Source organism: Vombatus ursinus, unplaced genomic scaffold (genome assembly GCF_900497805.2).
Source record: "Vombatus ursinus unplaced genomic scaffold, bare-nosed wombat genome assembly UNPS02011649.1, whole genome shotgun sequence".
NCBI lineage: Eukaryota > Metazoa > Chordata > Mammalia > Diprotodontia > Vombatidae > Vombatus > Vombatus ursinus.
This window is the reverse complement of record NW_020951427.1, coordinates 91-143,383: the sequence shown is the minus strand read 5'-3', so window position 1 is coordinate 143,383 and position 143,293 is coordinate 91. Positions and strand designations below refer to the sequence as shown.

Here is a 143,293-nt window from a genome sequence, read left to right as displayed (position 1 = left end):
AACAAAAAAAAACAGAAATAAAGGGGAGGGCCAACAATTTTATATGTGTTGTTTGAAGGACCAATGGGACATCCAGATATAGACAGCAAATCAGTTGAAAATGTGGGGCAGGATCTCTTGGGGAGAAGTAGATGTAAGTTGTCCTCATATCAACAAATATTTCAACAAATTATTAGATAGGAATATAAAGACAAAAATAAAATAGTCACTGCCTTCATGGAGCTTACAAGTAAAGGAATAGCCTTTTCATCAGAGTGGTCCACATTTATCATCTACATAAATGTGCAATATTCTACACTCCTTGAAGGCCAGAAGTCTTCTAGTCACTAGCTAATAGAGTGCCCAGGTTAAGAACCTTTGTCTTCTAGGCAACAGGAAGCCCTGGGTTTGTTTGTATAGGGGAGCTGCATGATCAGGTAGGTGTTGAAAGAAAATTACTTTAGCAGTTGTATTCATCTGGCAACATAATGGATATATGGAGTGAGGGAGAGACCAGGAAAATGCCTACATTAAGAACCTGAGATATAAGGATGGTGGTAAAGTAAATATACAATTTTTCCAAATAGGAAGATATATTGAATGGAAATTATGAAGCACATGGGCCATCCAGGAAAATCTCTAGCTGAGTATATAAATGAGTCTATCCAATGGTTTCCATTCACAGATAATAGAATCCTTAACAATAGTACTAAAAAAATTGAAGCATAAAATTTCTTCATATATGTGATCATTGAAGACATGGTATCAAGAAAGAGAGTGTAAAGAGGAAAGAGAAGAGGCATCAGTACAGAACCTTGAGGGAGAGTAAAGGGATAGGAAGAAAGTGAGGTAGCAGAGGAGCTTAAGGAGTGGTAAAAGAAGAAAGAAAAGAACCAGGAAAGTGTCGTGGAAGCCAAGGGAAGAGAGAGTATGAAGTGGGAAGGGCTGCTCAGTGGTGTCAAATATTGCAGAAAAGGTCAACAGGAAGGAGAGGAAAATAAGCTCATTGGATTTAGTGATAGAGAAGTTATTAGTGACCTTGGAAAGAGCACTTTCTATAGGATAGAGGGGGCAAAATTCAGATTGCAAGAAGTTAAGGAATAAATGGGCGGTAAGGAAGTTGAGACCAACTGTGAACTTTTGCTTTTTTTGTGACAGAGAAATATGGGGGAGAGAGAATTAGGATGCTACATTCAGGATGGGTTGGAGGGTCAAGGTTTTTGTTTTTGTTTTGTTTTTTTAAGATATGGAAGCTAGGAACTTATTTGTAGGCCAAGGAGAAAGAGCTTAATGGTGCTTGTGATGAGGAATCATTGATAAAGCAAGATAATAGAGGAAACAGGAGGAAATGGAATCAGGGGTATGGTGGAGGGGTTAGCTTTGGAAAATAGTATGACCTGCTTTTCCTTTGAGATTGAGTAAAAAGAATGGAAGAGGAGGACACTGAGAACTTTAAAGGAATACTAGAAAGGGAGCTGATAGAAATCATCTGCTGGGGATGGGGAGGGAATGATATTATAGGCTTAAGGAGGGAAGAAAACATTAACAGCTGAATAAAAGGATTGCCACATTGAAGTTACATAGGGTAAGTTTGTTGGTCAGCTTACTTTTGTGATTTTTCTCCTGCATTGTTCAATTGCTAGGGAATTGGAGTGGAGTAGGCAGGTAGTTGAATTGGCTAGAATTGAGTTAGCAAGTTAGGAATGCCAGAAGGTCAAGGGAGCAAGAGATTGAAGTATGGGTAAGAGGACATTATTGAAATGGCTGACTATAGAATCAGTACTGAGTATGAAAAATTTCCATTGATCTCTTAATTATCAGATCTCATGGTCTTAGCCCTCATCCTCTTCATCCTTCTCAACCTATCTGCTGCATTTGACATTTAACCATCTTCTCCTTTCTGGATTTTCCTAACATTACTCTCTCCTTTTTCTCCTTTTACCTGTCTCGCTGCTTCTTCACAGTCTTCTTTGCTGGTTCGTCCTCCATATCACACTCCATAACTATGGGTGTTCCCTAAGATTCTGTCCTAGGCCCTCTATATTTTTTGAGTAGCTGTGTCAGCTTGCATGAATTTAATTATCATCTCTAAACAGATAACTCACAGATATATGTAATGTATATATTAAATATATAATTATATGTATTTAATATATTAAAAAAAACCCAAAAACCTTGACCCTGCAACCCATCTCCAATGTAACATCCTAACTCTCTCTCCCCCCCACATTTCACTGTCACAAAAACTCACAGATATATATATAGATATAGATATAGATAGGCTTCAGTCCTGTATCACAGATTGTCTGTTGGACTCTCTGGATGTCCCAGAGATATCTCAAATTTAACATGTCCAAAACTGTACTCTTTATTTTTGCCCCTCCCTCTCCAACCTTCCCTTCTTTCAAACTTTGCCATTCTTGTCGAATGCACCACCATCCTTCTGTCGTCTCAGGTTCTTAATGTACGCATTTTCTTGGTCTCTCCCTCGCCCCATGTATCCATGATACTGCCAGATAAATATTGCTGCTAAAGTAATTTTTCCTTCAACACCTACCTGATCATGTAACTCCGCTATACAGCCAACCCCAGGGCTTCCTGTTGCCTAGAGGACAGAGGTTCTTAACCTGGGATACGTGAACTTTTAAAAAATACCTTAATGTCTTTACTAATTGATTTTTTTATATCAGCATAGTTTCTTCTAGTATCTTTCCCTCTTCCCCTCCCAAAGAACCATCCTATATAACAAATAGTATGTTTCTAAAGACCAAGTGGGGGAAAGGAGCAACCATAAATTAATTAATGTTTCAGGCACTCTGCTAAGCACTTTACAAATATTATCTAATTTGATCCTCACAACAATCTTGGGAGGTAAGTGTTATTATCCCCACTTTACAAATGAGGAAACCAAAGTTCACAGGTTAAGTGACTTATCCAAGGTCTCACAGCTAGCCAGTATCTGAGTCTGAATTTGAACTCATGTCTTCCGTTCCAGGCCTTTGACTCTATCCATTGCATCACCTAGCTGCCTAGGGGGGGAAAAAATGGGAAAAAACTGATCAGTACATGAGAAAAATTTGAAAATATATACATTGTACAGCATTTGTGACCTTTTACTTCTGCAGAAGGGCGGGAAGGTACTATCTTCTCAAATCTATTCTTTTGTGTTCTTTGCACACAACACTACATCTCCTGTCTCCCTGCCTTGGTACTTGTCTACCCACATACCTGGAATGTATTCTCTCCTTATTGCTTCATGGTGTCTCTCTCTTCCTTCAAGACATAGCTCAGTATTCCCCAATTGATAAATGGACAAATGATATGAATAGCCAGTTTTCAGATAAAGAAATCCAAGCTATCAAAAGCCATATTAAAAAAATGCTCCAAATCACTAATAGAGAAATGGAATTTAAAACAATTCTGAGGTGCCACCTCATATCCATCAGATTGGCAAAGCTGACAGAAAATTAAAATGATAAATGCTAGAGGGGCTATGGAAAAACAGGTAAATAAATGCATTATTGATAGAGCAATTTGGAAGTATGCCTCAAAAGCTATTAAACTATGTATGTCCTTTGACTTACTGATATCACTTCAAGATCTATACCCCATAAAGATGAAATAAAGAGGAAAAAGACTCATATGTACAAAAATACTGACAGCAGCTCTTTTAATTGGAAACTGAGGGGATACCCATCAATTTGAGAGTGGCTGAACAAGTTATGATATATGAATGTAGAATATTACTATGCTGTAAGAAATATGGAGAGGGTGATTTCAGAGAAACCTGTGAAGACTTGTATGAATTATTGATACATAGTGATAAGAACCTGGAAAACAATGCATATAGTAACAACAATATGGTAAAGACAAATAACTTTGAAAGATTTAGGAACTCTAATCAACCCAATGATCAATTACAATTTCAAAGGACTCATGATTAAGCATGCTACACACCTCCAGATAGAGAGATGATGGACTCGAGAGTGTAGAATGAGATGTGTTTACACACACACACACACACATACACAAACACAAACACAACCAATGTGGCATTTCTTTTAGTTTTTTATACATGTTTAGGTTTTTTTTCCCTTGATTTCTCAGTTGGAAGGGGGTAGTAGGTAGGAGGAAGAGTATAAGGACCTGAAAATTAAATAAAAAAAAATATGGCTCAGATACTACCTTCTGCATCAGGCGTACCTTGTAATTTAAATGCTTTGTATATATTTGTGTTCATTTTCCATTTAGGCTATATGTATTAATATATGTACTTGTTTTATTCTCCCCTTAGATTGTAAGCTCCTTGCAAGAATTGTTCATTCTTGTACTTGTACCCCCAGTGCCTGGAACATAGTAGATACTTAATACTGTTGATTAATTGAAGAGAAGTGACGCCAGAATAGGATTTATAAAGTAGAAAATAGGGAAAAATTGAGGTACTGACAACTCATGGTAAAGAGGAAGGAAAAGGAGGGAGGGAGGCTTTATTAAGCGGCTACTCTATGCCAGATACTATGCTAAGCACTTTTACAAATGTCTCATTTGATCCTTACAACAACTCTGTGTTATTAATAATCTTTATTTTACAGTTGAGGAAAACTGAGGCAGACAAAGTTTACATAGCTAGTTGCATACCTAGTAAGTGTCTGAGGCTTTATTTGAGCTCAGGTCTTTTTAACCCCAGGCCAAATGCTCTATCCAATACACTACCTGGCTGCCTACAAGAACAAGTATGAGAGAAATAAGGGAGCAGGAGAAACAAAAGTACAGCTGGTTATGGTCAGAGAGGGGAATTTCAAAGTTAAAGATCTTGGAGACTTAGCAGTTTGGTGTAATGGTGAGATCTCAAGTTGGTCATTGCAGTGTGTGTATGGCTGCAATAAAATGAATGGAAGATGAGAGTCATAGGATTTAAAGGGTTCAATGAATTGTGAGGATATGGTGTTAAAAGGCCATTGAATATCTTGTGAAAAGTCATTAAAAATGAAGAGCTATTTAAAAAAAAGTCATTGGTGAAAATATTGGAAGCCTTCCAAGTTGATGGCAAGAGAATAGTTGGAGGTAAGGACTATGAAGCAGATGCCAAAGTAGTGGAGAAAGGTGGAAGAGTATCCAGGAGGTTAGTTGATGACAATAATAAGGACCTGAAAGAATGCTGTGTTTGGCGTTAGAGGACCCAATTTTCATTCTTGACTTACTTGATCTTGGGCAGGCCACTTCTCCCTGACTCTCAAATTCCTCACCTATAAAATGGGCTAGGATCATAATATCTGAGAGATCTACCTTATTACCCATCATAAAGATCAAATGAGATGATATATGTAAAATACTTTGTAAACTTTAAAGTTTACAGAATAAGTGTGTTCCTTTTTCTGAATAGGCCTTTAAGTATTTGAAGATGACTGTCATGTTTTCCATTGATCTTCTCTGAGCCTCAGTTTTCACATCTGAAAAATAAAAGTGATAATATATTTTATGGAATTTTATAGAACTTTATAGAATTGTTTATGTTGTTTATGAAGTGCTTTGTAAATTTTAAAAGTATGTTATTTTTATTGTTAGCTTCATCCAAACTAAACATTCCTAGTTCCTTTATTCTTTATTTGAATTAAATAGTTTAGAGTCTGTCAGTGGAGACCTGGTCTGTGGAAGCTTCATTATATTTACCTCTGGCCCTTGTACCTATTAGGGTCTTCCTTAGAGGTCAGTGAGCCTAAGGGGAACCTGGAGGGGTGGGGCTGGCACATCTTGCCATGACATTTCAGTTTGACAAGCACAGATGGGGTAATGATGACTTGAGCCTCCTGAGTATCTCCAGAAGATACCAATTGGTTTTATTTCCCATCTTACTTAGTTATCCTAAATTAATCCCAAAGATGATGATGTTATCCCTAAGTATATTCAAATGCAAATGCTATATTCAGATGAGGACTTAAGGAAATATCATTCTTTATCTGAACTTGGTCATCAAGAGATTTCACAGAGTTTTGGTTTTTACTGGTATTGCCCCTAATGCTCATTGCCATATTCTTTTTCTCCTGGCAAACAGATTCCAGAATGGGAATCAGAATGTACCACTTCACTGCAGTCCCTCCCACTGCCAAGTGAGGCCCACCTGCAGACAGCAGCCATTTCCCTGTGGACAGTTGTGGCAGCAGTTCAGGCTGTAGAGAGAAAGGTGGAGGTGCACAGCCGGCGGCTTCTGCATCTGGAAGGGAGAACAGGGGCAGCCGAGAACAAGCTGAACAACTGTGAAAAAACAGTGGCAGATCTTGGGAACCAGCTGGAGGGAAAATGGGCTGTGTTGGGGACCCTGCTCCAAGAGTATGGGCTGCTGCAGCGGAGGCTAGAAAACATGGAGAACCTGCTGAGAAATAGGAATTTCTGGATCCTCCGGCTTCCCCCAGGTATTAAAGGAGATATCCCAAAGGTAATAACATCACATCTGTAACCACAAGTATAATTAAACCTTGTACTAATAAGGGGTGTTCGTTAATTTTGGTCTGTCAGTTAATTGAACTTTTAAAACTGTTTCAGTGTTTTGTTGTAAAAAAATACTAAACTGAGGGAATTATGAAGTCATTAAAATGTGTTTATCTCACAGATGTTCTCCTGGGGCCTGTGCTAGTGTCCATTTGAGTTTTAGAGTCTCAAATTGGGGAAACCCTTCATAATATTAAGCCTGATTTTGCAGCTGATCTATGGCTTGTCCCTTTCCCCCCCAACTCTGAGTCATTTTGCTATCTATCAGCAGGCTGGGAAAACACAATGGAGAGAAATTACAAGTCAGCCTCTTTGAACTTGACAGTGTTGTTGAATGATTGGATAGGCCACCCCATAGGTCATGGGTTCAGAGTGCAGACTAAGACATATTTTTTTAAATAGGTCTGACTGAAATTTGTTTTGCTTGACTGTATATTATCATTACAAGGGTTTTGTTTTTCTTTCTTTTTAAATTTTCATTAATTGAAACTAAAGAATTAAATAAATAATTTTAAAATGAAAGTTTAACAGGAAAAAGATAAAACCAAACTAAGGAACAGTTGTTTTGAGCCTCTGAAAGTAAATTGTTAGAACACTTCTTCCCCTGGGGAAATTTTTTTTTTTAATTAAATGATTGGGAGAGGGGCAGTTAGCTTAAAAAGACAAAATGAGGTGTTTGTATTAACTGTGAATCTTCATATTTCCCATCAGCATCTTCTTACAAAATAAAAGATGGTAAAGTGGTCCAGTGATAAGAGGTCTGGATTTGGAATCAGTGGCTTTTGAATCTCAGCTCTGCCGCTTGCTACGTGTATAACCTGGAAAAAGTCACTTAACCTCTCTGGGCTTAAGTCTCCTGATCTATAAAATGAGGGAGCTGGACTAGATGATTTCTGAAGTCCCTTCCAACTCTAAATTTGATCTTGTGACCCTAAGAATTCCGCTGTAATGAGTAACGTGCTAGAAATCATGATGCCACTGCACAGAAGGCCACTACTGACAAATCCATCTATGAATAGATCAGTTAATTAACAAGGAAAAAGAAATCTCTGACATTAAGATGTTAGGCCTATATTCTATTTCTTTTTTTTTTTTCAACTTTTTATTTTTTTTTATTTTTGGTGAGGCAGTTGGGATTGAGTGACTTGCCCAGGGTCACACAGTTAGTGAGTGTCAAGTGTCTGGTCTGAGGCCTGATTTGAACTCAGGTCCTCCTGACTGCAAGGCTGGAGCTCTATCCACTGTGCCACCTTGCTGCCCCTTATAATCCATTTCTAAACCATGCGCATTTCCAGGCTCAACAGCACAGTGTACCAGTTCTTTCTCCTAGCAAATTAGGTAGCTATGAAGCCCTTAGTATAAAGATTTCAGTTTTTTTTTTTTTTGGCTGGGCAATGTGGTTAAGTGACTTGCTCAGGGTCACACAGCTAGTAAGTGTTATGTGTCTGAGGGCAGATTTGAACTCGGGTCCTCCTGAATCTAGGGCCGGTGCTCTATCCACTGCGCCACCTAGCTGCCCCTAAAGATTTCAGTTTTAATGGGTGGTGGTAGAGAAGTTCATCTGGAACTAACTTTCTGAGAACCTGAGAGGATGAAATACCTAGTAAATTATATCCAAAGGAGGGTGGGGAGGTGGGGCAGGGTGCATTCAACAGAAATACAGCTAGGGTACCTTTATAGAGAACTTTCTGGGAGTTGTCTAGGAAAGATCAGTCAACTATAATTCTGCCTTGCTTCTGTACCATCAGAGGTGAGTAGGAGGAAAGGACTGGGAGATTTCTTAAGTTCCCATTGCTCCAATCATCTACCAATATCTGATACCTTGTCCCCAGAATACATTAGGGTGATGCAGAAAGAAAAGCACTTAACTCACCAAACATTTATAAAACACTTACTAAGTGGCTACAAAGATAAGAATGACCTTATCAAAATGATTACATTCTTCTGGGGTAATCTGACATGGAATGCAGATAAGTAAATGGAAGGGGATTTGAGAAGAGAGAGCACTGACAGTTGGGGGAATCAGTAAGGACTTTGAGCAGGAGGTGACCTGAGCCAAGCTGGGAAGGAAGGTGAGGATTCCAAGAGGTTGTTCCAGGAATGGAGACGCATCCAATGCAAAGGTGCAGAGAGAGGTGAAATGCTGTCTTTGGGAAATAGCTCGTAGGTGAATTTGGCTGGAATACAGAATGTATAAAGGGGAATAATATGAAATAGATCTAGAAAGATTAAGTTGCACCTAGACAGTGACATTTGGGGAAGGAGGGAAATCAGCCTTTCTTCAGTCAGTTTAACCAGAATAAGGGTTCTAGGACACCTCTCTATATGGTTCTCTGGTTTCCTCTTAATTTTAAGAGCAAAAGTCCCCAGTTAATGACTACCCTTAGATGACCTTTCATATTACCTTTTTTCTGGCTCTGATTTGGAGACCCTACCTGAAGTTTCTTGGGAATAATTCTAATTAGTATTTCCTCTCAAAAAAGTCTAAGAATACTATGAGTTGGTTTTTGCTAATTTGGACATGTATGCAGTCTTTAGTCTTTGTTTGGGTTGACTTTCAGCTAAATCTGTTTTAGATATTAGTTTAAAACTTTTTTACATTTTTTTTAACATGTGAAATTAACTAGGTAGTTAGTAGGTAGTAATTAACTAGTTAGTTTAATGGATACAGTGCTGAATTTGGAATTAGGAAGACCCAAGTTTAAATTCAGCCTCAGTCACTAGCTGTGTAACCCTTGACAAACTTTTGTTTGCCTCAGTTTCTACAACTGTAAAATGATGATAATAATTTGTAAAGCCCTCAGGACAGTGCTTGGTGAATAGTAGACACTTAATAAATACGTATTTCCTTCCTTCCTTTCCTCTTTCTCTGGTTCCCAGTTTCTTCCTTTGTAAAATGAGGGGATTGGCCTCTAAGGTCCTTCCCAGTTCTAAATCTATAAACCTATGAAATCATAGCCTCTTTGACTCTGAGTCCTCCTGGTATGGCTGAGGCAGTAGATCCCAAACTTTTCCTCCTGCTATATCCTGTTAAGTTCCTGAAGTTACCAAAGCATAATATGTCTAGGAGCTTTGGGATAGGGTTTGTAAGCTGCCCATTGTTTAAAGGAGGACAGGCCAATCTGAAAGATTTTAGGATTGATATTAAGATGTACAGGGCTGAAATATGCTACATTAACTAGAGAAAATTTCTTAATATTAAAAAGGTAAATAAACAAGTTAGGAAAAAAATTGACAGCAGTAGAAAACCTTAAATTATAATCATGTCTAAGAAGAAATTATTTGTTTTCATGTTCTTAATAGTGACTGTTAAGAGAAGTAGGAACAGGGGTCCAGAATGGAAGTAATCACTCAAGTATTGTGATTGAGAAGCACTTAATCCTGGGCAATCTTTTTTTTTTTTTAAAGAGCAAATAGTATGCTTTCATCTACATTCAAACTCCATAGTTCTCTGGATGTGGATAGCATTTTCCATCATGAGACTTTTGGTGATGTCTTAGATCCTTGCATTTCTCAGAAGGGCTAAGTCTCTCAAAATTAGTCATCGCACAACATGGCAGTTACCGTGTACAATGTTCTCCTGATTCTGCTCACTTCACTCAGCATCAGTCCATACAAGTCTTCCCAGGTTTTTCTGCAGTTCACTTCCTCATCATTTCTTATAGCACGGTAGTATGCCATTACATTCATACCACAACTTGTTCAGCCATTCCCCAATTGATGGACATCCCTTCACTTTCCAATTCTTTGCCTCCACAGAAGGAGCTGCTATAAGTATTTTTGTACATGTGGGTCCTTGTCGCATTTTTATGATCTCTTTGAGATACAGCCCTAAAAGTGCAATTGCTGGGTCAAAGGGTATGCACATTTTTATAGCCCTTTGGACTATAAAATTCCAAATTGCTCTCCAAAGTGGTTGGATCATTTCACAACTCCACCACCAATGTATTAGTGTTCCAATTTTCCCACATCTTCTCCAACATTTATCATTTTCCTGTATCATGTTGGCCAATCTGATAGGTATAATGTGGTACCTCAGAGTTGTTTTGATTTGTATTTCTCTAATCAATAATGATTTAGAGCATTTTTTCATATGACTGTAGATGGCTTTAATTTCTTCATCTGAAAACTGCCTGTTTTGTATCCTTTGACCATTTATCAATTGGGGGATGACTTGTATTCTTACAAATTTGACTTAATTCTCTATATATTTTAGAAATGAGGCCCATGGGCAATCTTTTTGTTGGATACCAGTAACCCAGTCTGGATTCAGGGACCATTATGCCCAGTAATGAAATGTGTTAGATGCAAAAGGAAAACTGTGGTGTGAATTTAGAGGTAAAAAGGGAAGATTTGAAAAGAATATGTTTGACTCTGATAATGTAATGGAGGAGAGAATGGAAAAGAAGATTTATAAGCCTGTGCAGAACCCAGCCATGAACCAGGATTTGAACCTAGGTTTTCTGACCTCAAATCCATTTCTTTTTCCATTATGCCTTGGGGAGAAAGGAGGGAACTCTAGAAATGAAACCATAGTATCTGTAAAGTAGTAGGTAATGGGAATATTTGCTGTGTATGCACAGGACAGTGGGGAGACTAGTCTTATAAAAAGCATTTTGTTATTCATTTCATTTTTACAGACATTTATTTTAAGTACCTACTATGTGTGAACACTGTGACTACGTTGTAGAAATACAAAGACAAATGAAATAGTAGCTGCCCTCAAGGGATTTATATTCTATTGGAGGACACTACTTATATTTCATTATTTCAGCACATTCTGATCTTATCAATTTGGGTACTCTCTCCAGCAGTGCAAGTTGCCACCCAAACACACCTTAAGAACTGTATACCTCTGCAATTGGCATTCTTCCATTTATCTTCCCTAAAGAATCCCCCAGTGCACTAGGGAGAGGCAGTTTAACATGGTACAGGTACAGTGCAACTCTCTGGGTCTCCACCTGGAATTGTAACACCTGGTATATATTCCTATAAACCAGCCCATTTCCTTTTCCAGTCATATATTTCCTTCATGATAACTTTTACAACCCTTCTTGCATGCAGGTGATCTTTGATAATATGCCACGGTATATTTAAAACCATTTTATTGCCCTTTGGATCATCCACAGTTTTGATTCTTTAGAGATTATGGCTTGACTGTGTTTGTTATAAGGGTTTTGTTTTTCTTTTAAATGAGAATGGGAGGGAGAGAAAAATAAGTGCTTGTTTTTGAAAAATAAAGTAAAATTTTAAGAAATATATAGGTCATGGGAATTGGAGAATTTTATGGACTTAAAGAACAGAGTGTTCAAAGGGACATAAAAACATTTATATTGGAATTCTCAAATATGAAAGCAAGGCACAGCTGGAGAGATAGACTCTGAGCTAAGTCCTGAACTCCTTAAGAAAGGAGAGTTACCTGGACAACAGCAGTACGTATCTGGACCTGGTGATGTAGATGGATGAAATAAGCCTCCAAGGAAGAGAGGTTGCTGAGGGATAACAGCAGAGAAAGAATTGGGAGTGTGGGGCAAGGAGTGTACGAGGGAGCATAAGAGAGGGAGCAGCCAGAACTAGTAAAGGTTGTTGGTGATGATGATAATGATAAGAGCTAGCTAGCATTTGTATAATGCTGATGTTTGCAAAGTCCTTTGCTTATGTCATTTAGTTCTCACAACTCTGTGAGGTAAGTACTACTATTATCATTCCCATTTTATAGATGAGGCAACTGAAGCTGAGAAAGGTTAAATGATTTGCCTAGAATCACACAACTAGAAGAGACCTTAGGAATCATCTGCTCTAGCTCCCTTTTTTACAGATGAGGGTCGGAGGTAAAGTGAGTTGCACAAGGTCACACAGGTCGTGAGTGGGTTTTAGATTCAGATTTGATTCCACATCCAGCACTCTTTCCCTTTTCCACTGTCTCTGATACAGTCTTTCTTAAAATGTGGTACTCAGAACCAAATACTATTTCAGATGTGATCTGCCCAAGATAGCAACAGCCTCTATCCTTCTATGCATTATACTTCATTAATGTAGTTTAAGATTCTATTAACTTTTTGATTGATATACACATCACATTGTTGACTCATATTGAGATTGCAACTGATTAAAATCCTTAGGTGTTTTTCACATGAATTCTTGTCCAGCCACTTGTCCAGCACTTTTTTTTTTTTAACACAAAGTATAACTTTACATTTATCCTTATTAAACTCCATCTTATAAGTTTCCACCTACCATTTTGTCTAGTTGAAATATTTTTAAGACTTTATGGTGTTAACCAACGTTGGTTATTCCTCTCAACTTGATGTAATAAATATTATATCTGTCTTCAAATTGCTTATAAAATTTTTTTTGCAGTACAGCCCCAAGGATAGATCCCTGGGACACATCTTTAGAGACTTCAATCCATGGTGACCATGTTTTATTATTTACTACACTTTGGGCATCGTTATTCCATTCATCCAGTTGTGAATCTGCCTAATTGTACTGTCATTTGGTCTAAATCTTTTTGTTTTTTCCATCTGGCTTTTGTGAGAGACTTTTATTAAATGTCTTACTGAAATCCAGATATATTGCTTCTATATATTTCCATGACCTACCTTGCCAGTCTAGGAACTATGTCAGTGTCAAATTAAAGAAAGAATGGTTAATCTGGCTTAACCTTTTCTTGATGAATGTACTGGTTTTTCGTGAATACTCTTTCCCTTTTCTAAATACTCAAAAACCTCATCCTTAATAATATGTTCAAGAATTTTTTCAGGAGCTGAAATCAAAGTCACTGGCCTTTAAAGAGTCTACCTAATTCTCTTTTTTTTTTTTAAAAAAAAAAGGTCATATTCATTAATCTCCAGTTTTTTAGTACCTCTTATGTTTTCCATTTTTTCCAGCAATTACCTACAGCAACTTAGCAGTCAAATCCTCTGCTTCTTTCAGTACTGTTGACTCTTGGTATTCATTTCCCTAGCAACAAAGTAGAAATTCTGAATATTAAAGAAGATATTAATAAAACTGAGAGCATAAAAGCCATTAAACTGATAGCTAGAACTAAGACTAGGAGCTTTTTTTTTTAACTAATAAAATAAGCAGTCTAATTTTTAAAAAGAGAGGAAAACCAAATTGTTTATATCAAAAATTAAAAAGGAGAATTCATAACAGTTGAAGAGAAAATAAAGAAAATTGACATCTATTTTGCTCAGTTAGATGCTAATAAAAGTAATAACTTAGAGGAAATGGATGAATACTTAACAGAAATGTAAAATATCCAGATTAATAAAAGAAGAAATAGACTACTACATAACCCAATATCACAAAAAGATGTTAAACAAGCCATAGACCCCTAAAGAAAAAAAACTCCAAGAGCAGATGAATATACAGTATATTCTATCAAACATTCAAAGAATAATTATTCCAATATTACATGTACTGTTTTCAATAATAGTAACAGAAGGCACCCTTCCAGTCTCTTACTCTAAAACAAATATAATCTTGATAACTAAACCAGGGAAAAACAAAGCAGAGAGAGAAAACTGTAAAATAATATCCTTACTGGATACTAACCCAAAAAATTTTAAATTAATTATTAGCAAATAGGCTACAACATATTAGAAAAATTATACAAAATTACTAGGTTGGATTTATACTAGGGATGCAGAGTTGGTTTAGCATAAGGAAGACTGTAAATACAATAAAATTAATTATATAAAATTTTTTAAAACCATGTTATCAATAGATACTGAAAAGGCTTTTGATAAAATCCAACACCCATTTCTGTTAAAAAAAAAAAAAAGAAAGAAAGAAAAAGAAAGGATAGAAATAAATGAACCTTTCCTTAGCATAGTAAAAAATAGCCATCTGAAAACACTTTGCAGAAATAAATACCTGAATAATTGGAGAAATATTAATTGTTCATGGGTACATTGAACTAGATAATAAAAATGACAATATTCTACCTAAATTATTTTACAATGAAATTTATATAGAAGAATAAAAGGTCAAGAATTTCAAAGGTAATAATTTTAAAAAGGAAATAAAAGGAATGGGAAGGAATGAGGTCTATTAGTATTAGATGTTGATAAGCTATATAACAAAGGAGTAATCATTAAAACTATTTGGTACCAGTTTAAAAACAGTGAGGTCAATCAGTGGAACAAATTAGGTACACAACATACAGAAGCAAACAAACACAGTAGCCTAGTATTTGTTAAACCCAAAGACCTCAGTTACTAGGAGAGGGACTCACTATTTGAGAACACTGCTAAGAAAACTGAAAAGCGTTTTGGAAGAAATTAGGTATTGACCAATAACTCATTCCATATACAAAGATAAACTTCAAATGGATACATGTCCTAGATATTAAAGGTCACATCATAAATTAGAGGAGTAAGGAAGAAATTACTTTTCAGATCTGTGGATACAGGAAGAATTCATGACTAAATCATTAGAGAGAATCATGGAGAATAAAATGGACAATAAAATTATTTTATTATATACAGTATTATGTACAATTATATACAATTGAAAAGTTTTTGCACCCACAAATCTAATGCAGTTAAAGCTAGAAACGTAACTAGGGAAAACTTAGCAGCAAATTTCTTTGATAAAGGTCTCGATATATAAGAAACTGATTAAAATTTATAAGCCTGAAAGCCATTCGCTGGTAGATTGAAAAAAAAAATGAAGAATATGAGCAGGCAGTTTTCAAAAGAAGAAATGTAAGCTATCAACACCCATGTGAAAAAATACCCCAAATAACTAATAGAGAAATGCAAATCAAAACAACTCTTAGGTTCTACCTCACAGCCATTAGATTGGCAAAGGTGACGTGTAGAGAGGCTCTGAAAAAACAGGCATACATCTACTCTCTTAATTGGCCCAGCCATTTGCTCCTGGAAAGCAATTTGGAATTATGCTCAGAAAGTTACCAAGCTGTTTAATAACTGTTACCAAACCTTTGACCCAACAATATCACCAAATGATCCAAAGAGATCATCGAAAGAAGAAAAGGTCTTATGTGTACAAGGATATTTCTAGTAGTTCTTTATATAGTAAACAAAAACTGAAACTAAAAGTAGTACCCACCTATTGATGGCTACCAAATTTTGGTAAGGTAATGTAATGTTATTGTGCCATAAGAAATAACAAGATAGTTTCAGAGTAAACTGGGAAGACCTCTGAACTGATACAGAGTAAAGTTAGTAGAACCAAGGATAGTAATTTACACATGATAATCACATTATAGAGAAATATAATTTTGAAAGACTTTAGAACTCAGATCAATGCAATTATAAGCCACAGATCCCAAGAATTCATCCTGCCAAATGAGTTTTACTTCCTTGTAAACCAGGAGATTTTTCTTCTATCTATCCTGTCCTCTCTGTGATCTTCTTATGGTCCCCAGCATAACTAACTAAGCCCTTTTTGTTGTCCTTACCATTCCTTCCCAGACTTAGCTTTGTTTGGACGTTTAGCATTTGAGACATTATTCCTACAGGACTGTTCCACTCTTGTATTCCTCTTCTGTTATCTAGCTTCAATTCCATTTTCTTTCCATGCCATTTGAAAGTCTAGGTTGATTGAGGAATTCCTTGTGTATCTATATTAATCACTTTGGATAACTGTTTTTCCTCCTTTCCTCTCCCCATCCTCACACCATCCCACCCCCAACCAGTTCTTCCTTGGAATCATTCACATGTGTATTACAAAAGTGATTTCCTTGTTAACAGGATCCCATTTCCTTTGGACTTTCTTCCCCTGCAGATTTTAAGATATGAGAACATACTCTGCTTTATTTTCCCTAAATTTTTTGAAATCCATGCTTCCTAGATCCAGGGTGTACATTAGACAATATCCAGCTTTCCCTTCCCTATCACAGACTTAAAGATGAAGTTGTTTGCTTCATCTTAAAGTACTTGTTACATTCACTTTGCTGCCAATTAGTTCCTCTAGAATGGAAATTCTCTTTGTTACTTCATATATCTCTTATATGAAATTACTATTGAAGCAAGTCAGGAATTTATCATCTGCTCTCATTTTGGCAGAGAGAGATCCAGCAGGTGTCCAGATAGTTGAAGCATCCAGTCATTGCTGTTTCCTGAGTCAGTTACCCATTTCTTTCTCCTTACTGGCTAAATCTGTAGTATGTTTGTATCCTATTACTTTTTTTTTTCTGCTTTCACTGATCCATATGCAAATACTCTTTGACATGCTTCTCTCCAGTTTATGAATTTGGTCTCTCCCCTTAGGGTTCTAGGGGTAATCCTGAGTATTTGCAACTTCTGCTACTATACAGAGCCTCCATCTAATGTACTCCCCCCAATTTTGACTATCCAGTTTATATCAATGAGATTTTTCAAAGGGATTATTTACTAAGATGGTATAACAAGGACACAAGTTACAAAAATTCACCCTCACCCTAACGAGGATCCCACTCCTTTCTTTGCACACCGTTGGTTTCTTGGGAGAATGGGCTCAAACTTAGAGCACAAAGTTAATTTCCTACTTCATGTAGGGAACACGTATGACTGAAGGGTATCTCCTGGCCCTAGGAGTATCCTTTCATGGAGTACCCACTAAGTTCATTTTTGAGAGTTGCTAAAATGTATGAGTCACTCTCTTACTAGTCTGAGCTAGCTCCTTATAAGACTTAATGTTTCTGTTGCCAGGTCATTTCACTGCTGGGTTTGGGTCAAGCAGGTCAATCTCTATGGTTAGCCCATCGCTAAACTCAGCTACTACAGCTGCAGGCTTCAATGATCTTTGCTACCAGTTCTGATTACGGAAGGAACCTCTGATAAAACTCTTCTGAACTTTTGGAGTTCATAAGGGGATAGACCTAGTCTATTCCGTCTCTAGATACTCATTTACCTATGATTAGTAAAGAATAAACTAACTCTGTCTCTCTCTCTCTCTCTCTCTCTCTCTCTGTCTCTCTCTCTCTCTCTCTCTCTCACTCACACACACACACACGCACGCACACACATTTTGTATGTGAACTCTGTTCCAGCTCTGTCATCAGTTTTTCTATCTCAGAAGAAAATTTGAAAACTCACCGTGATACAGCACCATCCCATCAATTACTCTTGTCTGGAAGGCTTACCAAGCCTTCCTGTGTTGAACTGATAGCAAGCAAAGACTATTGTAAATACACTAAGAACTGGGCCCCCATTGGCCCAGTCTCCTCTTAAACTAAAAAAGACAGAGAAAGATGGAAGGAAAATGACTAAATGTGGCAGAATTTAAGGTACACTTGCAGAGGGAATAAAAACAAAAGCACTTTTTTGCTTATTTGTTTCTGCCTCCTGCGAATAGGTTTTGGGTAATATATATCAGCTTATGTTTGTTTTTGTTGATTGTTATTTTGTTTATAATAAAAATTAATGTATGTTCTTGCATTAAGATTTTTAGTATACTTTATTATCCCATACTTTGTGAATTTTTATATAAATATCCAAAGCCCTAAGTTTTATTACTAATCCTTCTTGTAGATGTTATCTCCTATAAATTGCAGATAATTTTCACTGATATTTTTCCTGTATCATATGTGCTACTTTGCTTCTGGTATAATGGATGTATGTGGAAAATTTTCTCTTTTCTCCCAATTTTCTACTTAAAGCCTTCCTGAACAGATTTTTACTGTCTAGCATTAGATGCATTCCCTCTTTGGCCAAGAGCCAGTCATCTCTACATCTTAAGCTGTGGTCCAGAAATCTGAATCCTGTGCTTGGACAGCATCATCTTTGCCAGTTGTTCACTTCCCAAATCTTCTTTCCATTTCTGAAATGTCTTTTAATCACTGTGCGCTAAGTTCTTCATTTCCTTGCTAAGAATTTTATAATCCCTATCAATGCTTTCTAAGTCCCTTTTGTGGATCTCATTTATTGCCAGTTGATTAACCAGATGTAGATATTTTTGGTGATTAGCTTTGATAGGTGTTAGTAAGCAGTCCCTCTGTGATGTCAAAGATACGGGAAGATGAGACAACACATGACTTCCTCATTGCCTATCAGTAGAAAACCATCCAAACTCATCTCTTCCTCCAGTACAAGTTTTCCATCTCCTGATAGAATCTATATCCTCGTCATCATTCTTTAAACTTCTTTGGAGGGTCAGGTACTTCTTCTAAGGGTCCAGTTCTACTCTACTCAGGTTAATACTGCTATATAATCTGGTTCCCACTTATTTTTGTAGCTGTAGTTCATATTATTTCCCTTCACCCATTCTGTTCTAATTAAACTGGCCTGCCATACTGTTCCCCACAAATGGTAATCAGTCTGCCTCTATTTGTCATTGGCCAAATGCTTCCTCCACATCTGGAATGTCCTCCCTTCTCAGTTCTCTCTCTCAGATTCCTGAGGCTCTTCCAAAGCCCAGCTGAAGGGCCAGTCCTTCCAGGAAGTCTTTCAGATCCCCCCAGTGGTGGTTCTTCTCTCCCTCTTGAAATTGCTGTGGATATACTTGGCATTTACTTGTGTGGATGTGGTATTCCCTCAGTTGAAATGAGCTTCTTGAGTGCAGGATCTGTTCAGTTGCTGTCTTTAGATCTCCAACACCTGGCATAGCACCTTACACTGGTAAATGTTTATTGGATTGAATTGTCACTCCATACTTAATTCTTCCAAACTCCTAGTAGGTTTTCTGCTGCTTCCTCCTCTTGTTCATCTTTGTCTTCTTTTTTTTTATGGTAATTTTTATTTTTTTTTTTGTTTTCAACATTTACTTCCACAAGATTTTGAGTTCCAAATTTTCACCCCATCTCACCCCTACCCCCACCCCAAGATGGCATGCATTCTAAACACCCCTTCCCCTAGTCTGCCTTCCCTTCTGTCTGTCCCCCCCTTCTCTTATCCCCTTCTCCTTCAATTTTCCTGTAGGGCAGGATGGATTTCTGTACCCCATTTCCTGTATTTCTTATTTCCCAGTTGCATGTGAAAACATTTTTTTTAAACATGTGTTTTTAAAACTTTGGGTTCCAAATTTTCTCCCTTCCTTCCTCCCCACCCACCCTCATTGATAAGGCAAGCAACTAAATATAGGTTATATACGTGCAGTTACGCAAAACACTTCCATAGTAGACATGCTGTGAAAAACTAACTCTATTTCCCTTAATCCTATCCCACCCACCCATTCTATTCTATTCTTTCTTTTGACCCTGTCCCACCTCAGAAGTATTTGCTTCTGATTACTCCTTTTCCCAGTCTGCCCTCCTCTGTGTCATTCCCCTACTCTCTCGTCCCCTTCTACCCCTATTTTCCTGTAGGGTAAGACAGATTTCCACACCCAATTGACTGTGTATGTTATTTCCTCCTTAAGTCAAATCCTATGAGAATAAAATTCACTCATTCCCTCTCACCTTCCCCCGTTTCCCCTCCACTGTAAGAGCCTTTTCTTTTCTGTTTTTTTGTGGGATAATTTACCCTGTTCTACCTCTCCCTTTCTTCTTCTCTAAGTATATTCCTCTCTCACCCCTTAATTTTATTCTCCAGATATGACCCCTTCATTTTCAACTCACCCTGTGCCCTCTATCTATCTATCTATATCTATATATACATTCATATAATTTTTTCCCCTCCAACTACCTTAATACTGACAAAGATCTCATGAGTTACAAATATCATCTTTCCATGCAGGAATGTAAACAGTTCAACCTTAATAAGTCTCTTATGATTTTCTCTTTCCTGTTTACCTCATCATGTTCTACTCAAGTCTTGTATTTGAAAATCAAATTTTCTATTCAACTCTGGTCTTTTCATCAACAATGTTTGAAAGTCCTCTATTTGACTGAATGACCATTTTTTTCCCTGCAGGATTATACTCAGTTTTGCTGGGTAGGTGATTCTTGGTTGTAATCCTATCTCCTTTGCTCTCTGGAATATTATATTCCATGCCCTGCGGACCCTTAATGTAGAAGCAGCTAAATCTTGTGTTATTCTGATTGTGTTTCCACAATACTTGAATTGTTTCTTTCTGGCTGCTTGCAATATTTTCTCCTTCACCTGGGAAGTCTGGAATTTAGCTACAATATTCCTAGGAGTTTTCCTTTGGGGATCTCTTTCAGGAGGAGATCAGTGGATTCTTTCAATTTCTATTTTGCCCTCTGGTTCTAAAATATCAGGACAGTATTCCTTGATAATTTCTTGAAAGGTGATGTCTAGGCTCTTTTTTTGCTCATGGCTTTCAGATAGTCCAGTAATTTTTAAATTCTCTCTCCTGGATCTGTTTTCCAGGTCAGTTTTTCCAATGAGATATTTCATATTGTTTTCTAATTTTTCATTCTTTTAGATTTGTTTTACAGTGTCTTGATTTCTCATAAAGTCACTAGCTTCCAATTGCTCTATTCTAATTTTTAAGGAAGTGTTTTCTTCAGTAATCTTTTGGACTTCCTTTTCCATTTGTCCAATTTTGCTTTTTAGGGCATTCTTCTCTTCATTGGCTTTTTGGACCTCTTTTGCCATTTGGGTTAGGCTATTTTTTAAGGTGTTATTTTCTTTATTATTTTTTTGGGTCTCTTTTAGCAAGCTGTTAACTTGTTTTTTATGATTTTCTTGCATCACTCTCAGTTTTTCCTCTACTTCTCTTACTTGCTTCTCAGAATCCCTTTTGAGCTCTTCCAAGGCCTGGGACTGATTCATATTTTTCTTGGAAGTTTTGGATGTAGGAGCTTTGACTTTGTTTTCTTCTTCTGGTTGTATGTTTTGATCTTCTTTGTCACCAAAGTAAGATAATATAGTCTGACTCTTTTTGCGCTGCTTACTCATGATCCCGGCCAATTACTTGAGTTTTAAACTCTTTGTTAAGGTAAAAGTCTGCTTCCAATGTGAAGAGTATACTGTCCCAAGCTTTAGGGGTTTGTACAGCTGTTTTCAGAGGTACTTCTAGGGACCTGAAAAGTGTCAGTTCTTCCATGGTGGTGTGATAAGGGGCGAGGTGTTTTCTCTCAACCGCCACCACAAGCTCTACCACACCAGCATTCCTCCTTGCCCCAGGACTGCCCCTCAGAACTGTGACCCAGATCCAAGCACTGGTAAAGCGAGAGATTCCTGCCTCAGCACTGGCAAAAGAGATCCCTGCAATCCCCCTTTGATCAGCCACTCTATTCCCCCTCAGTCTGTGGGCCTGAAGCTCAGGAAAAAGCTGCGTCCCTGGGCTGTACTCGAGACTTGTGGCTGAGACCTAGCTCCTCTCTCACCGCAGTCACAGACTTTTCCCACTGACCTTCTAAGTTGTCTTTGGCGTTCAGGGGTTGAGAAGTCTGGAAACCGTCACAGCTGCCCGTGATTCAGTCCTCTAAGGCCTGCTCCAGGTTCGCTGCAGCCTGCACGCCCATACCAAACTGTGCTCCTCTCCCCGCCCGGCGCAATATACCTTTCTGATCAACCATCCAGGCTGTCTTTGGCTGGAAATTTGTTTCACTCTGTCTTTTTGTGGGTTCTGCTGCTTTAGAATTTGTTTAGAGCCATTTTTTTTTAGGTATTTGGAGGGCTTTGGGAGAGAGCTCAAGACAGTCACAACTTTCCCTTTGCCATCTTGGCTCTGCCCCCTCATCTTTGTTTTCTTCTTGAAGTACTTCTGCATTCTTTAAGGCAGCAAGTCATTCTTCCTAATAAGCCAGAGAGTAAAAGAAGTCTCCATGCAATTCTTTTGCCCTCCCCTCTAGTTTAAAAACACACACGGTTATTACTTGCCATTAACAAAAACACAGATAGAAAAGTAGCATGATTTCTCATAATTGAGGTGCATGAGAAAAAGGAAGTATAAACATGGGGGGAAATTATGGTAAGAATGGGCATTAGATGAAGGAAAAAGAAGGGAAGGAATAAGCACTTATGGTAGCATCTCCTTTGTGTAAGGCACTGTATTTTATTTGATAAACTTAAATTTTATCTGAAATGGACAAAGGAGGGTTGAATATACACACACAAAATATGTAATTTCAGAGGATCTTGGGTGGTATGAACTGGCACAAAGTGAACTTAGTAGAACCAGGAGACTAATTTATGCAAGGGCAATAATATTATAAAGAAAAACAACTTCGAAAGACTTGATTGTGTTCAAAACTGATCAACTGTGATGGGACAAGTGATGAAACATTACCTCATCTATCCCTACCCAAAATTCCATCTATCCAGCTCTCAAGATTAGGTCACTCATAAAGTCTTTCCCTACCACTCATGTCCACTTTGATACCTGCTTGTTTGATATTTACCTGTATTGTTTATTTTGACAATTAAGTCATAGATATGGTTATATTTTGTGCAGTTATGTCTTATCTCACCAATTCAATTGTGAGCTTCTGAAATATAGGAGTGCTATCTTACCTTTCTTTTATATCACCCCTCAGCAGCTAGTACAGCGTTATCACCATAGTAGTCTCTTAACAAAAATGTAAAGTAAATTAAATGGTAAAGGGGAAGAGCTGAGCCCCACATGCTTTTGATTGCAGGTGCCAGTGACGTTTGATGATGTCTCCATCTACTTTTCTACGCCAGAATGGGAGAAGTTAGAAGAATGGCAGAAGGAACTTTACAAGAACATAATGAAGGGCAACTATGAGTCTCTCATCTCAATGGGTGAGGCTGAGCTGGCTTCTGTCACACTAATGGTGCACAGCTTCAAGTGAGCTCAGCAGTCTTGTTCATTGCCCCATTCCTAACTTCCCCTCCTTACTCCTGCTGGATTCTAGGCCTGAAACACAGAAAATGTACCTTCTCAGCCTTTTCCTTCCATGAACATAGAGTCACTGTAAAAGCTATGGTTTCCTTGGTGTATCCCTCCCTCCTTAACGTCAGGTGATAGGAGCATGATCTAGGGACAAAGGTTAAATTTGAAACTGCATGGGGTAAATATGGCAGCTGCAGTGGTTGTCTAGGACACTGTTCTCTCCAGGAGCTACTGCTGCCCCTTACCCCCACCCAGTGAAGATAGGATAGGTTTTGGAAAAGAACTGGTTAATTTATAGGTGTAGTAGGGATAGGAACTATATAAGGAGTCTCTAGCTCCATGGGCCCATATGCCCTTGGCTTAAACTGGTTAGAATTAATGCCATCTTCATCCCCATTTACCTTTACTTTCTTTTCTCTCCCCTTTGTTCTCTAGACTATGCCATGACACAACCTGAAGTTTTGTCCCAAACTCAACCAGAGTCACAGCAGAATACAGAGAACCAAGTAAGACCCGATGAGAGTGAGATGACTGCAGAACCCAGCGATGGTGAGTAGAAAAGATCACATCATATCTTTTCACTACCCCAGGCTGTCTTGCACTCCTAGGGTTTGATGACGGCCTAGCAGTTAAAGATTAATGATTTCTAATTTCAGTTTTGTCACTGACTTTGGTTACAAAGTTGTTCTATCTTTTTTTTTTTTTTGGCTAGGCAATGGGGTTAAGTGACTTGCCCAGGGTCACACAACTAGTGTTATGTGTCTGAGGCCAGATTTGAACTCAGGTCCTCCTGAATCCAAGGCCAGAGCTCTATCCACTGTGCCACCTAGCTGCTACTTCTGTCTTTAATTAATCATTCAGTCAGTGGGCATTATACCTACTATGTGCCAGACACTTGAGTAGGTCCTGGAAATACAAATAGAAAAGTGAAACAATCTCTGTCCTTGTGGAGAGGAGTCAGCATGTGTATTAAACATATGTAGGTGTGTGCAGAAGAGATAAAAGATAATTTGGTGGCAAGAAGAAGTGTTAGCAACTGAGCAGACTTCATGTAAAAGATGGTACTTGAGCTGCCCCTTGAAGGAAAATAGGAATTCTAAGAAGCAGAAGTGAAGAAGACATACATTCCAGGTTTGGGAATAGGTGATTATATGTCATTTATGACAAATAGTAAAAAAGCCAGTTTGGCTAGAATATAGTGTGATGGTGGGGAAGAAGGGGGCCGGGGCGGGGGAAGGGAAGCTGCTGGTACACTGTAAGGCTGGCAAGAAAGGTAAGTGAGGTCCAGATTTTGAAGGGCTTTAAATGCTATAGGATTTTACATTTGATCTTAGAGGTAATGGGGAGTCCCTGGAATTTATTAAGTAAGTTATGGCATGGTTAGCTCTATGCTTTAGGACAATGACGTTGGCACTTTCATGAAGAATGGATCTGAGTGGAGAGAAATTTGAGACCTAGATCAATTATAGAGGCTATTTGATAGCCTAGGCAAGTAATGAGGACCTAAACTAGGGTGATAGCTTTGTAAATAGAGAGAAGGAAATGAATTCAAGAGATGTTTTAGAGGTGGAAATGATATGTGGGTGAGTGAGAATGAGGGGTCAAGGTTGACACCAAGATAAGAAGAACTATTACCAGAATCTTGTGGTCTCCTAACTAACTTTGAGGTTCTCACTTTAGTGATTGAGCAAAATCAACAGTGTTAATTAATCCCTTAGGTTTTCACAGTGTTTTATCTGTCTGTTAGCTCATTTAATGTCCTTTCTTTCTCCTTTCCATCTTCTTTCATTCCCTTGTCTCTTTCTTTTTCCTGTCTCCTTTCTCCTCTTTATAACAGCAAACCTTTATTCTTTTCAGACTAACCACATCCCCAGTATAGCCTGTTGGACCTCAGTCTTACCCAACTTTCTCTTTCCTTTGGACAGGCTATATTACATTTTGATGGGATTGTGCTTTTCAAAAGCACTTGACCAAAGAGAGTGCTGTTGATGGTAAGAGTAAAGACAGAACCTCACTGTGAGGCTTTGTTTAGTCAGTTTCCCTCTGAGTATGCACAGCTACGGATGAGCTAGACTAAGGAGCTCAGAGCTTGCCCCTCTCAGAGCTAGATGGGGTTGTTAAGCCAGTATAACCCCTTGTATAGCAGATTAGGAAGCTGAGAACCAAAGGGGAAAGTGGTCACCCAAGGTCATATAGGTAATAAATAGCAGAAGCAAGACTCTAACCCAGGTCTGTTGGCTCCATGTTCAGAGCTCTTTCTACTATACCACATTCCCAGTGGACTAGAAGTCATCAGAAGACTTTAGAGAACTCGACCTTCTTTAGGATTTTACCTCGAGCAGGGTAAAAGCAGGGTAATTCTGGGCATTTCGGCCTCTCTGACCCATCTGTTTCTCCTCTCTAATCTCGGAGGATCATGGCTGGCTCTTCCTCAACAAAACTAACTCCTTCCATTCATGCCCTTGAATCCATCTCTTTCATCTATGAGATCTTGGTCCATCTGTCATTGCCTCTCATCTTCAATATCTCCCCATCTGATGGCTCCTTCTTCTGCTTTTAACATACTCATCACTTTTTTTTTTTTTTTTTAACCCAGACCTTTGACTTCATCAGATAGGGAGCTCCCATTGAAGAACTCCCTTTACCAATGCAGATAAGCTTCTTCTGTTCCATTTAGAGAATTTCATAGACCAGAGATTTTAGTTAAAGGACTTGGTCAGGATTCATTGTTGGTGGAGGTGTAAATTACTGTAATTATTCTACAAAGCATTTTGGAATTATGAAAATAAAAAAGTGGCCAAAATGTTCATACCCTTGAACTTGAGTTCTATTGTTAGACATATTCCAAGGAAGTTACTGAGAAAAAGCAAGGTTCCATATACACCAAAACATTTATAGCAACAATTTTAGTGTTAGTAAAAAGCAAAAAGAAGCAAAGTAGATGCCCATCAATTGGGGAATGGCTAAGCAAATTTTAGTATATGATGTAATGGAATATTACTACTAAATGATGAATATAATGAATACAGAGAAATATGAGAAGACTTACATGAACTGATACAAAGGGACGTAAGCTGAGTCCCAAAAAACAACACACACACACACACACACACACACAATGACTACAATAATGTAAATGAAATAAACAATCACAAAACAATCAGAAGTGAAAATTATAAAATTACAAAAAACAAGCATATCTCTAAAGAAGAAATATTAAGAGACACTCTCACCCTACTCCTTTACAGAGGTGGGAAGTCCACAAGTATGGTACTGTGCACATATTTTCATACCTTTTCTATTTATTGATCAGTTAGTTTTTTTTCTTTTTTTTAATTAGTCTTTAATTTTTTTTTAATCTAAGTATGTTTATAAAATAAATACTTGAACATTATATAGGAAAACAAATTATAAACATTCTATTAATAAGGGATAGAGAATGAATTTATGATTTCATTCATATAGGGAACACCTAGATGAATAAATTCATTTTACCAAGGAAGATCAGTACCTGCTCTGCAATTATTATTCTAGAAGATTTCCCAGAGCAGTGATGTGAAACTGGGGTTACTATGAAGGTCCACATATTGACTAAGAAAACCACATACTCACATTATCTATATTCTATTGTATTTGTATTCAATTTATTAAATATTTCCCAATTATATTTTAATCTGATTCCCTGTGGAACTATGCTACCAAAAGTGTGTTTTACATCACTGACCTAGAGCAATGAGAATTTAAATGACTAGCCTTGGGTTATACAGACAATATATGTCAGAGGCAGAACTTAATCTCAGGTTCCCCTGGCTCTTAAATCAGTTCTATAAACAGTATATCATATTGCCTAGCATGCTATTAACAACTAGTTTTAAATATTCAATCAAATAATAAGAATTGCCTCTCTTTCTCCTGCTTCTTCTTTTCTCCTCCCCCTCCTTTTTCCCTCCTCCTCTTTCTATCCCCTTCCATAGACCTCTGTCCTGCCATTCTTGTTGTTGGCCTTCACAATTTTAGCCAATCAAAAAATGAAAAAAAAAAAAACCAGGTAGAAGATAAAATATAAACATCAGGGTGACATATCAGTATTTTGCCATCCAAATCCAGTCCACATATGTTATATCTCTTCATGGGTCATGGGAACCAGGTCAAATCTTATTTGAGGAAGATACAACAAAAGGAAATAAAATAAAATCTGGTCACCTTAGGAGTTGAAATTATCAGCCAAATTAAATATGCCTGAATGTGAGTGAATAGAAGGCTAGAGACATACATGGACTAGATTTAAATAAGCACAAAAAACCTTCCCAACGAAGTCTACACTATATAGTAAGTTTTGATATCATCTCTACATGGATTAAGATACAAAGCTAAATGGTTTTTATCATCATCAGCAGAAATAGTTCAGATTTTGTTAGATGTGAATTCTTAAATTTTCTTGCCTTTTGGATGGATTTTTTTTTCATTTTCCTTCGAAATAAAAGACGTTTACCTGAGAAATTCACATTATCTTTTGGTGTTTGCATTTAAGTAAAATGAATTTCATTCTTCCCGCTCAGTAATGTGCTCTCTTAGTTTTGAAACTATTCCTCTTCATGTTCCACTTGAGTCTTGTATTAGAAGGTCAAATTTTCTATTCAGCTCTGGTCTTTTCATCAAGAATGCTTGAAAGTCCTCTACTTCACTGAATGACCATTTTTTCCCCTGAAGAATTATACTCAGTTTTGCCGGGTAGGTGATTCTTGGTTGTAATCTGATCTCCTTTGTCCTCCTGGATATTATATTCCATGCCCTGTGGTCCCTTAATGTAGAAGCTGCTAAATCTTGTGTTATCCTGTTTGTGTTTCCACAATTCTTGAATTGTTTCTTTCTGGCTGCTTGCAATATTTTCTCCTTGACCTGGGAACTCTGGAATTTGGCTACAATATTCCTAGGGGTTTTCCTTTGGGGATCTCTTTCAGGAGGAGATCGGTGGATTCTTTCAATTTCTATTTTGCCCTCTGGTTCTAAAATATCAGGACAGTTTTTCTTGATAATTTCTTGAAAGGTGATGTCTAGGCTCTTTTTTTGCTCATGGCTTTCAGATAGTCCAATAATTTTTAAATTCGCTCTCCTGGATCTGTTTTCCAGGTCAGTTTTTCCAATGAGATATTTCACATTGTTTTCTAATTTTTCATTCTTTTGGATTTGTTTTACAATGTCTTGATTTCTCATAAAGTCACTAGCTTCCAATTGCTCTATTCTAATTTTTAAGGAAGTGTTTTCTTCAGTAATCTTTTGGACTTCCTTTTCCATTTGTCCAATTTTGCTTTTTAGGGCATTCTTCTCCTCATTGGCTTTTTGGACCTCTTTTGCCATTTGGGTTAGACTATTTTTTAAGGTGTTATTTTCTTCATTATTTTTTTGGGTCTCCTTTAGCAAGCTGTTAACTCGCTTTTCATGATTTTCTTGCATCACTCTCATTTCTCTTCCCAGTTTTTCCTCTACTTCTCTTACTTGCTTCTCAAAATCCCTTTTGAGCTCTTCCAAGGCCTGGGACTGATTCATATTTTTCTTGGAAGTTTTGAATGTAGGAGCTTTGACTTTGTTTTCTTCTTCTGGTTGTATGTTTTGATCTTCTTTGTCACCAAAGTAAGATAATATAGTCTGACTCTTTTTGCGCTGCTTACTCATGATCCCGGCCAATTACTTGAGTTTTAAACTCTTTGTTAAGGTAAGAGTCTGTTTCCAATGTGGAGAATGTACTGTCCCAAGCTTTGGGGGTTTGTACAGCTGTTTTCAGAGATACTTCTAGGGACCTGAAAAGTGTCAGTTCTTCCAAGGTGGTATGATGAGGGGCGAGGTGTTTCCTCCCCACTGCCACAACAAGCTCCACCAGGCCAGCGCTCCTCCTCGCCCCAGGACCGCCCTTCAGAACTCTGACTCAGATCCAAGCATGGGAAAAGCAAGAGATTTCTGCCTCAGCCCTGGCAAAGAGATCCTTGCAATCCCCCTCTGATCAGCCACTCTGTTCCCCCTCAGTCTGTGGGCCTGAAGTTCAGGAAAAAGCTGCTGCCCCGAGGGCATGCTCTGGACTTGCAGCTGAGACCTAGCTTCTTCTCTCACGGAGTTACAGACTTTTCCCACTGACCTTCTAAGCTGTCTTTGGCATTCCTGGATTGAGAAGTCTGGAAACCGTCACAGCTACCCGCGATTCAGTCCTCTGAGGCCTGCTCCAGGGTCACTGCAGCCTGTGCACCCAGGCCAAACTGTGCTCCTCTCCCTGCCCGGCGCGATATACCTTTCTGATCAGCCATCCAGGTTGTCTTGGGCTGGAAATTTGTTTTACTCTGTTTTTTTGTGGGTTCTGCTGCCTTAGAATTTGTTTAGAGCCATTTTTTGTAGGTATTTGGAGGGGTTTGGGGGAGAGCTCTAGCAAGTCACTGCTTTCCCTCTGCCATCTTGGCTCTGCCCCTCTTTTTTTTTTTCCTTTAAAAATGTTATTTGTTATATAAAATTGCTTTCTGGGAGTGGGAGGAATTCCAGGGGAAATTTTGGTAATATAAAAAATACATTTATTTATTTATTTGAAAAGAAGATGAATATTACAAAATTACAAAGAACAAACTTGGCCTAAAGAAGGGGAAAGATGGGAGAAGGGATCCCCAGGTATGGAGCTGTGTTATAAGGGATGGCTGCCTGGGAGAGGAGAAGGAGGAAAGAGAGGGATAAAGGGGAAATTTAGGCAATACAAAAATAAAAGATCAATAAAAATGTATTTAAAAAAAACAAACCAAGCTATTTACTTAAAAAGGACTTGCCCAGGGCCACACAACTAGTTTGTGTCAAGGATGGCACTTTAAACCAGGTCATCTTGACTATGAGGACTATTTTCTATCCTGTATACCAGAGGTTAGACTTGAGCTTTGGAACCAGATTAAAATGTAATTGGGAAATGCTTAACAAAATAAATAAAAATACATTACAACATAGATAATGTTAGTTTGTGGTCTTCTAAATCAATATGCAACTGGCAGACATCCCTTTCCATTTGAGTTTGACACTATTGCTCTATACCATATGTTCCCTCTCACCCAAGTCAGCGTTATCCTAAAAAAATTAAAAAATACTCTGCCTTGATGCTGCTACCTCCTCAAACTGTTGTCGTGTATCTTTCTTCCCCTTCACTGCTAAATTTCTAGAAAAAAAGCAAAATCATTGTCTCCTCTTCAAGACCAACCCTCTCTATAGTTTTCTGGAGTTTGGTTTCTGTTCCTACTCTTAGTTTCCAAATCCAGTGACCTTTTCTTAGGCGTCATGTTTCTTGACTCTTCTGCAGCATTTGATACTGTTGACCACTCCCTCGATGCTCTTTTTCCCTTTGGACTTCCATGACATTGTTCTTTCTAGTTTTTCTCCTACCTTGCCAACTCCTTCTCACTCTTCATTTTTTCATCTGTCAACTATCCCCTAAATGTTGGTGTCCTCAGCTATCTTCTCTTGTGTTTTTATTTTATCTCCCTTACTGATTTCATCCATTCTTATAACATTAATTATGACTTCTATAAAATGACTTATTTGTAAATCAATTCATAATCTCTCTCCTGATGTCTAGTTGAACATTGCCTCCTGGATCTCTCTATCTGAATGTTTTTGAGTACCTTTAGTTCAGCACCAAAATTGAATTATCATCATTTCCCCAAAACTTCCTCTTTCCCTTAACTTTCCTAATTCCATTAATGTCACCATTATCCTTCCAGTCACTCAAGCTGGAAAACACAGTCATCCTTGACTTTTCTCTCTTTCCCAAATCCTATATCCAGCCTAGTGACCTGATCGATTCTTCCTTAGTAATGTCTTATTTTGGACCTCTCCTCTTCATTCCTACCACCACCACTCTAGTGTAGATCGTCATCACCACTAGCATTGACAATTATAATAATCACCCACAGGTCCCACCTTTCCAATGCATCCTTCACATAATGACCAAATCAGTCATCCTAATGCATAGATATGATTACACTATTCTCCTCCTGAAAAACTATCAGAGGCTCCATGTTGTATCTTGAATCACATACAGACTTCTTACTTAGCCTGGCATTTAAAGCCCTCCACAGTCTGACCATAATGTGCTTTCCCAGCCTTGTTTCATATTGACTCCCTTCACACACTATACGTTTTAGCTAAACCAGAAGTGTTCCCTTATCTTTCCTTGTTCTTTCCTGCCTCTCTCCATCCATGTAATCCATCCCTTACGCTTGGAATTCCCTTGATGTCCATCTCTGCTTATAGAATTCCTCCTTTTTCTTTAGTGCCTAACTGAGGTGATACGACTTCCATGAAGCCTTTGATGGATCCCATCTCCTCACCACTATCATCCTCACCTTTTTCCGCTGGAAAGTGATCTTTTATAACATTTTGTATTTATCTGTCCTTTTTCTTTATCACATTCTATCCTGTATCATGTTTATTTATTTATGTGTCTTTCCCTAGTATAGTGTAAGATCCTTGAGGCCTGAGACTGTATAATTTTTTATCTTTATAGCCATAATACATAACATAGTGCTTTACACTTAACAAATTATGTTTGCTATGTTACATTAATTAAGAGTCTTTGCTTTTTCTGCATTATAGCACTGTTGTGAGAGGAAAAGAGAATTAAGATAAAAGCAATTTAAAGGTAAAAGTTCAATAGAAATAGAGGACACACTGTTAAATCACTTTAGGACATCTCCAGTGCAGAGATTGTGACTTATTTATCAAGAGTTTTGTTTACCTGCTTATTCACAAATGAATATTTGGGTTGTTTGAAAATTAAATTAGTTTGTTTAATTCCAGTTTTTGGTTCAAAATTCTGTTCCATTCCCCCGCAGGAACTCAAAACAAAATACTCTGTTTCTCTTTTCCCTCAAACAGAGCCAGGCATTTCCACGTCAGACATTCTCTCCTGGATTAAACAAGAAGATGACCCCCAGGTGGAAGGTCCACAGGACCCTGAAGAGAGTGACATTTACAAAGGCACCTATGCTGGTGAGTGATAGAGCAGATACAGAGCCCTGCCTTCTGTATTGTGCAGTAGAGAAACTCAGCCTTGACAGGAGCCAAAAAAAAAAAAAAAAAAGGCAAAATGGACACTAGGAAAACCATGGAAGTGAATGAGGTTCATTACAGGGGTTTGGAGGGAAGTGGGGAGTGAAGAAAGGAGAGCAGCACTATTAGATCAGAAGATTTATGGCTGGGAAGAGTTGGAAGAACAGATGAGGATGGTGGAATGAGGCTGGATCATTGGGTAAAAAGGAGTGAGAAAAAGTTGTGGAGCAGGGAAGTGACATGATGAAAGCAATGTCTTAGGAAAATTTAATTTAAAACTTTGCTTTTTCCCATCCCCTATCTCAAACCAGGGAATTTCATAATGCAGAGATGACACCTTAGATTCCTGGATTCTCACCTCAGAACTTCACTGAACTGTTTCTGTTCCTTTGAACTAATCACTTCCCTATACAATCACAGTGAATAAAAGCACAGAGCAATTTGTGAAAACCAGGTAGAATGTAGCTACTACTTTGTGGTGAGAATTGCTAACAAAGCAGTTTCTGTGTCGTATAACAACCGTAGTCCTCTCTTTCAGATGATGAGCTTGCCATCAAAGCCGAAGGGCTTGCTGGAGGCCCTCTGTGTTCAGATGCCCAGGTTACCTCTGCCAACCCTTCAGCAGTGTCAAAAGATGCTTTCCAGGATGCAGCTTTCAAGAGCCAGCATCCTCCACCCATACTACCCTCTGGACCTCAGCTTAATAACCCCATTGACCCCCTCGGGGGACAGGCTAATTTCACCCAGCTGGGCAACCTTCCCCTTCCCCCCCAATCAGGGGAGCAACAGCAACTCTTCCCTTGTCGTCGTTGTGGCAAGAATTTTAACCAGAAGGAAATGCTGATGGACCACCAGAGTAGTCATGCTGGTGAGCGTCCTTTTGCATGTGCCCAGTGTCCTAAGCGTTTTGCCCAACAGGCCAACCTCAGCAATCATGCCCGAGTGCATACAACTGAGCGGGCCCATACCTGCCCACATTGCTCCAAGAGCTTTGTGCACCCCTCTCGGCTTGCCTATCACCTGCGAGTCCACAGTGGTGAACGGCCCTTTCCATGTCCAGAATGCCCCAAGCGTTTTACTGACCAGTCTCGGCTCACTAGCCACCGACGTGGCCACTCTGGGGAGCGCCCGTTTCGCTGTTCTCAGTGTGGTCGGAGCTTCAGTCTAAAGATTAGTCTTCTGCTTCACCAGCGGGGCCATGCCCAGGAGCGCCCCTTCTCCTGCCCACAGTGTGGCATCGACTTCAACGGCCACTCGGCACTGATCCGCCACCAAATGATCCACACAGGTGAGCGGCCCTACCAGTGTGGCGACTGTGGCAAGAGCTTCATGCGTAAAGAGCACCTGCTGAATCACCAGCGGTTGCACACCGGCGAGCGTCCCTTCCACTGTGCCCACTGTGGCAAGAGCTTCATTCGTAAGCACCACCTAATGAAGCACCAGCGCATCCACACAGGGGAGAGGCCTTACCCCTGTCCCTGCTGTGGCAAGAGCTTCCGCTACAAACAGACGCTTAAGGATCATCTGCGAGCAGGCCAGGATGGAAGTTGCAGTGGTGATGGAGATGTACCAGGGCAGCCGCCAGACCCCCCTGGCCTCCTCCTACCAGGGCTTGAGCCCACGGGCCTAGGGATTGGAACTGATGGCCTAGAAACCAACCACTGGTATGGAGAGGGGGGTGGAGGGAGTGTTTTGTAAATCCTTCATCTCTTGTTTATCCATTAAGTGGAGAATCCCAAAGACAGGGAGCCCAAGATCATTTTAAACTGGCTCTTCGGTGTATTTTGGGCATCATACATCTAACTAGGGACATACCTGGTTGTTTGGAACTTCACAACATTGCAAATAATGAAGATACATTGTGAAATCTGGAGGACCTTGAAAAGAATCCACCCACCCTGTCCTTATGAAGAAATTACATGAGCTAAAAAAGTGATAATGTTGCAAAGAGGTTGAAAGCAAGAAATTGGTAAATCACTGGCAAATAATCCAAGTTATTTGTAGGTTGAAGTCCAGGGGAGGGGCAGGTGGCATGGGAAAACCTCTAAAACTTGATACTTTCCCTATACTATGAAGTTGATAGGACATTGAGGCTTCTCCCTGACTCCTGAGTGGGTGAGGTGGTTGTGAGGAGGGGAGAGCTAGGCACGGAGCTGCCAAATGGGGGCTGTTGCTCTCTCCTCCTGGTTCCAGCTTAGACCCACCTACTTGTACTCCTGCTTATCTTCCCCAAAATAGACCCGTCATGATGGAGATTCCTTTTCTCCATCCGTGTCAATTCAAGACTTGGCCTGCTATAAGATTTCTTGGATTTAATCAATGTGATTTTCTTTAACTATTCCATCAGCCCAGGGTAAGCGATCTGAATTTTGTAGGTTGGGAATCTCCTCAAGGAGAATTGGTTGGTTTTGAACTTTTCACTGGCTTGGTTTACAGTCTTCCCTCTCTAGTATTCAGGATTTTACTGAAATTTAAAATTCCTGGATATTAGCATTCTCAGCCTACATACAATCCCGACCCCAAAATCTGAAAAACAGGATTCATTGGAGTAAATGACAGGCCATGTCTCTAAGGGCATAGCCCAAGATTTGTGACTAGGCCATCAACTTCAAATGTGACTACATCTAATGTATACATTTTTCTATGTCTTTACAGAAATAATAAGCTGACTTTTCTCTTTCTGATATTTTGGACACTTGTGACTATAGATAGCAGAAAAGATTACAACTCACAGCTTTCACACTAGCTGAGGACTCTCACTGTTTGTTTCACAAGCAATGAAACTAAGCCATTTTGGTAATGTGGCTGGCTTCAAACCATTAGGAGACTTGTGTGTTTACCCTTATTTGGCCATTCCTTGGGAAAGTGGTAAGATCAAGAAGCTTCCTCCCTAGCTCATAGCTGGCCCTTCCTTGTACATAAACAGTCTGTCTGTCCCATCCATATCATGCTCTCAGGGCTACTGGCTATTCTGTGCACAAGTTCATTAGTTGTTGTGTATGGGTCCCCCGGTCATCTGGAGCAACTCAGCCCCCTGGTTGTATTCATCACTGAGTTTGGGTCAGTTACTTCCTTCTCTGGACCCTAATTTACCTTTCTGTAAAATAAGAGCAGTCCCTGTCCAGTTCACTTAGACAGCCGGTTTGAGGAACAAGTAAGACCTGAAGTAAGAGCCGTACAGAAATGCAGAAGAATGTGATTGTCTGGCAGCATGTTCTCCTTCCTGCCAAAAAACCTTTTTTATTATTTTTCAGCCTCTTATGTAGGCAGATTTGAATAGGACAGCAGAGTCAAGGTGGAGAGACTTCTGGCTGAAGCTTGACCCACATCTGTTAGAGTTGTATGTACTTTCTGAAGAATTGAGAACCTACAGAAGATACGGGTAGTATTCTCATGCAGAAGCTGCAGCCCTGCACATTAACAGGAAAGGCTTAATTAGCATCAGGCAGGAGGAAGGCTAACAGCTCTCTCACCAAGTACACTCTGCTCACGTTAGTTAGAGAATACATTAGTCCATGGTGTTCAGTGACAGCACCTTTAGTCGATGGTTTGAGTGAGAAGGTCATGTCTCCCTCACATTTTAACCTTATCTCTTAATCCAGATGGCACAACTGCTTGTGACCTGGTTGAGAAAAGGTATTTTTCTTGACCAGCTGTGATATTGAGCATTTTGAACAGGAAGGCAATGTAATATGTAGTGAAAAGAGCATTGGACAAGCGCTTACAACATCTGGGTTCTGCCATTAAGTAGCTTTGTGACTTTGGGAAAATCACCTCTCTGTCTCAGTTTCCTTATCTGAAAAATTGTTAGATGACCTTCCAGATCTAAGATATTGTGATTCTGTGAGGCATAGTCAGCGTACTGAATGAAAAAGAATGTACAGATTTTCTAGGAAGAAGCCACAATAAGATGGCAGGTATCAGGCTCTCTCAGCACTGACACAGAGTGGGAGTTTAACATGGACTCATGATCATCTCATCCGTTCTCCTACTCCCTGACTAGTGAAGAGACCCAGGCCAGTAATTAAAGAAAAAAATGTTTTATTTTTGAAGATCAGAATGTGGATAATCAAAATGGTAGGTAAACAAAAGGACTAACCTTATAAGTAGAAGAGTATCTGAGGGGCAATTTCTACATTGAGCCTTCATGTCTCTCACAAGGACCAAGCTGTTAGACTGGAGTTTGAAAAGGTGCTTTAAGATATAAAGGTCATAAACCCTCATAGGCAAAAAAGATGATCCCCAACCACAGACCCTGGATCCAGCCAACCATGTGTCACCTAGATTCTCTAAATAGTCTTCATCTGTGACAGAGAAGTTTAACAAATATACTAGCCTGTCCCCACTATTCATCATGCCGTCCTCCCTTTCAGTTAAAAGTCCATGCCTCTGGGCTAGCTAAATGGCACAGTGGATAGAGCTCTGGCCCTGGAGTCAGGAGGACCTGAGTTCAGATCCGGCCTCAAACACTTGACACTAGCTGTGTGACCCTGGGCAAATCACTTAACCCCAATTGCCTCACCAAAAAGCAAAAAAAAAAAAAAAAAAATCCACTCCTCTACACATAGATGTCATCTATCTCCTCGACCATTTTCAACCATTGTAATTGTCATTTGCCACATGGTGGCTTATATCACTAATTAATCCAATTGGTTTATTAAGGAGATCAGAATAAACAGACTCATTCTTTGCTGGGTATTTTCATCGTCTGTTGTGGGATGACAGTTAATCTACATGCAAATTGGTGAACATCAGTAAATGATCAGTCTGTAAATTAGTTTGTTACATAGCAAGAAAAATGGTCATTATCCTTCACTATTGACTCAATATTGGGGGTACCTTATTATGGACCCTGGGGTAAGAGCAGGAACCTCCATGACTTATCATCATCAAAGATTTTGTTCTTAATAATCCTTAGGATATCTAGGCTGTCATTCCCATTCACTTCATATAGTATAAAGATAACTCCTAGGTTTGTGCTCAGACCCCCTCTGCAGAAGGAGGAGACTGTCTGAATCCATAAAAGTCACCCCAGAAGTCTGTCTGCAGTACTTGAGGATGACCTTAAGGGAATGAATAAGCAAGTGAATCTTTTAGAGGCCAGTGGGAAAGATTCTTTGGTCTCCTCTGGGTTCTGGTGGAGCTAGTGGGTTGCCTGTAAAGCTTTATCTTCACTCTTTAGCTCCATCCCAGGCAGGAGCACATTTCTAGATTAGAATGGCCTGTTTGGCTCATAGGTGTCTCGTGCAAGGAGCATTTTTTGTCTCAGCAGTTCTGTGACCTGAACGTGAGAATTCTGTTTGGTGAGCAGGAGTAAAAAGTGTTCTTAGAGCAATGTGTACCCCTTCAGACTGTCCCTTCACAAATGCTACTCTGTATTCTAGCTTTTCTTTCAGTGGACACAAATAAACAAAAATATACTTCACGCCATAGTGTATGTCAGCTGCAAAGGTTTTAAAAGGAGCCTCCCAAACAACTAGATAGATTCATGAATACAAAAAGAGAAACCAACTTCCCACCAGAGAATGCAAACATGAAGTGGGGGAAACATCTGTGCCCAGCCAAAAGCAGAGGGGCATACCAAAAATGGGACCAGGGTGCTCTGAATGACTGTTGAGTAAGCAGTTCAAATAAAGTCATAGGAGTTTTGATAAAGTTTCATGCTTTGAGTTTTTATTTTTGGTAAAAAAACAAAACAAAACAAAACCAGTGGGGAGAAAGACAGTATAGAGTAGTAAGTACAGAAGCATCTTTGGAGTCCGGAAGATCTAGGTTCAAGCCCTGCCTTTGACGAGTATTGGCTGTGTGACTAGGCAAGTCATGACTTCTCTGTGTACCAGGCACCTTTCCAAGACTGGACATTACAAATGAGCTGCCAATATGCATTAGAAGAGGGAGATTCCACATGAAAAGTTCACAACACGTGAAATCAGAGATTCATTCTTCCTCCCACCCCGGGCGGGGGAAGGGAGGGGAGAGAGTGGGAAACATGCTATTGATAAAGTCTAGAAAATGAAATACCGGCAGTCTTAATTCCCCCAGAACAAGGACTTGCCTTTCCGAGTCTTTTGTATCTGCCATAATGCCTGGCACAAAACTGGCTATATAACATCCCCTAAATACTGATTTAGTGATTATAATGGAAAAATGCTGAAGAAGGAGTCAGAAGACTAGGGGTCAAGACTATCCATGCTGCTACTGAACAGCTGTGTGATTTTGTATAAATCACCACCTTTCTGTCCCTTTGCTTCATCGGTAAAATGACAGAGTAGGGTGAGATTCCGAAGGTCAGATAGAGTTATGTGATTCTGCGTAAGCTCTCCAGTTTTCAAAGTAGTTTCATATGTATTCTCATTTTGTCTTCACAATAGCTTTGGGATATAGACATTATTAAATGAGATAATAAGCGGAAGATGCTCTGAAAACTCTACAGCATCAGGTAAGTGCAAGGTCAAAGTATAGAAGTGCTCCAGTCAATTATAATAAATTAAAATTGTCATTATAATTGGGTTAATTATAATCAATTTACTGTTGGTGATTCTCTTTGGGGATTTAAAGCTGGAAGAGATTTCAGAAATCATCTAATCTGACCCCCTTACTTTACAGACAAAAACACTAGAGGCTCAGGAAAATGTGAAGTGATTTGCTTAAAATTGCACAGGTTTCAAGTAGCAGAACTAAGATTTGGACCCAGGTTATATGATTTGAACTGGGCCCACTACAGATTTATGTTACTAAATTTCAACTGAGGCCTTTCTGCTTCAAGGCAATTCTTTTACACCTCCCTAATTGATTCACTCTTCTGCTTACTAAAGCAGTTTTTCCAAACAGTTTTATCCCTTCTTGTAGCCTCTCATGGCACCATGGCCACCACCCCACCCCACCCCCAGCCCTTGCTTATATTTCACTGAAAACATTGAAGTCATGTGCTAAGAGCCCACCTTCTCCCTTCTGCTATTTTTCCACCCTTGTCTCACATCAAAAAATGGCTCTTCTTGCCAAGGCAAGTGATCCCATTCCATCCCATCTTCTTCAGCAGATTGCCCACCCTTTCCTTTGTCTCTGTCTATTGGCTGCTTCCCTGCTACCTACAGACATACCCATTGTCTTTCTTATCCTCAAAAAAAAACCCTCATTGATTTGTTCATCCCTGCTAGCTATTTTCCTAGATCTCTCCTCCCTCTTATGGCTCAACTTCTGAAGAAGTGCCTCCACTTTCTTTCCTCTCACTGCCTTCTAAACTCTGCAGTCTGCTTTCCAGCCTCATCATTCAACTGAAACTGCTGTCTACAAAATTTCAAATGATTTGTTTTTGGATTTTATTTTTTTAATTCAGTTTTGTTTTATTTTCAGTTCCAAATTCTCTCCCCCTACCACCCACCCATTAAAAAAGCAGGAAAAATGGGACCCATTACAAATATGTATAGAGATACCAAATATATTTCCACATTAGCCATGTTGCAAGAAAAAAAGAAATAGAAAATACACTTCATTCTGGACTCTGAGTCTGTCACTTCTCTTTCTAGAGGTGGATAGCATGGTTCATCATGAGTCCTTTGGAATTGTGGTTGGTCATTGTGTTGATCAAAGTTACTAAGTCTTTCAGAGTTGATTATCTTTAAAATATTGCATTACTGTATAAATTGTTTTCTAGGTTCTGCTCACTTCACTTTATATCAGTTCACATAAGTCTTACGAGGTTTTTCTGAATCCAGTTCCTTCATTATTTGTTACAGCACAATAGTATTCCTTCGTATTCATATATCATAATTTGTTCAGCCAAATGATCTCTTAATTGCTAGATCTAATGGCCTTTTAAAAACCCTCATCCTTCTAGACTTCTGCAACTTTTAACACTATTGACCACACTCTTCTCTTTGGTAATCTCTTCTCTAGGTTTCCATAAAACTCTGCTGGTTCTCCTACCTATCTGACCTCTCCTTTGCTGAATCTTCATCCAGTTCACCCCTACTAACCAGGATAACCCCCAAGGCTCTGTCCTGGCCTCTCTTCTTCCCCTATATTATTTCATTTGATATTCTCATCTGCTCCCACAGATTCAGTTGTCTCAATGTAGATGATTCTCCAATCTGTTTATCAAGCCCTAACCTCTCTCCTTACCTCCATCCTTACATCTCCAGTCATCTGTTGGACAACTTGAACTGGATGTCTCATAGATGTCTTAAACTCAACTTATCCAAAACTGAACTCATTAATTTTCTCCAAAACCTTTCCCTCTTCGTAAATTCTTTATTACAATTGAGGCACTACCATCTTGTCAGTCACCCAGGGTTACAACCTGAGAGTCATCCTTGATGCATCACTCTCACCCCCATATCTGATCAGTTGCCAAGTCTTATAGATTCTGCCTTTGCAACATTTCTCCTCTCTTTTTTTTAACATTGCCAATGAAGGAGTACTATTGTGCTCTAACTGCCAATGCAGGCCCTCATCACCTCATATGTAGACTCTTGCAATAGCCTGTTAGTTGGTCTCCCTCAACCTTCTTTCCATAGGGGCAGCTAGGTGGTGCAGTGGATAGAGCACCGGCTCTGGATTCAGGAGGACCTGAGTTCAAATATGGCCTCAGACACATAACACTTACTAGCTGTGTGACCCTGGGCAAGTCACTTAACCCCATTGCCTAGCAAAAACAAAACAAAACAAAACAAAAAAACCTTCTTTCCATTTAGCTATCAAATTGATCTTCCTAAAGCTGAGATCTGACCATCTCTCTCACACACACACACACACTCTCTCTCTCTCTCTCTCTCTGTCTCTGTCTCTCTCTCTGAGTTACTTCCATGATCAACTATAAAATCATAAGGCCTTTTATAACCTGGCCCCTTGCTACCTTTCCAGTCTTCTTATACCTTACTCTTCACCTCCCACCCACCACTCACCATGTACTTTGTGATCTCAAGACTGGCCTCCTGGCAGTACTTGCATGTAACACTTCCATCTCCCTATTCTGTGCATTTTCACTGGCTGTCCTCTACACCTAGAATTTCCTCCCTCCTCATCTCTGCCTCCCCTCTCCTCTGACTTCATTCAAATCTCAGCTAAAATCCCTCTTGTAAGAAGCCTTTGGGGCAGCTAGGTGGCACAGTAGATAGAGCACCAGCCTTGGATTCCAGGAGGACCTGAGTTCAAATTTGGACTCAGAGACAACACTTACTAGCTGTGTGACCCTGGCCAAGTCACTTAACCCCATTGCCTAACCAAAAAAAAAAAAAGAAGCCTTTGCCAATCTCCCTTAATGCTAGTGCCTTCCTTCACTTAGCAATTACTTCCAATTTATCCTACATATCGTTTGTACATAGTTGTTTGCATGTTTTATTTTTATTTTTTGCTGTTCTTTGTATTCCCAGAGCTTATCATAACTACGTAGTAGGTGCTTAATAAATGCTTGTTGGCTTTAATTCCAAGTGCATTACTCTATATCACATCACACTTTTTCACTTCTGGCTCAGAAATGCCACTATTTTTCTTCTAGTTTGTTTACCTTTTCTGGTGGTAAGTTGATCTCAGGTAGTTATGTGGGGTATTAGTGGGATGGGGACTTTGTGGTAGGTATAGGTTTTAACCCGAGTTTTGTGCAGACAAACTCAAGTTAACCTTATCAGCCGCATCCACTTATAACTTGTGATATGGGATATAACCAGTTTCAGAATACCATGTTGAGGACATAAGAATAAATTAAAATAAATATTAAATACACGAATGATGCTGTAAAAGATGTTACTTCCAATTTAAAACCTATCCCTTGAGCAACATATAAACTAAGAAAGCAAACTACTTAGACAACTATCCATAAAAGGGAAACACAACTGGATAAATACATACTAATTAAATTATATATTATTTGTAGAATAAACAGGGAAGTATCAGCTTAGTTTTGTCTTAGTGTTTTTGGGATGTAGATAAAGTCTTGGGAATTATAAGGGAAACCAGAAGGAAGTTAGTCTGAAAAAAAGTCAGAAGATATTTTGTGGACAGAAGACAAAAAGGAAAGATAAAGCAAAAAAGAGGTAAAAGGATGCATCCAAGTCTGCTTGCTTGGCTGGAGCAGGAAACATATGGACAAGGTATTAGTGAAGGGGCTTCCACTCCCTCATTGATGAGTCATTATTAGATCATAGCCGGAATTTCAGGGCTCTGAGTTGGAAATAAGTCAAATTGAATGATGCTTTAGTGAAGTAGCACCTCCTGCTGTCTTTTAGGAGTTTGGATTGGAAGCAGCAGGTGCTATATTAACAATGTCCACTCCAGATGGTACTCACCAGCCTGATATGTGAGTAATGGTTATATTATATATGAGTAATGGGAGGATACAGGCTGTTAAGATCAAAATGTTTTACCAAGTGACACTCATAGATTGGCTTTATAGGGAAACTTATTCCAAGTAAGGTCCAGGTAGACAAAAGTCACCAAACGATCCTCTCTGGCCCTGGTGACTTCTCAACCAAATGAGACAATACTTCCTTAACTTTTGATAGCATTGATGACCTGCAAAAGTGTTTTCACACGTGGAGATATTACTGTAAAATAAGATTTTGTTTAAATATGCTGGAATTGATATCCGTTAAGTGTTGCACCATTTTAAAAAGTCACCTTTTGAATATGTATTCCAACAGTGTGGCCATTGCCCAAAACACACTTGGAACTGGTCTTTCTGAATGGATTTCAGCACAATCAGCTCTAGTGGGTGCATCAACACTATCAGCAGTAGTGTAGCAGATTCATGCTGGATTCCTGAAGCCTCCTCCAGAGAAGCTTATTTCTCCCAGTCCCTGCCTCTCCCAGAGGTGTCTTGCATGAGTGAATAATAAAGCCCTCAGTTAGGATTGTGAAGGCACCCTTCATGTCCCACCCCACCTCCCCCAAAAAATCACTTGACCAGCTTTTTCTAACTCATCAGAATTGACCAGTCTGATGTCTGTTTCCAAATATAAAATCTGCTTTCAAACAATGGAGATTTGCACCATTGAGGTATTCAAAAGAATGTGCCATAGGCTCTGAAGACAATTACCAATAAATGACATCCTCTACAAATATATATGAGCTCTTCATGCAAAGGTATAGGTACATGAGGTCCATAATGCATTTTCAGCTCAAGCCTCCCCGATCTGGGTTCATTTTATTTTAAAACGGCTATCTAACTCCTTCACCCGCCATTATGAGGGTAGCCATAAAACATTTGGAGGTACTGACCCCAGATGAGGAGTCCTCTTTTGCCCAACTTCTCCTGGCAATTTTTCAAATTTTCCATTATTCTCTTGGAGTCCACCTCAGCACAATTCTTGGAGTTTATATGGTCCTGTCACCCAAATAAATACCAATGCAAAGTCAAAGTTCCCTGAGAATAAAAATATTGAGGGCAGAATCAAAATTTTCTCTGCAAATGTTTTTTTTTTCAAAAGGAAAAAAATGATAATTTTTCAAAACTGCTATTAGTAGAAACCAGAAAACTTGGTCTGTAAGAAACAACAGGTTTTGTTTTAGGTTTTTTTTTCATTAGTATAAATAAAAATGTTCACTGGAGGAGAACCCTGAAACTAGGTGAGTAGAGAAGTACTTTTAGTAGAAGAGACATGGTCCTTTGCTGAACTCTAAACTGAGTCAAACACCCTTCTGCAATCATCTCCCCTGCCTCTTTATACTGTCAAGATCTCTGGTGTCTTTAGACACTTGCTTCATTTGCTGTGTTCGTATTCAACCCAATTAACCAAATGACATAATTTCATAGGTCTTTCCTAAATTTAACTTCTATTAAATTCAATATTTATTAAATGTCTATTCTGTGTATGACATCATGCTAAGTGCCAGGGATACAAAAATAGGTACAACACATCTTACTCTTAAGATAATTAAAAGTAATTTATCTTAATGAACCATAGACACATAAGGTCTTTCTTCTCACTTAGAGGTCAGAAATAGAGCAGAATTATCCTTTTATGTTTATACTTCTTGAGATAAGTACTTCCTCCAGTGGTGAAAATCACAATGCATCTACAGCTCATCCTGTGTTACCCTTTTCCTCCCATAAATTCTCCATAGTGGATCCACTCAACCTGTTGAAAGCTTTTCTTTAGATTTCTTGACATATGTGGATATTAATGGATTACAGGCTGTTTATCTGTTATCCCTCACTCTTAATACATAACTGACCTGTTGTCTTCTGGTCATCATCACTTTGATATCCTTTATGCCATTTCTAGTGTGCAATTCTTCATGGATAATTTGTAGTCTCCTACTTAGAATAATCAGGTATCTCTCTATTGCTCTTTTTGGTGACTTGAAATAAGAGATGACAAGGTATCCCATTATATGTTTTTTGTGGCCTTTGGATGAACAATAAAACCAATTTTACCAATTCCTTTATTTCTGTCTTCAAGGAGAACTTATGTTTAGCTACTCCTCATTTTATCTCCTGGTTTTCATTTATGGTGAGAATGTCAATGATTAGGTTTGGTTTTTCTGGTAATATGTCAACTTGTTGGTCATTGGACATGATTTCACATTTAGAGTACCAACAGTTAAAGTAATGTTTATAGATGACCTAAAAACTATAATTCTTAGCACCCTCTGTCCCTATGATGTATTTTTTGTTTCATGAGTTACCATGGTCAAAGAATTTATCACACAATAGCCAGCCTACTGATCCTTATAAAGAAGACACAGTCTGTACCTGGGATCATATTTAAAGACTTTTCAGCCTGGTAGAACCTGCCAGAGCTTGCTATCTCCTAGCATGGCCTTCAGGAAATCAGCTTTACTTTCAGGCCACAAGAAAACTTCAAAGTAGGATTTTTTGGACATTTTAAGCTAATAAAAACATTAATTGAAAACTTTACCAAGAAAGAGATATCATGACAGACTGGGACAATGGGCAGAATCCAAAGAGATCAATGTAATAAGGACTATTATGTTTAAGTTCAAACAGTTTCCAGAAGACAAGATAAGGAGACCTGGTTTAGTTCCAGGGAAAAAGACTTGAGGGATTGAGTTGCATAGGTATCTATCAACAGGATAACTTAATTGCTATTAAAAGAAAAAGGCTATTATAAAGTTGCATTAATAGAAGTATAATGTCCAGAACAAAGAAGGTGACTGCCTTACTATATTTTGCACTATCAGACCACACCTGGGGTACTGTGTTCAGTTCTGGGTTCCACCTATTAGGAGGGTGTCCCAGTATGTTCCCCATTTTCCTGGTTTAGGGATTCATAGGAAGTTTTCACAGAAGAGCCAGCCAGGCCAGTAATTCAAAGCAATAGGCCTTTCTTCTGCTTTGTTTTAACCTAGAGAAGGGAAGGTTTAAGGCCTAATATAGGACATAGGAAGGAGATAACCAGGAAGTTTGCCAAACCTTGAGTACAGTGGTCTTTAGAACATGACAGGAGGATCCAAAAATCAAAAAATATTTAAGTGCTAACCATGTGCCAGAGACTGTAGGGGTAAATTGTGGGTCCTAAAGAGAGAATATTCCTAGATTTTGGCACACTCAGCTTCCCCAGCTCTGTGACTCCCCCTCGCTGATGTGGAAGATGATTGGGGTCCTATTTTCTTCTACTCCAGGACAGTTTAATAACAGGTAAAATTCATAGATTTTATTGGAGGAAGAATGTCTTATTGGTTTCCCATCTCTGATCTCACAAGGAGGGAGAGGCAAAGGTATGTATGCAGTTACATACGCATGAGGCATAGTCTTAAGGAAAAAAAAAAAAGTGGTGGGTCCAGAGGCAGCTTACACCAAGAGGGGATAGGCCATAACAGAGTACAGTTCAGTGGTTCAAGTATACCCTGAGACCAAGGTCTTGAGTTCAGTCCTTGAATGGGCCAGTGACCATAGACTTCATTCTCATCCCTGGCCAGCTACCCTCAAGGTTACAGTGTAATTACATCCTACTACTAGAAAGTTCCTCAAAGTCAATGGCCTATTGATGGCATAATCTTAGCATAGGAAAGATGGCAATAGCTTGTTTAATACCCATGTCCTGACCCACTGTCTGAACTGTCTCTGGGGTAATAATTATAACTACCATTTATATAGCAATTTATATGTGCAAGGCATTTCACTTCATTTTATCCTCACAACAACCCTGGGAGGAGGGCACTATTTTTATATTCATTTTACAGATGAAGAAACTGAGTCACATAGGGATTTGTGACTTGCTCAAGGTCTAATAAGTGTCTTAAGCAGCTAATAGGTATCTGACAGAGGATATAAATTTCAGTCTTCCTGATTCCAGGTCCAATACTCTATCCACTATGCCACCTCACTGCCTAGAAATTAATTTACATTCCCATTTTCTCATCTAACCACCATATCAGAGGGAGAATAAGCTCTAGAGAGCTCTTTGATATCAAAGATGAACTGGTTCTTCCCTGACACTGAGAAGGTAATCACATTCAGGCTATGATCTGAGGAGAGACACAAGGCCTTACTGCCTCTCAAACTGTCCCCCCACCAGCAGGCTTTCCCCTTCAGGGTGTAGAGGAAGGGCATAAGTATTTAAAGAGCACCCACTGTGTCATTATCCCCATTCTACAGTTAAGGAAACTGAGACAAATAGAGGTTAGGTGACTTGCCTAGAGCAAGTGTCTGAGACCAGATCTGAACTCAAATTTTCCTGATTTCCAGTCCCAGCGCTCTATCCACATTCTTTGAGCATAATACCTACCTGATAGTCACCCCTTTGAATCAGACCACAGTTAAAAATACTCGTTACTAGGGAGTACACCCTCAGGGACCCCAGTCCACACCATGGCGGAGCTCAGAGTGTGTGCCATGGGCCCCTAGCCTGCGCGTTGGTTATGCACAGCTCAGGGTGTGCACACTCTGAGACGGGGACCCAGGTATGCTCTCGGGGCCCTCCGTCCCCATGCCGGAGGAGCCCAGGGTGGGTGCAATCTGGAGAATCCAGCCCCCACGCTGGGGCCGCCCGGGCTCGCTCTCGGGCTCCCTCCCCACGCCGCGGGCCGAGGCCGAGGCCCGGGAGGCGGGGCGGGGCCGGGCGCGGGAGCCCCGGCAGGCAGGCAGGCAGGCGCGCGGGCCGCGGGGAGGGGGGGAGCCGAGGGGGACTGTTTGCTCCTACGGGCTGTAGATGGAGCTGTCCGGCCTCGGCGAAGGGGAAGGAGGCTGGGAACCGCTCCTCCCTTCGCTGGCCGGCCTGAGAGGGGAACAGGACTCCCAGGATGCAGTTTGTGTCAACACGGCCGCAGCCCCAGCAGCTGGCCATCCAGGGCCTGGGACTGGACAGCGCGAGCTGGAGCTGGGCCCAGGCGCTGCCCCCCGACGAGGTCTGCCCCCAGGAGCCCGGCGCGCCGCGAGCAGGGGAGATGGCCGAGGGCATTCCCCCCATGCAGGTGCGGCCCCCCCCCCCCCAGCCCCTAGGCCGGCGTCTGCGGGATGGGGGCGCAGGGGAAGCTTCCCAGCCTCTGGCCCCCCTCCAGCCGTGGGCGGGGAAGCCGCCTCCGTCAGCCCCCCGCCAGGTCCCGGAAAAGGCCCCCACTCCTCATTCTACAGAGCAGGAAACTGAGGCCCGGCGAGAGGAAGGGGCTGGCAGCAGAGCATTAGGCCTCAGGACCTTCAGGGCAGGCCCCCCCTCTCGCCCGCCAGACTGGGCCCACCTTGCCCTGGGTGTGGGATGCCAGGGGAGGGGCGGCTCACAACTTGAACTGGGGGCTCTACCCTCTCTGCCGGCCACACCTGAGCAAGGGCCACGGGGCCCTCCTTCCAGAACCCCCAGGCCTGGTGGAGATGTGTCAGGGCTGCCCCAGCACCCTGCCCTGCCCCAGGCCCTGTCCAGGACTCCCTTCTCTTCCTTCTCTCCCTCCTTTCCTTCCTTCCTTTCTTCCTTCTCTCCTTCCCTCCCTCCCTTTCTGCTTCCTCCTTCCTTCTTTCCTTTTTTCTCTCCCTTTCTTCTCTCCCTCTCTCCCTTCCTTCTTCCTTCCTCCCTCCCTTCCTTCCTTCCTTCCTTTCTTCCTTTCTTCCTTCCTTCCTTCCTTCCTTCCTTCTTTCTTCCTTCTTTCTTCCTTCTTTTCCTGTTTCCTGACCCAGCAGAATGCAAATTGAGTCACCTTGAGGAACTAAAATAGGGACAGAATGGGATGAGAGCTGGCATTAGTTGGTTTCTAGGTGTTGGCAGACCCTTTAGTCCTGCAGAAGGCCATTGCCTTAGTATCTGTGGCTTTCATATCACCTGGGCTGCTAAGAGGGCTATGTATGTATGTATGTATGCATGTATGCTTGCATGTGTGTGCACTTATGTGAAGAAAATTGCCTCCTTGAATAAGTGAATTTTCCAGATAATCAAAGCCTACCTCTTAAAGTACCAAAAATGTTTGGGGGTGAGGGGTTGGGTTGGGGGTGGTTTAATTCCTTTAACCGTTTTGGATGGAAATCTTTCTAAAATGTATCCCATATATATTCCTTGCCTTGTTTAAGAGAATATGCTCAAAGTAATTTATCCTTCATCTGTTACAGTCAAGCTAGTACTCTCTCACCACAACTCTGCACCCACTGCCCACACATTGGCACATGTAAAAAGGTACATTGATCTATATGTACTTTAAAAGGTGTTATGAGATGTTAGACACGTATAAATGTTTGTTATGTCCAGCCCTCAGGGAAAGTGCCATCCTATTCAAAGACAGTAATATCTGATACTCCAGGCTGAAGGTCTGCATTGTTTTAAAGTGACTTGTCAAGTTGGTAAACATCATAATTCTCTCCTTGCTGGGGCTAGGTGGTGGTGATCACATTGACTCTTACAAGACTGAAGATGGTAGGAATATCAAGTCAACTTGTAAGAAGCAAGGAATGTGAGGAAGTCTTTGAGTGATGGTAGACACATTGTAGGCAAGGAGATGAGTGTGTGATGGTTGGGAGGAGCATCAGATGCTGAATGGCCATCTGCTTTTAAAGCTTTTACTTAGACCAGCCTCCTGCCTTTCAGAAAGATCATCATCCTCATCTATCTCTTTTCTTCCTCTGTCACCAGGCTCAAGAATGGGACATGGACACCAGGCGTCCAATGCCCTTCCAGTTTCCTGCCTTCCCAGAGAGGGCACCTGTTTACCCTGACCGAATGATGAGGGAGCCCCAGCTGCCCACAGCTGAGATCTCCCTCTGGACTGTGGTGGCTGCCATTCAGGCTGTGGAGAGGAAGGTGGATGCCCAGGCCAACCAGCTGCTGAACTTGGAGGGGCGGACAGGGACAGCAGAGAAAAAGCTCGCTGATTGTGAGAAGACGGCAGTGGAGTTTGGGAACCATATGGAGAGCAAGTGGGCCATGCTAGGCACCCTGCTCCAGGAGTACGGGCTGCTCCAGAGGAGGCTGGAGAACATGGAGAACCTGCTGAGAAACAGGAACTTCTGGGTCCTCCGTCTCCCGCCGGGCAGCAAAGGCGAGGTCCCCAAGGTATGCTGCAAACCATGTTACATGATGGGGGGAAACAGGCAAACAACATGTATAACTTTGTCATGATACTACATAGCTTCAGAACCTCGCATTGATCCCTATTACCTATAAAGGTCAAACTCCTCTGTTTGAGCAGATGGGACTCCTTTGGGATTGACAAATATTCCAGTTTGGCTGAAGCATAGAGTATGTGTAGAGTAGTACTGAGAGGTAAGACTCGAAAAGTTGATTGAGGCCTATTTTATTTTTTAGACGGCAGGTATCCATTGAGGCCTTGAGGGGGTGATGTGGGACAATGGTGTCAAACTCAAATAGAAATGGGGGGCCACTAAACTAACTATACCTAAGGGTCCCTATGGCCTAACTATTTACTTAGTTCTAAAATGCAATGTTATCTGTATTTTTATTTATTCTGTTAAATTTTTCCCAATTACATTTTAATCTGATTTGGGCAATACTCAGAAATTTCATGGACCACGTGGCCACGTACACATTTGCCACCGTTGGTGTAGGAGACATATTCGAATTATATTTTAGGAAGTTTAAGCTGGTACTGGAGAGCAGAATGGATTGGATGAAGGGAACCTAGATTTAATTTGATTAAAGAGCAAGTAGATTATGAAAAAATAGAGGTAGAAGAGTATATAATTTTTTTAAAATTTCACTGTAAAAGTAAAGATGGAAGTTCCAAGGGGGTAGAAAGGTCAAGGGATGGTGGGTTTTTGGTTTTTGGTTTTTTTAAATTGGGCAGCCTAAGCATGTTTATTGGCAGAGAAGGAGCAAGTTGAAAGGGAGGGACTGAAAGGGGTAGGGAAAAAGAAGGTAATTGATGGACTAAGGTCCTGAAGGAGGTAGAACCTAAGGGCACAGGGAAAGGAATTAGCCTTGGCAAGGGAGGGGAAGCATTTATTCTTCTAAAATGGGAGAAAAGAAGCACAAGAAAAATTTTAAGAATTCATATTGTATGGCGTTGATCTCTAAGTGGAAATGAAGGCTCAGTTAAAGTTATGTGGAAGAGAAACAATCTACTGTTATTTTTTAGCCAGATCTGCCAGACATGCAGGAGAATTCTGGTAAATGTTTAATAACCAGCTCTCAGGAAAGGGCTAGGGGGAGATGTTCACATGACACACTTTTAAGTTTAATCTGGACTGTTAATATTCTCTCCATCACTTTCTTAAGTCTAGACAAGCAACAAAACAATAAACCAAACCCTGATTTTGTGGTGTTTGTTGGTTTCTGAGGGGTAAATGCACTTACTGACAATTTAATAATCTGCTCTCTCCAGCCAGTTGGAGGTGGCTCTAGCACATCCCTGGATCAGACATATCACTTAATAAATGTACAAACAACTACTTGGAGAGAGACTGTGGCCAGCAAAATTCCCCCTGCTAGCTCAGGAAAGACCTCCCTTTCCTCAAGCAGTACCTACCACTCATCCTTATAGGTCCTTGTGAAATCAAAGTTATATTTCATAGCAGTAATGATTTTTTCAAAAGTGCATCATTCCAGTTAAGGTCACTAAACAATTTAGGAATAGCATTTAGAAATACTAAACAATTACTAAACATGACACTGTGGAGCAGGTGACTTCATGGAATGACTGGCTCCTTTTTTCAGTCTGGTCATTGATAAACCAAAACCAGAGAGATGCCCCTTTTCATGTGGTTAGCAAAAGACAGTCTCACTGTCACATCTGTTTGGCCACCGTAAACCCCTCTAATGATCTAGCTACAGATTCTGCCTTCTTTGAGAAATTAAGTATACGCTCAATTTTCAGGATCCTGTTATGGTATTACTTCTTAACTTTTATAACACAACTGAAGCCTTGGTGTGGCATGCTTCCAGAGTTAGATCACATACATTTTTTGGGGGTAAAGGGTTCTGTTTTTGTTTTATTTTTAAAGTTTTCCTTTTTTACTATTATGAACTGAACAAACATGAACATTTTCCCATACAAAGAATAGAAAAATGAGAAATGTATATGAAATGGATGCTATATCTTTTACATATATGTATGTATTTAATGATGATACATATCTTTTATATATAAATATATACAGTTTTCCATGTTCCTGTGAGAAACCTATAACTACCTGTTTGGAGGTGATTTGACTTGCAGTTCAACCTGATTACTGCCTCATATCAGGGCTTCATTGTGCTTAGGTGATTGAAAGCACTTCCAAGAACTGATACCATACCTTAATCACATTAGACTCCAAAAATAATATGCCTCCTGTAGCCTTTAGTTCAAGGGCCCACTCTATACAGAAAGCTAAGTAAGACTGGGCAGTGTGTGCTCCCATGCTAAACTCTCTCTTTCCCCCTAAGCCCTCCTGCCTTTCCTTATTATTGCTGAGGGCACCACCATCCCCCCTGTCACCCAGACTTGCAGTGGTGTTATCTTTGATTCCTCAGACTCTCACTGGCCCCACGTATCCAAGAAGTTGCCAAATCTTATTTCTATTTATGCAACAATTCTCATACATTCAAGTCTCCTTCTTGCCACTCATCCAGTCATAATCCCATCTCATCTGGACTACTGCAGGAGCCTTCTAACTATTGGCCTTGCCTCCTCAAGTCTCACTCCCTTCCAGTTTATCCTCCACTCAGCTGTCAAGGTAGTTTTCCTAAAGTATAAGTAAAACTATGTCATCTCCCCCCCCACCCCTACCCCACTGAGCCTCAGTAGGTCCCTATTACCTCCAGGATCAAATATAAAGGCCTCTGTTTGGCATTCTTTGCAACCTGGCCCCTTCCTACATTTCTCACACCTTACTCCCCTCCACAAACTATGATCCAGCTATACCAGTCTACCTGTCTCTGTGCCTAGACTCTGACCCATTACTTGGATTGTTCTGACTTCTAGATTCCTTGGCTTCTTTCAAGGCTCAGCTCATATCCCATTCTTAGTACTCCTATTCCTGCTTCGTGGTCCTCCAGACGCTGCTAGTGCCATCCGATGTCAGATTACCTTCCTCTTCTACTCCATGTATCTTGTATAGACCTAGATATTTACGTGGTATCTCCCCCCTTTAGAATGTGAACACCTTGAAGACAGGGACTACTTATCATTTGCCTTTCTTTATAACCCCAGTACTTTCTACAGTGCCTTATACAGAGTAAGCCTTTAATGAATGCTTGCTGACCAATTAAAATGAATAATACAGGAAATAATTGCAATTGCATGTGAGAGTTCAGTGTGGATTGCAGTGGTCAGGGAAGGTTCATGGAGAAGGTGGGACTTGAGGTGGGCCATGAAGGATGAATAGAACTTCCACAAATAGGAAAGAAAAAAAAAAGGTAGAATTTTGCAGGCAAGGGGAACAATGTGAACAAAGTCAGAGATGGTGAGAGAAAGAGGGATGCCACCTACAGAGGAAGGTGCACATTGGGAAATAAGGATGGAAAGGTGAGAACTGGAGCCATGTTATATAAGGCTTCACTACAGACTCTGGATTTGGTTCTAGTAGGAAGTGGGTAAAGGAAGGTCTGGAGGGGAGTGATTCCCAGAGATACTGAGTTAGGATACTTGCCATTTCAGGTGCCTGTGACCTTCGTGGATATAGCCGTTTACTTCTCTGAGGATGAGTGGAAGAATTTGGACGAGTGGCAGAAAGAGCTTTACAATAACCTCGTGAAGGAGAACTACAAAACCCTAATGTCACTAGGTAAAAGCTGCCTTTCTCTCCTCTTTCTGTCTGTCTGTGCTTGACTGAGGCTGTAGAGACAATATGAAGGAGCAATGGATTAGGAATCAGGATAGTTGTCTTCTAGTCCTGATTGTGTCACTGATTCACTGAATGGCCTTGGTCTAGGCTATCTCCCCTGGCCTCGGTATTCTCTTCTGTGTAATGGAGAGCATTCCTTTCCACCTCATAGAGGGAGTTTAAGGATGAAATAAAAATTATGTTTATGGACAGAGGCAGTGTTGTGTAGTGGATAGAGAGCCAGCCTGAGAGACAAGAAGGCCTGGGTTCCTTGTGGGCTTTCTGGCATCCGGGCTCTGTGATCTTGGGCAATACACCTAAACTCTCAGTTTTCAGCTCTTTAAGACTGTAAGTTGCAGAATACTTGCAGATATGCATTGGTAAAAGGGGTTTCCTCACTAGCAGTTCCCTAAACCAATGAAATCATGGGTAGAGTCCTCCCCTTTGGGAGCATTTTGAAAAGTATAAAGCCCTATACAAATGGAAGATGTTACCCAAATCCCTATTCATACTATAAGCAAAGCAACTAGCATATCTTGGTGGGACAACTTGTTTAAAACTGATATGGTAATTACAATAGAGTTAATAAAAATAGTATCTCCTGCTATATCAGTCCCACACCATTATCAGTTTTAAAGGACAGCAAAATCTCATTAATTTGAATCCCACTCATTTAGAATTTATGATCCTTTGCTGAGAGACGGGACTGAAATTTATCTTTGCCATATCTCTGAATGAAGGGTTTACTGGACAAATTAATAGTGGGAAAAAAGGATTTCCAGGGGAATGTTGAAACTACTGAAGAGAACAAACTATTTTCAAATGCTTTAGAAGTGTGCTTTTTCATGCAATGATTAACTCCATACAAATGCTATCTACATGTCTCTCTTATCTATTCTTTTTCAAATTAAAAAAGAAATTAAATTTTCATTTGTCTTCAACAAACAAAAATCTATTTTCTCTCCCTCCTAACTTTTCCCTCTCCATCAAAAATAAAAAAAAAAGGAAAGGAAAAACAAAATCCTTATAACAAATGTGCATCATCAAAACAAATTCCTACATTGGCCATATCCAAAAAGTTTATGTTTCCATCAGCATCTTGAATCTATCACTTCTTAAGAAATGGGGAGCATCCTTCATCATGAGACCTGTGGAATCATGGCTGATCATTACATTGATTAAGATTCTTAAGTCTTTCAAATTGTCTTTATGATGTTATTGTATAAATTGTTCACTTGGTTCTGCATCAGTTCATACAAGTGTTTCCAGGTTTTATGTCTTTATTAAAGCAGTGTTTCTAAGGATATCTGCTTACTAATATTTTGGTTGATCTAGTTTTAATAAGTAAAAGCCCTGACTTTGAATAGTATTCTGTTATTTAGACTTATCATTAATTCAGAATTGGCCTTCCTGTCCCTATCAAGTCAGTCCAAAGTAATTAGGTTTTACAATTGAATATCTATACACACTACTGTCTGTTTCAAAGAGGAGTGAAGGTTCCAAGGGTTATATCTCTGGGGGGTTTTCCCAATGAGGATCATGCTTATGTGTCCTTGTGGTAGGCAGGATGCTCATTCTAAAGCCAGCTGTTTCCCCTAGGTGGAGGCAGTCATGTTCCTTAAAGGATATGGTATTAAGGTACTCATCACTTAGACCTTTCTATTCCCCTCTGCCTCTTTTCTCCAGTCTGATAGGCTCAGAATAAGCCAAAGTCAGTTTCATGTGTTGGTTTTCTTTGAGATTGACTGCCCTCCCTGATGGAGATTTGACCATTTCTATACCAATTTTTATGATTTCTCTGATTCACACATTTGCCTGGGCTAGTAATGGAGTTTTCATGAATGGAACCTACAGAGGATGAGCCATGTGTCTTTGCTGTTACATTGGATGTAGTTGGCTTGGTAAATGTTGTACATTCATTCTCATAAAATTTCTTCACAGGTGCTGAGAATCCAATGCCCAAGCCAGATGCCCAGTCTCGGGTGGAGCCAAGGGAGGAACCATGTGTGTGGGAACAACATAACTCAGAGGAGAGAGAAATCCCAATGGATCCTACCACAGGTGAGCACCTCTATAGGCAGGCGTCCAGCAGTTAGAAAGTTTAGTTACTTCTCGGTGTGAGTAGGTTGTCCTAGTCCTGACCACTTATAATTAAGAGTTTTAGCCCACACAAGATGGCTGCTGCTTTAGGGATACATCTACTTTTCAAGACCCTTTTACCAAAACAGAGCAAAACTTACTGAAGAGCTAGAGACTATAGGAAACAGGGTACAGAAGAAAGAAAGGCTGGAAAGAGAAATGAGACCAAACAGTCCAGGGCAACCCTGAGACAGAAGCCACCTCCATTCCCTATACCTTGCTCCTACCAGTACCCAAGGGAATAGATAGGGGGTTCTCCAAACACTATGCCTTTGTGACCCCAGCCCTTCCCCTTCTTCCACTCTTTGGTAACTCTTCAGCACAGTATGACCTAGTTTTAAGTTTCCATGAGATGTTTTGAGTGCTTTAGGATTGACTTGTCTTCATAAAGGAAGGAAGAAAACAAGCATTTATTAAATGCTTACTATATACTGGGTGTTGTCCTAGGTGCTTTATAATTATTATCTCATTTGATGCTCATAACAACCCTTGGAGGTAAGTGCTATTATTACTCCCATTTTACAGTTGAGGAAAGAGGCAGTTGAGGCAGACAGAGGTTAAGTGACTTGCCCAAGATCACACAGCTAGTAAGTGTCTGAAGCCAGATCTGAATTCTGGTCCCCCTGACTCCAGGCTCAGTGCTCTATCCACTGTACCACCTACCTGCCTCCAGCTACCTATACAAAGTTGTTGCTACTGAGCCACCATAAATAGGACATGTGGTTTTCCCTATAGAAGGAATGGGTTTGTACTGAAGTAGCCCCACACTTTCCACCTGTCTTCTTTGTGATTGACAGCATGCATTTACAGAAAATCTGGCTAGTGCCAGGGAGACAGTCTTTGGTTGGTGAAAAGAGCAAAGCCAACTGCCTTCATGGGGATGAAACTCACAGTCTTGTTGGCACCATGCTGTAAATCGTGAGTTCTCAAACCAGGACCCCGGAACATGGTTTTTATTTTTAAAAAGCATTTTGATAGTTGTATTCAAATATAATCGGTTTCCTTTGCACTTCTATGTATTTTATTTTATTCTTAAAAAAATTATTCTTAGAAAAGGTCTATAACCTTCACCAGACTGCCAAAGGGGTCCCTGCCACAAAGAAGGGTGACGAAACCCTGCTTTAACTAAGGTACTAACCAGTAGTCCTGCTCATGTTTATTCCTGTTTTTGGTGCACCCTTCCCCTGATCTTCTCCCACTTTGAGAGGCAGGGTGGTATCTTGAAATGACCACTGACCTGGGAGACCTGCCTTTGAATCCCACCTCTGACTCTAAATGGCCCTATGACCATGGGTAAGTTTCTGGGTTTCACTTTCCACCTCTGTCAAATGGGACTAATAATGCCTGTGTCATCTACCTCCCAGGGTATTATTAGGAACATCCAAGGAAATACTTGCATGTCAAGTGCCTTGCAAACATTAAAATGATCTATAAATGTCATGCATTATTAGGATGACCACTCCCCCTTTCCATTTCTCTTTGTTGTACTTATGACTGTGTTCCCCATTTTACTGTTAGCCCAGTTTAGGCATGTGCTACCTCTGTGGTTCTGCCAGCTGGCTGCTACTCTGGACTCCATCACGGAAATGATAACTTAGAAAAATGACAAGGGAGAAAGTAATGATATAATAATGCAATTCTCTGTTCCTAGCTATAGAAGCTCTGATCCAAGCACCAGCGGCTTCCTCTCAGGTGAAGAGGGAAGAACCATTGTGTGCCAGGGTTCAGAGGTGCTCAGAAGAAAGAGAAATTGTTGCCGACACCGTTACCGGTAAGTGAGCAGAAAGAACATCTGCTGACTTCAAGGAAAAGGAAAGGAGGCAGGGAGGCAACCATGACCCAAGTGGGCATTGTCAGGTAGACATGGGTGAAGCTCAGTCACCTCCTACAAGGTGCCTTTCTGTCCTAAGCTTCTGGAATTCATATTGATAACATGCAGAAGTCTCTCTAAAGGTCAGATTTTAGCAAGTTCAACCATGGATTATATATCCTGTAAGTGATAACAGCCTCAGAACAGAGGATAACAGTTATTACAAAGCTCATTCATTTCACCTTGTAGGAGAGGTGGGGAACTACCCCCAGACCTTCACCAAGGTGTTTGTGTAAGAATGTCCGACTCCTCTTACCTCCCCACCGAAGAGACCTTTCTTCTTCAAGGCCACTGGAAGCAAACTCAGCTGAGTCAATTCAGACAAATAGTGCTACACTAGGTCTGATCTCAAAGCTGCCATCATTATGTGCTCCCAAAGGGATGAATCTGTGGAGCTACCAGGGCAGCCAAGCCTCAATCTGCAGTCAAGATAAACACCTGTGAACACACATTAGGGAGATGACTTTGGGGTTGCCATACCTCCCAGATTTCCTTGGTCCTTCCCCACATGCAGGCCTTCTTTGCACATCTACTAAGGCATCGTTCCTTTGATCATGGTTCATGCCCAACTGTCTCTCCAGTATAGACACTTCATTCTGTCCTTGTCGACACTAATCTAAATCATCCAACTTCTTATGTGCCAGAAATCTGCCAATGGGTTTGAGGACCTAAATGCTATGGTAGAACTGTAATTAATTAGGCAGCTAAAGGACCAAATGGCCTGAGCATTGGACTTAGGAGTCTGGAAGATACGAATTCAAGTCCTGCCTCAGATATTCAATAGCTAGGTGACCCTAGGCTAGTCACTTAACCTCTAACAGCCTTAGTTTCCTCATCTATAAAATAGAAATAATAATAGCACCTACCTCTCTGGGTTGTTGTGAGGATCAAATGGAGTAACAGTGCTTCACAAACCTTAAAGAGTTATATAAATGTCAGCTCTTATTGTTACCACGCCATGCCCAACTGCTCCAGCAGCGGTGGAGGATGTTCAAGCCTCTTAGCATCAATATATCCAAAAAAATCATCCTAAACAAATTAACACATTAAGGCAGCACAGAATAGAAGCAAAGGGACAAGAGAAAAGAGGACAAAGGAAGATTACATTTATATATATATATATAAATATTGGTACATGTTGGTTTTTTTCTTCTGCTTATTTTGTTCTACCTCAGTCCATATAATTATTGCCATTTAAAAAGAAATTCTTCATATTTGTCATTTCTCATTGTGAAATAGCATTCTGTCCTAGCCATGCATTATAGTCCTTTCAGTCATCTTCAGTGAAAGTTACATTGTTGACAACTGGCTAGGGGAAGAATTCCTAAGAAGATACTAGGTAATGAAGATTATAAACAACAGAATATATTCACTTTAAATATAATATAAACAAATATATTTATTATTTATTATATAATTAATATAAAATAATTATATAATAATATAAATATAATATAAACAAATATATTCACTTTAAAAGGCTTTTGTCGAGAAAAGAATAACAAAATCAATGGAACTGGAATTGGAAGAAAAGAAATAGATTGGGAAATAATATTTGTATCAAAATTATTATAGACAAAGAACCATTCCCAAGTAGATATTTGGTTAAGGGATGCGAACAATTTTCCAAAAAAGAAATGCAAACTACCAGCAACCATCTAATAAAAAGAATTAATAATAATTGAAACGGCTGAGTTATAACTTTATGCCCACCAGTGCTTGCCACATGCTGGGCACATTAATAAATGGGCAGCTCAGTGGCAGAGTGAATAGAGTACTGGGCCTACAGTTGGGAAGACCTGTGTTCAGATCTTGCCTTAGACATTTACTAGCTGTGTGAACCTAAGCAAGTCATTTAGCTTCTGTTTGACTTGGTTTCCTCATATGTAAAATGGGGATGATAATAATAGCACCTGCCTCCCAGGGTTGTTGTGAGGATCAAATGAGAATATTTGCAAAGTGCTTAGCACAGCGCTTGGCATGTAGTAAGTGCTATATAAATGTTAGCTATTTATTAGAATTAAATGTTCTGTAACTATCATCAAATTGATAAAAATAGAAGAAGGCAATGTCAGAAAGGCTGAGCTGCATTAAGAAGCAGAACTTCTAGGACTAGGAAGATGATAATCCCACTGTGTTCTGACCTCATCAGACTTTTTGGGTGCCATGGTTTAAGAAGGTCATTGATCAGTTGGAGAATTTTGGGAGGAAGGCAACTGGGCATGTTAGGCTGGAGAAAAGAGGACTCGGGGAAGACACAATAACTGTGTTCAGGTTTTAAAGGGCTGTCATATGGGGGGAAAATTCAACTTGTTCTGTTTGGCCCCAGAGAGCAGAACCAGGAGTAGTGGACAGAAAGTGTAAAAGGCCAATTTTGGCCTTGATGTTTAAAAAAAAAATGTCCCAACAACTTCCTAACAGCTAGAGCTATCTCAAAGTAGAATGGGATGCCTTGAGAGGTGGGGGGCTTCGATCCTTGGAAGTCTTCAAGCAGAGGCTATCTTGTAGGAATTGGTGGGAATTCCTTTCATACATGAGTTAGTCTAGATGGCCTCTGAGTTCTCCCTTCCAGCTGTCCAGTTCTGTGATTTTGTGATTGACAATTAGTGGGACTATGAATTGATCTAACCTTTCTCAAAAACAATTTGGAATTATGTGAAAAAAGTTATTAATTTTTCATCTCTTTTGACCTAGAAATAACACTACTGAGTTTATACCCAAAGGAGGTCAATAACAGAAAGAAGGACCCATTTCTACCTGAATATTCAGAGCAACACTATTTAAAATAGTAAAGAGCTAGGAACAAACTATGTGCCCAGCAACTGGGGAACAGCTAAACAAATCTTAGCATATAATGCTGTGCTGTCAGAAATGACAAATATTAAATATTGTTAAACATTTAATGGGATATATTTTGTTTAAAAAGAGAAGATAATAATAAGTTTACTATAATAGAGAGTGAGTTTTCATTTGAAAATTTTTAGCTATCACTTATAAAATTTACAAAAAATGTATAAAGTGGTTTAAAGATATGACTTCAATACATCAATATGAGTCCACTAAAAAAAAAAAAAAAAGAAATGACAAATATGAGTAATTCAGAGAAACTGTATGAACTGGTACATGGCGAAGAAAGAAAGGCCAAGAAAACAATGTTAAATGAAGACCACAATAAAAAGCAGCAAAATTCAGGTCAAACGCAATGGCCAGCTTGGGTTCTAATGATTAAAGCACACATCATTCTTTTCTGTTAATAAATGATAAATTAAAAAGTGGAAAATAGTAAACTTCAAAAATAGAAAGCAGTATGTATCATCAGTCAAAATCACTATATTAAGTGGTTTTGTTTACCTGTTTTTTTAGGGGAGAATAGGAGAAGAGCCTCATGTGTCAAAACAATATATATCAGTACCAATAAATAGGGAAAAAAAAAGATGCAGCAGGACACACTGGTAACAACGAGGAGTGACAGTGGAGAAGTAAGAGAAGGACTATAAAACCTGGCTGAAGAACCACACAAAAAAGCACAGCAGTCCAAAGCTATTTGGGGTAGGGGCAAATAGCCTTGCACACCTTGGTAACATCCAAGGGCATCTCTGTATAAAGCACAATATAATCAATAATTGGGCAAGAGGATTTAGGGCTTGAAAAAGGGACCTTAGAAGTTCATACTAATAATCAATTATGTCCAGCATACATATTGTTTAAGAATACATTTTTGAAAGATTTTCAACAAAAGTAGCTAAAATAAAAGTAAAGTGGAACTGTGGGTCATTGGAGTAACTTCTGTTATTTGGCTGGAAAATTGCCATTCATTCATCAGTCTTTTATAAAATGCCTACTTTATGCAAAGCACTGTTAGGCACTGAGGAAGATGCAAAGATAATTAAGATATTGTTGCTCCTTTACTTGAAGGTCACAATCTGGTTGAGGGAAGAGTGGTATGAAACATATACTAATATTCAGCAATATATTGCAGAATTGAATGAAAAAGGCAAAATAGTGAGTCAGAGGAAGGAAAGGCCACACCTTACTGACCAGGGGAAGCTTCATGAAGAAGTGGTATTTGAACTGGAACTTAAAGAATAGGTAGGATTTCAAAAAGGGGAGATAGAAGGAGGGCATTCCAAGTATTGGGAACAACCCGAGCCAAGATGTGGAGCGGGAAGATGGTGAATGTGTAAAAGGGATGACGAGTATTACAATTCAGCTAGAGTGGAGCACAAGTTGAGAGAAAGTCTTCTCAGGTTAAATTGTGGCCTGCTTAAGTTTGTTTCTAATTCCTCAGAAGGGAAAATGGGGATGGTTTGAGATGGCTATAACCAACTCTTAATAGGGAGTGGAAGATGAAGAAACACATTAATGCCTTTTTTTGCCCCCACAACAGACTCCCCAATTTCTACCCAGGACATCTTATCCCGGATTAAGCAAGAGGAGCAACATTGTGTGTGGGATCAGCAGGATTTGGAGGAAAGGGACATTCCCACCGACCCCAATTCAGGTGAGGAAAAGTTCACTGATTCCAAAATTCCAAGCACAAGCTAGTACGTAAAATCCATTTTCATAAAAATCTGGTGGTGAGATTTTACTAGATTTGGCCAAGAGGCTGTTTCAAAATAACTAAAGCAAAGAGCAGCCGCAGTTTGATTTTTTGAACAAATTATAGAGGTAGAGTGAATTTCTAAGCATGAATAGTTACAACATTCATGAGATTTCATAAAAATCAGAGAATCATGAAATGTCAGAAATAGAAGGGGCCTTAAGAGATCATTTACTCCTCATTTTCCAGGTAAGGAAACTGAGGCTCAGAAGGTTAAGTGACTTGCAAAAGGTCACATGACAAGCAAGTGGCTGGGCTACTTAAACTTGAACTTAGAGGTCCCAGCTCCTAGTCTACTCATCTTTACATCATACCATGCTAATCCTCAGAAAATGCATTGCTGTGTTCATTTAACTGTAGAGCTTAATATACTTAATCTCTCATTTTTGAAGCAGCCGGAACAAAATAAAGAGATTCTAATAGTTATGTACATGCCTATGTCCGAGAGTAATTACCCTCTTGGTAATTGATCCTAATTCTAATAACAATTGCCCTTGGAAAACTTTTGGAGAAGGCATGTTCTGGAAGAATAAAAGATATGTAGAAACTCTCCTGGCTGACAATTCACTGAGCTAGAAGACTGAGATGGTGCCTTAGAAGTATATTACTTGATAGTTACAAAGCCTTAGGTATGTCCTCCTATTTTGCAGAAGGAAGAAGCCAGAGAAGACTCTAGGTCTCCTTGTAGCTCCTAGATTTAACAGCCAAGGAAACTGCTCCCTGATCCAGGACAGAATTAAAAACCAACATCTTAACCCAACCTTCATCATGAGTTCCTAAGGCTTTAAGATTTTGAATTGCAGCTGTTACTAGTGACTTTTCCCTTCAATTCTGTAGTTTGTTGTTTTTATTTGTTTCTTGTTTGTTTATTCTTTAAATTGCAACATTTAAAGCCTGGAGACCAGTGGAAATATCCCATGGTTCCCAAGAGAGGGGTCACAAGATCATAGACCCAGTGCTTAAAGACCCAAAGCCCCAGAGGCCAGCTAGCCCCACTTTCCTCATCCCACATATGAGGAAACTGAGGGACAGAGAGGTCAAGTAAGTTGTCAACAGAATCATATAACTAACAATGTTTTAAGTAGTATTTGAACTCGGGTCTTCTGACTCCAAAGTGAGTCCTCTTCCCAGGGTATAGGCTCTTTCATAGTCTTTTGACCTCATTGTTCTGTTGAGGAGGATTCTTTCCGCTACTGCCCTCAGGGAACCACCGGGAACACAGTACCCAATATACTGATATTATTGCTTATTGCTGCTACTTATTTGTTAATCATCTAATCAAGCCCTAGGAACCATCAGGGATCAGTTGTTTTTTTTTTTTTTTCTCCTCTGTGTTCTTCAAAGCATTGAAGTTTCTTAACAATTCATTTTTTTTCCTCCATGGTGTAGTAGAAAGAATATGGGACTGAGGGTTAGAAGCCACTAAAGCCCTACTGACTTTGAGCAAGTCAAGTTGTTTTCACTTCTCTGATTTCTCATTTTCTCCTGAATCAAATGTGTATGACAGTCCTTATTCCACCAACTTTACAGGGACATTGCTAGGATCAAATGAGGTCATATTTGTGAACGCACTTTAGAAGATCAAATTTGGTAAATATATTCAAAGAATGATAACTGTAACCAACTCTTAATGCAGAAATGGCATTGGCTGACAGGAGTTTTGAATTCTTTGCTGAGGAGTCAGCCAAACCTAATGCTGCCTTTTTGTATGTGTGTGTGTGTGTGTGTGTGTGTGTGTGTGCGTGTGTGTGCGCGTGTGTGTGTGACGTGCCCAGAATCTCTGATCTCAGCACATGACATTCTATCATGGATCAAACAGGAAGAGGAGCCATATCCCTGGGGCCCACCAGATTCAATGGAAAGGGACATGGCCATTGATGCCAGTGCCGGTGAGTAATAAGCCTCTGGGGACCTGGGAACAAAGGCTTAAGCTGACATGGTAAAGGTCTTCCTGAATGTCAGGAGCAACTGTGGAGGAAGAGATCTTAGTGTAAGTCAGAGTGGCCAGTCAGTGTATACTTGGAGGGTAACATTCTGAGGCTGAGGGGTTGGCATCCTTCTAGCATACTGAGCTGAGATAAGGAAGTCCCAGTTTGTATTCTCCCACTTGCTAGTTGCTGGAGCTACAGCAGGAAAAGGCCACTTGAGCCCTTGCTGAGAGTGAGGAGTCATGGGAGCAGTAGCCAGCCTCCGTGCCAAAGAATACTGGTCCACAAACTCTCTCTAGTTCTCATCACAGGGCATCCGAGAGGCAGTTAATGTCATTCCCATTATAGAGTTTGTCATTTTTTTGTGGTTGAGTCATTTCAGTCTTGTCCGACTCTTTGTGACCCCGTTTGGGGCTTTCTTAGAAAAGATACTGGAGTGGTTTGCTGTTTCCTTCTCCAGCTCATTTTGCAGATGAAGAACTGAGGCAAACAGGGTAAAGCGACTTGCCTGGAGTTACACAGCTAGTAAGCGTCTGAGCCTGGATTTGAACTTATTCCTGAGTTACGACAAGTTCAGCGCTCCATCCACTGTGCCATCCGGCTGCCCCATTATAGAGTTACCAGAAGGTCAATTATAACTTCTGAAAAAGGAGATGCCCAGATCTAATGAAGAATGCAAGTAGTTTCTTGGTGTGGGGCAGCTATAGCTGAGTGTTCTAAAGTTAGAAGGCCTCAGTTTGAGTCTCAGATCTGCCATTTACCAGATTCTGTGACCTTGGGCAAGTCATTGAACCTCAGTTCCTTCGTTTGGAAAGTGAGGAGAATACTTTTACTACCTACCTTGCACCACTGCTATGAAGACATCATGTTATCAGTTTTCATGTGCTATATAAATATGAACTGTTATTGTTACCACCCTACTTTAAGGATCTGTGATTTCATTGGTGTGAGTACTCCCTCCACTAGATTGCAACCCCCTTAGGCCCTTGTAGCACTTATTAGCTATGTGTCCCTGGGCAAGTCACTTAACTTCTGCTTGCCTCAGTTTCCTCGGCTGTAAAATGAGGATCATAATAACACCTACCTCACAGGGTAGGAGCAATGAGATAACATAAAGTGCTTAGCGCAGTGCCTGACACAGAGTAGGCATTTAATAAATGCCTCTTCCCCACATACATTTCGCAGCACCTGGGCACACATGTGAGACCTCCAGAATAGCTACCTCAGGCTCAGGTTACTCTGTGGTACCACTAACCCTCAAATACAGAGCTTATAAGATGATGATGTTACTGAGCTACTCTCACTGAATCTGCTCCATGCAGGGCCCGTCTTGCTCTGCTGGGCATCTTGGAGTGACTATGGGCACATTGTTTTTTGGTCCCTTCGTGACTTCTGCCCTGTAGTATAAATCAATCAATAAACATTTATTAAGTGCCTGCCATGTGCCAGGCAGGGCAGGTAGGTGGTACAGTGGATAGAGTGTCAGACCTGAAGTCAGGAAGATCTGAGTTCAAATGTGGCCTCAGACACTTACTAGCTGTGTGATCCTGGGCCCTTAACCCTGTTTGCCTCAGTTTGCTCATCTGTAAAATGAGCTAGAGAAGGAAATGGCAAACCACTATAGTATCTTTGCCAAGAATACCCCAAATAGGGCCACAAAGAGTTGGACAAGACTGAAATGACTGAACAACAACAAATGTGCCAGGCACTGTGCTAAGTACTAGGGATACAAAAAGAAGTAAAAACATTCCCTATTCTCCAGGAGCTTACCATTTAATCAGCTGAGTGTTGTCCTAGTAAGTGGTTTCTGGGCACATAGGCATTATTCTCTGCTACTGTCTTCTAGACTCATCACTTTAGAGCCTATCAAGCTATCTCAGCTTCAGTCTGCTAGGACAGGGCTTCTTAAACTTTTTCCACCCATGACCCCTTTTCAAGGTTCAGCAGGGTTGTGTGGCCTGAGGGCATTTGAAGTGCAAAGTGCAAATGCTTTGTGTTAAGAACCAAGGCTGCAGTGACATTGTGGGATGCAACATGGGCAAGCCCTGCCAGAGACACCTTGGATTCATTATGCATTTGATTTTGAATTAATTTTTGGCCATTGCATGTTCAGAAACCTTTTAGTGTTGCCATATTTTTTTACAATCCTATATGAAGTTGAGACCCACAGTTTAAGAAGCGCTGTACTAGGACATAGTGGCTAAGGCTTCTTGATGAGAGATGACTAACAGCTCTCTAGCCATAACTATTATACCTCGCTAATGAAAGCAGGAGAAGTACGCCATGCTGAGTCAGTCTCTTCGAGATAAGAACCCTATGATACAAAAAACTGTCTAATTTAGAGGTAGTTATCCCCAAGATTCTCTCTGGTGTTGTAAGCAAAGAATTTGACTCAAAACAAAAAGTAAACCATGGAGGCAAGGTTCTTCACCCTGCTCGTCCCATTTCCTGTCTTTATTAAGCATACCTGTCAGCAGGAAAACGCCATTACTTTGGGACTGTGTTCTGGCCAGCAGAAAAATGTCACTCGCCCAAAAATTCTGTAAGTGGTTCTTTGGTGAGATGCTATGGTTGAAAAATTCATCATCCTTCAGCTAACCTAGTGATGCAGCTCTCTGTCTTTAAGCCTGGTCCTTCAATGACAGTGCTACAGCCCATCATCAGGCCTATACTTGAGTCATGTGCAGATCAGTGGTTCCCACCAATGCTTACACTATGTTGGCACAGACTTTTTTTTTTTCAATTTTATCTTCAGTTCTGAATTATCTCCTACTCTCCTCCCCCTCCCCCAACCATTGAGAAGGCAAGAGAAACAAAACCCATTCCAGATATGTATAGTCATACAAAACAAAATTCCCATTTTAGCAATGTCCTCCCCCCCAAAAAAAGAAAGAAATGAAATGAGGAGAAAATAAAATATGCTTCAGTCTGTACTGAGTCCATCAGTTCTCTATCTGGAAGGGGATAGCATATTTTATCATGAGTCCTTTAGAATTGTGATTGGTTGTTGTGTTGATCAAAGTTACCAAGTTTTGCAAAGCTAATTATCTTTGCAATATTGTTGTTATTGTGTAAATTTTTCTCCAGGTTCTATTTGTCTACTTTGTATCAGTTCATACAGGTCTTCTGAGGTTTTTCTGAAACCATCTTCTTCATCATTTCTTACAACACAATAATATCCCATTACATTCATATACTGTACCTTGTTCAGCCATTCCCCAATTGATGGGTACCCCCTCAGTTTCCAATTCTTTGCCACCACAAAATGAGCTGCTATAAATATTTTGGTATATATGGGTCCATTTCCTCTTTCTTTGATCTCTTTGGGGTATAGATGCAGTGTGATATTGCTGGGCTAAAGGATATGCACAGTTTAATAACTTAGGGGCACAGTTCCAAATTGCTTTCCAGAATGGTTGGACTTTGAAAATGTAGGTTCACTTCCATGCCAGGAGGCATCAGATTAGCATTATTATTATTATTAGGGTAATGATACATACATACTACCTATATCATGGGGTTGTTATTAAAATCAAATGAGATAATCTATGTGAAAACCCTTGAAAGGGTTAGGATTATTATTATTGTTATAATTTATACAATCATTTTTCTCTTTCCTAGGTGATAGGCTGCTAATGGTCAAGAGTTCTACCCTACCTGTACCCCAGCACCAGTCCCACCAACAGAATATCACCCCACTCCCTGGCACTGAGAATCCAGGTGGGGGGCCCACCCGGGGAGTTGTTGGGATGCTCGATGATCTTTTCCCGATGGTCTCCAGGGAACGGGGCCTCTGTGAAGGCCTCCACAGTTCTCCAGGGAGCCCGGCAGGCGAAAGCGGTGGTGGTGATAGCAGCAGCATAGCAGGCGAGCACCAGCGGAGCCACTTCCTCTCACCTGGACAAGACAAATCGCACTTCTGTCTTCAGTGTGGCAAGACGTTTGATGTGCGAAAGAGCCTGATGATTCACCATCGGAGCCATGCCAAAGATCGGCCTTTTGAGTGTGCTGAATGTGCCAAGAGCTTCAATTGCCACTCAGGCCTGATCCGCCACCAGATGACCCACAGGGGTGAGCGTCCCTACAAATGCTCCGAGTGTGAGAAGACATATAGCCGTAAGGAGCACCTACAGAATCACCAACGCTTACATACCGGTGAGCGGCCTTTCCACTGTGCCCTGTGTGGCAAAAGCTTCATCCGGAAGCAAAATCTGCTTAAACACCAGCGCATCCACACAGGCGAGCGGCCCTACCAGTGTAGCGAGTGTGGCAAGAGTTTCCGGTATAAGGAGTCACTCAAGGACCATCTTCGGGTGCACAGCGCCAGCCTTGGGACCTCTCGGCCCCACCAGGCACTGGAACGGGACTAGGCCAGTGCTGAGGGGTGGGGGTTGGGGCAGGTATTGGTGGTAGGATATGGGGGGACAGGGTGGGGGAATCTAGTGAGGGAATCAGGCTGGAGGAAGGAGGGAGGGTTGAAACCCTGTGGGGAAGCCTGGCATGGGGAGGCAGATAGGAGTGTTAAAAATCACTAGTAACTCTCTCCCTCCTCATACCCCTCATGTGGTCCTGGGGTTTAGGGACCTTAATTGCGCTCCAGATCAGGCCCCTTGAAAGCTGGGCAAGGATGTCTGATCCACCCTGCCCAGCCTGAATGGAGAGCCCAGGTCTTCACTCACCTAGTGGACCACGGACCAAAGGGGCTGACCATAGAACCCTGTCCAAAAGTCGGGAACAGTATGAGAAGGTGATGGTGCAGAAATCTTAGACTAAACACCGTAAAATTAAGAGTGGTTGGTGCTACTGGGCCTGGGTTAGCCCTCAATCCCAGCCATGCTTCTCAGACCTAACCAAGTAAGGGATAGGGAGGAGACCCTCCCGTTGCTCCCTCCTCTACTGGACAGGACCATGGATCTAGAGCAGGGGAAGCAGTGAGCCCAGGATTACCTGCTGAGCAGCATAGCACCTGAGAGTGGTGAGTCAGGGATCCCCAGGGCCCATCCAGGCATGAAGGGACAATCACTTATGCTATGGGTAGGAGAGTCCCTACAGAAAAAAGGAGACAGAGAGGGATGCGTTAAGGGATGGGCTCTAATATGGTGGCACCACCTTGTCTTTGAATAGTGCTTTAGACTTTCCCAAAGCACTTTTTAGGCTCTTTTCCTCCTTTCACCCTCACCACCTTCTTCTTTGTCCACTGGATCAGATACTCCAGATCTTCACCTATGCAGGTGATGAATCATGATCAGGATAGCCTTATGCCCCTTTGACAGATAAGGAAACTGACCCACAGGGAGACTAAGCAACTTACTTGAGGTCACAAGGTAGGACCAGAACTCAGGTCCTCATGACTTCTAGTCTAGTGCCTGTGCTGTTCCACCATGCTGTCCTACCTCAGTTATTTGAGCAAGTGCTTCAGCCTGGTCCTCTCTTGCCCACCCTCATTAGGACCAACAGGGAGTACTTGTGGTTACTGGTGTGGGTGGGTTGAATGGGAGGGCAGATGGTTCACATAGTGCTCCATCCCATGACTGAAGACAGTGCTGCTGCAATTTGTGCAAATCTCACTGAGCTCTCAAGGAAGGGAAGAAGAGCTGGGGTCTGCCCTCTTCCTCAAGAGCTGACCTAGCAGCATCTTGATTTGACTGCTTGAGAGAAAGGGGCTAGCCCTTCCCTGGAGTCAGATCTGCTCCTGCCTAAGGGACTGAAACAGATTTATTCCAGCTTCTCAAAGGAGCAGAGTAGTAAAGAGGGGGTAGAGAGTTGTTATACCAGAAGGATAGGCAGACTCTTCCCAAGAGTCAAGTAGATGTCAGCCACAGTTCCGAGATGCCCTGGCTATGGTTCCTCCCTTGCCCCTTAACCCCTGGGCTCTCTTAATTGGTGCTATCTGTACAGTTGAGGACAGTTATGGACATTGATCCTAACGTGTCATGGTGTCTGGTGAGCGGTTTTGTTTTTTTTTGTTGTTGTTGTTGTTATATTTTTTTAGAGAGCGCCACCTAACTCCCTTTTTTTATGTGTGCATCTTATGTGGCCCCAGGGCCTTAACTCCCCAGGGACCACATTCTCTGTGTTTGTGTCTTGCATGGCCCTGCAAAAAAATAAAAATAAAAATAAAAATAAAATAAGGCCACTGAGGGTGGGATGAAGTGCCCTGGGGCTCTCAATGCATTTGTTTAAAAAAAGAAAGAAGTACTTTTCCCTCCCTTGCATTCTGACCCCTGCTTCTCTCCCACTTTGAAAGAGGATTGCCTGGGGAGCAGTGAGAAGGCAGCCCTCCATGCCACCCCTTTTTGAGCTTGCAGCTTCTGAACCTTTCCCCGTCTCCTTCTCTGCTTCTCCCAGACCCCCACTTGCTGCACAAAGGGAATTCTTGCAGCAAAATAAAAGGGGGTGTCCAGATTACAGGTGTTGGAACACTGACACGTTCACGGTGCTGGGGCTTTCTCCAGCTTGGCTACATATAGCAAAGCCCAAATTAACTAGAATCCAGTTTTATCAGAAGTTGCTTTTTTTTTTTCATTGTTTGCTTTTGCTATGTTCCAATTTTAATAAAAAAGGAAAAGCTGAGATCAGGAATGTTGTCAGAGAATTAGTCACGGAATGTTGGAAGTGGAAAAGGGACTTTAGGGATTATCTTGTCCAACTATCATTTTACAGGAAAGTAAATTGAAGCCTAATGAAGTGACTTAACCAAGGTCACAAATTGAGTTAGTGGCAGATCTGGGACAAGAACTGAAGTCCAATGTTCTTTCCACCATATCATACCAGATGACAGCAGATGTCTTGGGACCAGTCTATACTAAGCCCTATCTCCTCTGTCAGTGTCAGTCTCTAAGCCTAGAAAATGATGACTGCTGTTCAGAATGTTGCTCTTAAAATCTCTTTGTGAAATAGAGAGATTGTACCTTGGCCCCTGGCCTCCCTGGACTGAAAGATTTTTAATAAGGATTGCAACAAAAAAAGGAGTTTTTACTTAGACCTCAGTTAGCAAGAAAATTTAATTATTGAGAGCCACTGATTTCCCAAGTAATCTGGTTTATCAAGCTTTGATTAGACTGGGAATGAATTCCCAGGCCTTTTAGCAGTCCTGCCCCAACCCCTTCTCATTCATCCTGGATAATACTAACCAGAGCAGGATCTAGAATTATCTAGAAAAGTGGTTCTTGGGGCAGCTAGGTGGCACAGTGGATAGAGCACCGGCCTTGAAGTCAGGAGGACCTGAGTTCAAATCCAGCCTCAGACCAAACACTTGACACTTACTAGCTGTGTGACCCTGGGCAAGTCACTTAACCCCAGTTGCCTAAAAAAAAAATAAAGAAAAATAAATTGGTTCTCAAAGTGTGATCCAGGGACCCCTCCCAAGACCTTTTTGGGGGTTTATGATATCAAAACTCTTTTCATAATAATACTAAGATTTTTAATTTCTAATATGGTAAAAATATCAGTAGGCATAAGCCACATAAACAAAAGCTCCTTGAGGGATCCTCAATAATTTTTAAGAATGTAAAGGGTTCCTGAGACCAGAAAGTTTGAGAATCACTGATTGAGAATAGCCTTTCTCAGTATTATACCCATTGGCTGGGTTCAGTTGATGGAATAAGTTCTTTAAGCCTACTCCATCATGAGATGGAAGGGGGAAGGTCTATATGTCCTTAGCCAAGGGAAGATCTGTTTCCAGCCAATGAGTCAGACGCAAATATCTGAAAATGTCTTGACTCTCCTTTAGCCAATTTGAGGCCAGATGGTGGTGAGAAGAGGTCTCAGATGGGTGAGTAGTTGAAGAATAAAGAAAAGATTGACAAATGGCCAAATGTCATTCGATAAATATTGAGTACTTGCTATGTTTGAGACACCATGTTTGAGACACTGTGGAAGATACAAAGATGTATAGGGTATGACTCCTGCTCTCCAGGACCTTGTAATTTAAGGGGAGGAATTAAATGTGTGCACAAATAGCCACACTACAAAGTTTATATGAGTGGCAGAGATTGTTATTTGAAGGGCTGTCATTAACTAGGGATAAGACTTGTTTTGTTTGGCTTCAGGAGTCAGGGTGAGATCCAGTGGGTAGAAGTTACTGAGAGAAAAACTTCCTAATAATTAGAGCCATCCAAAAATAGAAATGGAGGTTTTTAGGTAGTGTAGATGACCAATTGTCTGGGCCATTGAAGAAGGGAATCCTGTTCAGGTACAAATAGGCCTGGATGTTTCTAAGGTTCTTTCTTACTTGGAGATTCTATGATTCTTGAGTGGATAGCAGAAGGAATTGCATGACTTTCATTTCTTCCTCCACCTGGGATCCCCACAAAGAGTCACAAATGAAAATTGATTGAGGCTTTCTGACCTAAAGAGTCAATTCAAGGAAGTCTTTATTAAGCTGCTACCTGGCCTGTCCTATGCTAAGCCTTTTGGAGGATACAAGAGAAAACAGAGTCTCTGCTGTCAAAGAGCTTACACTGTAGTTGGAGAGATAAACCATATTTAGGAAAAAGGAACCTAACAAAAAAGAATGCAGTAAGGGCCAAATGACATAGCATGCTATTGAAATTCAGAGGAAGGAGAAGTAGCACTGGCTGGCATGGTTAGTGAAAGCTTCATGAAGGAAATGGACTTGAACTGAGTCTTGAAGGATAGCTAGATATGGATGGGTGGAGATGAATGAGGATATCTGGGGAGAATGGAACATACAAAAGTAGGAAGGGGAAATGGGTGTGATTTGTTGGGAGAGAAAGTGAGAACATCAGTCTTGCTCATCAGCAAAGAGTGGGAAATTAGAAAGGTAGATTAGGGGCAGATCATGGAAGATATTGAATGCCAGACAAAGGAGTCCAGACCTAATGTATAATCAGTAGGGAGCTCAAGAAGGTTCTAGAAAAAGTGATGTGACTTTCAAGCAGTGTTTAGATAAAATTAGCAAAAGCAGAAGATTCTAGGTTTTACAACTGGAATGGATCTTAGACGACGTCTAATCCAACCCCTGATTTATGTGACCTTTAGTTAAGGGCATATTCCCTCTCAAATAGTGTCTGATCTATGACGGACAAAAGGGAGATGGAATATATCCTTGACTGCAGGCCATATAAATCTTTGCCTTCATAAACTCATAGATTCTCAGAGTGAAAAGGTACCTTAGAGGCCATCTAGTCTAACCTGTATCTGAAAAACAAAAAATCCCCTCTATAACATAACTCCCAAGTGGTTATCTACCCATTGCCTGAAGACTCCAGTGAGGGATCTAGTATCTCCAGAGGCAGCCCATGCCACTTTTTGGAAAGCTCTAATTGTTAGAACTAATCAAAATTGTAACAGTAAGGCATAACCTATTGTTGCAAGATAGAATCATGACAAGTGTTCTAGAACAACATTAGAGGTGTCAGTCATCCGGGGAGTAGGTCTTCTCCCATCAGGGTGGCAGTCTGTGAGAAAGTATACCCCTTAGTGCATGGGGCGTCTGAGAGTGATTCAATGACTTGATTTTCCCTTGCTATTTACTTTGCTATTCTGTCTTAATTAAATGCTTTGCTATTTGATTTATGGTTTCTGCTTGGTCTGTTGGTAGAGGATGCATTAGATGTTGGCTTGAGCCATGTTTGATTCATTTTGATTACCTGAAACACCTCACAACACTTCTGAGGTAGAGGTTCCAAAGTGGTATGGGTCCCCTGCTGCATACACTCATTTGAACCTCACAAAAACCATTTAAGATAGGTACTCCAGCTATTATTATCCCCATTAAATGAGATTATACTTGTTTAAGTAATATTCATTTGAGTTATACTTAATTAGATGATTTATTTAAATGACCTCATTTGATTAAATGAAAGTCTTGCAGTAGTACTATACAAATGCTTATTCCCTCCCCATCCTCTTCTCTCCTCACCCAACATTGTACCTCTGAGGAAACAGAGTCACCAAGGCTACTGACCGTCGAAAGGACATGGCTTCGAGTTTTTTCTCCAGAAACGGTAATGGGCTTGTACTGCACTATCTGTGCTCTCCCTCGATTCTCTTTATCTAGTTTGTCATGAAATTTATATTGAGGACTTCTGGACTCCATAGCAGTGCAGGAGAGCCACAAAAAGTCTGAGCTACATTTCCATTATCCTGCCATAACGAGCATATAACTTTTTTTTTTTTACCAATTTACTAATAATAATAGCCACAATAATTACAAATTGTTTAGATTTGAAGACAAGAAGTTACTTTTTAACATTTCAAACACTTTCATATCATTTGGTCATTGGATATTTCAACACACCCATCAAGTAAGTCTAAAGGCAGCTAGGTGGTGAAGTGGAGAGAATACAGGACCTGGAATCAGGAAGACCTAAGTTCAAATCCAGCTTCCAACGCTTACTAGCTGTGTGACCCTAGGCAAATCGTGTCTTCTTTGTCTGCCTCTGTTCCCTCATCTGTAAAATTCGAATAATAATAGCATCTGCCTCCCAAGGTTGTGAGGATCTAATGAGATATTTTGTAAGGTGCTTTGCAAACCTTAAAGCACTGTATAAATTCTAGCAATAAAGTAAAATAAGGAAACTGAACTCCAGAGATGTTGAGTGAATTACCACCCAGTTAAACTGGAGGCCACACTGGGAGGGCACACAATAAGTAGCCATTAGAGAACAATGGCATATGATCAGAAGCTAAATTGTGTGTTGTAAAGACTGGGGATGCACTACGGAAGTTCAAGGAGAGACCAGGCAAAATGGTAGCCTCCTGTCTCTCCTCTAGGCTGGCTCATCTTGTCCTGGGTATATGGACATGGGTTGGTACAACATGGGGCTAGCTGGCCCCTTCAAAGAATTTGTTTCCCCAGTGATGGCTTTGAAGTCTGTGCTGGAAACACACAAGGTCACACATATATATACGCATGCCCACATACACATATTATATATACATATGTGTATATGTTTTATACATACACAATCACATATACAGGAGCGTGCTGGGGCTAGCTCTACCTAGCTAGGAGTACCAGTTGTTAAATTTTCGGTGTAAGCATTTACACCTTGGAAATTGGCAAAAACTACAAAATCGGGGCTTACTTTATTGTTTTGTAGCTTGCCTTAGCTTAACAAAGTGATGGAGAAAATGTTAATAATGCAGATTACACTTAAAAAGTGTGTCATGACTATATGAAGCCGATTGGTAATAGCACACTAGTGCTTACAGACACACGTCTATATGCAAATGTGCAAGCTCGGACAAACACACACATACATACGTAGTTTACAGACCACTCTCCTTTTTTATTTATTTCTCCTGCTTATCACCAATGGCCTGCCTTAGAATTCAGTCTCCACCAGAACCACCAGGCCTGTAAATTCCCAGGGACAGTTCCTCCCATTGCTTGGCTGCAGCACCCTGCCCCCCCCAGCCACACACACCTTCTTGATGAGAGACAAATGAGAGCTAAATAACTCAAACAAATGGCCGGCTTCTTACTTTATCTAGAAGGAGGTATTTAACATCAGAGTAGGGACTGACAGAAAGGGCTTCGGGAAAGGGAACTGGGAGTGTTCTCTAGCATCCTCCATTAGAAATACCATTGCCAGGGGCTACAAGAAACAACCCCCCCCATTGGGGACAGTAGGGGCAGTTGGCTCAGTAGCTTTCTCTGTGGTTCAGTTGTAAGGGAAGGAGAAATAACTGAGGGAGTAGTTTCATTGAAGCAGGTCCATTGTCTTGCCCCTGGCACCAGCCACACCTCTTCGCCTAGTAGTCTCTGAATGAAAGAGCTGGAGGAACAAGGGGACGTGTTCCCAAGATGGAGGACAAAGGCTCTGCTTCTTTATTAGATTTGGAGGGGGGTGTGGCAAGGGGGAGGGACAGGAAGGGAAAAAGAATTTATTAAGAACCTATTATGTCCCAATGCTAAGTGGGATATTATTTCACAGCAACCCTCGGTGAGGTATGACTCTGATTTTGCAGTTAAGAAAGTTGAGGCACACAGAGGTTAAGTGACTTGCCTCAGGTCATAGAACTAAGTAAGTGCTGAAGGTCATATTTGAACTCAGCTCTTCCTAACTCCAGGTCTAAGCCATCTGTCCGCTGAGCCACCTAGCAACTTGCCTGTGATTTTTTTTTTTAGTACTAATACTAATAAGAGCTAATAACTTTAAATAACTAATAACACTGCTTTAAAGTTTGCAAAGCAATTTACATAGACCTGGGGTTCTTAACCTTTCTTATGTCCTAGACCCCTTTAGCAGCCTGTTGAAGCCTGTGGACCCCTTCTCTGAATAATGTTTGTTGCCATACTTAAAGAGAAGGAGGTAGCACAGTGGATAGAGTTCTAAGCCTGGAGTCAGGAAGACTCATCTTCCTGAGTTCAGATCTGGCTTCAGACACTTACTAGCTTTGTAACCCTGGGCAAGTCACTTAACTCTATTTGTCTCAGTTTCCTTATCTGTAAAAAGAGCTGGAGAAGGAAAGGGCAAACCACCCTAGCATCTTTGCCAAGAAAATCACAAATGGGCTGAAAAAGAGTTGGACATGACTGAACAATGACTAAATTTTTATAGTTAGAAATTAATGAAAACAAAGACGTATTTTTTTTTCCCAGCCAAGTTCTCAGATCCCCTGAAATCTATCCATAGACCCTTAGACTCTAGGTTAAGACTCCTTTATATAGATTATCTCATTTGAAACTCACACCATGGGGTAGGAATTTCAGGTATTTATTTATTTATTTTAACACTTTTTTTTTTTGTTTTGTTTTGCTTTGGTTTTTTTAGGCAATTGGGGTTAAGTGACTTGTCCAGGGTCACACAGCTAGTAAGTGTCAAATGTTTGGTCTGAGGCTGGATTTGAATTTAGGTCCTCCTGACTTCAGGGCGGGTGGTGCTCTATCCACTGTGCCACCTAGCTGCCCCCAGGTATTTATTTTTTGAATTTGCAACAATGTGATAACCTTACCTTCAAACTGAAACCACACTTTAATTTTTTTAATTTATGATTTCAATAGATCTATGTAGTATAATTGTTCTTCAAATGGAAAACATTTTGTTAGTTTAAGATAGTTTGAAGAATAGGACTGTCTTGGATCTCATCATTTTGTTCTCTTCTCCCCTCTTCTACCATTACAATGCCCCAAACCCATCCCACCAAAAATTTTTTGCAAAGGTGGAAAAAGATCACAAAAGTGCAACCTGAGGCATGTATTTGGAAGGCTAAAATAATAACAATGGCTAACACATTATGCAATGATTAGCTAAAATTCCAGAAGGCCCAAGATGAAGATAGAAGGATCAGGAGACAGAGAGGTCACAGACCTCTCACGAGGAATGAAACATACATTTGGACATGGTCAGTATGGGAATTTGCCTTGCTTGACTATGAGTATTTGTTACAAGGGTTTTGTTTTATTTTCTTTCAGTAGAGGGATGAAGGAAGCAAGAAAGAAAAAAAAAGTCTGACAATTGGAAAAAAGTAAAAAAAAAAAAAAAGAGAGAGAGAGAGAGAGAGACCTGGGAGAACATGGGTTTAAAATAATGACTGAGGAATTTGTCCCTTCATTTATATTCACAATACCACCATGCAGACCCCTAATTTCCACTCTTTCAGTAATCTAGTTGGTTTCCCTGCCTTTCCTCCAACTTTCATATTGCAATCAGATCAATCTTCCTTATTTGAAGATCTGGCCATTCATCCATTTCTTTTCCGAGCCCCGTAATATCCAAACTCATTACCGTGGCATTGAAGGTTCTGCGCCATCCAATGACTCCCTAAAGGTTCACTAAGGTCCCTTCCAGCTCTAATCTATGATCTTATAGCTCTCCCTCTCCAGACTCACGCCACACTTCTCCATGTGCACCATGCTTCAGCCTCACTGGAGTACACAGTTCCTTTTCTCTTTTTTTTTCAAACATGCAGTTATTTTTCATTAAAACAGCAACACTGAAGAGCAAAATTAAGCCATGACCATACTCACTGTTACCTGACACACTCAGGATTTTTTATACCTGGGCTCTCATCATTCTGTATCTATGGAATGCCCTTCCTAAAAACCACCTGTTGAACTGGTACACATTCTACCAGGTGAAGCTTAAATGCCATCCCCTCCTCCAGGAAGCCCTCCTTGACTGGGGGGAAGGGGGGAAGATATTTCCTTTCTCTGACCCCCATACTGTATTATAAATGAGATAAGCAATTTAAAGCACTTCAAAAACTTTAAAACTTTTATATAATGTTCGGCGATCATCATTATTATTACTACTACCATTTCTACTAGTCTACATTATAACTATAGTGTAGTAATATGTGTATATTACCACACAGTATAGTAATATGTGTATATTACCACACAGTATAGTAATGTAGTAACAGTATAGTGATGTAGTAATGGTATAGTAAGATTAGGGTCCCAAAAGTCTTAAAGCTGCACTAATTCTTGGGACATCCTGTGTAGGTCATCCCTTCTTGACCAATGATAAACTTAATAAGGGCAAGAAATTTAATTATCTCGTTTGTTCATTTTATTTATCTTTTTATCTCCCCATGAAACTAACACTGCTTTACACACCATAAGCACTTAAAATGATTTTGTTGAAAAATGGATGAAAGAAAATGAAAACCCCCTGACAAACTATCTGCTTTTCAAAGCGAGAACGGATTAAGAAAAGATCCCGGGCGCCGGTCCTGGCTCTGCGCATGCGCTGGAGCTCCGGTTGCTCTCCCTCCGCCCGGCCCGCTGGCGGCGCTGTGCGTCGTTCCGTTGCCAGGTTGCCGAGCCGGAGGCTGCTCTTGGCAGGGTAGGGGAGCGGGGCGGGTCGCGGCTCCCAGGATGCAGTTTGTATCAACACGGCGGCGGTGGCTGCGGCGGCGGTGGCGGCGGTTGCCGCTCCTCTGGGGGTCCGGACAAACCGACAGCGGTTTGGCCTGGCTCGCGGCCCGGCTGTGTGAGGACGATAGCGGGGAGCCATGGCCGAGGCGGTTTCTCCTCCGGTGAGGTTCTCCCGGCCGGCGGGGGAGCTGGCCCACGGAGCAGTGGACGGAGGCGGGCCCGGGGGGCACCCCGAGGCCTGACCTGAGGCGCGGGGTGCGGAGCGGGGGACAGGCTCGGCCGAGGAGCGCCGCCCCCAGGGGGAGACGGCCCCTGAGGACCTGCGCTTTGCTTCCGGCCGGACGGTGCCGGGGATGCGCTCTGACGCCCCCCGGAAGCTGGCAGCAGTCCCCTCCCTGGGCTTCGCACGTCGCCTGGTCCCGTCTCCTCATTTTACAGATGAGGAAACTGAGACCGAGGGAGGAAGGGAGGTTTGCCCAGGGTCACAGCCGGAGAGCCACCTTTTGTTCGGCGCTTTAAGGGTTGCGAATCAAGCGCTATGTCATCTTGTTTATTTAGATAGCCGGGTGTCCCGACAGATTTTGAACCCAGGGCCACGGACTCCAAATCCGGTGCCCTAGGGAGTTGTGTTGAGTGTGTCTCGCCCCTCGGTCAGTTTCCTGGGGGTCTGGGAAGCTTAGAACCTCTCCTTGGTACTGGGGGAGTGTCTTCGATTGACCTGGGGTGCGCCGGCGCTTGGAGGCCTTTAATTAACTCTTGTTAAAACACTGGGGAGAAACTCGTGTTGAGGGTGTATCGGGACCGTCTTGTGCCACCAAGCTTGGCCCCATTTCTCACCTCTCCACCCCTCTCGTACATGCCACTATCCTGGGATATTCTTTGGGATACCATTCTTTGCCTTTATGGCTCCTGTGCACAATGCCTGGCACATAGTAGGCCTTTACAAATGCTAGTTGGCTGACCGATCCAGTTAGAACAAAAACAGTCATGGTTCATATTCGTGTAGTATGCAAAACACTCTTCTCCACTACTCTAGGATGAGTAGTCCCAAATGTCATTGTCCTCATTTTGTTCAGTCATGTCCAGTTCTCCGTGACCTCATTTGGGGTGTTCTTGGCAAAGATACTGGAATAGTTTGCCATTTCCTTCTCCAGCTCATTTTACAGATGAGGAAGCTGAGGCAGACAGAGTTAAGTGATTTGCCAAGGGTCACACAGCTAGTAAGTGTCTGAAGCCAGATTCGAACTTCGAAAGATGAGTCTTCTGGACTCCAGGCCCTACACACTGTCCACTTCACCACCTAGCTGCTCCCATTTTACCGTTTTGAAAACTGAGGATAGACAAAGTTAATTGACTCCCCTTTACATCATAAACTCTTCTGGGACTAGGCTGGTTTCATTTTTGTATTTGTATCCTCAGAGCTTAGCCCAGTGCCTAGCACATACCAAGAGCTTAAATAGATGTTGGTTGATTGATAACTTACAGCCATGCCGCTGGTAAGTGACCGAGTCGTTTTTTAGTACATTTACACTGAAGTTTATTGAACCAGCAGCCCCATATCTCTCCGGTCAAAGTTAGTGTCTGCTTCTGGGCTGTTAGGTTGGACATCCCTGGAAACCTGCTGTTGCTTTGTTACCTGTAAAGTTTTCTCTCTCCCTCTCTCTTTTCTTTTTGTTTGTTTTTTTGGTGAGGCAATCGGGGTTAAGCAACTTGCCAAGGGTCACACAGCTAGTCAGTATGGTATGTCTGAGGTCGAATTTGAACTCAAGTCCTCCTTACTCCAGGGCCGGTGCTATATCTACTGGGCCAACTAACTGCCCCCTGTAGAGTTCTCCCAAATCAAGCTTTCAAAGAGTTCAGCTCTGCCATTGTATATGCTTCTTCCTAAGACCTTAGTCTACCCCTTGAGTAAAAATGTGAGAATTAGATTTGTGATCTTTAAACTTTATTTTGGCTTTAGTATTTGGTAGTAAAATTTAAGGTCATCCTTATACTTAGGGCATTTGGGTGGTCCTGTTATTTTTCTCTGGGAGAATTTGTGACTGGGATGTTGGTTGTAATATGATTGAGTTTCACTATAATGTATGCCAGTCCATTGTCAAAAACTGATAATGTGGGAACTTTGACATAAAGTACAATTTAGAGCAGTTCAAAAAATGTTTATTACTGTGCCTAGCACTGTTCTTGAAGTCAGAGGACCTGAGTGTATTAGCTCCAGTTGTTTTAAGGAGAATGCTTTATAAATTCTAAAGTGTCATATAATTCGTGTTGTAGTTGATTCCTCAAGCTAGTTGCTGGTGATAAAAGATGAAAAATGACTCATTCCCTATTCCTCAAGGAGCTTATAGTCTAGTAAAGAGATAAGAGGCATAATAATATCTATAATAGAAATTTGGAAATAAGTTCAGAGGTAAAGTCAAACATTGGTTGAAAGATTCACAGAGGGACACTTTTAATTGTGGATGTAAATGAAGCTAGAGGAGAAGGGCTTCAAAAATTGAGGTTCTAAAAGTAGAGATTGTTTTATTCTTTGCATTTATATCCCTAGCACCTAGTGCTAGCACCTAGCTAATAAATGCTTACTGATTTAATTAATCATGTTGGAATTTTTTTGCTCTATTCCACTATGAGTGAATGGAGGAACTTGGTGATCTGTTAAGTAGTTTCACTCTTTATTGGCCTCAAAGGAGGCAAGTACATTTCCAAAGGTGATATCAAATCAATATCAACAAACCTTTATTGAGCACCTACTATCATTAGACCAATGCTTTCCACATTTATTTAGACATGAAACACTTGTGATATATGCTGGTGCAAGGAGAATGGTGTATCTCCCCAGGATAAAAAAAGGATGGGGCTAGAAATTTTAGAAGAAAATAAGCATGTACCAAGTGGTTTGGGTACATGAAATATTTTAGTTTATATCTTAAAAGTGGAAATTATCAAAATGTTATTATAGAATTATCATATTCCTTGATAACACAGTTTTACTAAGACCACAGTACTCTTGGTAGAATTTGAAGTGTAACAGTATTTCCAACATCTTGGAGTTCTCTCTTCAATTTCAGAAACCATTTGTTCACATAACAATATAAGGTTTGCATAACTAAATAGCAATTGAGAATTCAAAGCTTTCATTACCTGTTTAATTGCCAAATCAGTGGTACAACAATAGGTGCTCCAGAAAAAACCAACAACAACGAAACAAAAACCTAGCACTGCCTGGCCTTCTGGAAGTGGGGAATTAGTGCTGTTTTGTTTAAAAGTAGGAATTTTCTATTGCTTGTGATGGTAGTAACCACATAAATAACAGGTTTATGGGATAATTCAGTTTAGTTTGAAGTAATTGGTAAGACTGCTGGTGATACTTTGAATGGGGTCTAGGGAAAAGTTGAGCCCCGAGAGTCACGTACATTGACAAGATAATTTAAACTTGGCTGTGGATTAGATCACCTTGGGAGAGAATGTTGAAAGAAAAGAGGATTGAGAACAAAACCTTGGGAGTAGAAAGAGGAAAAGTCTGTGAAGGACTCTTGTACTCAAAGGGATAAAAGAACCAGGAGAGTAGTTTCAAAGAAATTAAAGGGTATCAAAAGGAAGGGATGGACTTGTAAAAAAATCCATTGGATTTGATGATAAAACACCTAGAGATTGGAGGGAGCAATTTCAGTAGACTGGTAGAGATGGAAGTCAAATTTCAAGAGATTGAGGAGTTGATGATTCCAAAGGAAGGTGAGAAAAAGTTTAGCAGCAAAGAAGGAAGGAAGCAAGCATTTATTAAGCACCTATGTGCCAGGTACTGGCTAAGTGCTATACAGATATTATCTCATTCGATCCTTGTAGCAACCCTGGAACGTAGGCACAATTATTAGCCACATTTTACAGTTGGGGAAACTGAGGCAAACAGGTTAAGTGACTTGCCCAGGATCACATAGCTAGTAAGAGTCTGATGCCAGATACGAACTTTTGGACTCCAGGCCCAGTGCTGTATCTGCTATATGATCTTGCTGTCTCTAAGAAGAAAAGATGGTAGCTTAAAGAAATGTCAAGTTCAAAGGAAGGGGATTTTTTTTTTTAAAGGATAGGTGATAACTTGTTTGTAGGCCAAGGAGAAGAAGGCAACACAGGGAGAAAAGATGCCTGAGAGTAGGAATGGTTGATTGGAACAAAGGCACAACAGAGACAGGATGGGAAGATGTGATGCAGACAGAAGACCTAATGCGGCTTAACATATATTGCCTTGTTTGGTCATCTCTCATCTTTCTCCCTGTAAATCCTGTAGGGAGGGGATTTTTTTTTTTTTTTTTTTGCTCACATGAGTAAAACAATGTGCTAGGTAATGGAAACACAAATAGGCATCATATGTTAATGGGCAGCTGGTATCACAGTGGATGGAATTCTGGGCTTCAAGTCAGGAAGACCTGAGTTCAGATCTGGCCTCAGACTAACTAGCTATGTAACACTGAGCAAATCCCTTAACCTCTGTTAAAATGGGGATAATAACAGCACCTATCATAGGGTTATTGTGAAGCTCAAATGAGGTAATATTTGCAAAGTGCTTTGCACAAGGTCTGGAACATAGTAGGTGCTTAATAAATGCTCATCCCCTTCCCCTACTGTCAGAATGCCTCAGCCAGCATGAAACAGTTCATTTTAATATCACCTTCATTTTGGCACGTATCCATCTCTGTTTACATACCCCTGGGGTCCTTCAGTGTATGTGTATGCGCCTGTGTGAGTGAGAGAGAGAATAAATAAGGAAAAGCAGTTCAGCAAAACAAATATATTAATAGTCTTATAGTATCTATAATTTTTCTACCACCCGTGGTCCCCCACCTCTGCAAAAAAGAAGAGAGATGTATTTCTTCATTTTTTTCCTCCAGGGCCAACTTTGCTTATTATAATTATAGTGTTCAGCTTTTTTTTCCCCAATTCTTTGCTTTTGCGTTGTTGTAGTAATTGTTTAAATCTTCCCAGGCTTCTTTGAATTTTTCATATCCATCGTTTTGTGTGGCATAGTAATATTCCATTATATTCATTTACCACTATTTGTTTAGCTCTTCCCTAATTTATGAGCATCTACTTAGTTTCCAGTTCTTTGCTGCCACAAAAAGTGCTGCCATGAATATTTTTGTATAGCTGAGATCTACCTTTCTTTGATATCCATTGGGTATACTGTTGGCTCTGGGGTTTTAGCATAATTTCAAATTACTTTCCATAATGTTTGAACCAATACATAACTCCACACGCAGAATTAATATGCCTAGCTTTTCAAAGCTCCCCCTACAGTACTATTTCTATCTTTTGTTATGTTTGCTAATTTGCTGGATGTGAGGTGAAACTTCCCAGTTGTTTTGATTTTCATTTCTTTGAATATCAGTGACTTGGAGCAGTCTTTCATGTGACTGTTAATAGTTCTCAGGTCTTTTGAGAACTGTTTCAACAAGTATTTTTATAGTATCCATTATTATATATTTTGAGGTCTGTTTTCTAAAGTAGAGGTGGACTTGTGTGATGGCAGCATTTCAAAACACTGGAAAGTGATACTGCATATTATATTAGGGGAGAAAATCAGTGGTAGAAAGGGAGCTTCTAAATAATGGATTCACTGAAAGCATAGGATCTAGGCATTTGGGAAACTGACAACCTAAAAATAATATAGACAATGTTTAGAAAGAACCAAGGTATAAGGTCCCTTATACCTTGGATTTACCGAATGATCCATGTAGCAGTCTCAACAAAGATTTGAAGATTTGTTTGTGTATTTCTTTGTTTCTCTTTGTCCTCCTCTCTACATTTCTGCTATTTACCATTTATTGAGCGACCATGATCCTTGCTTTATAAACCTAAAATTATAGGCAAAACAGACATAGGTGGATGTATGTGTGTGTGTGTGTGTGTGTGTGTGTGTGTGTGTGTGTGTGTGTGCATCTTGTATGTGTATTTTGTTTGTTTGTTTTCTCTTTTGATCATTTTTTGATATTTAAATATCTGGCATAGTTTTTTGCCAACTGGGTGTGGAACAGGTGGAGAGGGCAGATAGCCAGGATAACTCACTTGGTTTAGGGTATATTGCTAATGAGGTCATGCTTTTGGTCTTGAAACTCCCCACATGCGCCAGTTGATTTTATCCTGTTTTGTACAGCTCCAGACTCTATTTCTGACCCCAGGCAAATGATTGATAGATCTATGCTGTTGGTCAGCCTCCTGGGAATATGAATGGGACCCATCACTGGTGCTGGAAAGACAACTTAAAGTTCATATCAAGGATGAAAAAATGCATAGGACTTGGTAACAAGAAATATTGGTAGTAGCAGATAAGCGTGAGACAGGAATGTTATGTCTTTCTATTTCATGGATTGCCTACCCCTAGGAGTGGAAGACGAAAAATGGGTGGGAGTCTTATGGCAGGACATGCTAGGGTGGCCACGCAGCACTTAAATTTTGCTTATGTTGTCAGCTGTTCTGTAGATTTATCACATTTTGGAGCGGGAATAGACCTTTAAAAAATCTAATCTTAGTATCCTTTTCCTCTCCCTTCCTCTCTTACAGTTTCTTTATTTTTTTCTTTTTTGCCATTGCATCCCCAATGCTTAGTAGGTGCTTAATAAATGCTTATAGACTTGTTGACTGTGACTTTATTTGACAGATGAGGAAACCGTTATTCATATAGCTAGTCAGTATCAGATCAGACACTAGAAACTAACTCTTTTGACTCCTAATTATGTGCTCTTTCCATTAGGCTTAACACCTGGAACAGAATTTAGCACACAGTAAATAAGAAATGGTTCTTTGAGTAGGATCTTGACTGTTGAGTCTTCCCTGGAAGTGGTTAAATTGGTTGGAGGATTATTTGTGAATTTCATTTATTTGGACTGTTGCTGTTGATTTCTTTTATTGTGTTATCCCCACCTTCCCTCCCTCCCCTCCCAAACAAGAAAAAAAAATTCCAGAAAATCATGATTTTGGTTATGCTTCTTTTGAGTTTCACCCACAGGGTTTTTTCTACTTGTAGGATGATGCTAAATGTTAACAAGCTCAGTGAAATCTGGGTGGTGCTTTTATTTTTTTAAACTAGGAAAAACCCTAGATCCTAACCTAGACATTGTTGAACAACTTTGAAACATGGCAGTTCTTTTCATGTTGTTGTATGTTTTAACTGTCATTGTCTAATCAGACTGTGATCATAATTCCATCTTTCATTCCTCAGAACAAGGGAAAACGACGCTCTACACCTATAACTTCTTCGCTCCTGCCTTCAGCCTCAGAGAAAGATTCATACCTACAGAGTACAGAGATCTCCCTCTGGACTGTGGTGGCAGCCATTCAGGCAGTGGAAAAGAAGGTGGAGTCCCAGGCTGCCCGATTACAGACCCTAGAGGGGCGGACAGGGACGGCAGAGAAGAAACTGGCTGATTATGAGAAGACAGCAGTAGAGTTTGGGAACCAGTTGGAGGGCAAATGGGCTGTGTTAGGGACCTTGGTACAGGAGTATGGGTTGCTCCAGAGGAGGCTAGAGAACATGGAGAACCTGCTCAGAAACAGGAACTTCTGGATCCTGCGACTCCCCCCAGGCAGCAAGGGCGAGGTCCCCAAGGTAATCTCTCCAAGTCTGCAGCTGAGGGTTAGAAGGATGTTTGACCTTGTATACTCTTTCATTTCTGGTTCCTTGCTTTTTGCTTGAAGGGTCAAGCTGTGCCAGCATGATAAGAGACACTCAGTGTGTGATCCTTGTGATTTCAGGTGCCTGGGACTTTTGAAAATGATGGAGTCTATTTCTCAGAGCAAGAATGGGAGAACCTGGATGATTGGCAAAAAGAACTTTACAGGAATGTGATGAAGAGCAACTTTGAGACCCTTGTCTCTCTGGGTAAGGGAGCTTCCTTTTTTAGAATTATCTTAGTTATTATGGACTTCGGAATTGGGACAGTAATTGACCTGTGCCCAAGTTGTTATAGATTGTAATTGGGCCCCTTATGATATTCATTGCCAACTCATAATATAGGAAGACAGGAGAATTGGATTTGTTTAATCACACTGTCTCTTAACTATGATTGTGGGCAAGGCATTCTTTCATCTGTCAAGATAGATAATATCTTTCTTACCTCACTGGGTTTTTATGGGGATGAAATGAGAAGAAAGATGTGATATTTTTGGAGAATAATGTTGTAAAACAATATTGCCTTTAGAATATAGTATATAACACTTCATAGTATCATAGATTTAAAGTTGAAAATGACCTTAGAGGTCATAAATCCAATCCTCAGAGTGGTGGAATCACTTATTTATACTTATCTTAAACTTGCTCTTAGAGTGTACTTGTGTTCTCTTAGTTTACCCACCAACTGAGTGAGGAAGATGGGTCAGAAGGTTGTAGAGTGTGGCAAAGGTAAACCAGCTTACCTTGCCTTGGATAATTTACAGTTGAGTTTTTAAGAATATTTGGTGTTAATGCCCCATCCATTGCCTCCATCACAGGTTCTTTTTGACTAAAGAATTTTTCTGTGAAGCTATAAATTCTCTGAGTGGGAAATGTCTTACATCATAATTAAGTTGCTCATTAAAACCATGTCTACATATCTATATCTGTAAAGTGAAAGGGGTAAAATTACTTCCCTGGGAGCATATAACTAATAAGTGTTAGAGCCAGCACTCAAACCCAGGTCTTTTGATTTCAAGACTATCATTCTTTTCATTATACCTCATTGTTTTTGCTATAGTGCCTGGACCTCTCTTTTGCACTTAATCAGAGCCTCTCTCTTGTATAATAATCATAAGTGTCCATGTCTTTTTTGCCTTGTTAGGAGTAAACTCCTTGAGAATAGAGTCTAGGTCATTCTGTATCTTTGTATCCCCAGCAACTAAGATAGTGCCTTAGTACCCATTTAATAAATGTTTATTGAATTCGTTAGCTTAGGTAAGACTTTATGTCTTGTTAACATATCAGAGGTCTCTGGGAAATAGAAAATGCATAAAATTGAAACACTTGATCATTCACAGTGTGGGCAAAATAAGTTTAAGCAATCCTCATCTATAAAATGAACTGGAGAAGAAAATGACAAGCTTTCTAATATTTTTGTCAAGGAAACTCCCAAAGGGATCATGAAGAGTCAGACACAACTGAAAACAACTAAACAACAGCAAAAATCACATAATCTGTGAATTTATGTAGTGATCTAAGCACTGGGAGAGGAAAAATAGTTACGGTTTTCCCGTGGTTCTCCTGAGGTCTAGCATTGGGGTTTTGGTCACCAATCACAAACTAAATGCTCAGGGTTTCTTTTTTTTCCTTTCTTGTTCTCAGACTGTGCCATTTCCAACCCTGAGCTTCTGGCCCACCAGGAAGAAGAATCTGGTACAGAGGAACTGGGGGATTTGGCCGGGGAGAGCCCTGGTGGTCCCCACCCAGGTGAGTGTCCACAGCATACTTTCTCCCGCAACTTACAGTAATCTCTCCCTCTGAAAGTCCTTACCCTCCTGTACTCTTCTGGAATCCATCTTTGATTACTTTATGACAGATTTTAGATGAGGTGTTTTCTTATATTGTTGACCAACTGTTAATTAACATTATAATTATAAACTTGTGAGCAAGGACCACACTTCATTTTCCTTCTGAATTCATTCAAAGGACTGTAGATAGTGCTAGTCATAAAAGTATAAGGCTCAGTTAGAAAACTGATGGATTCAGAAGTGTTCCAGATTACCAGCTGTGCAGCCAATGACATCATTTGGGGTAAAAAGGGAACTGCGCTGACTAATCCAGTGCTGTTTCCAATATAGTGATCTGTCTTTGGTCAGTTAACAGTCAAGCATTTTTGAAGCACTTAACAGTGTCAGTGCTAAGTGCTGGGGATACGAAGAAAGGCAGTAACATGGTCCCTGATCACAAGGAACTCACAGTTTAATGGGGGAGATAACATGCAAGCAACTATGTATGTATGGAACACATACAGTGTAAATGGGAGGTAATCTGAGAGAAAGCACCATGTTTATTTTATTTTTTTGGTAATATTTTTTCCCCAATTACATGTAAGGCAAATTTTAACATTCATTTTTTAAAAATTTTCTCTCTCCCTCTCTCACCTCTTCCCTCCCTGAGGAAGTCATACATGTTAAATCATGCAAAACATATTACCATATTAGTCATGTTATGAAAGAAGATACATACCCAAAGGGGGGAAAAAACAGAAAGTGAAAAATAATATGCTTTGATCTGTATTCAGACTCCATCAGTTCTTTCTCTGGAGGTGGATAGCATTTTCCCATCATGAGTCTTTTGGGATTGTCTTGGATCATTGTATTGCTGAGAATAGCTAAGCATTCACAGTTGTTTATCATATAGTATTGCTGTTACTGTGTACAGTGTCCTCCTGGTTCTGTTCATTTCACTTTGCATTAGTTCATGTAAGTTTTTCCAGGTTTTCTAAAGTCAGGCTGCTTGTCATTTCTTATAGCTCAATAATATTCCATTACAATCATATACCATAACTTGTTCAGCCATTTCCCAGTTGATGGACATCCCCTCAATTTCCAATTCTTTGCCACTACAAAAAGTGCTGCTATAAATATTTTTGTAAAAATACGTCCTCCCTAATCATATGAAAAAATGCTCTAAATCACTATTGATTAGACAAATGCAAATCAAAACAACTGTGAGGTACCACATCACACTTATCAGATTGACCAAGATGACAAAACAAGAAAATGATAAATGTTGGAGAAGATGTGGGAAAACTGGAACACTAATGCATTGTTGGTGGAGTTGTGAAATGATCCAACCATTTTGGAGAGCAATTTGTAACTATGCCCAAAGGGCTATTAAAATGTGCATACCCTTTGACTCAGCAATAGCCCTTCTAGGGCTATATCCCAAAGAGATCATGCAAGTGGGAAAAGGACCCACATGTACAAAAATATTCATAGCGGCTCTTTTTGTGGTGGCAAAGAATTGGAAATTGAGAGGATGCCCATCAATTGGGGAATGGCTGAGCAAGTTGTGGTATATGAATGTAGTGGAATACTATTGTGCTATAAGAAATGATGAACAGGCTGACTTCAGAAAAACCTGGAAAGACTTATGTGTCTGATGCTGAGTGAAGTGAGCACAACCAGGGGAACGTTGTGTACAGTAACATCCACGTTGTGCGATGACTAATGTTGATAAACTTAACCCTTCCCAGCAATACAAGGATCTAAGACATCTCCAAAGGCCTCGTGATGGAAATGCTATCCACATCCAAAGAAAAAAACTATGGAATTTGAATGCAGATCAAAGCATATTATTTGCTGTTTTTTTCTCTTATGTTGTATTTTGTTTCCTCTTTCTGGTGGTTCCTCCTATTGGTTCTAATTCTTACTTACAACATCACTAATGTGAAAATATGTTTAATAGAAATGTATATGTATAGCCTATATCAGATTGTGCGCAGTCTTGGGGAGGGTGGTGGGGAGGAAGGGGGAGAAAAATTTTAAACTCAAAAGCATATGGAAGTGATTGTTGATAAATTGTTGATAAAAAATTTAAAAAAAAAACAAAAATAAAAATACGTCCTCCCCCCACTTTTTAAAAAATCTCTTTGGTGTATAAACCTCCTAGTGGTATTGCTGGATCAAAGGGTGTGCACAGTTTTATAGCCATTTGGGCATAGTTCCTAATTGCTCTCCAATCCAAATTGGATCAGTTCACAACTCCACCAGCAGTGCATTAGTGTCCCAATTTTCCCCTATCCCCTCCAACATTTGTCATTTCCCTTTTCTGTCATATTAGCTAATCTTATAGGTGTGAGGTGGTACCTCAGAGTTGTTTTGATTTGCATTTCTCTAATCAGTAGTGATTTGAGCATTTTTTCATAAGACTGTATATAGCTTTGATTTCTTTGTCTGAAAACTGCCTGTTTGTATCAACCATTTATCACTTGGGGAATGACATGTATTCTTATAAATTTGACTCAGTTCTCTGTATATTTGAGAAATGAGGCCTTTATGAGGGATACTTGCTGTAAAAATTGTTTCCCAGCTTTCTGGAAAGCACTATGTTTAGAAGGGCATGACACAAAGGTCATTCAGTGCCTTCTTGGCCTCATCTGCATGGATGCTGTACTTGCTTTGATTTATACCTTCCTTCACTAGCTTTTAAGGAAAGGCTAAGGCAGAGCCTTTAATTCTCACACAAAATGGGCCTCATGTTGACCAAACCATATACTTCTGTTGCATCAGTAGCCATTTCACACAACCTGTCCTCCACAATCCAAAATGACTTATCAGGCCATTCAGGAAATCCTTGGTAGTCGTATTCTCTGGATATTCTTCCCTAGGGATAAGAAATTTTGAGTCAGCTCAGCTAGCACAGTTCAGCCATGCCGCTCTAGGCTCTATCTGTCCATGATTCTCACTTTCTCACGTTTCTCATGCACCTGTGTGATTTCTGTAGCAGTAGAAGACACTTGTGACTCCCACTGATGAGGTGGGAGAGGAGGGAAAACCTTGGGATCAATCATCTAGTACCCTTATTTTATAAGGGAGGAAACTAAGATTCAGCCAGGATAAATGACTTGCAAAAGGACACACTAGGTTGGCCCTGGTTTGAAGACATATCCTTGAACTGTAAACTGGCTTTCTTTTTATTCATACCCAGTACTTCAGCTAGAGAGAGACATAGAGTTCTAGCAGATGCCTTCAGGCCAGATTTGTATTATGTGTGCTTCTTCTTCTTCTTTTTTTTGGGGGTCCATTCCCAAACAGATAATGCTTGTTCAATCCAGGCAGTTTGCAGTATACTTCAGTGGCAGCATCACATCTGTCTTTGCCTTCATTGAGTCTCACTCAGGAACTCTTCATAGTTACTCTCTGAGGTTCTTGAGTTTCCTCACATATCTTCCAAATATGTGATGCTGCTGCTCAAACCCTTTTATCTATTCTTTTTCTTTTGTATTAGGTCCTACCAGAGTCATATTCAAGTTGTATCTCACAAATCTTATGAAGAAAGTGAGACCCAGGCTCCCAACACCATGGGCACCATAGCCGTACCACACCTCCCCCTCCCATCTTCATTTAGCCTCTCTGCCTGTATCTATATCCCATTCTCACCACATTTTCTTTCTTATCACCATGGTTTGATATCACTCCTGGCTTGATAAAAAATATACCATCCCCTTATATGTGGCTGTCCTGAATAATCTAGAGGAAGTGCTGATACCAAAAGCCAGTAGCCTCCAAACTTTCTCTCACACCCCATCAGTAAAAAATTTTTGTGCCTGTACCCCCAAAACATATTTACTTTTAAATTAAATACATGTGCAACTGTACTAATAATTATGTACATTACAAAACTTAAACAGAAAACAGAAATTAAGAAATGATGAGATAAAGATGAAATAACAGAGAACCACTAGAATTTATTAAAGAGCAGGAGGTGATATGATCAGACTTAAACTTTAGGAAAATCACTTTTTCCTAAATCAGTATGGAGGTTAGGTTAGAATGAGAAAAGACTTGAGGCAGGGAAACTAATTTGGAATCTATTATAATTGTCTGGATGATGAGGCCCTGAACTGGGGTGGTTGCTATCTGAATGGAGAGAAGAGGTATACAGACAGTTTTCACTTTATGTAAGTGGACCATTCCATAAAGTGATTTTTACATATTGTGAATTAGCCCATGCATATGGGGAAGGGAGGGAGGGTGGCAGGATTGGGGGGCGGAGCCACATCCCCCTTTAGCTCCACTCTCAAGGAGGGTCTACCCCTGCATGAACTACATGGTTCAGGGATACATGGGGGCTGGAGATAGCGAATTAAGAGCAAGAAGAAGAACATCCTGGGGGGAGAAAAAGAGGGGAGACAGGAGACAATAGATGACACTTGGGGACACATTACCTGTTCAAGGACAGATGGAGGACAGACACACATGGGCCAGACATGCAAGTAGATGGGTGGAGTGGGGCAGAAATCTCTCTTAGCTCCGACATCTCAAGCCAAACCCTCAATCTGTGGCAGTGGTGGGGCAATCTTTCCCCATGTCCATTCTGTTTTCACTTGGAGGTTTTTTGTTTTGTTTTATTTTGTGTTTTTGGTTTGGGGGTGGGAGGCTGTGGAGTGCTGAGCCAAGGGACAGAAGTGGAGAGAGAGCACAATACTGTACAGTAAAGTGAACATAGGTGTTCTTTTGGAATGGGGATTTCTTTCAGAATTATTTATGTAAAGTCGAATTTGCATAATGCAAATTTACATAAAGCAAGAACTGTTTGTATAGGAGAGATGTTAAGGAGGTAGAAATGACAAGATCTGGCAGCTGATTGGATATATGAGCTGAAAGTAAGTGAGGAGTCAAAGATAACACCAAGATTGAGAACCTGGGTGAGTAGAAGGATGGTGGTGCCATCATCATTAATAGGGAAGTTCAGAAGAAGGGTAAATTCTGGGGCAAAAGTCATGAGTTTTCTTTTGGACATACTGAGTTTGAGATGCCTGCGGGGCATCCAGTTGGAAATGTCCGATGGGTAGTTCATAATCACAAGATCACATCTGGAATTGGAAGGGACCTTAGAGACCAATGAGTCTAATCCCCTTGTTTTATAAATGGAAAAAACTGAAGCACAGAGAGATTAAATGACTTGTTGAGGGTATGGGACTGGAGTTCGGGACAGATGGTAGGGCCATCTGTAAGTAAAACTGGGAGTATTTTACATAGAAATGATAGTTAAATCCGTCAGCTGAGAGAATGTAGAGAGAGAAGAGAAGAGTGACTCAGTACACCTACAGAGGGGGTATTATTTGGATGTTGAGCCAGCAAAGAAGACTGAGAAGGAAGGTTTAGACAGAAAGGAAGAGAACCAAGAAAGAACCATGTCGGGATTACCCAGAGAGAAGAGAGTAAATATCCAGGAAAAGTGGGTGGTCAGCTGTGTCAAATGCTTTAGAGAGGACAGGAAGATGTGAGATTAAGAAAAGGTCCTCTGATTTGGCAATTAAGAGATCACTGACAACTTTAAAGAGAACAATTAGGGTTAAATGAAGAGTTAAGGATAAAGAGAAAGAAGATTGAGAACTTGTAAGACTAGAAGGATGGTGAACATGGAGATAGAGGGATGGATTTTGGAAAACAAATAATGTAAGCATAGCCCTTCTGTGCCTATTCATCCTTTGCTACTTTTTCTATTAAAAAATGAAGTTCGTGTAGGTTTTATTTATTAGCTGCTACCCCAGAATCCTCTACAGCCATGATGACTTGGTACAGAAGATGAGGACTGCAGGGGAGGGATGGAAATTTGTGCAGAGGAGTTGAGAAGGAGTATCCTTCCTCATCTGGAGGGTCTCAGGCCCAGGGTCTCCTGAGAAAGCTGTGGGACAGGGACTGAATGAGAGAGTATTCAAGGTATTGTAGTTTTATCTGAAACAATCCATGATTGACTGTCAAGAGGAAGGTGATATGTAACCCTCCTTTCTTACTGATTGTTTGATCACCTACTCCTTTGGGTCATTCTGTGATCCCTTAGAGTAGTGATGTCAAACTAAAATAGAAGTGATCCTTGAGGGACCCATATTGACTTAGAAAATCATGAATTATGTTGTATTCTCTTTTTATTTATTTTGTTACACATTTCCCAATTATATTTTAATATGATTGAGTGACCTCTGTCTTAGTAGTCTATTTTTGAGACCATTGCAATAAACTGTTATTTGTTTTGCTCTATTTTCTTGCAATTGAAGGATGACACACCTAATTCTCCTCCAAACCCTGAAATGCCTTGTTGTAACTAACACTCCAGAAAAGATGGTATAAAGATATTCCCATGTTTCCCTTCTCAAGATTATGGAATAAAGGGAGCTTGAGGAAGAGGTCAGAGTTGAAGGAGCAGACTGGAATGCAACCGTATGAGTCAGGAAGAAAGTTTTGAAACCAGATAATTTAGATCAGAGCTTAAATATAAATGTCAAATATATATTTGTAAGAAATGGCTTTAGTGTTTTCAAGTGTTGAGACTAGTTTTCATTGCCTCTCCTGTAGGTAAAGAGTAATATTCCTAAGTCATTTGCTGTTTGGATGGCTTATAATGAACTCTTTAAAGGCAAAGCTTTTTTAAGAGTTTTTTTTTTATCTCAAGGTCAGTGATATTAGAATTTCACTTTTTTGTTCATTTCGTCTCTTCTTTTCCTCTCTAGCAGATGGAATTATGATTAAACAGGAGATGAAGTACCATCAAGAAAGCCCTGAAGACTTGCCTGGAGAGTTTTCTGGTAGTGTTGAACAGCATACTTTGCTAATCCCTGAGCAGGCTGCAACCTGGGATAGTCAGGGCAACTCCATCCTTTTGGAGACTGACCCAGAAGTTACTAAACTGGAAGAAGCTATTGAGTGTAACCAAGACCAAAGTGATGCCAAAACATTGGGCTTTCATCGGAAGCGGAAATCTAGTGGGCAAGCCCGATCAGGTCAGGAATGCAGACAGGGTATGAGGTTGAAAAGGAGTCTGGCCCATCCACGGAGCCCCCCAGCCACTGGTTCATATGAGTGCTCTGAGTGTGATGTCAGTTTCCGATACAAGCAGCAGCTGGCTGTTCATATGAGGACCCACCCTGGTTGGGGGTCCTTTGGGGATCCAGAGCCTGAGGAGAATCTACGGCCCAGGCCCCAGCTCAAACCTCAGGCCAAGAAGATGAAACCGCACCAGTGTGAGGAGTGTCTGAGAAGTTTTAGCTGTAAGGCAAGCCTTGTGACCCACCAGCGGTGCCACCTGCAGGAAGGCTCAAGCATGGGCCAGCGAGTTCAGGAGAGGTTCTCACCCAACAGTCTGGTTGCACTACCAGGCCACATCCCTTGGAGGAAGAGCCGCAGCTCACTTATCTGTGGCTACTGTGGCAAGAGCTTCAGCCATCCTTCTGACCTGGTGCGACATCAGCGCATCCACACAGGTGAACGGCCCTACAGCTGTGCACAATGCGAGAAGAGTTTTGTCCAGAAGCAGCACCTATTACAGCACCAAAAGATCCACCAGAGAGAACGGGGTGGGCTGACCCTGGAACCTGGAGGGAATGATGGGCTGCTTTAAGGATGCCGGCCCCTCATCTATCCCCGGGGCAGGGGGGGCCGGCTTAAGCCCCCTAAAAAGTCACTGTGCAGGGGTGAGGCACCTATCAACTAGATCCTGCCTTAGGACAGGGTGAGCTTAGCCACCCCCCTACCCTCCTCTCTCCATTCTCCGACCAAGCACTAGACTGAGCCCGAACTCTTCCCTGAAAACCATGCTGAGATGGGGTAGGTAGCCTGAGAGTCAGGCTTCCTTATCCTGCCTTCCACATGCTGATGAGTCAGCCATTCTTTGGAATCCTTTGTGCCTCTGTTTTTCACATTACCCCAGGGCTTGTGGGTTGGAGTGGTCTAAGGTCTGCCACCTGGTAAGGACTTCTGTTAGGTTGCCAGGCCCAAGTAGTGTTCTTCACAAGAATCCCAGAATGGAAATTCCCACAGATGCCCGTTCTGCCCCTCCAGGTGACCTGTGATCACCTCCAAGGCCTATTGTGGGGTGTTTTGTAACTGCCTCTGGGGGAGCAGGGCTAGAGGTATTAGCAATCCTGTGGCAGGAAGTTGGGAAGCACAATACTACATTTCTTTAAAAAAAAAAAGTTATATTTGGTGTTAACATGTAGAAGGATTCACTTAAATGAGCCACTTTCCTTTCTCTGCTGATATCTGTCTTGAACTCAGTTTGAGGATTTTTTCGTTTAATTTTTAAAACCAGGATTTCTGACAGTTGTTTGTTTTGTTTTGTTTTTTTAATTCTAAAAGAAGTGGTTGTTCCTAACAATGGGACTGGGCCCACCCTCTAGGAGGGAATAAAGGATATGAGGTTTCTTTAGCGTTGCCTTCACTGTGGACAAATCAGGGAGCAGAGGACATGTTTCTGGTGTCCCTCTGACTAGCTCCTGGAATTCATAAGTAGGAATGGCTTTGTCTATAGAGGATCAAGGAGAAGAGATAAAATCGATAAAGTCCGAAAGCCCCTGCAGAGATTGTGAAGGCAAACTTTGAGCCCTTTCACTGGAGCAAGTGTAGAATCTGATTTCAGGGCTTCACTTGTAAGCAAGGAATTGGGCCTATTTCGTATGTATGTATGTATGTATGTATGACCTTAGTTGCTCCATGAAGGTCTGTGGCCTTGGTTTATCAGGGTTTTCCAGGTTTTGGAATTGGCTGTGGGTCTTAGTTTCAGAGAGACAATGAAAGGAAGTATTCAGTACCTTACCTCCCAAGCCACTGCCAAATGCTCATTACTATTACTGATGTCTCTGGTGGAAAAAGAGGAAAAGGGTTCCTGGTTCAGAGAGGAATTCCTCATTGTGCTCTGCATAGAATAAAACTGCTAACTAGCAAAAAGCCCTTATCTGGCGTTTTCCTCCTGTCAAAAATAGCTTTCCTAGTTTTGGGGAGCTGAAGTGAGTGTTACAAGGAAACTGGTCAAGAAGCTTGCATTTAAGCCTCTGTGGAGTCAGTAACTTCCGTTGCAGTTAAATCCAGGTCAGCTGCATGACACAGGTTTGTCCTGCCATAGACCTAAATTTCCTAATGTTTGTGAGAACACTGCACGTATTCTCAGCTTTATGTCCTTTCCCTAAACTCCTCCCTTAAAAACATCCCCTATTAGTCCTCACAGGTTGGGACTCATATTTTTTGAACATTTGTTTTATGAACAGAGAGTGACTTCCTCTGAACTATCGCTTACTTGGACAAAGGAGCTTTAATATTTGGTAAATTTGGTGATAACTAGTATTATTACCATGAGAAACCCTTACAAGTTCTTAGTCCAACTTCAGCTTTGATAGTTTGCTTGTTATTAAAATGAGCAAAATCTACCTGGTGAGGTCACCATAGTTCAGTGTCTCATCCTCAGTTTCATAGTGTTACAACTTTGACTTTAACTTGAGAGAGGCAATGATGAACTGATGAATGCTAATTACATTCACAGGAGCTGGCTTTATTATAAAACAATGAAAATTTATTAAATTACAGTGGGAGATAGGCCTGACCTGACAACTCTATCTGGACAACTCAGGAGATTAAATGAACGTTCAGAAAGTTTATTGAGTGTAATATTGAAGCAAAAGAAGTTGGATGTTCCTAAGGGATATTTCCATTAAGCTGTGTACCAAGGCAAAGACATCACATTTGGAACCTTCTCCTTGAGCTTATTATGTATCAATGCAGTCAGCTGATGTATCAGGATGCTTTCAGGTAGCTGATGGACAGACAGCTAGCTGAACACAGCAATGTGTGTTTAACTTTATTTTCAAAACTTCATCGCAATTGAAAGGGAAGTCATTTGAAAAGAGAACTGCAAGGAAGAGTCATTTTTAAATACCTCCTCCAAAAAATTTGCTCAAATAATAAGATCTAAGTACTCAAACATTGAACAAAATATTTTTTTTATTTTGCTGAATCTTGCAAATTTTGATTTGCTTAGTGAGCAAGAGTTCACTGAAGAAACCATAGCTGACCTGAGGCACAGAACTGGGGATTAGAGCACCACAGATACAAGGAGAGTTACCATTCATATGCAGGGAATGCCAGTGGGCAATATAAAGAGGCATGTCAGGCAGGAGACAAGGCACCACATACCAGTTGGGGTTGCTGATCATAGAGGATGTTTCCTAATTATTTCAACACTAAAAAAACTTCGTAGTAGAAAGCTGATGTTTGGTATTTGAATAGGTACTATTAACTTATGTTTCCAGAGGAACCTGTCAGCCACCTGACCTTACTACCTTATACCTGAGGAATTGCTTGGTCTATTCCAGAAGAGTGCTTAGCTTAATAAAGGCTGATGATATTCGTCAGGAGACTGTTGACCGCTGCTATAGATAAGGTAGGTAGACCGTAGACTGCAAGTAAATTAATACTGCAAAACCTTGGTGTCTTGAGATGAGTCATTGCTTCTTGGATCATGAGAATGTAAGAGTGGCAGTGAGATGCCTCAGCCTCCCTGACCTAATTAGCTGAAATAGTGGTGGCAGCTGCAACAAGAGCTTGAGCAGGGTTGTGTGAGAAGGTTGCTGAAGAGATCAATGCCTGATATATGGCCTACAGAGTTAAAAGTATACACTGTATAGTAGACTGTGAGGATACGGAAGTGTTGGCAGTTGTTGGGTATTTGTCAAACAGCTTGTCCTGAGGCTAACATAGTATTGGCATACAAAAAAAAACCAAAAACAAAACAGGCCACTGCAGAATTTCTCTAACATGTTTTGGGAGTAGTACAGGGCAGTGCCAGTAAGAAGCAGAACCAAGGCCTTTTCTCCTGAAGAGAGGTTTGCCATCAGTTCCATTGTATGGTAAACTGATGGTCTAAAGGATATAGTTATGACACTCTCGTTCAATTGTTACTCCATTCATATAATTCTTCCCCTGAAGAATTCAGAATCTTGTTCTTCTATGAAGAATTTGACAACCCTCCAGATTGAATTAATATAAACCTTGATGTTGGATGACTTCTGTGCCAAAAGGTATGCACAGAGGAAGTACATAGAGTAGGGAACTTCGTATAAGCAACTCCTAGGTGAGGAAAAGTCCATTGCCACAGCAAGGTCATTGCCTTGCCACGTAGAGCTTTAGAAAGTTGCCTAGAGCTCTTAGAGGTCCAGCAACTGACCCAAGGTCATACAGATCAAATCAAGTGCTTCTTAGCCTTAAGGCCAACTTGAAGAAATATCTATTGAACAGTATGGATCAAAAGTAAGGAAAGAGGTCAAACCCTTGGTGACCACACAGAAGCTTCACAACTTTACATTGCAAATATTTCATTTGAGAAAAGAAATGGGAAGTACATAGGCTCAAAATGACCAAAAAAATGAAATTGTTTAAGAGACAGAAAATGACATCAGTGATATGAGGATCATTCCTAAATCAACTGTGTATATGCAGTTAGACCACTGACTTGTTAGAGCAAAAATCAGAATTAGTACAAAGTTAAGGGGATGGATATTCATTTAGGAGAATTTGGAAAAATAAAAATGATAAAAATGGTATGCAATAAAATGGCAACCTTACCTATTTTAAACAATTGATGCCAAAAAAATGGGATGTAGATGGAGAAAAGGACATAAAGCTTGATTATAACAGTTTTATGCAGATATTTAACTGATATAAATAATTTTCCATGGAGAAGGAACCAAAATACCTACAAACTGCATCAGCCAGTAAATATAACTTTATCTGGCTAAGTAAAGTGTCAAGGACAATATTAATTTAGAATAACAGGTCATATGCAAAATCTTACAGAAAAGAATGGATTGGTGGGAGATGGAGAGGTATCACTTATATGACAGTTTAAAGAAAGCTTGGTGAAAGACTTAAAGTCATCTGAAGGTATTTTAGAATGAAGCTGAAAGGACAGCATACATTGCAAAATTGCAAAAGTTCTATAAAGATTTTTATAGCAAACTTTACTGTCAAGGATAGTTGACCTACCACATTTGGATTCAGTATAGTTCTGGATGTCATAATGGAAGAAGTGGAAATAGCACTGAAGAAAACCAACAGAAAAGATATTTGGATTGTACTGAGAGGCAGTTATGTGCTTGGGGTGACCTAATTTTGAGGGCACTAAGGAATCAATTCTCAAGGTTTGTGAAAGGAGAGGAAACTGTAGGCGTAAAAAATCTCAGACCCTCTTATCAAAAAAGGCAACCAAGAGGATCTGAAAAATAGCTCCTAATCCGTATGCCTACTTTCCCATCTATACAAATTTTTATCATCCTTGGTACACATTGAGGGAGTCCTTCATGAGCTTAAGGAACAGGCACATTTCAAGCAATAGGTCACATCAGATAACTGACTGAAAGGCATGAAAGATACATCTTCCTATCATGCTTACTGATTATTGGGCACAAAAAGCATTTGATTTTGTTAGGCAAAACATTGCCATAAAGGCTCTTCTCCAAAAAGTCTCCCATAATATTGAAATCATAAACTATCTTGAAAGATAAAGACAAAGAGAACTTTGTTCAGTGACCCTCAAATTATTGGTGGCAAGTGGAATATAAAATGGATGTGTATGCATGCCAGAGGTTAAGTGAAATTCTCTGTAAGTTCTCTATAAGTGGTGAGAATCTCCAAATACTCCTGTTTGTAGATGATGTGTTTACTGCATCAAGCCCTGGAATACTGCAGAGACTCCTATAATGACATCAGTAACTCCAACCTTTTCCCTTGGAACAAAGTTTCTGGTGGTGGTGTGTAGTTTTGAGTCAAGGAATATTACTCTCTGAAGAACTGAAGCTAATGTTCATTCATAGGCTTTGGAGAACTGCATATTGGGTATTAGCCTAACAGCACATTACAAATGAGAAATTATTAATGAAAAGTAGTATAAAAAATGTCAGAAAAATAACTTTGGAAAAGTTAAGTATTGGACGTATAGATTTGAGGGACAGCCTACACACTCTTGGTAACCATCAATTGTAAGGAAAATGTGAGGAAGGCCCTCAGCATGTTGGGTGGCAGCTAAGCACTGTGGCAAATTTGTAGGGCAACACAAATGAGGGTTGGATTTGGATAGGTTGGGATTTTTGTCTTTCGATGGTGAGCTCACATCTCTTGGACCGTGTATAGGGATCTTTGCATTAAAAAAAAAAAAAAGCAACCATCCAGTGACTTATTCTGGTCCTGTTACATGAGCATGGCAGAGAGCCCTTGTTTAAAGGATATTGGGGTGACCTAGGAACAGGAACCAGGGCTTTTTCTAATTAAAGTCTAGCTTAGAGTCAAAAATAGCACAGTCAAGAAGGCCTCACAAAGGAGATTGTTTCCTGGCATCTAGCGGCTAAACGTTTTGGGGATCTTGGTTACCTTGGTGCCCTGGTCTTAGGAGAAAGATAAGAGCTTCAGGGGTTCCTTCCAGATGTAAATGATGCAAATGTCTAGGAAAGGGAGGAGGAGTTAAGATCCAGAACAGGAAGATACTGTTTATTTTTTGTAAAATGGAAAAAATGAAAACATTTTCACATTAAAAAAAAATCCACCACCAAGTTATACATTTTTGAATATACTAGACAGCATTTTAACAGTAACAAATTGTATGGAATATATTTTTATTTCCAACAGTATGTAGTAGATTTTAAGGTCTGTAGTGGGTGATTTAAAAAAAATTTCCCCCAAATTTCTGGCTCCAAGTTAATATGGTATGATACTCCTGATCTCCTTTTGCTTAATATTTAAACTCTTAAAACCACTAGTTCTCAGGATTTCCTTCTGTCTTTGTATTTGCAGTGAATCTTAAGTTCTTGGAAGAGAATCTGCTGTTGAACTTGGTTGTTTTCCCAGTGGTGTGTCCTTAGGGCATATTCTCCCACCTTCTTTGAGAAGAAGCTAGTTCTCTTGGTTACTGGACAGTGATTTAAAGAAATGAAGTAGTCACTGCCAAATAGTGATTTAAAAAAATGACTATGTAGGGTGTCCTTTATGAGTGGAACCATATGGAATGCATATCACTTTAAAATATCTAGCAGAAGTTATGGGAGAACATGGCTAAGAGTTATGGGGGTAATGGCTTGTGATCCTCACCATTGGACTTTGAAGTTTGAAATACATAATTTATATTTTTAATTTTTTTCATGATTGAGAGCTAATCTTATGGGTTCAAGGCAATTTTAAGAATTCGATTACATGTAAGAATAAAAATGGCCAACCCAATAAACATTTTTTAAGCACCTGCTGTGTTGTAGAACACTGATGGGTGGTGGGTTGTGGGGATGGTATGTGTGTGCAGTGGATACATACATATACAGATATATATATATATGTATGAATAACTGTCAGTAAGAGAAGATCATAAAGCTTTTCATTTTTATTCCACATATAAATCCTAGGATCTCCTATATTCTTACCGGGAAGGAACCTTAGAAATCAGTTATTTTGAAGATGACTTCAGAGATTGTGATTTGCCTAATGTTGCAGTCGGTGGCAGTTTCAGGTTGAAGGAACCTAGTTCTAAGATCCGAGGGCTGGGCCGACCCCTCCCCACCGGTTTGATGCCCCGCCGGCTGGACGCCCTTTTTTCTTTACCCATCCAAGTTCACACCCTGACCAGCGCCCCCAACCCTCCCCTTCCATCCAGTAACAACCACTCTGACGCTCGGAGTTCGTCCTAAACGGGTAAGTGTAGTTCCGCTGACTCGTCCGGACTCGAAGTCTCCGCCTGGGTCTGGGCCCTGCCAGGGCTTGCTGTGCTTGGGGAGGGGCGGCGATGGGAACGGCCTCCGCCCCTGAGGCTTGCAGCAGTAAATGTAATGATACTGTCTTTACATTCATTACAGCCCCAGGTGGAAATGCCCCTAAGGAGAGCCTCTAAAAACACCCTCGGCGTGACTGCTCTAGGTTAGTAAAATTGCTCAGGTTCGGCATCTTTTAAGTGCGTTGTTTTTAAAATCCACTTCGTACGTCGCCCAGCGAATGTGGATTTAAAACCCGGAGCCCGGGCGGAACAAAGCGGCCGTCGTGCGCAGCTGCGCCCTTCGGCCTACGCCGAGGTCCTACGGTCCGCAGGGGGCGCTGTCGGCGCTCCGGGCGTGCTCTCGCAGGGCCTGGCGGCACGTGTCCTCGGCCCCGGGGCGGGGCTTGACGGAGACCACAGGGCGGCTTGGCTCCAGTTTCTTCGGGCAGCCGGTGTCGACAGCATTGCGCGCGGGCCGGCTCTGGCTCCGCATCTCGGCACCAGCGCCTCCCGCCCGGGGCGAGCGGCCCAGGCCGCGGGCAGACCCGCCCGCGCGGGGCGCCGGGGGACCATGGCCGAGGCGGCTCCGGCTCCGGTGAGACAGGGAGGCGGGAGGGAGAGCGGCGCGGGTGGGGGTCCTCGCATCTTGGCGCGAGGCTCGGCCCCATCGCCCGCAGCGGCCGTGGCTTTCCGCGCGTTTCCGGCCGCGGTCTGCCCTGCCTGGACGTGGTCGTGTGTGCTGGGGGGCGCCGCAGGATGGGTGGGTCCAGGAGACCCGAGCCCGCGTGGGGACTCGACGCCCCAGCCCCGCCCCGAGGGCGCGAGTGTGCGGATCGCTGAGAATCGGGGACCCCCCTCTCCACTGCGGCCCCGCTGTCCGCAATGATGGGGCGCACCCCTGATGGTGGCGGAGGAGAGACAGCCTGAGATCGGGTGTGATCGTGAGTCCTGGGACTACGGCAGCCCCCGGAAAGAGTGATGGGTTTGGAGTCCGACGACTTGGGTTCCAGTCCTGCCGCGGCCACCTACACTTAGGTGATCGTGGCCAAGTCACTGGTCTCAGGGTCGTCTCTTGTATCATGAAGGGGCTGGACCAGATGTTTAAGGTCCCCAGCAGCTGTTAATCTGTGGTCCTTGCATCATACAAAGGCTAATGGAGCTGTCTTACAAAGAATTCGGCAAAAGAGCTGGTATAAAGGAAGCTATCCATGAAAGTCCTTGCCCTGTTGTGTGTCCTAGGTGAAGCCTAGAGACCCTTTTTCAGAATAATTTTTTTAAAGACATAAAATACATGGAATTACAAAGGAAACCAATTAGATTGAAATAGATATCAGAAAACATGTGTGTATATAATGTATGTATGTATGTGTATATGTGTATATATATGTATACACACACATACACACACACACATATTTTTTATGTATTGGCACCCAAAAAGATGGGCTGCTTCTGTAGCCTAAGGGAGAAACAGTTAATTGATAGCTGTCATGCTGCTGCTCTGTTAGTATCCTTTTGACTTTCACTGAAGAGCTCCAGGAAAGAGCTCAGCACTTTGGGTGGGTTCCCAGTGGTAAACATGGGAGATCAGGGACAGGAATCACTGGAATCACAGATCCATTAGAGTTTTGAAGTAATTTTAAACTGGGCTAATAATGTCTGCTTTTTTCTTCCAGCATCATTTCACCCATTAATAGTTACTCTTTGAGGGATGATGGGTAGACAGGTATGAGGTACCAAAGATTGAAGTGGCTTACCTCAACGCTACTCAGCAAATGAGTGACGGAGTCATGACTAAGAAACCTAGTTTTCCTGACTCTAGTCCAATTTTTAACATTGGATCATTAGTAGTATTTTCTACTGTCTGAGTTTTTATTTGGAGGAAGAAAAACAAATTTCCTCTGTTAATAGTGGAATTTTAATATTGGACAATGTCTAGCTTTGGTTGGTAATTAATTTGGGACTTTTAGATTTTGTTTAAATTTTAGCTCATTCTTTGTTTTAAATGTTTTATTGTTATCTTCCTTTAAAAAAAATCACCTACATTTCTCTTCTCTAATTCTGCCCCAGAGAGCCATCTTCTCTTATAATGAAGAAGAAAAAAGTTCCACAAAACTAGCCAATATATCACAAAAGTCAGACATTGAATGCATTATTCCACACCCATTATCCTCCAACTCTGCAAACAAATGAGGGGAAGGTGTCTTCTCAAACCTCTTCTTTGGGGCCAAGCTTGGTCATTATAATTTCATTGCATTCAGTTTTGATTGTTTCATTATTTCAACATGTAGCTGTAAATTAGCAATTTTACATGTTATTTTCCTGGTTATACTTTGCATTAGTTCATTTAAGTCTTTCCATGCTTCCCTGCATTCACTGGGCTCATTAGTTATTAAATTCCAGTGTATTCATGTACCATGGTTTGTACAGGCATTCCCCAATTGATAGGCATCTACTTAGTTTTCAGTCCTTTTGCTACCACAAAGAATGATGCTATAAATATTCTGATACACACACGATTTCTTTTTTGTCGTTCTTCAGGTGCAGGATTTTGAGACTTGAAATTATTTTGGCATTAGATATTTTTTGGCCTAGATTTTTGTAGAGAATTGGAATAGACTAGAGAATCCTCTATTTAAAAAGGCCCCCTCTACTAATTCAGATTGACAGCTGTTCTGTAATTTATAGCCTTAGTAAGATTAGACAGGTGCCATCAAAAAAGATTGTTTGGAAGACGATGGAGGTGGATATGCCTGTTAAGGGATTGTAATAAAATCTTGTATTCTAATCTGTATTGTAATCTTTTGTAGTAATGTTGTAATAAGGTAATGAGGATGCCTGCTAGAGTAGCATAGTATAAAGCCCTACAATATCTCCTACAATGTTGACAGCACCGTATTGACTGTGTTATTAGAGCTTAGGAGTTGTTCTTCCCAGGTTTCTTTTTGAAGTGGTGGATTATTTTAAAAAATAAAACAAAATATGTTATCCTATAATCCTGAGTCCATCTCTAATTCTCTTTGCTAATAGGCCCTTGAGCAAGATATACAGTCTGCATCCTTGAGAGCTTTGCTGACCTCCCCAGCTCTGCAGGTGTCTCCTGAGAAGGACTCATGCTTGCACTCTCCAGAGATCACCCTGTGGACTGTGGTGGCTGCCATTCAAGCTGTGGAAAAAAAGGTGGACTTGTGCCTGGCCCGATTATTCACCTTAGAGGGTCGGACAGGGACAGCAGAGAAAAAGCTGGCAGACTGTGAGAGGGTAGCTGTGGAGATTGAAAACCAGCTGGAGGGCAGGTGGGCCGTGCTGGGCACCCTGCTCCAGGAGTACGGACTGCTGCAGAGGAGGCTGGAGAACATGGAGAACCTGCTGAGAAACAGGAACTTCTGGATCCTGCGGCTCCCCCCAGGCAGCAAGGGCGAGGTCCCCAAGGTAATCTCTTCTAGACCAGGAATGGTGGGAGCAGGGGAGACCAAGTTGTGTGTATGTGTGTGAGAGTGTATGATACTTGTGGTTCTAGGTGCCCCTGACGTTTGATGATGTGGCCGTGTATTTTTCGGAGCAGGAGTGGGGGCAGCTGGAGGAGTGGCAGAAGGAGCTTTACAAGCATGTGATGAGGGGCAACTATGAGATGCTGGTCTCCCTGGGTAAGATACCAGACTTGGTCCCCATTAAAGAGCTTCTAGGGGTCATGCATTTTGTAGATTTGACTTTGATTTGATCTCAGCCCCTCGGCCTTCGGGTAGTGACTTGTGGGGGGCCTGGGCTTCATCTTTCCATAGGAAGGGGGAGTATGTGTGCCACTAATGTGTTCCAGGCTGACTTGAAGTGCTTTGCTTTGTTATCTCCTTGGTTGACTCTACCTGCCCACATCCAGTAGTCAGACTGATTGTGTCTTCTTCTTCCATCCTGTGCATAGACTATGCTGTTTCCAAGCCTGATATTCTCTCTCAGATCGAGCGAGGAGAAAAACCATGCCATAAGGACCAGTGGGGCTCAGATGAGGAAGTGTCATGTCCTGGAAAACTAAGTACTAGTAAGTATGAGGTAGAAACAACATGGAAGACTCTGGGAATGCAGTGCTGACAGGAAATACTACCATTCATTTTTATATGCAGATTTGTGCTTAGTTTCTCCACTAGCACTTCCTTTGTACCCTGGGGAGATTTTGGTATTTATGTCAATTTATATTTTCTGAAAGCAAAATTGAGGCTCAGAGTGTGGGAAACAGGGGCCAAGACCACACCAATAAGAACTAGTTAACTGCAGGGCTCCAGATTTGTAATCTGGCCCTCCCAACCCCAGCCCTTCAGAGTTTCTTCATTTGTATCCATATCAGTTTCTTATGCCATTCTTTTTACCCTGGGACAAAGAGCTATTCCCCTTCACCCTTACTGCAGTGCAGAGTAATAGAAAACACTGGACTGAGAATCCAGAACTTCAGTTCTAGGTGTGCCTCTAGTGCTAAGCACTGTCAGCTGTAAAATCATTTCATCATTATGGGCCTCAGTTTCTTCGTCTTTAAAACAAAGCCACTAGACAAGATCATTTCTGAAGTCTTAGCCAGTGCTAACGTTCTAGATTTCATTAGGATTCTCAGAGAGGCACAGGTACAAGGCAGGCAGTGGTTCTGCACCTAGTCACTACCCCAGAGAAAAATAATTGCCTGAGAATTAGGTTTTCTGTTAGAAATTCCAAGAGATTTCTGGTGAATCCTGGAAATACGACAGATCTACCCTGGATCTATATATTCTCCTTGATATTAGTCATGTATATTTCCCCCTGCCCCAGACCTACCTTCTGCAGAGTATATTTCCAAGCAACTTCAACCTGCCCAAGAGGAAACAAAGGAAGAACCAGTTCTCACAGATCCTCCAGACTCAGAAGCACAAGCAAGCCCAACTGAACCAAGCCTACCTGGTGAGTCAGAGGACCGGGCAGGAGCTGAAGTAGATGACAAACATTTGACACATGGCTTGGGGGCCCAACTTCTGGAACTGTTCAGAGCTTCTTTTGTAGCTGCTGCCCTCCTGGAGGGGAGGGGAAGGGCAAAGATTTTCTGAGGGCAGTGAGTTGTAGGGCAGGGCCTATTCTAACCTCATAGAACAGTAATAGTAATAATTCACAATTTCATAGAAATTTGAGGTTTACAAAGTGCTTTTCTCAAAACGCTGTGAGGTAAACAAGTTCAAGTATTTTGCCCATTTGGCAGTTAAATGGAGGCCCACAGAGATGAAGTCACTTTATTCGTTTTCATACCACTGTTAAATGTCAGAGCCAAGGTTCAGGCTGTTCACCTGACATCTATTGACTGAGGGAATCTAGTGTTCTTTCCACTTCTCTAGCTGCACTAGTTTTTACTCACTGTTCCATAAATGAATTATGCGTTTTCCTCCCTCCGTGTCATTGCTCCTAATATTCCCTCAGCCTAGAATGAACTCTCATTTCTTTATTTATTTGAATCCTGCCTCCTTTTGAAAGCCCAGTTGAAGTCTCTTGGAACAGTGCAACAATCACTAACTCTGGAGTCAGAGGACCTGGATTCAAATCTCACCTCTCATCCTCACTACCTCTTCAGTTGGTCCTAGGCAAGTCACATCACTTCCTGAGTCTCAATTTCTTCAACTGTAAAATAAGAAAATTGGCCCAAATAGCCCCTGAGGTCCCTTCCAACCAAACCCTCCGGATCCTGTGCTCTTCTGCTAGACTTGCCTTCTCTGACCTGGGCCCTTGGGCCATCTCCTGGTAAAACTGCCTGTCTGTGCTGCTGATTTTAGACTTATAATAACTCAATTTATAAAAAATCGAAAGGTTTCTACAGCACTGTCCTCATCCTAACCCTGTGGAGCTCAGAGAAGTTAAGACATTCACTGGTGGCCAGTCAGGGAACAGGTGGCCAGGCTGTGAACTGAGGTCTTCTGACTAGCTTCAGAGTTCCCTACCAGAATCAGACACAGCACATGCTACCTTATGTTTATACATGAAAGTGACATATCTTCCCAACTAGATGAAAAGTTTCCCTGGGGTTTTGATTATATTTTATAGCTCTTTACATCCCATGTGTTATAGCTAGCACAGGGCCTCCCATCCTTACTAAAATAGTCCTTCTCCTTAAAAAGACATGTGCTGGGAACTACCTGAGCTCCAAAGAGGTGTATATCCTAACTGGTATGGTATAGATCAGTAACATGATATAGTGGATAGAGAGCCAGCTCGGGAGTCAGGAAGACTTGGGTTCTAGTCCTGACTAGTCACTTGAGTTCTCAGAGCCTTAAGCAACTCTCCAAAGTAATGGGTTGCAGATAAGTTGTGAATTTGCAGTGGTGGAGGGCATTTCCACACAGGGAGTTCTCCGTGCTGATTAAATCACAGGTATGGACCCCCAAAAAGGATCAGTATCAGCTGTCACCATGGTGAAGTCACTTAACCTCTCTCTCTGACCATCGTTTCCCCTCAGCAGAATGGGAATAATTTATATTATCTACTTCACAGAGTTTTTGTGAGGAAAGTACTTTATATGCCTTAAAGTTCTGTATAATTATATGTCAGTTGTTACCTGTTTATAAGGCATAGTCTCTTTTTTAAAGGATTTTCCAGTCTAGTTAGAAAGATTAGATATACATACATGAAAAACTAAATACTGTTATTGTGATAAGATGGCATAAAATGGTATGTGGGTTTGTTTTTGTTTTTTTTACCAAGAGCATAGAGAATAAATAAGTGCATTAGATCAAAGGAGAGATCAGGATGGTCTAGGAATTCTTTTTAGCAAAAGTGGGATTTGAGCTTTATCTTAAGGAGAGGTTTGATTTTATCATTGCAAAAAAAGGGGAGTCACATTACTCTTGGGGTGGAGGAAACTTGAACCAGAGTTGGGATAGTGCCAGATGAGTTTGGGGACTGTGAGTATAACAGTTTGATTGCAGCAGAGGAAACATAGGGGAGTCACCCAGGAAAAAGTTTGTCTTGTCTCTTCTCAAAGACATTTAGGGAACAAGCCCCTAGGGGTTGTATCTCTGGTGATCAAAAAAATTACCTTAAGTTAGATTGAAATAATTTTGCCTTAATTTAATGTCATTTGCTGTTATGTAGACCTTGAGCAACAGAACAGCACTGTACCCTTTAGAAAGACACAGGGCTTCTCTCCTTTTTTCTTCCTCCTATCTTAGACTGTCTAATCTTCTCCGAAATTATTTGCTTTCTTAGGACTTGGCCATTTGCTACTATCTCCCTATTTGCTTTCACCTAACTTTGTTCCTTTCATCTCCTGCCTTCTGGATTTTCTTATTGATATATATATGTATATGTCTGATCTCTGCTATCAGGTTGTTTTCCAAGGGTACGAGCTGTCTCTCTTCCTCTGTACCTCTTATAATTTTGAGTCCAGGGCACTGTACCCTTAGGGTGTTGTTTATAGGAGGACAATTCTACTGACCAACTGTGTGCCCTTTAGAGCTGTTTTTTGAGAAGTGGCAATGGGATAGATGAGAGAGTCCTCCACACTCTTCTGGCAGTCTGTTCCAGTCTGTCCTGAGGGATCGGGGAGTGAAGTACAGTAGGTTCTAGACCTGCTGTTAGGAGATCTGACCCTTGGTAGCTGAGTGACTTTGGACAAACCATCCCTTCCCCTGTGCCTTAGTTTCCTCACCCATACGATGAACAGAATAGGCAGGTGCTGCTTACTTCCTAGGACTGATTAGAAAATGTGTGTAAAACCTAAAGCACTATAGAAATGTCAGTTTTTGTCATTAACAGGCTGACAGCAACCTGGGCTTCTTTGCCTCCGAGATGTTGGCCTCATTAACTCTGTGCTCTAACCTCCTGAGCCATGGTTGATGGGTGACTGACTTCAGGTCCTCATCTGGAACCTGATGGGGATCCGCCTTTACTAGTAGGTATCTGCTTAGGGTGTGCAAAGATGTTTCACACCTGCTGGGGAAACAGTGATGCTGAGTCCCATTCTTGTACCAGTCATGACATCTAGCATCCAAGGAAGACCTTAATGGGATTCTCTCTCTCACAGAGCCCCCCCAAGCTGGCATCAATGTTTTGTCCTCGATTAAACAGGAGGAAGAACCACCAGATGGGGAAGAAGCATCAGTCTTCCCACAGAGGGAAATCCTGCCCTACCTGAGACTTGGTAAGTGATAGGGGAAGGGAAAAAACGTATATTAAATGCCTCCTGTGTGTCAGGCACTGTACTAATAATAAGCATATTGCAAATTTTTTTCTTGTTTGATCCTCTAAACAAGCTTGGGAGGTAAGTACTATTATTGTCCCCACTTTGTAGTTGAGGAAATTGAAGACAACAGGGTTAGGTGACTTACCTAGGGTCACATAGCTAGTAAGTGACTGAGGCTTAATTTGAATTCAGGTCTTCGTGACTCTAGGCCTAGCCCTCTATTCACTGAACCAGGATACCCACTCTGCAGCTGGTGCAAAGAAAAAAAAAAGTCAGCTCCAGTTGGCTGATTGAGCCTGGTCTCCAGAGGTTCTACTTCTTCCCTCCTCTTGGCATCAGCTCAGCTACTTGGTTCTGCCCCGAAGGGAGTCTTTCGGCAGTGATGTGATTACCTCCTCTTCTATGGAGTTTGGGAAACAGGAGGTAAAAGGATCTATCCCCGCTTGAGGCTCCTGATTGTTCTCTGGCCAAGCTGCCAGGCCTCATTTATCCATAACCATTGCTAACTTCCCACTGACCTTGGTATGGAATGGACTATGCCTGGATTATCAAAGATGAGCCTTGGACGGAAGACCCAGACTGCCATTTTGGGTGGAGGCTGAGGAGGAGGGAAGGAGGAGTAGCAGGAAGAGGCCTGGCTCCTGCCCATGTAACAGTTTTCTAGGGTCTCCCATAGATCTCTCTTCTAGCTTAGTCCTGCTCCAGCTCCCACTGCAGCGGGTCTAGTTCAGGTGGGCAGGCGATGTTTATTTATCAGACATCTGTTAAGGAGGAGACAGAGTAATGGTAACAACAACAATAATGATAGTTCTTGGTTTATATAATGCCTTAAAGTCTACATACCATTTTCTTTACGTTATTTTATTTGAGATAATGATAGAACCACAACCCCTGCCTTTTAGAAGTACAAACTATTTGAGGAAACAAAATGGTACAAGGCAAGATGGAATCCAGTGCCGGACGGTGTGGTTCAGACTGTGAGTGCTAAAGGAATTCAGGTAGAAGAGATGATTCCAGGGGGATGAGCAGTCAGGGAAGGCTTTATAAAGGGGGTGGGATTTGAGCAGGTGAAGAAGAGGGTGGCTGGGTCAACAGCTACTTAACAAGGCCAGGGGGGCTTTCTGGATTCTGGTCAGGAGCTCTCGGACTTAGTTCTGAAAACCATAGGACCTTTCATTCCCCTGATTTCCAGCAAGTCTCTGCCTTTGACCTTCTCTTACTGGAGCCGAGAGAGAATTCCGGTCAGCAAACACTGCGCTCTTCTCAGTTTAGTGCTTCTGGTTCCTTGCCCTTGCTCACTGGTCCTGTCACCGACTTGCAGTGTGACATTGGGGGCGTCACTGCCCCTCTCAACTTCAGTTTCTTCATCCGTGATGTGAGAGGGTTGGGCTCGGTGATCTGAAGCTCCCTGCCAGCTCATTAAATGTGGAGAAGAAAGAGAATCATAGGTTTGCCGGTGGTTAAGGAAACCTTGGGAGGATGGGAGGATCTGAGTTGGGCTGGAATAAAAGGTGCACTTTTGATTAGCATGGAGGTGGCAATGACCCTGGTTTGTTTGAAGGACCACATGTGGATTCTTTTCACCAGATGATGAACTTGTGAGCATCAAAACAGAGAGTCAAGTGGATGAGGCACTTCCGCAGCAGCTAGACTTGGGGCAGGGCTCCAGCGAAGCAGAACACACAGTTCCTGCCGAAGGCAGAGAAGACACAGCAGAGCCAAGTGAGCACCCCCGCCCTGGTCTCCCAAAGGGTCGGGTGAGGGAGAAGCCCCCACCTCCTGCTGCTAGTGAGCCACCTCGTGTCCTCCCACGCCGGAGAGAGCGGGCCTTCCCGTGTCCAGACTGTGGTCAGAGCTTCAGGCTGAAGATCAACCTGACCATTCACCAGCGGAGCCACTTGGAGGATGAGGACTGGGCAGTCCAGGGCAGCTGGCCAGACACGTGGGGAGGGCCTCCTGCCTCCTTGGAGCCAGGTGAGGTGGTGGTGCCTGGCCCCATCGTCCAGTGGCTCCCCGACGAGGCAGAGAGCCACCAGGCCCTGGCTGGGAGGCCGTGCCAGGAGCAGCGGCCTTCATCCACCCGGACGTCCAGGCTTTACCACTGCAGCGAGTGCCTGCGCTTGTTTGAGCAGCGGAAGAGCCTTTTGCTGCACCAGCGCCTGCACACAGGCAACAGCCGGGGCTGTCCCACTTGCTCCTATTGTGGCAAGGGTTTCCGGCGACCCTCAGATTTATTCCGGCATCAGCGCATCCATACTGGTGAACGGCCCTACCAGTGCTCTGAGTGTGGTAGGACTTTCAATCGCAATCACCACCTGGCTGTCCACATGCAAACCCACTCCAGAAAGCATCAGGATAGTCCTCACTGTGCCAAAAAAGGAAGCCTGGCCCTGGCCCGCCCCAGCCGTGCTGAGGAAGGTTGAGCCCAAAGGGCCCCTGGGGTGGGGTAAACTCTTCACCTTCCAGTAGGGCCCTCCAGCACCTGTAGTGGCAAGAGCCTGATGTCTTCATGCTGCTGCTCGACATGGAGAATGGTGAAGCCCATTATCTCCACCTGCCTGGCATTGTTCTCTCTGTTTCACAGAACTCTTGCCCTAGGACAATTTAGGGAAGGTTTTCTTTTTTTTTGTACTAGAACATTGGGCAGGTGACACATAATTGGAATCATGAGTGTGGTCAGACACCTACATTTTCTATTCTGTAAGTCTGCTATCTGTCCCTCGGGGTCACTGAGCCTGGAGGGTCAAAAGAGATGGAAATGGGCTCTTGGGGGGAGGGAGTCCTTAGCACTGGGCCCAATTGGTAGGCCGGGACCTAGGTGTGCAAATTGGCCCCTCTCACAAGCCCCACTGTAACCCACCTTGGCACTTCCTCACTCCCCTTCCATGGACTTCCCACTGAAGCTCTGAAATGGGCCCAGGTACTATTTTGTATACTCGGGCCTCCAGAGCAATGTGCATTTGGGTTTATAGTGTCCCTGAGGAAAATCACTGTCATGATTTTTCCTTTTTTGTTGTTCTGATATATTTGTCTTGAATTTCTTTTTCCAATGGATTTTTTTTTTTTATTGCTTGCATAAGTAGTCTTGAGTTTATCTCAAAACAGTACAGGAGAGATGTGGTAGAACTTGACACACAGTGCCTGTGTGTGTGTGTGTAGAAAGTGTGAGGAGAGTAGTTTACACACAGTGACTGGCTGTGTGTGTGTGTGTGTGTGTATGAGAGAGAGAGAGAAGTTGCCATGCAGTGGCTCTGAGTGTGCATGTAAGTAAAGAGAGAGGTTTACACACAGTACATCTGGCTCTGTGAGTGTATGTGTGTGTGTGTGTGTGTATATATATATTTATTTATGTGTGTGTGTAAACACATGTACTCTGTGTATGCACACAAATGTCTGCATATATGTTGGATGTGTGTATATACATCTATACAAGTGCACACCCACACATATAAAGCTCAAAAGAAAGGTGGTCTTCTTTTAAGAAGACTAAACCTTGATCTAGCTAGGATTCTAGAGCCTTTGATTACTATCCTCAGGCCACCAGAGTAGGCGTGGCATTTGTCCAGCATTTTCCCTAACTTTTTTATCCAAAGTTCTTCTACATTCCTACTAGTAATAATTATCTTACATTTCTGTAGCTCTTTGTGGTTTATAAAGTGCTGTCCGCACACACAGCTGAGGTATCTGAGGCAAGGATCATCATCCTCCTTTTATAGATAGATGAGGTTCAGGATAACCTGGCTCAATTGGACATTGGACTTGGTTCTGCCAGTGTTTTTTCCATTTATACAATGGTATCTGTTATTTCATCCAAATTTGACTTGTGCTTTTATAGAAAAACCAGAAAAAATTCAGTTCTCCTGGACTAGCCATACATCTATATCCATGGATAACAAAAAATTAACTTGGGCGATAAAAACCCCATCCTCCCCACCCAGCAGAGAGGAAGGCAGCTGAGCTGGCTATTAATGACCTTCAACTGGAGCCCTTAGGCTTTGTTTGAAAATTTTACTTATCTCTCAAAACAAAAACAAAAAAACAGACACACCTGTTCTGGTGCATATTGACTCTGTTTAGTTATTCCAACTCATTCATCACACGTGAAGTAGAATGAGCCCAAACTGGAAGAAAGAATGCTAGACTTTCCCCTTTGCCATTTGGTAAAATCACCAGATTTCTCTGGGTCACAGTTTTTTAATCTGTTGGTTGGGGACGATAATTCCTTTCCTGCCCTTTTTTTTGGGGGGGGGGAAGGTGATTATTGGGCTGCTATAAGATAATGAATATAAAAGTGCTGGGGGGGAGGTTAAGACTCACTTTTTGAGGATGCACTCCTCCCACCTCAAAGTATTCATACTCATTTCCCCATCCTCCTCCTCCAATCAACATTTATTCTTAGGAATAACAATGGAAGAATAGCTGATAAAACTTAACATATTTGTATTCTGCAACTGGGGACAAAACTTTTTGTAAAAGCTAACACTTAAAAGAAGAATTTTAGACACCAACCAGCAGCCACTTAAGGAAATATTTGGCAACTTTGATTTCAAATATGGATGGCTTCCTACTTCATCTATGCATGAGGGGTCTTCAGTAAGGGGATTATTAAAAAACCCTAGAGTTAGGGGGGCTGCAATGAAAAGCAGACTCTGTTCAGGTAAAGCCTTTTTCTTGGTAGTGGCACCAGCTACCTCCTGCCCATTCCAAAGGGTAGCTGCCCTTTGGGAGGAATCAGTTGTGAGTTTCCCATTTGTACTTTTTGCTCTTGAACACACCCCCACCCCCACCCCCATATTCCCTCTGAGAGGCTGTCATGGGAGTTTGGAAGATGAAGTCTGCCCTAAACTCTCGTGATTGGGGGGATTGGGGGGAGGGAGGCAGATCATAAAATGGCTGAAGCACCTTCCTCTCCCTCGGCCTACAGGAGAGGGGCCGCCTACAGGGCTCACTTGAGCTTCACCATTGTTTTGGGAAAGGAAGTACTGTTTCTTTTTTACTGAAGACAGATGTAACCACCTCAAATTGTGGCATTTGGGCAGGAAGTGGTGCAGGCCTAATCGCCGGGTTTAGGTGATAAGACTGATAGTTGGGGGAGGGGGAGGGGTATTTCCTCTTGGAACCTCAGCAATAAAGTTGTTTCTCCGGGTGAAGCTCCTATTGCACCTCCTGGGCCTGCTTTGCAAAGGCTGGTTTGGGCCCCCAAACACCTTCCTTATCCTTTAACCTCCCCAGCATATAGATGAACTAGGAGATAGTGGTGTATGGACCCCCACGCTGTGCTTAATGAGTACTTGTGTGCACAAGAGGGTTTGCCAAGCACTCAGCCCCTCTTGCGTTTCCCGCTGCCCGGGCCTTGTACAGCCCAGTAGGGGAGCGAGTATGTCATGCGAACATATGGAAGAAGGAACCAGTAAGCTGTTCAAGGGAGGGGGCGTCATGGAGTGGGATCGGACTTGGGCTTTTAGGAACAAATAGGGCGTCGAGGTTAGCGTTAGCCGGGTGTGGGTGGCCTAGAAGCAGATGTCGATCCATAATGATTAGCTGCTCAGACAAGAAATGGTTCCGGGTCGCTATAGCGCTTGGAGGGCTGCCCGTGTATGTTGGGGGACGGGGTCCTCCTGGACTCCCAGTTTAGTCTAGCCGACCCCCGAGGGCCAGTCTATCCTGTACAGGGCTCCCAAACGGCTCCGTGACGTTTTTAGCTTGATAGGCCTGGAACGAAGACTCTGAGACCCCAGTGTAAGAGCCAAAGGGGTGGCGCTGGCAGCACGTGCACACGGCTGCGCCCAGCGCCGGGAGGGCCTTGCACAGGCGACCCGGCTCCGACCACTTAACGGGCTACGGCTGCTAGCGGCCCCAAGGACACTGGCGGGGGCCGCCTTCCTGCTATTCGCTCCTACGGGCCCTGGGGGGCGCTGCGCGCTCCGCGGCCGGGAGGAGGCGCCGAGCGTTTTTCCTTCCCCGGCTAGCCAATGAGAGGGCTGAGCTCCCAGGATGCAGTGGTTATCAACACGGCGGCAGCTGCAGCAGCTGTGCGGCTCGCGCTGCAGAGGAGTGTGCAGGAGCAGGAGCCACAGCCAGGCCGGGGCGCAGGTGCTGCAGAGCCGGGGCCGCACGGAGCCGAGCGCGGGGAGGGCCCGATTAAGCCGAGCCGAGCCGAGCCTGAGGCTGAGGGGCTCGAGCTGAGCGCGAGGCCGGACCGCGGCGGCACAGGCGGAGGCGGGGGCAGCTCAGCTCGGGGCCGGCCCTCCGCGAGCCCACGACGGCCGGGACCCACGCTCGGCTTTTTGGATCCGCGTCCTCCCCGCTGACGGCTGCAAAGCCCAGCTTGGTCAGCGGAAGCCCCCGTGTGGGTCCCGTGTGCAGAGAGAAGAGGGCCGGACTGCCCCGGAGCCCGCTCGTCCGCGCCGCAGCCTCCCCGGGGCCTGGGAACGAGACCAAGGGCCATGGCCGAGGCGGCCTCTACCCCGGTAAGAGCCCCCCCCCCCCAATCCCCAGCCCGGCTTTGCGAGGAAGATGCCCCCCATTCCGGGGCCGCGGGCCCAGCTTCTCCGAGTGAGGCCGGAGCATCGCTGCAGCTCCCCCGGGTCAGGGTCGAGGCCTGAGGTCAGGGGGTCAGTCCGGGGCCAGTTTGCACGAATGCCTTCGGGAGGAGGGCTCTGCAGCCTTGTTGCAGGCACCGAGATTCCACCCCCTGCCCTTTCTCTCTCTGGGTTCAGTTCTGCTTCGTCGCTGATCTTCAATTGCATTCCCTGGCCCAGGACCACCATCCCGCTTGACCCATCCTGCGTCCCCCACTGGGGCCTAAAGGGACACATGGTGTGGCTCCTGTTCTGCTCAGGCCCCTGGCCAAACATCTGCATCGGAGAGATCGACCCTCCCCCTCCCCAGGTGTCTGTCTTCTCCCCTGTTTGGGGGGCAAGACTGCATTAAAGTAGTCTGCCCATGCTTTTCTCAAGTCCTTTGCCTGCCCTGTACGTAGGAAGGAAGAAAAGGGACGTCGGTCTTACATAACTTAGGCTGACTGATTTATAATTGAGTCTTGTTATAGCTGCATGTCTTGTAGGCTTGGTAACAGGGAACTGGTTGTGTCCCTGTTGTATCCCTGCCTCTGTAGGAACTACCATCATATAGAAATGGCTTCAAGAAAATTCTAGATAAATCTCTTGATGAATTAAAGGGAAGTAATCCTGTTTAGGGCATTTTCGTAACTTGTAACAATTAAGGGAAAGATCCATGGCTTCCCTTGACCCTCTTTTTTAACGCCCCAGTCGGAGACCAAATCCCCAGGTGGAGGGAATTCGGGGTTGGCCTGTAAGTATGTTTTCCAAGGTTTTTATTCTCTCACAGATCCTAGGTAGGCATTGTGGCATCTCCCAACTCCTGTTATCAGGTTGCTGTGTGAAATGTTTACCCTGGGGGTTCTCCTCTAAAGGCTCTTAAACTGTCTCTGTTCTGGTTCCTGGGTGGTGGGGCCTGACCTTCCTGCGGGGAAGTGACTCAAGTTGGTTGGAGGTAACAGAACTCTGAAGGCACAAGAAGGTCGTGGAACCATAGAATTTGAGAGCTGGAAGTACCTGACTGAATAAATATTTGGGTATGGTTCAGTTAATTTTTGAATGAGGAAGCAGGCCTATTAATTGAAAAAAAGGGCTTATTTCCCTGCCTGAGGAGAAGACTCCATTTCAGACCCTTGGGAAGTTTTCTGAGGGCCTGGATTTCACCCCCACTTTCAGTGACTCCCCTGTCTTAACCAAATGAGATTTCCCTTTTTGTCAGGCTTTGCCCTAGCTGGAAAGGGTAAAAAAAAAAAAAGCAGTAGTTGAAGGAATAAGCTTTAGTGACTTTGAATTTTCAGTCAGCAGAAATATGTCAAATACCAGGTCTCCCAGCACCTTAATCTGAGTGAACAAGTTGGTGATCAGCAAACATTTAGAAATTGCCTACCATGTACCAGGCATTATACAAGACTGTGGAGTGATGCATATAAAAAGTAGGCAAGCTTCTCTTCTAGGAGGATACAATATATTCATAGGTAAGTAGTGGATCTATACCAAGTGATTGGGGTTGGTGGCACTTGAACTGAGCCATAAGGGAGCTGGGGGTTCTAACACATGGAGTTATAGAGGGAGAGCATTTCAGGCATGGGAGGCAGCCTTGGCAAAAGACTGCAGATGAAATATAACACACAAGGACTAGCAAGTAGGCCAGTTTGATTGGAACATAAAGTTCATATGGGAGAGTAATGTGTAATTAGCCCAGAAAGATAGTGGACTGGAAACTCCCCATCGATAGAGTCTCTTACACTAATGGCCATGAAATGCTTGGGGGGCTTAAAATACATGGATGGAACCCATAAATGTTGATTCCCTGAATGAATGCGAGTGATGGGCCTAGGGGTTTGTAATTCTTCCACAATAAAGAGTGATCGAGGGGGTTCTTAGAGCAAAATAAGAGAAAGTAAGCCTGTCTTCATGCTGAAAACTTTCCACAAATATAGTTTTTGATGCATACTTCAATATTCTTAGCAAAAGATATCACTAAAATTGACATTTTTCTCTTAGAACACTTACTCACATGGGGCAGCGCTTCTTAAACTGTTTAAGAAGCACTGATTAGGGGTCATGAGTGGGAAAAGTTTAAGATGCTCCTAAAGAGCATCTGTATTAGACGAGTCACTTCACCTGTGAGCCTTTGTAAAATAAAGGCTTTGGACTAAATTATCTCTAAGGTCGCATCTGGTCTAAATCCTAATATCCTGTGGAACACAGTTTGAGGAACCTCTCGTCTACTGAATCCAAATTCTTCTGCTTGAGTGTCTAGGCCTTCCCCAGGATGGCCAGCCCAACTTGTTCTTTCCTCCCTAACCTGCATTCTCTGCTTCAGCCAGGCTAATTGCGTGATCCTGTGAACAAAGCTTATTCTTCACCTTAGTTCATATTATTTCAGCCTGCTGCCCTTCACACTTGGAATGCTCTTCCTCTTTCTCTCCATTTTTCTAAGTTTTATCCATCTTTTAATAATTGGTTTTCTTCAACCTGTCTTAACTGATTTTTCTGAATTTTAAAGGCACTTAGTCACTTAATTGGCAGTTAATTTTTTTCTCATTCTTTTCATGCATGTTAATTTTGTCTTTCCAAGTAGATTATGAGCCTTTTTAGGGTATCTCTTATGTTACCAAGCACAAGATGGGATGCTCAAAGAGTTGGAAGAGGCCTTAAAAATTATCCAACTAGGTCCTTAAAAATCAAGCCAACTCCTTTATGTGAGAAAGTAGGCTCAAAGGAGAAGCGACTTGTTCACAGGCACTCTCTGTTAGCATCAAACTTGAAACTGGGTCTTAAATTACTTGATTGAATATTTCTTCTGCTGTACTATTTCTCAAATCATTGTTTTCTGTTGGAATGTAAGCTTTTCAAGGGCAAGACCTATTTCATTTCTGTCTTTGTGTCCCCAGCACCTAGAATAGTGGCTAGTATAATAGCAGATGATTTGTAAATGATTGTGGACCCACTGCCAGATCCAGATGAGTCATGGGAAGGCCTGGCAGGGAAGGGGTTAGAGTACCAATGCCCAGAACAAAGTAGGTCCTAAATAAATGCCTGTTGAATGAATGATATACATATCAGGTTTCAATTTAACTGCCCTGAATTTTGGCCATATCCTGCCATCCTCTGTCATGTCAGACTTGGAGATTAGACCAGAGATCCCCCAAGAGGCATCTACTGGTAGTGTCAAAACTTTGAGACATCAAGGCCAAGCTCTGGAATGTCAGTTTGAAGATCCTAAACTTCTTTTGACCCACCCTATCCTGCCCCCTCCAGATCTATTGTATCTCCATTATTTATTGGTGGGTTAATTCATTAATTAGGAAGAGACCATGGTATAGTAGAAAGAATGTATGTGAATTCAATTCTCAGCTCCTGTACTAAGCTGTGTGATCAATCGCTCAACATCTCAGGACCTCAATTTCCTTATCTGGAAAATGGGGTTAGTCATACTTTCCCTATCTCATTGGGTTATTATGAGGAAAGTACTATGTAAACATTAACAAATTTCTATGTAGAAATGTGAGTTGTTTCTCTAAAATTACTGTTACCGTATCAATCTGTGTTCTGTCCTCTCCCTCAAAACCTTCACTAATTGATCCCTCCTAGTAGTGAATTGCCCCTTTATTTCCACATCCCCATAGCACAGGTGTGTATCATACCATAAAATTACTTTATGTAGTTTATTGATTGTAAGTGAAGTATAACCTGAGCCACATTTTAAAGGTATTAAGGGAACTTCTCTTGAGGAATCCTTTTAATAAATCATAGACAAGCCTGATTTCTGTTTTTATATATTGAGATTCTTTTTTTTTTTTTTAGTTTTTTTCTTACAATTTATTTAAATTTTCTTTTCTCTCTTTTTCACTAACTTAAGTCATTCACAAACATGAATGTTACTGTAGACAAAGAACAAAAAAGAGGATTATATACAAAACTGAACGTCAGTTCCGTATTTCATATATCACGTAATGGGGGCCTTCTGGTCATACACTGCTTTGATATCCTTTATGCTACTTTCTGTATGTAATTCATTATTTGTAGTATGCTGTGGCCTACTTTCACCTACCATACTTCAGTTACCTTTCAACCATCTGCAATTTTACTTTCTCTGAGACTATAGTATCCCATGATTCAAAGCCACGGAATAATGCTGGAAGAATGTTGGTGTTATGAAGTATATGGTATTTATATACCCAGGTCTTAGTACAGTGCTTTGCATATGGTAAATGTTTAACAAATGCTTCATTCATTCATAATGTTGGGGTTTTGTTTTAGAAAAAAGCGTAGAGTTACTGAAAGCTGTGAGAAATTTTCCAAGTGCATTCGTAACCTGTTTCTTTCCTTCCTCCTCCTCCTTCTCAATTCTGAGGCCAATTCATTGTCCATCTGCATTGTCTGTCCAAAATATATGTACTTTTGAATCAGCTATATAGGTTGTCTAATTACATATCTCAGTCTGTACCATATGTTTTCTTTATCTACTTTTCTGTATCCTATGTGGATAGTTAGAACAAATTCAAATACTAACAAAATTTATTTCAGGCTCTCAGTAAAATGATCATCCATCTGGTGCTTCTTGGGAGTCATCTACATGCAAGGAATTGTTGGGGATGTGGGGAAACACAGATAACTATAAGACCTGATTCCTCATCTCAAGGAGGGGAGCAGTCATTACAATTCCAGGATAGCCCAGGTTTCTCTGAAGCAGCCAAAAGCATTATCATACCTTCTAAAGGGAACTCTCACTACTATTTAAGCCAGGTATTCACTAAGCAGTGAATGAGGTTGAGGGAAGGCATAAAATAGCGATAAGTTTGAGGTTTTCCATTTTGATCTTATGTCCTCCTGTAATGCTGCTTGTCTTCCTGCTTTAGGCTGGAAATTCTTACAGGAAAAAGAAACCCTTTTACTTTCATAATCTCTTTCCTACTCTGTACAGTGAGTGTTTAGTAAATGAAGTTGACTGTATATCAGGGGCTGTTTGAACATATTGGTCCTGGAAGGAGGTAACAACTCACATTTCTATAGCACTTTACAGTTTACAAGGTACTTTGCTCTAGATAGAATATTGGGCCTCAAATCAGGGAGGCTTAAATTAAAATCTAGCTTTTGATACTTACTGTGTGACCCTAGACAAGTCACTTAACCTCTGTCTACCTCAGTTTCCTCTTCTGTTACATGGGGATAAATAATATCGTATTGATATTGGGTTGTCTTGAGGACAAAATGAAATTATTGTCAAGTGCTTTGTAAATCTTGAAGTGCTCTCTCTCTCGCTATATATATATACATATATATATACACACATATATATATATGTATGTATACACATACTAGCTAATTATTATAGATGGTATAAAGCTTATTGGCCCTTTTTATAGATGAGGAAACCGAGGCCGAGATTGATGAAATGTAGTAGTGTAAAGTCTTAGCTGTAGTGTGGTCTCAAAATTATAGACTCTCAGAGCCCAGAGAAGGCTTTGAGATCAAGAGCAATGAGTTAAGAGACAGGTTCTAAGATGTGAATTGAGCTGGAACTTGAACCTGAGATGATGGTCCCCAGCAAGTCATTCCAGTGATGGCAGTGCCTTCAGAGCCTCCCCTCCTTGAGATTGGGACTCTGCTTCCGTAGCTCAGACACAGTTCTCAGCCACTGTCTCTTTGTTGCTGATTATGGTAAGTGGAGATGACTTCCTCCTACCCTCTCACCCCCATTTGTTTCTGTCTCTCCTTGGGTTTAGTCTCAGGAATGGGACACCAGCATACAACACCCAGCACCTCCAGCATCTCCTACAGTCCCTCAGCGAGAAGCCCAGATCCAGTCAGCTGAGATCTCACTGCTGGCTATCCTGGCTTCCATTCAGGCTGTGGAGCAGAAGGTAGAGTCCCAGGCTGCCCGCCTGCAGACCCTAGAGGGGCGGACAGGCACAGCAGAGAAGAAGTTGGTTGATTGTGAAAAGACAGCAGTGGAGTTTGGGAACCAGCTAGAGGGCAAATGGGCTGTGCTGGGTACCCTGCTCCAGGAGTATGGGTTACTCCAGAGGAGACTGGAAAACATGGAGAACCTGCTGAGAAACAGGAACTTCTGGATCCTTCGGCTTCCCCCAGGCAGCAAGGGCGAGGTCCCCAAGGTAATCTCCTGGTGGATACTAACTTGGCACATAACGTTCTTAAAAGGCCAGTGGCAGCAGGCTTAGAGCCAGGAGAAGGCAGACTTCTTTGTCCCTAAAGCTAGTCAACCAGTTATTCCAAGGAGCTTTGGGGTATTTGCGAAGGACAAGTATAATCATCCTGAGCGGAAGAAAAGGAAGAGCTTTGCTCAAAGGAGTTGGGGTGTATAGGGAGAGGTCACCATGGTAACAGGTATACTAGGAACTGACTGTAAATTAGAGAAGAAACCTGTAAAGACCTCTAAGTAGCCTGCAGCTTGGAACTGGACCTGGGAGGGCATATGGAATAGGAAAAGCAAAACTAACCACTTGACCCTATTCAACCTCGGGCAGCTTGAGGCATAGTGGAGATTAACTCTTATTTACTGGAATTTTATCGGAGAGCTCCAGCTGGATATCAGATGTGACTCTGGGCGTCTCATGTACTGTTTTCCAGGTACCTGTGATTATTGAAGATGTGGCTGTGTATTTCTCAGAGCAGGAGTGGGGGAACCTGGATGAGTGGCAGAAGGAGCTCTACAAACATGTGATGAGAGGAAACTATGAAACATTGGTATCCTTGGGTAAGGGGCTGCTCTCTCTGTGTTAAGAGCTCTGGAGTCTCTGTAGAAATCCTGTTTTAATTTTTACCCACTGACTTAGCTACTTAGAATCCTATATTTGAGATGCAGAAGGAACTTTGAAAGAACATCTGATACAGGTAAGGTAAGAAGCGATGATTTGCTCAGGGTTACAAGCTTCAAAAAAAGGAGAATGCACCAAAAACCTGGGACTCCTCCCTGTCTAGCATAATGTCATTCCTGTTATTTTGTGGGTGGTTATTTGTATAACTGATATATTTCTCTGTACTGTGCTGTAAGCTTTGGAATAGGTAGTAGCCTTGTCTTATATCTTTGTATCTCACAGGGCTTAGCAGAGGGCCTTATCTATTGTATGTGTTTGATAAATATTGCCCAAATACGTGGTTGGTGATGAACCAACTCCTAACAATGACTCAATAACCTTTCTTCATTTGAGATCCTTACAATCCACATCTTCCACTCAATGAAAATCATGATAGCTATTTTCTACAGACTTTCAGGACATTCTCCTTTCTTCCTCAATGAGTTTCAGTGCCTGGCTCATAGTCTTTCTCAACTCCTACCCTCAAACTAGGGGATTTCAACATATATATTGACACTCTCGAACACCACAATTACTAAGTTCCTTAACCTACTCATTTCCCATGACCTACTCCCCTACACCCTAGATCTTGCCATCACCTGCAAATATACCATCTTCACATTCAAGAACTCTGAAATCCCCTTATCTGATCGTAATGTATTGGCTTTCTACCTCCTTCCACTTTCCCATACCAAACCCTACTCTTCATCCATACCATGACCTTCAGTCCTTTTAACCTCTCAGTTCTTTCTCAGGCTATCACCTCTGCACTAGCCACTCCCTCCTCTTCTCCCCATCTTGACGCTCTCGTGAGCCAGTTCAGCACTGCACTGAGTCCTTAGACCCCTCATCATTTTGCCTGTTGTGCCCTTCCAGGCTTCAGTCTTCAGTCACTCCCACCATCTGTTGCCTTGACTGCTACACTTGTGCTCCTCAGCAAAGGCAGAGAAAATCATGCAACCTTTCTCACCGGGTCCTCTACAAATTTATGTTCTACAGTCTAAACCATGCCCTCACTGCTGCTACACAATCCCATTCTTCAACAGCTCTTTCAGATCTTTTCATCCCTCCTCCTGTTCCATTTCATCTCCTCCAGTAGATTGCCTCCTCTCGTTCCCATTCTTCCACTTATTTTCAATCTCTCCCCCTCTACTACCTCATTCCTGGCTGCCTTATAACCATGCCCATGTCTCCCCCATCCTGAAAAAACCCTCACTTGACCCTTCTATCCCCACTATCACCTTATATCTCTTCTCCCCTTTATGGCTAAATTCCTTGAAAATGGCCATCTACAATAGACACTTCTACTTTCTCACTCTCTTCTTAACCCCTTACAATATGGCTTCTGATCTCATCATTTCACTGAAATAGCTTTTCTAAGTTATCAGTGGTCTCCTCATTGCCAAATCCAATGGCCTTTCCTCAGTTCTCATTCTTCTTGACTTCTCTGTGTCGTTTGATATAGTTGATCATCTTTTTCTCCTCACTCACCTAGTTCTCCCACCTATCTGAGCTCTTTCTCAGTCTCCTTTGCTGGATGTTTATCCAGCTTTTGCCTACTAATTATGGTTGTCCCACAAGGCTTTATTATGGACCCTCTTCTCTTCTTCCTCTTTACTGCTTAACTTGGTGTTCTCATCAGCTCCCATGGATTTAATTATCATCCCTATGCTATTGATTCTCTAATCTACTTATCCTGCTCCAACCTTTCTGCTGACCTCCAGTATCACATCTCCCACTGTTTTCATACATTTCAAACTGGGTGTCCACTTAAACGTCCGCTTAAATCTTAAACTCAGCAAGTCCAAAATTGAATTCTATCTTTCCCCAAACCTTCCTGTTTTTCAGATTTCTCTGTTACTGTCAAGGGCCCTACCCCATGGCCCTCAGGCTCACAGTCTGTTGTGTGTATGTGTGTGTGTGTAGGTGTGTGTACACACACACACCTTCTTTGTACGTATTTGTTTGTTGTCTCCCTCCTTTGTGAGCTCCTTGAGGAACTCACTTTTTTTCTTTTTGTATCCCCAGCCCTTAGTACAGTGCATGGTGTATAGTAGGCATGTAAAAAATGCCTGTTGACTGACTGACTCAGGCTGGGGGAGGAGTGAAGGGAGAGAATGGAACCTTAGTTCTATTCTGTTCCATAGTGTGGTTCATGCTCAACAACGTTCTCTTTCCCAGATTACGTGGATAAAAAGCCACATGTGTATGTTTGTGCTGTTTGAAACACGGTTAGGATCAAAAGATTGTAAGCCTCTCAGTTTTACTACTTATGAAGGCTGACCCATGGAGCATATGAACAAGATAGGGAACAGTGGGACATGGAGATAGAAAACCTCCAAGGCCTAAGTTGTGGGAATTCTTTCCCCATAAAGTCATTGGGCTACATGAAGGGCATTATGGTTTTCCCTTCTGAGTTTCCTGCTCATCTTATTTGACTGTTAGAGGATTAGAATCCATGACTTCAAGTTCCAGATGTAAACGACCTAGGTCATGTCCTTCCTAACACTTCACCTTCTTCCCTACCAGATTATGCCATCTCCAAGCCAGATCTCTTATCCCGAATTGAACAAGGGGAGGAGCCATGTGGCCAAGAGCTCTCAAACACAGAGGAAAGAGAGAACCCAGTCCATCCCAGTGCTGGTGAGTAGCTTTGCTACTGGAGGGGATGGAAGAGGGATCTTAGTCGGCTACTGGCAGTACTGGCATGGAAAGAATTAGAATACCTGGGTCCTTTCAGAGTAGGAAGGGACTGAAGAAGCCATTTCTGTCATCTTACGTATGAGAAAATTGAGTCCTAGAGAACTAGGGGTTTTTTTTGTTTGTTTTTTTACCCATGGTCATACAACCAGAGACAGAGCTAAAACTGGAATCCAAGGTCTCCTTGTTCCTAGTACATTGTTGTTCTTATTACAGTAACCAGATGTTCTACTTTGGGCAAGTCTTTTAATCTTTTGGGACCTTGGTTTCATCGTGTAAAATTTTTGAAAAAAATAATTGATTAAATAATCTCTAAGATTTCTTTTACATTTAAAAATCTAGCATTTGATCCAACACCATGTTAATAAAACCAAAGCCATAGGTTTTTCCCTTGTATGACCTGGTTAGTTTTGTTCACTAACCTAGCCATGTGCTTATCATTAAGCTTGGTCGTAAATCTGTCTCATTATTCAAGAGGGGTAACAGGACTATTGTCTTCTTCCTAGAATATGGGTAGAATTTCCCTCAAAGCAGATTGGAGCATGACCCTATATATACAAATTCCAAAATAGTCTGGGCTGATCCTTGGAATGTTTCTTTTCTTTTTTAATTTTTTACTATGAACTTAACCATCAATAAATATGACCGGGGCAGCTGGGTAGCACAGTGGATAAAGCTCTGGCCTTGGAGTCAGGAGGGCCTGAGTTCAAATCCAGCCTCAGACACTTGACACTTACTAGCTGTGTGTCCCTGGGCAAGTCACTTAACCCTGATTGCCTCACCAAAAAAGCAAAACAAAAAAAAAAACCCAAATATGATCACTTCAGTATTCAAATAACGTTTGTTTTCCTTCTGCATATGTTTGAAATGTATTATTGATTTTCTTTTTTTCCATGTTTGTCACTATTCGCTAACTGGCTTAGTACCTCCAGGTAGAAGCTTTTCCTTGTAAACATGTGTAGTCGAGCAAAATAAATCAATAAAATGGTCATGTCTGAGAATGTGTTTCATTCTGTATTTCTGGTCTATCCCCTTTCTATCGAGAGATGGGAAGTATGCAGCTAAATGTTGCAGTGGATAAAGTGCCAAGCCTGGGGTTGAGAAGACCTGATTTTGAATCCAGCCTCAAACTCTTACTAGCCATGTGGGCCCTGGGCAAGTCACTTAACCTCTGACTTACTCAGTGTCCTCAACTGTAAAATGGGGGTAATAATCCAGAGTGAGGATCAACCAAGGTAATATTTATGTTGAGTGCTTAACACTGTACCTAGTAACAGAATAGACACTTGATAAAGGCTTCCTACCTCCCTCCCCTCATTATCGGTCTTTTAAAGTCATGATTTGTCATTTCTTTTGTCAGCATTCTGAGATCTTTCAAAGTACATTAGTGAATTTGCTTCATAGATTATGCCATTGATTCTGTTCACTCCACTGTGCTGCAGTTCATGCAAATCTTTCCATGTTTCTCTGTCTTCTGATATTTCCAGAGTTCATTCATCAGCAAATTAAAGCCCATTGGGTAAATGCCTGTAGGACTTTTGGCGGGGTTTGTAGCTTGTGTGACAGGAAGAGAGGGCAGTGTTACATGGCGCAATGACTGCTGCCCCCAAAGTCTGCTCCATGTGGGATCTTGGGCAAATCACTTAATGTTCCTGGATCTCAGTTTCTTCATTTGTTTAAAATAATAAAAATAAACGAGTTGGACGAGATGTGGTTAATTCTAGCTCTGGATCCATAATCCTGTGATTCCCTGAGAATAAAGAATAGTTTATACCAGTTCTCAGATTTTCTGTTGAATCACAGCAGCTACTTCAATCAGTCATTTAGTTTTAATAAAATCATACCTCACTCATCCTTTGACATATTGTAGAGGAATGGAAAGAACCAGATGTGTCTGGACAGCTAGACCTGTTCACCATAGGATAGGGTGAAAGTTCTGGCTTTTATGTGGTGCCATATAACACATTGTAGAAATCTTGATTTTATTCCATAAACTTTTCTTTCTTTTTTTTGGGGGAGTGGGTGAGGCAATTGGGGTTAAGTGACTTGCCCAGGGTCACACAGCTGGTAAGTGTCATGTGTCTGAGACCAGATTTGAACTCAGGTCCTCCTGATTCCAAGGCCAGAGCTCTATCCACTGCGCCACCTAGCTGCCCCCATTCTCTTTATTTTTAAAAATTGTATTGATACACTCACTGTTTTTATATCACCTACATTTCCTATTATATCCTTCCTCTCTACTCCTTGATAGAGATCTGTCCTCAGTATTAAAGAATAAAAAGGAAAAACTTCTCAGAACTAGCCAACATCCCAAAAAAGCATGACATTATGTATAGTATCCTGCATCTGTATGCTTTTGCAGAAGAATGCAGAGTGTAGGTGTCCTCTTGTATTTCTTTATGGCCAAGCTTGGTCATCATAATTTCAGAAGATTCAGTTTTGATTGTTATTCTTTCCACTTACATTTTTGTAGTTATTGTGTGTACATTATACTGGTTCTACTTCACTTTGTATGTGTTCACATGTCTTCCCATGCTTCTCTGTTTTCATCATGTTCATTGTTTTGTTTTTTTTCCCTTTTTTTGGTGAGGCAGTTGGGGTTAAATGACTTGCCCAGGGTCACATAGCTAGTAAGTGTCATGTGTCTGAGGCTGGATTTGAACTCGGGTTCTCCTGACTCCAAGGCCGGAGCTCTATTCACTGTGCCTCCTAACTGCCCCATGTTCATCATTTCTTACAGGACAATAATATTTTATTACTTTCATGTACCACAGTTTGTTTAGCCATTCCCCAGTCAGTGGTCATTTACTTCTATTTCTTGGCTACCATAAAAATCAGTAAGTCAACAAGCATTTTTTAAGCACCTTCTCTGTGCTAGGGGGTACAAAGGAAGACAAAAAACAGTCCTTTCAGTGAGTTCACAGTCTAATGGGAGAGCAACATGCAAATATCTATATAGAGGCAAGACATATGCAGGTTAAATTGGCAATAATCAGAGGGTCGACACTGAAATTAAGAAGGACTGACAAAGGCATCTTGCAGAAGGTGGGACTTAGCTGAGATTTGAAAGAAGCAGAGAAGCTAGTTGGTAGAAATGATGGGGTAGACAATTCCCAGCCAGTGAAAATGCTTGTATGTAAGTGACAGCCAGGAGACCATTGTCTTTGGATCATAGAGTACCTGGAGGGGAGTGAGATGTAAGAAGACTGGAAAGGTAGAAAGGGACTAGGTTATGAGGAGCTTTGAAAGCAAAACAGAGAACTTTATATTTGATTCTGGAGATAATAGGAAGCCACTGAAGTTTGTTGAATTGGGGTGTGATATCATCAGACCTTAAAGTACTTAAAGGTCTGTTTGACAGCTGAGTGGTGCATGGATTGGAGAAGAGAGAGGTTTGAGGAAGGGAGACCAGCTACCATCAGGCTATTGCAATAGTCTAGGCATGAGGCATTGAAGGCCTGGACCAGCATGGTAGAAATCATGAGGGGAGAAAGGGGCATAGAGGAGTGACATAAAATCAAGATTTCTACAGTGTGTTATACGGCACCACATAAAAGCCAGAACTTTCACTCTATTCTACAGTGAACAGGTCTAGCTGAGTGAGGTATGATTTTATTAAAACCAAATAAATATTCTACCTTCTACAAAGGTAGAAACAATAGCAACTTAATGGATGTGGGATGTGACAGAGAGTGAAGAATAAAGGATGACAAAGGTTTTGAGCCTGAGTGACTAGGAGGATAGTGGGACTTTCAACAGTAATTGAGAAGACCGAAAGAAGGGAGGGTTTGGGGAGAAAAATATCGAGTTCTGTTTTGGAGATGTTGGATTTGAGATGTCCAGCAGGCAGCTGGAGGTTTAAGACTGACAGTCTGGAAATAGGTTAGCATCGGTTCATTCAAGTTGAAGTGATTTTCTCAGTGTAAGTGGTTTAGCAGATCTTAGACTAGAACCATCTTCTGACTGGCAGCCCAGTGTTTTGTTTTTTTTTTTCCTGCCATACTACCCGTATATTATCTGAAATCAGCCCTTTGGTCCATTTAGTATATCTGGGAGATTTCATGTAGCCTGTAACACATCGGGGCCGAATTGTGTGCTGAAATATCTGCCTTGGTGCTTTGTGTCTGGCCTCTGGCTGTACCCATAGACAGCATGGCCCACAGAGTAACAAAAAGCCCAGTGATTTGTAACCCTTAATTCTTTCTCTCCCCTGTAGAAACAAGTACACTGGTTTCTTCTCAAGATGTACTTCCCTGGATTAAGCAAGAAGGAGGATGTGGGAGGAATCAGCAGAGTCTGCAAGAGAGTGAGATCTCCACCGACCTCTGCACAGGTAAGGGTTGAATCTCTTCTCTCTCTCATTGTGGTGTGTATACTCTGGGTGAGAGCAGCAGCCAGGGGGTGTCAAGGCAGGTGTCCATGACTCCCAAATGGATGTATTAGAGTATAGGCACATCTTGGGAGAAATCTTCTTTTCATGGCCTAGCTGATGTTGCTTTTCTCCAGGAATTTCTACTTCAGTTTTCCCAAGGAACAAGTCCTTGTAGGAAGGGACCTTGGCGCTCATCTAGTCCAATCCCCCTTAACCATGGTCACAATGACTCCGAGTCACCTTTGGACTTGGGAAGTAATTCTTAGTTTGAGTTTAAACTTTTGACTTAGAATTCTTGCCCAGGGTCCATGCCTCACCTCACTATGGTTGCTCTTCCTTTTGCCTAGGGAAAGAAAGAAAATATTTTGAACTTGAGAGCCAGTATCAATATCTCTGTATCTCATTTGCCTTGTCTGCTGTGGGCTCCTTTCTCAGGCAACTTGATTTAATAGGTCATTATTTCAACAGGAAAGTTGCCTTTCACTTGATGTCTTCATTGAGCAAGTTTAATTGTCTTTGTGCCAACCCTGTGTCAGTCTTTGGCAGTGTGTGTGCATGTGTGCGTGTGTACATGAATGCAAGGAATGGGCCATATCATTTGAGGGGGTGGTACAATAAGATGGTCCCTGCCTTCAAGGCATTTATAGTCTAGGTAGGGAGATGAGAGTAAGGTATGTGGAACATATAAAGTAATAATACAAAAAAGTCACAAAGTAATTCACGATTAACTGCTATCCATAAGCAACAGACAAGTTCTATAGGTGCTGAGGGTTCTAAGGAAGGCCTGGTGTAGAAGACAGAACTTGAGCTGGGCCTTAAAAGACAAATAGGGTTTAGAGAGATGGAGAGGAAGGAGGATACCCCAGGGACGGTTAGAGCATGATCTATTCAGAGAGAGGATTATAAATCAGAAAAGATTGGCGGAGAGAGGCAGTAGAAGAAGGTAGTGGAAGATAAAGGGTAGATTGAGAGTAGGTTGTGGAGATCCTTGAATCCTCCGTTACTTCTCACTAACTGGGATTTTAGAACTATAAGATAAAAGAGGGGAATGAGCCATTCCAGCCCCTCACTGGGCCATTGTTTAAAGAAACCAGAGACAGAAGTGATTCATACTTTTGTGTGTGTGTGTGTGTGTGTGTGTGTGCGCGCTTTCTCCCAGCAGAGGACTGGCTGGTCAGTAAAGAGAAAGAAAAGAGCCAGGAGAAGGGGTCCAAGGACCTGGAGCCAAGTTGGGTTCTGCAGGGCCGAGACAAGGAGAGCCTTCATCAAGCCCCAGATCTGGGCTTAGGAGGGGGGTCTTGTGAGAACCCCTGCAGTTCATCCCTCCTGAGAGGTCCAGCTGGCAAATCTGCCCCATGGGAGCGAGACTTCAGTGTCCTTCCTCCTAGTCCCTACTGTCAAGATGTTCCAGCATCGGTTTCGGTGGAAAGGCCTTATCCCTGTGCTGAATGTGGCCAGAGCTTCAGCCGGAAAGAGCACCGCACCCAGCACCAGCAAGCTCTCCATAGCCCTCGTCCTTTTGCCTGTCCCCAGTGCCCCAAGAGCTTTGCCCAACAAGCCACCCTCACCAGTCACTACCGCATACACACAGGTGAACGAGCCTATACCTGTGCCCAGTGTGGGAAAAGTTTCATCCACCAGTCTACTCTTACTACACACTACCGTACCCACACTGGTGAGAAACCGTATCCCTGTGCAGAATGTGAGAAGCGTTTCAGCCGATTGTCGACCCTTTTGGAGCATCGGCGGACCCACACTGGTGAAAAGCCTTACCAGTGCACTGAATGTGAACGTCGCTTTAGCCGCTTATCCACGCTGGTGGAGCATCGACGGACCCACACTGGTGAAAAGCCCTATCAGTGTGCTGAGTGTGAAAAGCGTTTTACTAGGCTGGCTAACCTGACGGTACACCAGAACACCCACTCTGGCGAGCGCACCTACAAGTGTGCCCAATGTGGTAAACGTTTTGCGCAGAAACCCAGTTTCTTGCGCCATCTGCGCAGTCACACACAAGAGAAGCTTTACCCATGTGGGCAGTGTGGCAAGAGCTTCATTTGCCGCTCCTGGCTGGTTCGGCACCAGGGCAGCCATGTTGGTGAGCTGCCTCATCCCTGTACTGAATGTGAGAGGGGCTGCCCACCATCTAAAGACCCTCCTGCTGGCCCCCTTGGAGGTGGAGGCCAGGAGAGACTGCCCACTCCTGAAAGCCTCTTGGGAAAGCATGATGGAGAAGGTGCTAGGACTGGGCAAGACCAAAAGGGGCGCCGAGGGGCCAGAGAACAAGGGAGTAGTGCCCAAGTGAACCTTGGGGAACCATTGCACAACCCACATTCGTATGTGAAGATGGAGAATGTGGGCTAGCATCCTTGGGAAAACCCTGCCCAGGGCCGCGGGCCAGGTAGGGGTAACTCACTCTCTTCTGGAGAATTGAAAGCTCCCTCTCATTGGAAGGGAACTATGGGGCACGGACATAGCATCTCTGGGCATGAACAACCACATTTTCTCAGGAAGGAAAACTCATGATGAGGGGTGGGATGAAGCACTTGAGCAGGAGATGCACTCCTCCCGGTTGAGCTTTCGTTGTACTCTGGACTGACCGAGCTGACTGCAGTGACACCAGGGGAGTAGATCCTGGATGGGGGCACGGGAAGGGAATACGGGCTTTACTCTCCTCACTGTTCTGGGGAGGGAAGCTCGAGCCTGTGGCTGCTGACTCTTTCCTTTGAAGCCCTGAGTTTTTAAGGGAAGGAAACTTTTACTATGCAGATTCTGAAGCACTTCCTCAGAGTGGATTGCAGGTTTCCCAGTGACAGGTATTCTAGTTTTACTGGTCCCTATCATCTCATTTTAAAATGACCCCTTCGGGGACCAGTGTTATTCCTTTGTACCTCTGTACCCTTCACTGATCCCTGTCTTGCCATGAAGGCAAGGGCTGGAGGATTCTCTTAGCTCTGCCCTCACTTAGATGTGTGTAGATGGGCAGTGGTTGCCAGACCTCTCTAGAGGAATTAACTAATGCTTCCTGTGCCACCTAGCTCAGACAACATAAGGACGCATGGGCTTGGTATTGGCACGTGCTTGATTTGCCTTCCAGCTCCCTCCTCTATAAAACAAGAGATTGTACTAGATGACCTCTAGGTTCCCTTCCAGTTCTGAATCTGTGATCCTGAGAACTGTTCCTGAAAGTATTCCTGTCACATTTGCACTAGGTAGTGCCCCTGGGTACTCACAGGCCTCCTCTGAAGGTATTTGAAGCTTCACTAAGGATGAGCTTTACCTAGCACAGATTTCTGATTTTGAGGTAATTATGATGTAGCTGCAGATGGGTCTGGAGCTCATACCACATTTACACCTGGTTCTGTTTTTTTTTTGTTTGTTAGTTGTTGGTTTTTTTTTTTTGCCTCAGCTGTATTTGAGATGTCTAAACTTTAATAAAGCCCAGTGTCTGGATTTTTCATTTTGGGTTTTTTTTTTTTTACCTGTTCTAAAATAGCCTAGTTCTTCTTGCATCCATGTGACCTCAAGCATAATGTCCTCATTCTTGGCTCTTAAGTTACTCCCTCCAAGGGCTGGAAATGAAATTCTCATTTTTTCAGAGCTTGTGTACCCCTACCACTGGGCTACCCAATACTTTCCTGTTTCTGGCCTGAGGGGTGTCCCTTATTCTCAGCTGTCTTATGGAATAAGAGAGAACTGACAGATCTGAATCCAATGACTGATCAAGCCTCTCCTAGTTCAGGTTACAGGTTTACCCACTTTGCTAAGTTTTCTCTTACGTGTCATCCCTTCAAGTGGCCTACTTCCCAGAGAGGAATTATTTTCCAGAATTCTGTCCTTATAGTTTCACATTATAAGATAGTCACACATGTCTAGTCCTGTGTTATGGCTGTTGGGGATACAAAAGCTCTTTGCGTTTCTGAGATTATATATGCACATGAAAAAGGAAGTAACAATACCAAGAGCTACTTGAGTACCCATCCCAAGGATTTAAAGGGCCTCTCCTCCTTTTAAAAAAAACGTCCTTGATAGATTTTAGGCCTGTGGTGTTTGGGAATTGTAAGACTGAATTTGAACAGATAACCAGTTTGGGATTTTAGCCATCTTGTCAAGTTGAATTCCCACTCCTTTGCAAGAAATCTTTGCCAAAGCTGGACTGATTGACCCAGCCAATTAAAGACTTTACCATGCTGCACCCACAGCCTCAAATTTTGTCCAGTTTTCTAATGGTCACAGCTGCAAAGATCTCTTCCCTTTGCAATTGATCTTGAGAATAGCATTTGAAATATATCTAAATGTTTGGGTGCATATCCTAATGTATTTTTTAAGAATAGGTAGGAAGAGTTGCTACCTATTTCCATTGTCCATCCCTTTCTTGCTTGTAGGACATGTTGGAAAACACTAGCAAAACTTCCCATCTGGAGATTGCGCTGGGGGAACAATCCAATGCTTCTTCTTCCATTGCCTCATGGTGTTTGAGGCATTCGTATGTTTGATAGGTGGGCAGCAAGTGTTGTGGAACTTCCCATGGATTGGTTAATTGTCATGTATACTTACAAACTCTGTAATTAGGCAAAGTATTTATGCAGTTTTGAGGTTGAATTTCTCTCCTTTGCTTGTTCTTTTGATGGTCATCTCTTATTTATGATGCAGTAACTGTGTTTTTGACTGCAGGATCTGAGCAGTGGTGAAATAAAGCTATTTTCAAATGTGCAAAACTCTTTGAAGATTTTTTTTTTTAATGTTTACAGTGGAGTCTCCAGGGGAAATGGCAGAAACTTTGTCCTAAGAGCATATTAAGAAAAAGAGAACTCGATTCAGTTCATCAGATTTTTATTTGTTATTGGCTATGTGCAGGGAAGAACAGAACATCAGTTCCAGGTGACTTTTTCCATGGTGCTGGGTAAGTTTGGCAAAGCACCTATCCAACATGCCTCAACCTCTGTGGTTATGCCCATCTACCTCCTAGCAACTCTGCTTCCTATCCTGCAGGTTACTTGTGTTGCCCAACTCGGACCTGCCCTGCTCCAAAATCCTTAACTCACAATCCAATGCAGAATGGCAGAAATATCAAATACGTCCTTTTCAGATCATGATGTAATAAAGGGCCATGGAAAGATAGACTAAAAATTAATTGGAAACTAAATAATCTAATCTTAAAGAACAAATAGGTCAAACAACAAATCTTAGAAACAATCAGTAACTTCATCCAAGAGAATGACAATTATAAGACAACATACCAAACTTATGGGATACAGCCAAAGCAGTTCTTAGGGGAAGTTTTCTATCTCTAAATGCTTCCATGAATAAAATAGAAAAAGAAGAAATCGATAAATTGGGCATGCAACTAAAAAAAGCCAGAAGAACAAAGTAAAAATCTCCAATTAAATACCAAATTAGAAATTCTAAAAATCAAAGGAGAGATTAATAAAATTGAAATTAAGAAAACTATTGAACTAACAAAACTAAGCTGGTTTTATGAAAAAAACCAATAAAATAGATAAACCTTTGGTTGATTTAATTAAAAAAAAAAGAAAACAAATTACCAGTATCAAAAATGAAGAGTGAAATCACTGCCAATGAAGAGGAAATTAAAACAATAATTAATTTTGCCCAACTGTATGCCAATAAATGTGACAGTCTTAGTGAAATGGATGAGTATTTATAAAAATATAAATTGCCCAGATTAACAGAAGAGGAAATAAAAGACAACCCCATTTTAGAAAAGAAATCGAATACTCCCATCAGTGAACTCATTAAGAAAAAAATCTCCAGGGCCAGATGGATTTACAAGCAAATTCTACCAAATATTTAAAGAACAATTAATTTGAATACTATATAAACTATTTGGAAAAATAGGTGGAGTCCTACCAAATTCTTTTTATGATACAAATATGGTGCTGATACCAAAACGAGGAAGAGCCAAAACAGAGAAAGAAAATTATAGACCAATTTCCCTAATAAATATAGATGCAAGAATTTTAAATAAAATATTAGCAAAGAAACTACAGCAACTTGTCACGAGGATAAATACAATATGACCAGGTGGGATTTATACCAGGAATGCAGAGCTGGTTCAGTATTAGAAAAACTATCAACATAATTAATCATATCAATAAAAAAATTAACAGAAATCCTATTATCTCAATAGATGCAGAGAAAGCTTTTGACAAAATACAACACCCATTCTTATTAAAAACACAAGTGAACATAAGAATCAATGGAGTTCTCCTTAAAATAAGTAGCATCTATCTAAAACCATCAGCAAGCATTATATGTAATGGGGATAAGTTAGAAGCATTTCCAATATTAGATCAGGGGTGAAACAAGGATGTCCATTTTCACCACTGTTTCTTAATCTTGTAATAGAAATGTTAGCTTTAGCAGTAGGAGAAGAAAAAGAAATTGAAGGAATTAGAATAGGCAACGAAGAAACAAAGCTATCACTCGCAGATGATATAATGGTATACTTAGAGAATTAATTTAAAAAACTAAATCCTAAACTCCCCAGTCAAGGTAAAAGCTGGGAATCATGCTCCTTAGCACTACTTTTGTGAAATAAAAACAAGCCTTCCAGGACAATTCCACTTATTTGACCCCAGGGGTCTCCAGGTAGATAGCCAGAGTCTTTAAACTTGAGCTATGTACGCCCTGAAGATTCTTAAAAGTTCTGTGATGAGCAGGTTCCTTCAACATCACCCCATGTGGACCTGTCATACTGGCTCTGGGGCAGATTCAGCCCACTTCCTGAAGGAACAACTGAGCATCTGCTTATATAGTCCTATAGTCTTTCTGTCTTTATTCCTGGGGGGGGTGGGGGTGGAGGAGGGGGTGTAAAGAAGAGAGAGAAGTCAAAATATCAGTTATATTTCGTGACTGAGAAGATGATGGAACCATTGCAAAAGCAAACTTGGAGTTGCTGAAGTTCTCTGTTTCTGTTGTTTGGGGGGCCCAGGAAGGAAGAGTTCATTACTTTTGGTTTTTTGCCCATTGAATTCGAAGTGTCAGTGGCAAGTGAGCTTGGGAGAGAGATCAGGACTGCAGAAATTGTCTTTCCAATAGAGTTGACAACATGGGAGATGACAGAGAGAGAATGTGAAGTTTGTTGAATTTATTCGAAAAGATAAACACTGATTACTCTGACTAAGCTTGAGGTGTGAGAAGAGGTGAGAACATGTATTTCCCTTCTTTCGTGGGTGATGGTGATGGGGAGGTATGGGGGTGAGAGGTATCAAAGTGGTATGAAATATTGTATGTACCGTCAAATGCAGTTGATATGTAATTGGTTTTGCTTAACTTTTAAAGATGTTTGATGCAAAAAAAGGTTTCAGAAGTGGGGGGGAAATATAGTCAGAAAGTATTGTGATATTGAAAAGTTATCAGTAATGTTCCTTATAATAGACCAGCATCCATCACCGAATAGACAAACTGGCAACCTTGGCAATCTTGCAATCTTGATATCTCCCTGATTTTTAACACTAGTAAATATGGTGCCTGTCCTGTTCCAGTTTTCCTGTTCCTCCAGGTGCTTTTGAAATATAGCCTGTTGAGTCCAATACTCTCTAACAGGTGGTGCTATTATTACTACCACTGGCACAGAAAGAAGAATGCTGGATTTGGAGCCCTGTTCTGCTGCTTACTATCTTTGAAGCTGTGGGCAAATCATTTAACCTCTATGGCCCTTGATTTCCTCTGCTGTATAATAAAGGGGTTAGACTGGATAACCCCCAAGGTCCCTGTCAGCTCCAAATGTGGAAAAAAAAAATTCGTGCTTACAGAGAAAAATGGCTGTCAGAGGACTCATGAAGCCGAGCCACAGTTCTGTTGAACTAAGCTGCTTCTAGAGAGAGCAGATAGCATGGCTTCACCGACTCTCAGCCTCCAGCTCCCTTCCCTGGCATCCTACCCCTTGGAAACTTAGGACCCTTCTGACTCCTCCTGTAGCAGCCAAGGCCAGGTACTTCTAAGCATCATCCATCAGTCTGGCTTAAGCTGACACCCAGCTGCCAGGTCCAGCTGTGGGTCTCACATTTGTCCCAGACCTTCAACTGCATTCACCAGGTTCTTCAGGCTTAGCTTATACTCTATAGAGCGCAGAAGCTTGCCGTTAGGAATCATGATAGAATGGAGCCAGAGACACTGAGTTCAGATCCCACATCTGGTGGTTACCACCTGTGTAAGCTGGAACAAGTTGCAGACTCCCTGTGCCTTAGTTTTTGTATCAACAAAGGAATTGGTTTAGATGACTGCTAGGGTCCCTCGGCTCTGTCTGTGATCTTAGGCTCTCGTGTGCTTTCTTCATAACAGCCCAGGAGAAAATGGCAAGCGTTAACTGTTGTTCTGTCGCTGAAGAAACAGGAACAGTTCAGTGATTTGCCCAGGGTCGTGGAGATCCTGGGATCTGTTGGGACCTGGGCTTAGAGCTTGGGTCTTTGGAAAACCAATGTTCTTTTTACACCACACCCAGAGATTTCCACAAATCACAGCTTCCACACCAGGAAAGTGTTCACCCAAATCTGACGATATTATGTGAACATACAATAATACTGCTCTACAGTTTCTAGCAACAGTATGAAGAAGAGTAATTTAATCACTTGGTGTCTGAGAGATGTCTGAGATATTTAGAAGTTAAGTAACTGTATCAGGAGACAATTTCCTCATCAGGAATTCCTTATGCCAGTGAAATCACACGTCTGGGCTCCATCCAAAAGGATTTATCATGCCTGGGTTGGGTCATGGAGGCCCAAGGAGGAGAAAGATAATTTACACTCAGATGCTGTAGAGAGAAAGGCCACTGAATTGGTGACTAGAAAAGTCACAGAGGCAGCTGGATTGCTCAGTGGATAGAGCTGAGTTAGGCCTGGAATCAGGAAGACCTGAGTTAAAATCCTGCCTTAGACACTAGCTGTGTGACCCTGGGCAAGTCACTTAACCTCTGTTTGCTTTAATCCCTTGGGGAAGGAAATGGCAAACCACTCTAGTTATCTATGCCAAGAAAACTGCCTGAACAGCATTGGCCTGTATGCTGTGGTCCACAGGGTCACAAGAAAGTCAGAAATGACAGAAACAACAACAAAGTCACTGAACTGTAGAAACAGACCTAAGAGCAGTAGGGAGAAAGTTAAGAGACAGGATCAAGCTCCATGACTAAGGAAATCATGTATGCCCACCCTTCTCCCTTCCACCCCTACCCCTCCAGCTCCAAGAGATATACAGAGTGACTGCTTATTGGGACTCATGTAGAATGGATTGTTAGCCAGATCCAAATTAGCCAAGATGGCCAGTGGAGGTCCCTTCCAACTCTGAGGTTCTGCGATTCTATGTAACAAAATCTCAAGAGGTCCCAGACGGAAGGAATCAAGACAAAGTTGTAGTTTCAAGCCACGAAAACCAGATCTGTTGCTTAGTTGATACTGAAGAAGATGGAATTGATCAAGACAAGAATATTGAGGGGGTGAAAGGATGTGGTGAGAGTGAAAAGGGAAGGAAAAAGAAATGGATGGTGAAAAGATTAAAAACTGGGTAAAACATGGTATTGCTGCCTGATGCAAGACAAGGGCACCTATATACACCCTGCATGCCAACCTAAATTGGGAATGACAGCCAGAAAAACCATAGCAGTTTCTGTAAATGTAGCATATGTAGGATCTGGGGATCCTTCCAACTACTACTCACACTGAAGACTTGGGTCTCCCACAATAAGCCTAGTTAAATCTTCCCTTCAGGGTTCTAGGGGTACTCCTGAGGGATTGCAGATGTCTTTTTCAGTGCTCTGACAAGCCCCCGTTGATATGTTTCCAGTTATGATTCTCAGGGGACTATCAGTTACCCAGACTTAATTATCTTTTATAAAGGGATATTTACTAAGGTGTAGTAAGAACAGGTTCAAAACATCTCCCAAAATTTTATGACATACTCTTCTATCTGTAGCCCAGGGGAAAGTGGGCTTAATTTGCAGAAGTCCCTTTGCTGGAGCCTTTAGGATGCTTCTCCTCTGTATATTGCAGTTTTTATGCTAGACTTATTAGAGAGCCTAGAATCTGCCTCTATTCTCTTGCTGTCATCACCTCCCAATGCCGACGCTGTCATCTGATGATCAGAGGATGCGGCTTTGATGGGAAAATGGAAAGTCTACCACTCTCTGAAGTTTTCAAGGTGGGGAGACTGCAACCGAGGGGCCTAGGACACTGTGTCTCCCCTCCCACTTGGTTCCAGCTCAGAGATTTGCTAGAAGATTCTTGTCCATTTCTTTGAGTCTCCTGGGTTCTGAACTAGTTCCCTGGTTTTATACAGGGCATTACCAAGTTTTCTTAACTGACCCTAACCCTAAATCACTCCTGCTGATGAGGAGTTTGCACACTTTGTCTAAAGCTACTATTGGTTTGACATGTTCTCGTAAGATTACGGTATCAGAGGGTAACATTTTATCATTTAATTTAAATGAGATGGGGTGACTTGCTTGATTTATTTGCTCAATCAACCCCCACTCTTACACTCTTTCCCTAGTTTTAATCTTGTGTCTTCAGCAGACCTACTGGAGTGTGCTTGTCAAAGTCCATAGTCCCAAATCTTAGATTTTGCGTGACTTATAGAGGGTCTTTGTTTCCTTTTTGAATGCTTTTCTCACTGCTCATGCTACAGAATGTTGTGGAAGTCTACATATGTAGCACAGTTCATAATCAAATCCATAATTCACATTCTTCCAAATAAATTGTTGTTTAGTTGTGTCCAACTCTTTGTGACCCCATTTGGGGTTTTCTTGGCAAAGATACTGGAGTGGTCTGCCATTTTCTTCCACCTCATTTTACAGTTGAAACTGAGGTAAACAATGTTAAGTGTCTTTGCCCAGGATCATACACCTAGTTAGTGTCTGGGGCCAAATTTGAACTCGGGAAGATGAGTCTTCCTGACTTCAGGCCCAGCACTCTATCCACTGTGCCATTTAACTGAATTCCAAATAAATAGTGATAACAATTTAACAAACCACTTTACAAAGTTTTAATAGGCTATCTGTCTGGCTTTGTGCTTGCAAAAGGCCTTCCCCAACCGAAAAACAGTATAGGAAAGAGGACATAAGAATTATACCAAAGTCATGTAACGGTAATCTCAACAATTAAACCCAAATGTAGATGTCCAATCTCTCCATAGGGAGATACGGGACAGGGACAGCAAAGATTGCAGTTCTCTTTTTCTTTATTCAGGTTGAGAACATTAGACCCAGAGGTCAAATATAGACAAAGATATTCTAAAATGACCTGGAAGTGCCCACATATAAGAGGAGTGAACCAGCAATCCAATTGGGTGATATGGGTCATAGATATGTAAGACATAGAGATAGAAATTAGGAGAAGCTGGAAGGCTTAAAGGGTAAGGCAGCTGGTAGGTGACACCTAGATTTGAACCAGGGACCTCTTGATCTGCAGTCAAATACTCTACCCCTGAGCTATACCCCCTGGCCCACAGGGACACCCTCAATTAGCACCTTTCCAAGCTACCCGCCACACCCAGTGCAGCTGGATTCCAGAGGCGATGCCCGTGGCTGGGAGAAGCCTCTGCAGCGCCCAGCTGTCAGCCCTGCCCCTGGGGAAACCAGCCGCCCCCAGTGGCCCCTGTGTTGGGGTCCCCAACAGCCAACAAGCCCTGCAGCGGGCCCTTGGGGCTCGCCCATTCCCATGAGAGCTCTAGCCATCCCTGCACCTTGTCCTCACTAGCTGCCCCCACCCACCCCCCCTCCACCTTGGCGAGAAGAGCCAGCCAGGCGCCCAGCAACAAGGTCCCACGGCTACCCCAGCC

At 41.7% G+C, this 143,293-nt stretch overlaps 5 protein-coding genes and 1 non-coding gene across 12 annotated transcripts in view; 5 read left to right on the top strand and 1 right to left on the bottom strand.

Moving 5' to 3' along the window:
• Positions 1-36,667, top strand: part of ZNF398 (zinc finger protein 398) — a 41,431-nt gene extending 4,764 nt beyond the window's left edge. The window contains exons 2-6 of the mRNA XM_027856827.1: positions 6,032-6,412; positions 22,907-23,033; positions 23,560-23,673; positions 32,020-32,133; positions 32,732-36,667. Of these exons, the coding sequence (XP_027712628.1) occupies positions 6,032-6,412; positions 22,907-23,033; positions 23,560-23,673; positions 32,020-32,133; positions 32,732-33,891 (1,896 nt within the window). The 3' untranslated portion in view covers positions 33,892-36,667. The remainder of the gene's footprint in view (positions 1-6,031; positions 6,413-22,906; positions 23,034-23,559; positions 23,674-32,019; positions 32,134-32,731) is intronic.
• A 10,643-nt stretch (positions 36,668-47,310) lies between these two features.
• On the top strand, positions 47,311-68,276 carry ZNF282 (zinc finger protein 282). The gene is made up of 8 exons (XM_027856828.1): positions 47,311-47,565; positions 49,203-49,622; positions 53,167-53,293; positions 55,274-55,393; positions 57,123-57,242; positions 61,729-61,842; positions 63,717-63,830; positions 67,491-68,276. Exons 1-8 carry the CDS (start codon positions 47,395-47,397, stop codon positions 68,237-68,239), a joined length of 1,935 nt encoding a protein of 644 aa, XP_027712629.1. The 5' UTR covers positions 47,311-47,394; the 3' UTR covers positions 68,240-68,276.
• Positions 68,277-78,699: 10,423 nt separating this feature from the next.
• On the top strand, positions 78,700-102,332 carry ZNF212 (zinc finger protein 212). Of its 4 annotated transcripts, XR_003568628.1 has the most exons (7): positions 78,700-78,824; positions 85,874-86,260; positions 86,407-86,533; positions 87,968-88,072; positions 94,824-95,916; positions 98,391-98,521; positions 101,923-102,332. XR_003568628.1 is itself a non-coding variant. In XM_027856834.1 (5 exons), the coding sequence occupies exons 1-5, from the start codon at positions 78,801-78,803 to the stop codon at positions 95,708-95,710; spliced, it is 1,527 nt and encodes a 508-aa protein (XP_027712635.1). In that variant the 5' UTR covers positions 78,700-78,800; the 3' UTR covers positions 95,711-97,037. The 4 variants fall into 4 exon arrangements, 2 of the variants coding, with proteins under 2 accessions (XP_027712635.1, XP_027712634.1); XR_003568627.1 differs by lacking the exon at positions 101,923-102,332 and having other exon boundaries at positions 98,391-101,292; XM_027856834.1 differs by lacking the exons at positions 98,391-98,521; positions 101,923-102,332 and having other exon boundaries at positions 94,827-97,037.
• A 1,077-nt stretch (positions 102,333-103,409) lies between these two features.
• On the top strand, positions 103,410-114,097 carry ZNF783 (zinc finger family member 783). Of its 3 annotated transcripts, none has more exons than XM_027856831.1 (7): positions 103,410-103,460; positions 105,896-106,297; positions 106,431-106,512; positions 106,785-106,901; positions 107,657-107,785; positions 110,889-111,005; positions 112,635-114,097. In XM_027856831.1, the coding sequence occupies exons 1-7, from the start codon at positions 103,437-103,439 to the stop codon at positions 113,468-113,470; spliced, it is 1,707 nt and encodes a 568-aa protein (XP_027712632.1). In that variant the 5' UTR covers positions 103,410-103,436; the 3' UTR covers positions 113,471-114,097. The 3 variants fall into 3 exon arrangements, with proteins under 3 accessions (XP_027712632.1, XP_027712631.1, XP_027712630.1); XM_027856830.1 differs by having other exon boundaries at positions 106,386-106,512; positions 110,933-111,005; positions 112,609-114,097; XM_027856829.1 differs by having other exon boundaries at positions 106,386-106,512.
• Positions 114,098-117,366: 3,269 nt separating this feature from the next.
• LOC114039171 (zinc finger protein 398-like) lies at positions 117,367-136,218 on the top strand. Of its 2 annotated transcripts, none has more exons than XM_027856843.1 (6): positions 117,367-117,517; positions 123,340-123,729; positions 124,205-124,331; positions 126,961-127,074; positions 131,348-131,464; positions 132,666-136,218. In XM_027856843.1, the coding sequence occupies exons 1-6, from the start codon at positions 117,494-117,496 to the stop codon at positions 133,862-133,864; spliced, it is 1,971 nt and encodes a 656-aa protein (XP_027712644.1). In that variant the 5' UTR covers positions 117,367-117,493; the 3' UTR covers positions 133,865-136,218. The 2 variants fall into 2 exon arrangements, with proteins under 2 accessions (XP_027712644.1, XP_027712643.1); XM_027856842.1 differs by having other exon boundaries at positions 132,663-136,218.
• A 6,663-nt stretch (positions 136,219-142,881) lies between these two features.
• Positions 142,882-142,953, bottom strand: TRNAC-GCA. The gene has a single exon. It is a non-coding gene; the product is annotated as a tRNA-Cys (tRNA).
• Between the last annotated feature and the right edge of the window lie 340 nt (positions 142,954-143,293).

What these genes read in the sequence shown, in the direction of transcription:
- ZNF282 (XM_027856828.1), top strand. Translation starts at nt 47,395, where the DNA reads ATGCAGTTTGTGTCAACACGGCCGCAGCCCCAGCAGCTGGCCATCCAG. An exon ending in CCCAATGGATCCTACCACAG is followed by an intron (nt 55,394 to 57,122) that starts GTGAGCACCTCT and finishes CTCTGTTCCTAG; the next exon opens with CTATAGAAGCTCTGATCCAA. An exon ending in TGTTGCCGACACCGTTACCG is followed by an intron (nt 57,243 to 61,728) that starts GTAAGTGAGCAG and finishes CCCCCACAACAG; the next exon opens with ACTCCCCAATTTCTACCCAG.
- ZNF212 (XM_027856833.1), top strand. Translation starts at nt 78,801, where the DNA reads ATGGCCGAGGCGGTTTCTCCTCCG. An exon ending in CCGAGGCGGTTTCTCCTCCG is followed by an intron (nt 78,825 to 85,873) that starts GTGAGGTTCTCC and finishes TTCATTCCTCAG; the next exon opens with AACAAGGGAAAACGACGCTC. An exon ending in GCAAGGGCGAGGTCCCCAAG is followed by an intron (nt 86,261 to 86,406) that starts GTAATCTCTCCA and finishes TTGTGATTTCAG; the next exon opens with GTGCCTGGGACTTTTGAAAA.
- ZNF783 (XM_027856829.1), top strand. Translation starts at nt 103,437, where the DNA reads ATGGCCGAGGCGGCTCCGGCTCCG. An exon ending in GCAAGGGCGAGGTCCCCAAG is followed by an intron (nt 106,298 to 106,385) that starts GTAATCTCTTCT and finishes TTGTGGTTCTAG; the next exon opens with GTGCCCCTGACGTTTGATGA. An exon ending in TGAGATGCTGGTCTCCCTGG is followed by an intron (nt 106,513 to 106,784) that starts GTAAGATACCAG and finishes TCCTGTGCATAG; the next exon opens with ACTATGCTGTTTCCAAGCCT.
- LOC114039171 (XM_027856842.1), top strand. Translation starts at nt 117,494, where the DNA reads ATGGCCGAGGCGGCCTCTACCCCG. An exon ending in CCGAGGCGGCCTCTACCCCG is followed by an intron (nt 117,518 to 123,339) that starts GTAAGAGCCCCC and finishes CCTTGGGTTTAG; the next exon opens with TCTCAGGAATGGGACACCAG. An exon ending in CCCAGTCCATCCCAGTGCTG is followed by an intron (nt 127,075 to 131,347) that starts GTGAGTAGCTTT and finishes TCTCCCCTGTAG; the next exon opens with AAACAAGTACACTGGTTTCT.